We start from the raw sequence: 144,179 nt of genomic DNA on the forward strand, positions 1-144,179 counted from the left end.
CCCTGTTTCAATTTGATGCGAGGAGTTGTGAATTGGTGGATGCGAACAAGTCAAACTAGCTCATCTTTAGCTAGAAGGAGAATGAACTTTTGGGTACTATCGTTTTGTCAGGTAACTGTTATTTTACTGTCGTTTGTCACTGTTGCAAGCAAATTCCTTGAGGACAAGGAATGGTTTAAGTTTGGGGTTGTGATGACATCCTGTCATTACGTAATATTAGGGACTTATTGTGACATTTTGATAGAGTTCTCATGCAATTTATACTGTTCTGGAGTGCAAAAAGCTTAAAATTTGAAGTCTGTTCGGAGGAAATCGCGGCACGCCATAATACAAGGCGCGGCGCGATTTTGATGGGTCAGGCCCATGACTTCTATAAATACTGCACTCAATCTGAAGAACAAGGGGGACGATTTTGGAGAGCAAAGTGCGATTTTGAGACATCGGAGACGGCTAGAAGGGCGATTTCTTCATCCTTTTACCAATTCATGTATGTTTTAATTATTTCATTGATTATGCTATTTGTAAACTCGATTATGAGTAGCTAAATCTCTTAGAGATTAGATCCGAGATGAATCTTTGTAACCCTAATTGACACATGTTGCTGTGAAACTCTATTTTGTTTATGAATTCAATTCTAGTTTATTCAATTCAATTGTTCTTAATGCTTTTTATATCTTGATCACATATAACTTGTTTTCGTGAGAATGAATGACCACTGACCATGGCTTTCAACTTAGACCTAATTGAATTGTTCTAATAAACAGGGTTAGTCTAGGAATAGATAATCGTTTGTTAGTGATAATAGGTTAACGTTCGGTAAAACCTTCAAGAATTATTAGACCACCTAAGGAATTAGGGGCTGTAGTTTAAGAAGAGGGTCCTAACTCAAGGGATTGATTAGGGCTAATTTGTTAATCATCGTAAACTAGAAGAGGGTTCATAACAAATAGGTGCAGTAGACCAATTAGGGGAACTTAGAGGATTCGACGGATCTGATCTCATCTTTCTCTCCTATTTTCTTAGTCAAATCTTTTCTGTTTCTTGATTTAATTAAAATCAAACCAAATCTACCGCTTAGTGGCAAAACAAAATAAATTTTATACATCCTAATTATATAACGAAATTGAATTATTGAAGTTAAAAACAGTCCTCGTGGGAACGATATTTTTACTACTTCGATAGTATTTGGTGCACTTGCCAGAGATCTATCAGTGGTTCCGATGTTTGATACAGATATGTTGTTGTTTATGTTTCAATTCTAGGAAGAAAAAAAAAGATAATACCAATGTTCTTTGGCATTCCAGTGTTTATGTTGAATGTTTAAGTTGTTAAATTTCTTATATGATCAAGGTACGTAATAATTCTCTCTTGAAAGCTTATTTAAAGCAAGATGCATATTCGTGTTCATTTGGAATTTATTAATGATTCAAATTTTTTGGTGAACAAAACTGATTTTGATTTTGTGAAAACAAGTGAGAATTTTGAAAAGAAGGGAATACAATAGTAGAATATTGAATATGAGAAATATTATTTTGTTTAATTGAGAAGGAAATATGGTGTTTTGAACAAGTAATGGTAGTCTCAACAAATTAAACCTAAAATCAAAGAACGTTAGTTGCATAGGAATAACTAACCAAACTAATTGCTATAGACATGTAAATTTGAAACCAACTTTTGATTGACTTTGTGAGCATATCAACTGTTTAACCATTTGTAGTACAATATTCAACCATTATCTTGGTCTAATTTATTTGATCCCTAAAGCAATGAAACATTGTATCAATACATGTTGATTTAGTTTCATCTTCAAATCTTCCGTCAACATTTTGTAACCAATTAACTGACAAGCAACTAAAGATACTGCCACATATACTAATTCATAACTTGAAAATACTATGGTCATGAGAAAAGAGCTCCTTACAGCTTAAACACACCTACTGTGCTCCTTCTACCAATCTGTCTACACACCACATCTAAATAGCCTATTAAATTGAGCTACTGATTTGCTTTTTCAGTTGGAAACAGAATATCATAGTGTAAAGTACTCTTTCTATATTCAAAATCCTCTTAGCATATAGAAAGTGAGTTTTGAGTGGATTACTCGTGAATCCCACTTATCCCTCTACTTGAATTGGGTCGTATCATTTACTAGAATTAATGATAAGAGAGCTTGGATTACTATTTATTTTTATTTTTTGTTGAGCTAAAATATTTTGAACTAATGCATAAATAATATGTTTATAAACTAAATGCAAATTGATCAAAATATGTGCCCAATATTATTTCAATTTGATGAATGTGCTTTATGAATAAGAATTCAATAATACATCTTTTTCTTGTATTAATAAGAATTCAATAATATGTGCTTTATTCATTTGAGAAGGAATGTCTTCTTTGTTGCAGAACAAGTAAATGCTTATTTTATTTTGCAAAGGTCTTATATATAGTTTTTGAAACAAAAAAAGGTCTTATATTTATAACTATGAATTTTTTTTCATAATTTAAAATAATGATAAAATATGACTAATGCAGCGCTACCATCAATTCTGCAAAACATTTGTCATCACACCCTTATCTTTCAAATATGGTGCAGAAATCACAACTTGAATAATTGTAGATCTACAAAAGTGTATTACGATGACATTTATTCCAGATAATATTTTAAAAATCAAGTTCTACAAAAGGCTATATACTGGAAATTGAGATTAAACTATTCCTTATTACATATTTTGCTATTTACAAAATATAAGTTTTACAAGGACAATGACTCATTCCAATCTAATCAAAACAAACCATAGCACCTTTCACGAAGTGCCAACAAATATGCAAGCATAACAAAAAGTGGTAAAAGGCTTAAAAAAAATTGAAGGAAAAAGGTTTAAGTTTTTATTTCTCATATTTGGAACACTTAGATTTTACAATTGAATATTTAAAATATGTATTCCTATATTTTTGTTTGAAAGATATATTTTCTCAGTTATTGTGCTTAATTATTTTTTTAGGGAAGTTATTGTGCTTAATTATATCAACAATATTACAAAATAATTATACTCACAATGCATAATAAAACACATAAATATACAAATAAAAATAAGCACATGCAATGTGTGGGTCACAATCTAATAGAAAATGATAATAGTGCAAACAAGGATTTTCTCTTCTACGTTTGTTATTATCCTCGGTGCTCTCTCCTACATATTCATTTGCACCCCATTGTTTATATTGCGGGTGGGCATGTATTTTTCATGTGCATAAAACAACAAATGTATATTGAAAGCGTTGGTGAGGCAAAGATGTGTTTTACTATGTGTTTTCTCTCTGTTTTTTCAGTTGTATGAGATATGTGTGAGAGACATGTGTAGTACTGGTTGGACATAAATAGAGAATGAAAAAGACTCTCAAACAATGAGATAACATGATCACAAGTTAAAATTAATTTTTTTCAATGAATATTTGTTAGTTATGCAAACCTTAAGATGTACTTTATGAACACATGTTAGTATGAACCTTTGTTTTTCATTATCTCATAACTTATTAGAATTTTTTAGTGTAAGTTTTTGATAATCTCAGTTGCATTTGAAAATATAAAATAGGTTAAATGAATTTTTCGTCCATAAAAGTATAGTAAATTTTGATATTAATCTTAAAAAATAAAATGGCATGTTTCATCCTCCCAAAAAAAAATCTTTTATTTTTGGTCATAGTGACATGTTTATACTTATATTAATGTCAAAGTTATTTATGCCCATTTAAGTTTAAGATGTGTCCAAGTTTTTGTTTTTTTTTTTAGGAAATGTGTCCAAGTTATTAAAATATACTATGTCGAACACATGTATGTCTATATAATGTTTAAAAGATGTCAATGATATGTCAAAATTATGTTCATTAGGAAGAAAAAATAAAACTAAAAAAAAAAAAAAACAATTAGAAAGACGAAAACATTGTGTTTCATTTTCTAGGAATGAAAATCAAAATTGACTATATTTTTATGTATGAAAAAAATTATATAACCCTTTAACATATACTCCCTTCGGTCCTTATTATAAGAAGAAAAAAAATTAAAAAAAAAAACCTTGATTCTTTTTTTTGGCTTTCGCACCGGTTTCCGACCCACCAAAGGTGGGCGACTAATCCGGCTCATGCGTAGAGCCATGCGCACTGGCCAAGCGTTGTTCCCCCTGGGAATCGAACCCGGTATTCCCTGGGTACGTCCTTGCAAGGAGCTCCTTGCCACTGGAGCCCAATCAACTTGGTTAAAAAAAAACCTTGATTCTATTTATAAGAAAATATCACAACTTTTAAGGTGTAGTTATTGTTTAAAATAATTTTCTACCCCTCATTTAATGTATGTTTTTTTTAAATATTAATGGATGTATTTAGTGTTTCTCAATTTTCTACAAGGGCATATATGTAAAAGTGTTTAAAAAGTTTTAATAGTTAAGAATTACATTGCTTTTGATGTTTTCTTTTTATAATAAGAACCGGAGGGAGTAATATATAATGACTATGAGTACTTTTGTATATACTAGAGGTATGAACCATGTTGTGCAGGGAGTATGATCTGTATCCTCCTCTCTAAAAAATTGTTGACAAGTTTTTTCTTTCGACCTTTATCTTTGTGGTAGGAATCCCACATCGAACAGATAAAAGAGCTTGATATGGTACTTAAGTCATGAGGCTCTCTGTAATGCCCTGGAATTTCATCCAAGACATTAATTAAAATTATTCATTTCTTTAGAAATTATGAGAATATATTTTGTTTTTCCAACTATTTGAAAAAGAAAACTAATAGAAACATAAACTATTAAAATAATTTGATAGAAAATTTCACTGTAATATTCATTATTTCCTAATAGAAGAAATAATAGAGTTCAAAAATATTTTATTTTAAAAGTTACAATTAAAAATTAATGAAAACTAGTCTTCTTTTTCATTGAAAAACCCAATTTGCCCCCATAAGCGTTTCATCACACATCAAGCTTCATAATTCATCTTTGGTACCTACAATATTATATTAATGTAAGGGTCAATTTCCTTATCCAAATTGGTTCATACTCAAAGCACAAGAACAATGCCACAAAGTAGATAGCATCAAAACTTCTCGATTAAAAGGAAATAAAATTAAAACCAAGTCATACATTGTAAGAAAATAAGATGCATGCTCTTAATTACTACATGATCTGGATATAAACAAGCCACAAAGGCTAACGAGCCACAAAGGCTAAACACGCCACAAGGCTATGCAAATGTCATGATAATGAAACAAGCCACAAAGGCTATGCATATGCCATGCCATGATGATTAATTTTCAAAAAAATATATAATCTAGCCACTTAGGCAAAAGCAAAATAGTACCCGGCCACTAGGGCTGGCAACGAACCGAACCAACTCGATAATAGTTTGGAACTCGATTCGACAATTAACTCGTTGAACGTGGTTCATGAACCAAATGAGCTGAACTTGAGCTGAAAATTAAGTTCGTTAAATAAATGAGCTGAACTTGATCTGTATATAGTTCGACTCGGTTGGTTCATGAGTTGGCTCGATTATATATATATATATATATATATATATATATATATATATATATATATATATATTGAAATTTTGTATATATTGAGTGGGTTATTATTTTGAATGAATGCTAAAATGTTGTAACATAGTACTCCCTTAGTTTAAGCTTATAAACTAACATCTTAGTCCCACATCGGTTATTTCAAAACAATAGAGAGGAAAGTTAGCTATAAAATCGGTTCCTGTGTATGCTTAACAAAAGCAGTGAAGCAAAGCAAACAGTATAATGAATTTTTTGCGGCTTCCAACGTTTGAAAGTTCAAGATTTTGAGGCACAATTACGATATTAATATTTAATATTTGTCTTTTAAAAAGTTATAAAGGTCAAAAAAAATATTATAAAAGATTTGTCTTTTTAAAGAAGTTATTCGAGCTAACGAACCTAACGAGTCGAACCGAGTTGTTCATGAATTTTAAACGAGCCGAACTCGAGCCATAAAAAAGGTTCGTATCGAACTCGAGTCGAGTTTCGAGCCGAACCAATTCTTATCGAGTCGAGTCGAGCTCAGATGAGTTCGACTCGACTCGACTCATTTCCAGCCCTACCGGCCACTAAGGCAACCACACAACTAAATCATAAACAAATTACATCTTTTTATTCTCAAACATCACAAGGCAAATAAAACATAATAGAAATCGATATCACCTTCTTATATATAAATTTCATAAATAAATCCAAATTTTAATAAATATATTTATCTTTTAATTATTATTATTATTTTTAGGGTGCTGCTAACCGGTGCCACGGGGCACTGGTTAAGGAGCAATAAATAAATTGATTCCCTCAATTAAAGTTAAAAATAAGTCAATTAATTTTTTTTGAGGGAATAAGTCAATTAATGAAAATAAGAAATAGTTGTATTTAATACTTGTAAAATTTCTTTTCCTTTACACGGTTATACAACACACTCGCCTCCTTTCCTTTGTTTTGTTTGTGATTTCAATTTCAGTAATTGTCCCATTATATCCCTGGTATCCTTCCATCATTTCTTAACAAAAATTTGTTTTCCTGTGAATTTTAAACAAGCCCATTTTTTTAATCATTTTTTTTCTTTGAAACCAATTCATGGATAGCCTATACACACACGTATGCATACCAATATAAAAGAAAGGGCAAATTCAAACCCTATTCAAACAGAAAAAATAGCGTACAATAATAATAAAAAAAGAGCTAAATATAGTACCTGTAAAAAATTGGTGTAGAGATATTTTACTTTATGAAATTGAGAAGCAAGATTAAATGGCTGAGTTAAGATGCGTGTGTATCATATGCAAGTCTTTTATAGCTGTGCCTTTTTAAAGAGCATTGAATACAACTTTTTTTTAATTTAATTACTTGACTTATTTTTCGTTTTAATTGAGGTAAAACAAGTGGGACATGCTAATTTAATGCTCCTTAACCAGTGCCCCGGGGCACTGGATAACATTACCTTTATTTTTATCTTCTTTCAAACGGCAAGAATTTCTACTACTATTTCGTAATAAGGTCCTAGCAATTAGTAAGAACGTATGGGGAAAAAGCCCTTACCTTGGGCGCCTTTACTTCCTAGCCGAAACTCAATCTATAACACACGAGGTAATTACAAGAAATAAAGATGAATATTTGACAAGGTGAGTTGTTAAAAACGGATTGATGGACTCAAAATTATTTTGGATGAGTTAGTTGGAGGTGGAGAATTTATGCATGAGATGGATGGGGCATGAAGCACGTAATGAAAGGAATGAATTTAAAGAGGAGTAGAGGGGCATGCTACAAATTCACCATAAAGGAAATAACCTCTCTTTATTTACAATAAAAAGACAATCAAATTAAATACCTTTGACCAAAGAATAATCATGAGGATTTAAAGACATTGAATTTGGAAAAGTAAAACGCTAAGGACCAAATAGAAATAAACAGTTAAAAGGAGAATTAATTTGTCAATTGCCACTAATTGGAAAACCTCCAACCGAATCAAAAACAAAAGCTGAAAGAAAACAAATCTTAATAGGGACTCCCTCCGTTTTAAAATACATATCTAATTTTTACAATGTGCACTATTCACTTGACTTACTTTGACCATACTTTTTTACTAATGTATAAATACAAATATTAACATGTAAGATGTTGTTTGATTTGTCTCGACAAATATTTTCAAAATATTAAATTTTTATAATTTTTTACTTTAGATAATGAAAGATATTAACGGTCAAAATTATGCATTGACATATGTGAAGTGATTGACTTTGACATGTATTTTGAAACGGAGGGAGTTTATTACCTTTGACAACTAGAACCATGACAATAAAAATGACATTTAACTTATGCAATACCTCTAATTGGGAAAGTAGGATAATGGTGTGTGAATCAAATTGATGCATATAAATCTAAAGACTATCAGCACAACATACATTTGGTTTTATTTTACTATAACAATTATATGATCTCATTTAATCATTATTATAAAAGGTTTAATTCAACAACTTACTACTTCTCATTCTTGCTAGAAATGGTTACATGTATTATGAGAATTGTCTTGCCAAATTCAATGTATATAAATGCCATGAATGATGCACGTTAAGCTAAAGAGAAAATCATGCAGAGCTAAAAGAAGAATAAAATGGGTCAATCATCAATTAATTCGGTGCAGCATAAAATAGGTTGATATATAAATAAAAATAAAGAAAATCACTAAAAGAATACACATATATTTTATAAAATATCGGGGCGTTACACTCTCCCACCTAATGGACTAATCTTTTGGATTGAGCTCTCCTCGTGAACTTAAGTCCTAACACTCAGCAGGAAAAGACTAAATGTTCGCGACTTTGAAATAATGTCCTCACCCAAATTTTCATTTAAAGTTGAAAAATTATATTCATAAATGATGGGAAATAATATAAAATAAGGAAATAGTGTTTACATTGTTGACTTAGATGGATGACCTTTTACTTACTAAGTGTAACTTGTGTTCAAAATTATATTCTTACACGTGTCAATCAGCGCTCTGAATTCTAAAGCCGTTTTAAAAAGATTAACGAACGAAGATCAAACTTGTCTTTAGAAAGGCAAACAAGTTTGCACATGTGATCACACCACTTCTACCGTTATTAACATCCCAAACTTCTCTCATTTAATGGTTGATTAATGACGTTTTAAAGGCTTGACATCCTATTTAATTTTGTTGCAGTGTTTTTATTTTCCATTGAATGAGTAAAATACGAAGTAAGCTAAGACCATTTGCAATGGTCTGTTGAAAGTGAGATTCAACAGCAAAAAATGCTCCAATGGTTTGTTGAGAGTCTGTTGAATGGTGAGTTGGATGAGAGAGGAGATGAAAGCATTAAACGTTGTTGAAACTTGCCAAAAGTGCCACGTGTCGCTACTTTATTCGCTGAAACTTGGAGAGTGTATCACACGAACAGACAACACGCGTGAGGAGCAAATGACGGAGAGAGAAAACGAAATTTTGAAAAGATAAGGCACACATGCTGCTTTTTTATTGGTTGTCCGGATTTTTATTTTTTTAATATTTGAACCTCAATTATTTCGTCGTAAATTAATTTTAAAAAAATAAAAATACCAAAATTCATGATTTGTTTTCCTCTATAAATAGAGACTTGGTTCATTTGATTTGGACACAGAAAAAAACCAAGTTTTTCACTATCTTCATCTTATTATTATCTTGGCAAATGTTAACTTGTGCCCTAAGGGCACATGTTAAGGAACTCATTAAAGAAATATACGCATCAAAAGTCGTGTAGTCAACTTCTAGAAAGTTAAAATATCATGTTTTCCAATGCAATGTTTCTTTTTTTGGATTCCTTAACATGTGCCCTAAGGGCACAAGTTAACATGACCCTATTATCTTTCTTTTAGCAAACTAAGTGAAGTTTTAATCCTATTTTTAGTGAATTATTTTGTTTTTCCAAAAATACTAAAAAATAAATAGTTAATTGTATTATTTTAATTTAATTATAATCAATAATTATAATTTTATGTAATTATAAAAACAAAAATTAAATAAGAATGAGAAATAAATAAAAAGTGGTGGGGTAGGGTGTTGAATGAAAAATCATTGGAGATATGAAAGTTGAATGAGTGTTGAATTAAGAGAGAGAAAATGATGTGGAGTTTTGGGAATTGAAAAAGTGGGTGTTGAAGGGGGTTAACCATTGTACATGGTCTAAGGAACAAGACAACATGTATTATACCCTAAAATATCAAATTAAGGCACTGCTTCAAGGAATCCGAAGAAAAAAAAAATCAAAGACAATAGAAATATTATCATAATTATAAACTATTCTTTTTGAACTATGTATAGGGGGTGTAACAGTTCAGTTTGGATCCATTTTCTATAAAAAAAAAAAAAAAAAAAGTCTGAATTGATGAAATTGTTTGGTTAGGTTTTCACTCTTTTTTAAAAAAGGAATAAAACCAAACTCATCTGATTGGTTCGGTTTGGATTGGTTTAGTTGATCTGTTTATTTGAAAATACAATTATAAAATTCATATTCTCACAAATTTGTATTTCATGCATAAAATATTCTTTGAAACTTTGTATTTCATATTTTGTTTTTTCATGTTCTCTATTTTCCAAACAAATTTTAATAACTAACTTTACTCAATATTTTAAAGACATATAAAAAGATACATTTTCCAAATTTGAAGGCATAAACATGATAAAATTAACTAACAGATGAACGACCTCAACAGTGATGATGAACGTTGGGTTAAGTTATATGTGTGGTTGACGGCCAAGGTTTCTTTTTTAGTAGAAATGAAATTGAGTCTGAGTGATTAGATGAGATGATTATGGAAGAAAGTGAATGAATTAAGTAGTATTTTATGTTGGGCTTTAATTCCAAGTCTAAGCATAAGTGTCCGCGATGAAGTTAATACTACTTAATTCGATTAAAGTCTAAGCATAAGTGTCCGAGAATCGAACCAAACAAAGTCGATTTAGATTGGTTCGGATCGGTTTAGAATTGAACCAGTCTAGGTCGGATACATTTTCGATTAAAGTTCAAAATTTATATTCATAAATGATGGGAAATAATTTGTAATAAGGAAAATAGTGTTTACATCGTTACTTAGATGGATGACCTTTTACTTACTAAGTGTAACTTGTGTTCAAAATTAAATTCTTACATGTGTTAACTTGCGCCCTGAATTCTAAAGTCGTTTTAAAAAGATTAACGAACGAAGATCAAACTTGTCTTTAAAAAAGCAAACGAGTTTGCACATGTGATCACACCACTTCTACCATTATTTACATCCCAAACTTTTTAATCGCTGATTTATGACGTTTTAAATGTCTTGACATCCTATTTAATTTTGTTGCAGTTTTTTCCCATTGAAAATGTCTTGACATCCTATTTAATTTTGTTGTAGTATTTTTTTCCCATTGAATGAGTAAAATACGAAGTAAGATAAGGAACACCACAAGGTGTATTATATCCTAAAATATCAAATTAAGGCACAACTTCAAGGAATTGGAAAAGAAAAATTCAAAGACAATAGAGCTAATATCATAATCCTAAAGTATTCTTTTTGAACAAGGTGTATAATTCATTTTATCATAAACTCTCATTTATATTGATATAATTCTCTCCAACCTATTTTCAAAACAAAATTTGTCAAAACTTTTATTATAGTTGCATGTCGATCTAATCAAACTTTTTTTTTATAATATTATAAAATAAAGTCAAGAAAAAAGTAGGAATTAGTTTTTTTAAGGAAAAAAAAGTAGGAATTATTATATTCTAGAAAAAGTAGAAAATAAATGGAAATAAAAAGTAGGAATAAAACATCCTAATAGAAAGTATTATCCGCTGTTTCAAGCAGCCCACTGAAATCCTAAACATGGCCCCTGGTTTTTAGTTTCACTTCCCTAAACCACCTCTCTCTCTCTCTCTCTCTCTCTCTCTCTCTTATATTTGTCTTTCTTTCTGTCTTTCATCTTTTGTTGTCTTTCACTTCTCTACAATGTTCCATTTACCTCTTCAAAAACCTCTTTGAATCTCTTTCTTATCCATTTCCCCTGTTTTCCTCTGTTTTACTCTGTTTTCTGTTTCATTCAATCTTTTTCACCGTTTTCTTACACACCCTTTTCTCAAAATTCAACTCTCAACACTCTTGATTCATATCTAAAACCATTCCTCTACAAAAATCCACTCTTTGATTCGTTTTTCTTATCTGGTTCTATTTTTTGCTCTGTTTTTACACTCTGTTTTTTCCTCTGTTTTTACTCTGTTTTTTATTGCTCTGTTTCAATGGGAATTGAGAGAAATATGGTTGAAAGAAAAGGGAGAGAACTATGTGAATTGCTTGATCAGACAAATACCAATAACATGAAACCAAGGAAGATCCGGCGACATCTTCGTCGCAGAACGGAGATGACGCCGGTTCAGAAACTGTTTCTTGCTTGTAAGCATGTTTTTGCTAATGCTGCTCATGGAATTGTTCCTTCTTCTCAACACATTGAGATGCTTCGTTCTGTTTTAGGTATAATTTTTTTTTTTTATGGTTTTCATATTTTAGTTGAAAATTTGGACTAGTAATGAAGGATTATGCAATGATTTTTATGTGAATTTTGTTGAGTTCTCCTTTATTATTTTTAATAGTGATGGTTTATTATTATATTTTTCATGGGACTTTGTATTCTAAGAAGGACCAAGATAGATACATATCTGATTTGTGTCGTTTCTTATTTTAATTATTTAATTTAATTAATATTTTAGGGCAAGAGTGTGATGATGTGATGCAAATAAGTGAATTTTTAATTTTTTAACAAAGAATTTTTTTTATTTTATTTTTATTTTTTATATTTTGGTACAAAGAAAAAAGTGAATTTTAATTCAGCATAAAATTGGTTTTATATTAACAATGTCCTTTAAACTCATTTATCCATTATGAGTGCACATCATCACAATGTTGTTTTAAATTGATACAAATAATTGATTTATATTAAAAATGTCCTTTAAACTCATTTATTTTTTTATTTTATTTTTATTTTTATTTTTGTGGAAAAACTCATTTATCTATAATAAGGTGTTGAGAGCACATCAAATTATGAGTGCTTCTTACCATGTGTACTTGTTTTTCTGACCATTAAATGATGTCAACACTATATAGCATTGTCAATTTAATCACTGCATCTCAAGTGTGTACAACTAGAGCTACTTTTCCATGCCACCACTACTAAAAAAAACCCTAATTTTAGCAGTGTACTTTAGACAGTACAAATTGTTAGAGTTGGAGATGTACTTCTGAATGACTCAATAGTTATTTTTTTAAAATGTGTATATCTAAACTAAAGTCATGGTAGGGTGAGAGATTTTTTTCCATCTATGGCACTTTTGCTTCTCTGTGTTCTCCTTGTGTCACATTGTCATTGGACCGCTTGATTTGGTTGTATTTATTTATGCACCTAACTATATGTCCTTTGGAGATAATGTGCCACATGTAGTTGGTTCATAAATGCTTGAAGACATTGTTGTTTAACTATGAAATAGTCAACCTTTAGGCTTGATAGTAGCAAGTTGTAGGTTTATGGTAAGATAAATTTGATGTTTGTAGGAAATCAATTAATTGGTCACTATTTGCAGAAAGATTTTCATAAATTTTTTCTCTAGTGATTTTAGTGTATAAATTCTAATTAATGTCATCAATTTGATAAATATATGCCCTTATTTCACATTCTTTATATACTCTAAAACTATAGCAATACTGGGGCTAGGGTTCGAACCCTGGATACCCCACTTATCCACATTTAAAATGTGTGAAATCTAGCCACCAGACTACTTGACAAAAAAAAAAATCTTTTTTCTTTTGAGAAATGAAGAGGATCATTGCTCCTCTTTACGACTCCAAGAATTATTTGATCAATAATTAATTTCAATTTTTCATTTATATTCCTTAATTTTATAAGCCATGATAGTTAAGATTTTGACTGTTGCTTCTGTTTGTGCAGCTGGAATCAAGCCAGAAGACCTTGGCTTGAAACCTGACATGCCATATTTCAGCAGTGTCAATGGTGGAACTCCAAAAATTACTTACCTTCACATTTATGAGTGCGAAAAATTCTCGGTAACTCCCGTTTACTTTTAAAAATATCTTCGGTTTTCATTTATGTTTATTTTCAATTGCGAACGAAGAGATAGAAGAATTTGTTTGTATGCAGTGAATAATTGTGATAGTTTTTTGGCATTATCGAAGTTCCTAAAAATGCTAGATTTGTTTATTAGTTGATCCGAAAATGAATTGACAAAGTAAATGATTGTCACCTAAACTGCTTTCAAATTATCTTTACAATTGGCTTAAGTTTATCTAATAACATACTAATCTAATAAATTAGTTTATAGATGCATTTACTTGAACGATATGTAACATGCTTATAAAGTGACTAAATCATTTATTTATTTAATTTATTTATATATTTTGATGTGTTGCAGATGGGAATATTTTGCTTGCCACCTTCTGGAGTAATTCCTCTTCACAATCACCCGGGAATGACGGTTTTTAGCAAGCTTCTCTTTGGAACCATGCACATCAAATCTTATGATTGGGCCGGTGACTTGCCTGCTGATGTCTCACAAAGTGAGTATTTTCTTATGTCGATGAAACTACATATTCCCTTCTAGAAGATATTAAAAGGATTTTATTATTTTAACATACTTGAAGGTTTCCGATTTTTCTGTTTCGTGTCGGTAATCATGTTGCAAGACAAAGATTAAAATTGAGTGACATGGTGAGTGAAACACTGATATGACAAGTGAGTTGCCGATGTGGCATTTCTCAGTTGAAAGAATACTCATGCATGTATTATCCATGTCATCAAATTAATCAATGGATTAAAAATTTGAGCATGTTTTTTTTTTAAAAAAAAATAATTTGATGATATGAATAATACACATTTTTAATCTAATTGGTTAGTATCACATCAACAACTCACCAACATCTCACTTGCGATATCACCTGATTTTAGTTCCAATTTTCCATATGGAAAAGATGTCTGACATTTATAAATTTGGGGAATCAGAATCACAAATTTAAAAATAGCGAGAATAGAATTTTGAATAAAGTAAAATACTTGGACCAAAAGTGTATTTAAGTCATATTTATCACGTGCTTTTATTTGGCGACTTATATTAGTCATTTCTTCCTATGCATTGTAATATTGTAAAGGACAGTGGACAACTTCATTTTGTGAAAATTGGCAGAACTAGTAAATATAGAAAATTAATTTGCATGTTGAAATCGTGCCAGCCCAGATTCCGGAGAAAAGATTGGCGAAAATCAAGGTTGATGCTGATTTTACCGCCCCTTGCAATCCTTCCATCCTTTATCCTGATGATGGTGGCAACATGCATTGCTTCACAGCAGTGACAGCTTGTGCAGTTCTAGATGTTCTTGGTCCTCCATACTCTGATCCTGATGGAAGGCATTGTGCATACTACCGAAGTTTCCCGTCTTCCAACTTTCCAGGTACATATTTACCTAGTCTTAATGAACGGATAAGATTTTATATATCATTTCCATGGTTAAAACCATATGTGTACGATCATGTCACACAATAATACGCCTTTTACACGATGGCATAGTTAACATTTATAGTAAAATGAATTGAACTGGCTGCATCATCTCCGACCAAACTTCGACTCTTGTATTAATCAAATAGTTGAAGTTTGGTTGGAGGATTCAGCGTGGTACATCTATTAAAAATGTGTCAATCTATGAAGCACTGACACAGACACTCACCCGTCGACACCAATAATAATATGATAAAGTAAAATTATTGAAAGAAATCACATCTATGCGTGTCATGTTGGTGTCATACACGTGTTGGACATCAATCATGCCTTTAATATGAAGTGTTTGAGAGGTATCAATATTCGGTACACCATATATTATGATGTATCCTAAATGCTACCTTTGCATTATTCTACTTTTCAAATAGCATAAAACATTCTTCAAAAAAAAAAAAAAAACATAAATCATTATTTAGGGCCATCCCTCTAACCTAAAATGCAATGAATCTTTTTTTGAAATTTCAGTTGAAGGAATATCCATACCGGAAGAAGAAAAGAAAGACTATGAATGGCTTCAAGAAAGAGAAAAACCAGAGAGTTTACAAGTAATAGTGAAAATGTACAGCAGCTCAAAGACTATGGAGAATTAATCTTGTCTTGTCATTATTCTTCATGTGTTTGTTTAGAGAAATTTGTTTGTCTTATTGTTCTAGCAATTGCCTCTTAGATAGTGTTTTTGGTTTTCATCTCCTTTGGTGCTGTTTCAGTTATTATGTACATACCAAAAACTGGAAAGGGCAAATTTTGCACTTGAACATTGAATAAAAAAAAATTATCTGCAAGGTAATGAGATAGTTTCATGAATCTTGAAAAAAAGGGGTTGTATAATAAATCTTGTGAGTGTAACCACTTAGATTCCCGGGTAAAGATCCTCTCCATTTTGTATAATAAATGGAGTATGCAATTTGGAGGGAGATAGACACATAAAATAGATAGTGGGTCCCACTATTAAGTGGGTCCCACCATCATTAATTACTTTTTAGTTTTTCGAGATTTTTTTGTGTCTATATCTCTTCAAATGGATGAAATGAAGAGAATACCAAATGGAGAGGATCTTAACTCAACTTAATGTGGTAAATGCTATTTTATCTCGAACCAAACGATTAAGGGATTCAGGGTCACCCTGCTTCTATGTTCCCGACATACCTACCTTTGGGAATGACACAACCTTTGATGAGTTTAGATCATGATACCTTCATCTAAGGTGTATCATAGAAATCGTGGTTGAGTCAAACACAACCACATAAAAGTAAAACCAGCTTGTGGGGTGAGGATTGCTCCCGCTTATTATTAACACATTGTTAGACTATCTCTTATCTGATGTGAGATTCTTTAACACACACCCCTCATGTCCAGGACTGGATATCTGGAGCGTGGACATAAATGGTGGGTGATCCGATTACGGAACCTGACAGCAGGTGGTCCAACGGATCTTGGAGGATGCTTTGATACCATCTTAGAAATTGTAGTTGAGCCTGATACTATCCTACAAATTCGACTTGTGAGGTGATGATTACCTCCACTTATAAACATATTGTCAGAACATCTCTTATCCGATATGAGACTCTTTAATAGTGTAAAATCAACTTGCATTTATCCAAAAATAGCCATCTCAGCACGATTGATCGACATGATAGGATCCCAATCAATTGAAGTGTTGATTGCTTCACCAAACGATTCATTTAGTGGTTCGTCTAATATTAGCAAAATCTTCAACTAGCTTTGAATTGTTAAGGTCAAGCTCTTTGCCATCAAATCTTACATGAAATTAATACTTCAACCATCAGTGTTTTTTAATCAAATACTCTACTCCATCCTTTTATCATTCAAAGTATCATAATAAGATATATTTATGTGCTTTTGAATCAAACTTCCCAAGACAATCTTTAGTGTTTAAAATATAATAAATAAATTGAAATTGATGAAAGCAAAAAATGTTTGGTTTTCTTCCTTTCCATAGCTTCTACCCAAAAGTGTTCAGCAAATACTTATTTAATGAATCATATGCGAGCCAGTTCTTGGAGATATCAAATCTTTCTTTCTACAATTCCATTTTCATTTTCATTTTCATAATAAGATATAGTATGTGACACATCCTTGTGTCCTGGGAATTTAACCCATGCACATCTACAATAGTCGTTAACAAGACAAGTTAAGTCGATGTGTAAAAGTTGAAGTGCTGCTATAAACGTGGAAACAACGATTGGCTACCGATTGTTGGTATCATTGTTGATAGTCCTTATATGGGAGCAAAAAGACCTGCGGATTAGTGATTATTTCATGTTTGAGATTTTGATGAACAACTTAAGATTGATTATGATCCAAAGATATAGGGAGAGAGCTGGAGTTGTTGTTTGTGAAGAGTTTATGAGTAGTGATTATTTCATTTATGTAAGAATGCTTCTTGATTTCAAACTCTTGCTTTGATCATTCATTTTCTCTTTTATTTATAGATGTTGAGAGGCTTGGTGATCAAGATTTAAGAATACATCTGTTGAACACATTTTTCAAGATGTCATAGGATCCCCTTAATTTTTCTTTTCTTTTTCGATGAAGTGCAAAATGTTCAGATTGTTCTTTATCACATCAATTTTCCAGATAGCCAACTAGTAGTGCAAGGAAAGAAAATGCAGGCAAGCTATCAAGTGTGAGCTATTTGCAGGGCTGGCCTAAGGGCCAAGCAACCAAAACAAGGGCTTTAGGCCTCAAAATTTTAGGTGAAAAAAAAAACCTCTAAAAAATTAATTTAGTTATAATTATACTATACGACAGATAAATTACAGACATTAGCATAGTTTAATTGATTACCAAAAAATGCTTCAATTACTCTTGGTCATGAATTATTTTGGTCTCCACAAAATTGATTTTATATAAATATTTTCTACAAAAATGATTTTAATGCTTTACCAAATTACATTAAAATTTTTGCTTTAGGCCTCTTAATCTGTTGGGCCGGCCCTGACTATTTGGAGCATGTAGATGTGACATGTTTATGTCATTTTAATTAGGGGGTTACTTTTCCCACCCTATGCCTTTCCTAGCGCGCCCTATTTTTTTTTCAAATTTGCCCTCGGAGAATTCCGGATTATATAATCCGGAATGAAGCAGTGCACAGAACTGAAACAGATTAGCATGTCATTGTGGTTTTTATCATTTTTTTTCAATAAATCATTATATATGTTTGTATAAAAGACAATTAACTTAAATATTATATCAAAAACTGATTATATATATATATATATATATATATATATATATATATCATTATACCAAAAAAAGTTGAATTTATATCATTACACATTTCACCTAATGATATATGTCATACCCCAATTTTTGACCTAACATCCTACATTCATACATTGTCTGACCCTGAATAGTCTCTGACTTTTCAAAGGAAATTTCAGCAGAAAGGTATCTTAAAATACCTCATGTTTGGTTCCGAGTCGGGCCCTCTTCGCTCTTTATATTTTTATAATTTTAGTTTTCTTTATTTTTTTTATTATTTGTTATTTACTCTTTAATTTCCATCTTTTATTTAATTTTATAATTTTAGTTTTTATTTCCAATTTTTATTTTAGCTTTTAATTAGTCATTTTTCATATTTTATTTTAGTCACTTTTATTTTATTGTCCAAGTAAAAAAAACCAAAGTGTCAATGAGTCCAAAATTAATTGTCCAGGGGTCCAAAATATTTTTCCTCCAAGCCATGCCATAATCAGTGCAGAGTCAAAACTTTCTTCCCATTTTTCATCAGGAACGCGTTTCATCATCAATACCTCTTCTCACTTTTTTAATTTATTAGTCATTTTTTTTTTAAACTTTTTGTTTTTATTTTTTATCTTTCATTTTTATTCAGTCTTGATTTTTATATTTTCCATTTTACCATTTTGTTTTTATTTTTTTCGTTTAATTACTTCTTTAGGTTTTTATTAACTTTTTTTAATGAGTCCAAAAATTGTCAAAAAATATAGTGTCAAGGTCCAATTTTTTTTCTTTCTCAAGTGTGCCACCAATCATGCCATTTTTACATGTCAACTCTCCCATTTGAAAAATCATTCAAATCACATTCCAAAACCATCAATCTCATTCAAATCCCCATCAAAGTGCATTAAACCAATTTTCCATTTTTCATCAACCTTAGAACCTATAAATAGAGCTCTCATCCTTCACAATTTCACACACCAAAAGTTCTCTTGAGTTGTCAAAGAACTTTTCTCTCTTCTCCCTCATTTAGCTTGTGTTGACGAGCTATTCTTTTTTTCTCCCTCTTTTTTCTGTCCCTTCGGAAAAAGTCCCTTCGGAAAAGTCCCTTCGAAATTTTGTCCCTTCGGTAGCTTTGTTCCTTTGGAATTTTGTCCCTTCGGTTGTCCCTTCCTTTTATTTTCTTTTATTTTCTTGCATTTTACTTCTTTTTAGCATTTTATTTTATTTCTATTTAGCATTCTAATTATTATCATTTATTTTCCAGCAATTAGAATGTATTTAGGTCCAATGTAAATATAAATGAGAAAAGTGTGTGTGTGTGTGTGTGTGTGTGTGTCTTTTATTTCTTTACCGCTTTATATATATCAAAAAAAAAATACAAAAAATAGATTAGGGATTTTGTGGTGATCCAACGTCACTACAAAAATCCACGCGCTTTTAATTTCATTGCTCCGTTAGCTTAATTTTCATTCATTATTCCAAAACAACAAAAACATTCAAATAATAAAAAAAAATCACAAAAATATTTTCATAATAAACCTTGATTTCTCAATCAAGTGAGCGTTCTTTTTATTTTCTTTCTTAATCAAATATCAAATCAATTTTAATCATACTTTGAGTCATTTTTCAATATAAAAAATATAAACCAATTCTCATTTGCCACTTGGCTTTTTATTTTAAAACCTTTTCAAAAATTAATAAAAAACATACAACAAATCAAACGTCAATTTCAACCCCGAACTACGAGGTTTTGATCCCTCACGGGTACGTAGGCAGAGGACACTCGTCCTTCCAAATCAATAAAATGTAGATAATTAGGTCTTCCTTTTTTAATCATTTCAAAACTCCATTTTTAAAAAAGCAAGCAAGTTTAAAGCACAAAACGTTAAATAAAACCAAAAGGTTCTCGTAGAGTACTACGAATATTTAGGGTGCTAATACCTTCCCTAAATATAACCAACCCCCGGACCCCCCAATTTAAATAAATTTTTTCAAAGTCGTGAAATAAAAAGTGAGTCAAAAGCTAAACAAATAGCCTTGACCTCCGAAAAATGACGCGACAGAAATGGCGACTTCACTGGGGAATCCCCTAAGAGGGTTGAGCCTAACTTGACTTTATTTAACTTTTGTGCTACGACTTGCTTAAAAATAAAACCAAAAAAATAAAAGATGGAAATTCGTGTATATATTTGTTCTTCCTTCTTCTTTCTCCTTTCTTAAACGTGAGTGGTGAGATAAGTCCTACACCCGGACTTGAGGGAAACATAAGATAGGATGGTGGTATAATCAAAGTCCCATACCGAGAGTAAGTTTCGGGATATGGCACATGTGATAACCCCACTCAACGGAGGTCTCTTGGAAGTAATTTATGTCGACATGAGTAGTCGTGATTGGCATTGCTATTTTCAAGTGACTGTTAATGTTGAGGACCTTTAGTTACCTTTAACCCATCTTGGCCTTTTAGGACGTAGTGCGGTGGCTAATCAAGAGTAGTCTTGAGTTGGTTGATACGCGATACTACACTCAGACGAGACTTTATTACGAACGTTGTTGGACCGGAAGTAGTTCCGCAACCTGATAATGTTCGGAAGTGGTTGACAACTCTGGGAACTTGGTAGAACCCTTGTTACAAGTGCAAATGAAACCATAGTCCTTACCATATGGCGTTGTTACCCTTGACTCCAACATGTGGACTTAACCTCACCATGCCTTCCATGTTCTTCAGCATAATCATGCATACATGCATACATTCATAAAATTTTCTCATTAAATACCGAAGGACTTCAATAAGTTTTTGTAAACATCAGAGGTGTGGACCTTTTAAAGAGGAACACCAAGGAATACAATTTCAAAAGTCTTAAACTAGACCTCAGCTTTATCGGGGACTTTGTCTTTGGCATTGCTTTTATTCCTAAAGGAACCATTTTTTTCAAATTATCAAATGAAACAATGTACCTTATGATGTTTACAATTACTTTGACAAGTTCTTCGATAAATAAAAAAATTCATGTTTGTTTTTGCATAGGCATAGCATGCATTATTTTGCATCCATAGTTTCAAGTCTGAGTCTCACACTGTGTCTTTTCAATAAAAGGTCATTCGGTCTTAGTCAAAAGTGGTCTGACGTCCTCATTCAAAGTCAACTCGCACTTACAGCACTCGTGCAAGTAAAAAAGAGAGAACGTATCAATTTGAGCAAGAGATCACAACACTCCAGGCTGGGTCAAAGAGACTGGGCACCTTGGTGGTTCAACTGGTAGCTTCACAAAATCAGCAACAGTTCCAGCAAGGGCCCGAACGCCAACATCAACAGCAGCCTCGACAACAGGCTCCAAGGATGCAGTTTGATCCAATCCCAATGACATATGCGGAGCTGCTTCCCATCTTGCTCATGAAGAACCTTGTCCAAACGAGAAAGCCTCCTAAAGTGCCTAACGAGTTGCCGGGTCGGTATCAACCTGACCTCTCATGTGCCTTTCATCAAGGAGCACCCGGCCATGACATTGAACACTGTCTCTCTTTGAAGATTGAAGTCCAAAAGCTGATTGAAGCCAATATATTGCTCTTCGAAGATTGAATTCAGACTTGCATGCCACATTTGGGTCGTTTTTGATGTTCCTTCTACTAGTTATCTGTTCAAATAATGCGTTGGTTTGTTGTTTGCTACTTTTCAAAAAAAATCCTTTCGTCCCGCCCGAGACGAAAGTGGACTTGTGTAGGGCTTTTTGCTTTAAGGATTTCCATCATCGATAAAAAAGTCGTTTTGATCCCGACTTTGATTTTATTTTGTGCTTTTTCTGGAAAAATGGTAATACAAAAAACCCAAAAAAAAAACTTTTTTTAATCATTCTCAAATATCTGCATAATCATAACTTGTCAAAATCAATAATCAAATCATGCATTAATAAACCCGTTGAACACATTAACCATGTACTCTCTTCCAACTTTGAGTTCCTTGTATCCGAAGCTGAAGGGAAGAATGAAGACACTCCCGATGAGTTCTCTCGCATGCTGGGGCATCTTGGCCGTTGAAGCTACAAACAAAAATATTATCCAAAAGATGGTGGTCACTTTCAAAGACTGACATGAGATGTTACCGTTGCCTCGCATGGATATCGTACTTCAGTACACATTTCAACAGGGGCAACCCCCCCTCCATCCCCAATATGCAATATGGAGGTCGTGCTTCTCGTGGAAGTCGAAGTCCCGTCAATAGGAGTTCTGCTAAAGTCCAAGTTTCGTCGAATTTAAACGTATGACGACCTTGTACAAATATATCAAAAGAGGTTTAAAACAAGCTTCTAACAAAAAGGTTCGTCCCTATGAATTTCAAGAAGGGAACTTTGTACTACTTTCCAACCAGACTCCAGGGGCAAGTGGACGCCTAACTATGAAGGCTCATGTGCAATACTTTTACAACTATGGATAGTGACAAACTCACACGTCCTATGAATACTAGTGCAGTCAAGCAATACTTTGTCAAAAAATAAAAGCTCGATAACTCGCAAACCTAAAAGGGCGGCTTAGGCAAAAATGAGCCTCTCGGTGGACTGAAAACCCGAAAGGGCGGTCCAGGCAAAAATTAGAGACATGAACAAAAATGATTATCCTGATAGGTTGAAACCCGAAAAGGGCGATCTATGCAAAAGTTAAGGATCATGACAAAGTAACTGCATCCGGTCATACGCAATCCACTTGGGGCATACTCGTTGTCAAAGAACCTCCAATTCGAAGCTTGGGGTATACCTGCTATCAAAGAACCTCTGATTCGAAGCATCTGCAGATCAAAGACTCGAAACAGGGGCATTCAAAATTGTTAGGGAGAATAACGGTTATTGTGTTCAATGTACCTTCCCATATATTTACCATTTTCCAAATTTTTCAAAGATCTGTGGGGCCACGCCATTGGCAGGCCACCACTCAATTCATCAAATTTGAGCCTGTGCCCATTTATTTGGAACTCTCATTTATTCTATTTGCAAAATTTCTTCTATTTTTGATGGCAATACTTGAAGCAAACATTTTCACAATACAAAACCTTTTTTACATCTTTTGAAAAGCGTGAACAACAAACACATCCTCTTTGAACTCGTGAGTAGGTGAAGCGTACATCCGCATCCGCCTCGAGAACGGTTACACTCCGGAAGAGAAACATAGCTAAGCACTATGGAGAGGACCTCTGCTTTGAGCAAGACGCAGTCATAATCCAGAAATTTAAAAAAGAAATACAAAAAAAATGAAAAGCTCGCTAAGTTGAAAACCTGAAAAGGCGACTTAGGCAATAGAGAGCGTCCCGGTGGACTGAAAACCCGAAAGGGCGGTCCAGGCAAAAATTAGGGCACAAAAAAGGAATATATTCCCGTTGGACTGAAAACCCGAAAGGGCGGTCCAGGCAAAAGTTAGGGATTTTCACAAAAAAAAAAAAAAAAAAAACATGACTGCTGAAGCATACCGGTGGAAGAACACTCTGCGTCGATTTACAAATGGCGACTTCTTCTAGGTTTTTGGTCAACAATGGGCTTTATACCCAGGAGGCATCAGTTTGCTACCTTGTGCCGGGTTTTACACCGTCAACGGCTCGATTGGTTCACAATAGTATCATCTCCAAAGGAGTTTGCCGAGTGTTTGTTTTCCGATTTCAGTTCGCCTCCCTTCTTACCTGTCTTGTCTCGTTTCATCGAGTCCACCTGTCACAATCCAGTCCATACATTCATACATTCATGCATTCATACAATCATACATTCATACACACAACATACACACGGCATCATTCACACATGATTGCATTAGTCACCAAAATCTTGTTTCGGTCGTGTCTCTTCAGTTCGGTCTTTACTTATCATTGTGTCAAGCCGCAAGTTTCTACACAAGAACATCTGACATTTACCTTCTTATCATCAAAAGTGTCATCCCCAGTGTGTCTGGTCCAGAGATGTCACTCATTATAAGCCTGGTGGATTCCGGCCAACTCTTACAAAGCCCGGTTGGTTCAGGCAATCTTTTACAAAGCCTGGTGGATTCCGGCACAACCTTGCAAAAGCCGAGTGGATTCTCGCAAAAGCCGAGTGGATTCTCGCATATGTTTACCAAGCCGAGTGGATTCTCGCAAAAGCCGAGTGGATTCTCGCATATGTTTACCAAGCCGAGTGGATTCTCGCAAAAGTCGAGTGGATTCTCGCAAACCTTATCAAAAGCCGAGTGGATTCTCGCAAATGTTTATCAAAAGCCGAGTGGATTCTCGCAAATGTTTATAAAAAGCCAGGTGGATTCTCGCAAACGTTTACCTTGTTTCAAGCTGCTAGTCCTAAACAACGGACCGCTTGAGTTTACCTTTTAATCTTGTTTCAAGCCGCCAGTCCAAAACAACGGACCGCTTGAGTTTACCTTTTTGTCTTGTTTCAAGCTGCCAGTCCTAAACAACGGACCGCTTGAGTGTACCTTTTTTTGTCTTGTTTCAAGCTGCTAGTCCAAAACAACGAACCGCTTGTGTCTACATTTTGTCTTGTTTCAGGCTGTCAGTCCTACACAACGGACTGCTTGAGTTTACCTTTTGTCTTGTTTCAAGCTGCTAGTCCAAAACAACGGACCGCTTGTCTACATTTTGTCTTGTTTCATGCTGTCAGTCCTAAACAACGGACCGCTTGTCTACATTTTGTCTTGTTTCAAGCTGCTAGTCCTAAACAACGGACCGCTTGAGTTTACCTTTTGTCTTGTTTCAAGCTGCCAGTCCTAAACAACGGACCGCTTGAGTTTACCTTTCGTCATGGTCAGTTCCAACCAATGAACAGTTTGAAATCACATTTTATTTTCTCTAGTGTCATCCCCAGCTTAGCTGTTCAAGTGATGTCACTAACAATGTTTTGTTTTCATTAAGCTATTGTTCCAAACCGATACGGTAGTAGACAATCTCTTCCCCAGTGAAACTGCAATTCCCCAGCGGAGTCGGATCCCTTTCTTTAACAAATTGAGTATCCCGTTGTTTGTTTCTCGTCCCAGTCAAATCATCTTTGCCGTCCTGCATTCATAATTGCATCATGAGCATTTCACAACATCTTAGGTCAAAAATTGGTGTACTTTTGTATTTAAGTCTCTTCGTCCCGTCAACTCAAAGATTTCATCTTCAAATCTCCGGACGAAGAAAACTTAAATAGGGGCATCTGTCATACCCCAATTTTTGACCTAACATCCTACATTCATACATTGTCTGACCCTGAATAGTCTCTGACTTTTCAAAGGAAATTTCAGCAGAAAGGTATCTTAAAATAATTTTTATAATTTTGGTTCCGAGTCGGGCCCTCTTCGCTCTTTATATTTTTATAATTTTAGTTTTCTTTATTTTTTTTATTATTTGTTATTTACTCTTTAATTTCCATCTTTTATTTAATTTTATAATTTTAGTTTTTATTTCCAATTTTTATTTTAGCTTTTAATTAGTCATTTTTCATATTTTATTTTAGTCACTTTTATTTTATTGTCCAAGTAAAAAAAACCAAAGTGTCAATGAGTCCAAAATTAAGTGTCCAGGGGTCCAAAATATTTTTCCTCCAAGCCATGCCATAATCAGTGCAGAGTCAAAACTTTCTTCCCATTTTTCATCAGGAACGCGTTTCATCATCAATACCTCTTCTCACTTTTTTTAATTTATTAGTCATTTTTTTTAAACTTTTAGTTTTTATTTTTTATCTTTCATTTTTATTCAGTCTTGATTTTTATATTTTCCATTTTACCATTTTGTTTTTATTTTTTTCGTTTAATTACTTCTTTAGGTTTTTATTAACTTTTTTTAATGAGTCCAAAAATTGTCAAAAAATATAGTGTCAAGGTCCAATTTTTTTTCTTTCTCAAGTGTGCCACAAATCATGCCATTTTTACATGTCAACTCTCCCATTTGAAAAATCATTCAAATCACATTCCAAAACCATCAATCTCATTCAAATCCCCATCAAAGTGCATTAAACCAATTTTCCATTTTTCATCAACCTTAGAACCTATAAATAGAGCTCTCATCCTTCACAATTTCACACACCAAAAGTTCTCTTGAGTTGTCAAAGAACTTTTCTCTCTTCTCCCTCATTTAGCTTGTGTTGACGAGCTATTCTTTTCTTCTCCCTCTTTTTTCTGTCCCTTCGGAAAAAGTCCCTTCGGAAAAGTCCCTTCGAAATTTTGTCCCTTCGGTAGCTTTGTTCCTTTGGAATTTTGTCCCTTCGGTTGTCCCTTCCTTTTATTTTCTTTTATTTTCTTGCATTTTACTTCTTTTTAGCATTTTATTTTATTTCTTTTTAGCATTTTAATTATTGTCATTTATTTTCCAGCAATTAGAATGTATTTAGGTCCAATGTAAATATAAATGAGAAAAGTGTGTGTGTGTGTGTCTTTTATTTCTTTACCGCTTTATATATATAAAAAAAAATACAAAAAATAGATTAGGGATTTTGTGGTGATCCAACGTCACTACAAAAATCCACGCGCTTTTAATTTCATTGCTCCGTTAGCTTAATTTTCATTCATTATTCCAAAACAACAAAAACATTCAAATAATAAAAAAAAATCACAAAAATATTTTCATAATAAACCTTGATTTCTCAATCAAGTGAGCGTTCTTTTTATTTTATTTCTTAATCAAATATCAAATCAATTTTAATCATACTTTGAGTCATTTTTCAATATAAAAAATATAAACCAATTCTCATTTGCCATGGATGTTGACATCTCTCTAGTCAATGTTCAAGCCTCAACCTCCACCACACACATTGATTCTGACCAGCCCTCATCTTCTAACACACAAACACACCTTACCATTCCAGTTCCTAACCCTATTCAAGATTTAGAAATCAGTGATTCTGATCTTGAAATCCTTGAACATCCACCCACAAACATCCTGGAATCTGGATATATCGATTCTGAGTTTCTGACAATCTTGAGTCAGATGCACAATCTGGTGGATCAAAGAAGGACGATTGATCTCACAGGTGCATATGAAGACTCCTGGGCATCACTTCAGAACAGGGCAGCTGAGCTTATTGAAGAGATCAAGGCTAAATGCATCAGAGTCAAGCAAGCTTCAGTCAGAAGGCTAATGGAAAATCTGAATCAGAGTCTTAGAGTAAGAAGTTCTACACTGCTCCTGGCAAACCAGCCTTTCTTCTTTGAAACGGATTACTTGACCAGAGAAGCAAGGCTGTGTAAGCTTCTGAAGAAACAGATGGCACAGCAGCAGCAAGAAGCTAAAGAAAGGGAACAAGCTCTTCTTCAGAGGCAACAACAACTTGAAGAATTGTTGAAGAAGAAGATTGAAGAAATGGAAGAGATGAAGAAACAACAACAAACCAACCCTTAGTTGCACACCCTTGTGTTTTTCTTTGTTTGTTGTTTGTTTTATTTTCTTAGTCCTTGCTTCTGAAATCATCTTGTCTTATTTCTTTTGCTTCTGAATGCTTACTGATTCTGACTGTTTAGCTGCTTCTGACAATTGAATATACATGTTTTTTTGCTCTGATTTATTTAGTTCATTGCTTAGTATACTCTCTCAAGTTTGAGTTTTTCTCATATCTTTTTGTCTTTTGTGCTTAGATTTATTTTAATTTTTTGATAATGACAAAAGGGGGAGTATATGTGACAAGTATTTAAAGGCTCTGAGCCCCATTAATGGCATTTGAAATTTTTGAAAAACTTCTATCTTTTTACCTTATTGGTATAAGCTATGAATGAACGAAGGAGTATCAAAATTCAAGTAAAGTTAATTGAACCATTCTTCTTATCTATAAGTTAATTCTTTCAATGATTCAATTTTGCTTTTAAGCTCTGATAATAATTATTGCGCGCAAAATGAATTTAATTAACCTGGATAGAACTTAGGGGGAGCTTACAAACCTCACCTTAAAGACTATCAGACTCAGGGGGAGTTTGAGCTTACAAACCTCAGATTCTGAGCTTACAAACCTCAGAACCCCAAAGTCAACTTGTTAATTAGATTAACAACAATTGATCAATTTTAAATACTTTTGTTTGTCATCATCAAAAAGGGGGAGATTGTTGGAACAAAATGTGTTTAACAATAAACCTTAAAGAGTTTTGATGATAACAAGGTATTAAAAATTGTAAATTGGATTAGCTAATATTTGTTCAAGTGTACAGGACCATAATTATAAAGTTACATCATCATTGGTTCTGAATGAGCAAATAAAGAGCTATGGAAACAACAAAAATTTGAAGCTTGGACGCTCCTGAAGGCAACTTGCTCCTGAAGAAAAAGCGCTCCTGAAGTCAAGCTGCTCCTGAAGAAATAGCGCTCCTGAAGTAAGCTGCTCTTGAAGAATAGTGCTCCTGAAGACAAGAGGTCCAGAAGTCACATCATCAGAAGCTGCATCATCAGAAGCTGCAGAAGTCATCTCATCAGAAGCTGCATCATCAGAAGCTGCCTCATCAGAAGCCATTTCACCAGAAGCTGAATATCAACTGGATTTGCAAAGAATCAAGAATTGAAGAATCATCAATGCAAAAGCTGTCTATTGGATTCGAAAACACAACCAAAGGATTAGTGGAGTTTGCAACGGTCATTTCAAAGGTGTTTGAAGGTGTGTGTTTGCAATTTGGACGAAAGCGTTGACATTGTACTTTGTACGAATTGTACAACCACGTTCTCCACTACTCTGTTTTGTGTCTGCACTTCAAGACAAGAAAACAGCTCCAGAATACGGTCTCGCCTGCATAGATGTTCCTTTGGATAAGGAATGGATTTCAAATTTGTTCTTCATAGGACAACAACCAAATCAGGCAAAAGATCATTGGTGAAAGATCAAGCTTCAACAACGACTCTTTGGTGTGCTGGCAATTTCACAACGTCTCTTTCACACCTCTATATAAAGGAGTGAAGACCTAGAGAATTGGTAATGCAAGAACGCTGAACGAAAGACTCACAAAGATTTTCACAAGTACCAAACCTCTGCTGAAATTGTTCTGCATTCACTTAGAATTTCTGTGTCTCAAAGTCATATCTTAGAAATTCTTAAGTCCATTGAGTCTGTATCTGATTTGTATTGTGAGCACCTCTGATTGTATATCAAGTGTTCAACCTTAAACAATTTTCTGTGTAATTTTGTTTAGTTAGGAAGTCTCTTGCAGTTGTGCTTGAGCAGGAAGTCTCTTGATTGTGTTCTTGAGCAAAGGAAGTCTCTTGCTTGTGTGCTTGAGCATTGGAAGTCTCTTGCTTGTGTGCTTGAGCATTTGTAATCAGATATTACTCATAGTGAAATCTCCTTGGAAGTGCAAGGGGGACTGGACTACTTCCGGATTGTGGAAGGAACCAGTATAATTGCTTTGTGTCGTTCTTCTTCTCTCTCTCTGTTTTATTCCGCTGCATTTAGATTCTGATTATCACTTCAGAAGCTGTCTCACTTAGCTTCTGATCAGTGTGTTCAGTTTTTAGGAGGAACGAAGAATTTTTCTAAAACACAATTCAACCCCCCTTCTTGTGTTTTTCTCACCTTCAATTTCAACTAAACTAATGATATATATCTAATCTATGGCGCCGAAAGATCAATGGGACTATCATCCACTTCAACCTTCACACCAGGAGCAGGACCAGCACCAACCCTCTCATCGGGATCAAGATTTTCAACAACGTACAACTCTTCATCATCTTCTATGACCTCAACACCCGCCGCCCGACTTAGCTCATTATAATCTGCCATCCGGCTGACATATCTATCAGGCCATGTGTCTGCATCCTCTCGATGGTATTGTCTCCATAGAGCGGAAGTGGGAGGAATCGGACAACCATCCTTCAATTTCAATGGCATAAAATGGTTGTCATTCACATATGCCAGACAGATCAATGGATCGATACTTGGAGGCGGCGGTGGACCACATAGAGGGAAAAAGGTTTATGATTTCCCAATGGACAACACAACAACAGTTTGGTTGAATTTCTGTGCGATGAGGAACCCCATATCCGTCATTGTCATCCATTTATCCGGTGGTGCATATCCAATACCGGCGTAGGATAGAGCGTCCAAGACCTCTTTATACCGCCTATCATCATTAATCATCCTCCGATAGCGGGCATTTTCTACACCGATAAGCTCTTTGTAAAGGTTGTACCGGACTAATACGCGATCATCAACAGTCAAGTTACGCAGGACCGCAACTGCTCGGAACCCACAATGGCCATCACCGGGTACATCCGTAACCTTTTCAATAAAGCCATGCATCCAAATTGGGATTTTGTCTTTGTGTGGTATGCGGACTTCAACGGGTGATGTCTTCTTTGGATTTTTTGGGATTGGCTTAGGAGGAGTAGGAGACATGTTTCTTTTCCGTGCACTCTTTCTACTCGTCCCTGTTGACCGTGTCTGTGAACCCTGTGTTTCTTGCTCTTGGGAGTCAACAATCTCCCATAGGGAAGGGGACCGCCTTGTCGATCGAATGCTTTGCTTATCTTTCTTTGGAGCTCCTTTGGTGGTGACCTTATTTGGCGGTGGACGCATAGAGGTGGTTTCCGGTAAAACAAATAGTCGGAATTGTTCTTTCAAATGCACCTTCATGTTGTAATCGGCGTCCTTGAATCGGGCCTACAATGTGTAAAAAAACTGTCATTATTGGTGTTGATGGAAAACAGTCAGAAACATGCATTCTGTGACTATTACTGATGCCTTCCGGATTATACAATCCGAAATACATAAGGTAATCCGGATTGTATAATCCGGAACTTCACGATACACCCTTTGCATGAGCCTTAAATGCACTTGCATGGGGCGTAAATGCTACATTTCCGGATTACATAATCCGGAATCCATCGATTATATCCAGATTATATAATCCGGATTTCACCAGAACAGAATACAGAAACAGAAATCCTGGGCAGAACATAAACTAACACAGTTTTGAAAAAAAAAAACACCTGGAGCATATCCCATTCTGGCAATAGAGAGATGTCTTCTTTTTGAAGCTTCGGGTCAACCTCATACTTGAACCCCAACCTCTTCCAGTGGGTGTGAATTTCTTCCAAACGAATGGCGGTGCCGTTCTTGATCTTCAAAGCTAGCATACATGCACACGGTAATCCGTATGTGATCAAACTCAAACAACCACATCTTGATTTATCCGTACCAATTTCAAGTGCTTTATTGTACTCCACTACGAGATGATGCAAAGCTTCCCTTGAAATGTTCCGGATCAACCTAGACCACAACACCTTGTCTTTGAACCGATGTTCAAGCATGATAATGCTCGTCTGAAACGAAGCATGTATTGCGGTATGTTGCAACTCTAGCATGTCATGAACGGATTTCCAGTTTGTGCTCAAATCACCCATACTACTACTCAGATACTTTTTCAACCGAGCGTGTGCAGATTCAGCTCTGTTTGTTGTAGTATTTCCCATATGAAGGTTTTTGTCAACCCAAAACCTCACAAACTTCTCCTTAACCGGATCCAAAATTGTCTTTTCAACATAATCCAAAAACTTGGGAAATTTTGCGCATACAACTTTGAACCGGGTCCAATTATCAATATATGCTTCCTCCGTGTCGGAGTCCACAATATCCATCCATGCAGCCATCACAGTCTTCACTACCGAACCAGGCTTAATCGCTTGCCCATACTTGTTTGTCTTGTATGTGGAATCCAACACAAGCACCGTGGAGAACGTGTTAAACAACTTGATAGACTCTGGATGTGCCTGTTATACCCTAATTTTGGACCTAAAAATACTAGCTCCATTCTGCTTTTCTTGCATTTCAAGTCACTTGATGTGTCTCTGATCAATTGCATCTTTCTCTGCATCTTACTTCAATGTTATTTGCAAAATTCATGAAAAAGGGTATTTTAGTCATTTCCTGCATTCAAACTCGTTTTGGTCCTTAAAAGTTGTTTGAGTCTTTTCAAATTGGTTTGAATAAGTCCTTGTTCCAATCTCATATCAAAATCCATTTCAAAAATTGCATTTGAAGTCATTTTGAGTCAGTCTAGCCCCTGGGGGCATTTTAGTCTTTTCATGTGTTAAAGCTCTGTTTAATCTCTTAAAATTGTTTCTGAGTCTTTTCAATTTGTCTGAATAAACTCTTGCTTTAATTCCCTGTTAAAAAACCATTTTAAAATTGTATCAGAGTCATTTTGGGTCAATTTAGTCCCTAGGGGCATTTTGGTCATTTCACGTGAAATTTTGGCAGAGAGAGGTTACTTTGAAGTACCTCATTTAAGTAGTTGGTTCATTTTAGTCCTTTTTGTGTTTTTTATTTTTTTTTCACTTTAAGTTTTTTCCAATTACCAATTTTAATTAATTTTTAGTCTTTTTTGCATATTAGTCCTTAAAGTGTGAAAAAATTGCGTTTAGGTCCTTTTTTTTTCCATTCTTCTCTTCTCTTTAAAACTTTTTGTAAAAGTTTACATTTTAGTCCCCTAAATTTTCATAATTGCAGAACAATCCATATTTTGTCCAGTTTTATTTTTAGTCTTTTTTTTTATTTTGCAGGTTGGTCCTTTTAATTTTCATAATTGCAGATTAGTCCTTGTAATTTTTAATTTTGCAGAAAGGTCCTTTTATCAATATCCAGCAAGGCCGAATTTCTCACAAGTTCAAATCCAGGTGTCACAATTTCACAGGTCCACAAACCCACATGGCAGCCTATAAATAGCCAACTCATCAATGTGCAGTGACAGAATGAATCACAACGTGCCAAATCATCACAAACACAATTCAACCTTCTCTCTCTCTTTTCCAAAGATCAAATCGTAACCGTTTTTCCCCAATTCTCCAGAAACTCAAGAACACATAAACCCTAACCGTATCAATTGAACAAAAACTCAACAAATTAGTGTTGATTCTCAGAGATTTCTTGAGAAATCCTCATCATCGAATCCAAATCTCTGCAATTCAAGCTTGAATTCATCACAAGCGACAAACTCAAACGATCACAGAGGTGAAATAGTGAGAAGAAGAGGAATCGAAGTGGAATTGAACCGGCGAAGAAAGAGAAGAAGGTTCACCGGTTTATTTTCGGTTTCGAAGGTTTCAAACACTTACCAGAAAAATCAAGAACGAACGTGAAGTTCTTCGAAGAAATCTCCGTTCGAATCTCCATTCAAATCCAGGTAAACTCGTAAAACCCTCTCGTTTTCGTTCTAAATCCTCATCGAAGGTTCGTAGTTGAAAATAAACAGTGAATCGAAGTGGAAACTTCGAAAAGATTTGAAAAAGTTTGAAACGAAACCCTAAGAACATCAATCTTCAAAGATTCACCGTTTATTTTCTGAATTCAAGTTCGTAATCACAATCGGTGGAAAAATAGTGTAGATTAGGGTTTCAGTTCAAGAAAACCTAAAAAACCGAATAGTTCAATTGTAGATCTACTCCGATTTAAGCCTCTTTTCAAGAAAATAGTTTTGAAATCATAAAGAGACGAGAAAGAGCTTTAAGAATATGTAAGTGGTTTTTGAATCGGAGTAGGTTGAATCTCCGACGCGGCGGCGCCACCACTGGCCACCACGTCGGAGAAGGGAGGAAGATGAAGATCATAAGGTGAAAGGAGAGAGCTTCACTCTCTAAGGTTTAACCTAGAGAGAGAAACGAGTGAGGAGAATGAAGTATAGACCGGTCCTTGTGCTTTTAAAAGGACGTGAACCAGACCGGTTCACCTGAACCAGTCTGGTTCACTCCTGGACCATATGCTTGCACCGTTTGATCTAGGGTTCCAGGAACTGGATCAATCCAACGTCCCTGGTACGTTTGGATGATCCAGGATCCATTTCCCTTGGGCCTGGGCTTGGGTTCCTGCGCAGATTGCTTCTCTTTCATGTTTTCTTGCTATTTTGTATGTTGTTCTTACTTTTTACACCTCTTCTGACTTCAAAATCTTTTATAAAAATTCCTAAAAATTCTTGTGTGTTTTAATGTGTTTCTTGATATTTTTTTTTATGAGTGTTTTACATATTAAAATTGATAGAAGAAGAATATACTTGACACTTGTGATTTGTTTATCTTTCTTGTGAATTTTTACTATACTTTGATATGATATTTTGTTGGATTGATATTGATGCTTGATGTGCAAATTTGTGAATATGTTAGTCTCTGATTTGGGCCCTTTTTTACTGTTTGTGAATGCAATTTGTTGATTTCTTGTGTTGCAAGTTGTGTGGATATTGTTTGTGAAAACTAAATGCCCAATGTGTCTAGAATATGTCATGGTTCTTGACTTGAATGTGCTCTTATAATCCCCATATTATTGATTGTGATAAAAATCTTTGAATATTGTCATGATATGGGAGTTATAGGTCATACACTTGTCTTGTCATCATGATAAAATTTTAGGTATATTTTGCTAAGAGTTGTCACCTTTTTGGCAAAGTTTTTTTAGGGTTTCTTTTGTTTATAATTTTCATGCTATTATACCTTATGCTACTAACCCCTTTATTTCATGTTTCATTCATCCATAAGCATCACATACCCCATTCTTCCTCTTCACTTTAATTTCTTGCACTTTAAGATTCATGCAAGGCTTAGAATGTAAAGACCTAGGAATTTTGTATTTTACTTCATGCAATTTTTAATTCTTGCAAGACCATAGAATGTATCTAGGCCAATGATGTAAAGGACAACGGACTCTAATAATGTACACCGACACAAGCACCGACACATGCACACACATCACACAGATATTTTAGATGTATGTTTAGGATTGCATGTTTAGATGAATGCTTAGGATTTATACTTAGAAAAATCAATTTTCAAAAAAAACTTGAACAACATCACTTGAAAACCTTTTTTCCAAAAAATATAGGAGTCAAAACTCCTTTGCATTTTCTCTTTATTTTCTTAATCAAATTTCAATGAAAATTAATCATACTTGATTTTTTTTTTCAAAATAACTAATCAAACCTCATTTTTTCTTAAAATCTCATGCCTTTAAGGCCTCTCAATCTCCATTCTTCAAAATTCCAATTTTCAAACTTAAAATCAACCAACAAAAACAAAAACATTTTTTGGAAGAGAACTACGGTGCATTTGATCCCTAAAAAGGGTACGTAGGCAAGGAATCAAAATTCCTTCAATTCAAATAAAATAAAAATTCAAACATCTTCTTCTCCCTCCAATTCTTGACTTAGTAAACTTTAGGTGTAAATATCATTTTTCAAATAGCATGTAAAAATAAAGCGAGTGCGTAGAAAATAAAGACGGTTCCTATAGGATACTATAGTCGTTATGGGTGCCTAACACCTTCCCGTAGCGAAAACAACTCCCGGACTTTGATTCTCAAGGGTTTTGCTTATTTTTTCCCTTCCCAAGAAAAAATAAGATATCAAAGTTTAAAAAGGTTCAAACGTAATCATTGTTTGACACCCGAAAAACCAAGATAAAACAGTGCCCAAAAAACATCACTGACTTCATCAGAATCATGATACTTCCTACAATGATAAACGTAACCATTATCAACCAAAGACTTCAAGAGATGTTGCATGTCATTCCTCGTACCCCTAATGGACCGCCTATACCTGTAAGTAGCATTATAAACGTGTTTGATGGTAGTTGAAGTGGTACGGTTCCTCTTCTTTAAGTTGGTAAGCATTTGCCTTGGAGGAACATTTGATTCCACCATCTCTTCAAGGTGAACACGTTCATTTGGGTTTAGACGACCGACGATTTTATGACCTTTCAACACATCTGTCGTGCCATGGTTGTGTTTACCATCACCAAGTTTGAGGCTCCACTCACCACCAGTCAACAAGTAACCTCTCAGCCTAAACGGACACTCGCATTTAACTGAACCAGCTATCTCACGCCTACTTTTTCTCTTGTACTCGGTGTATGAACCTCCCCTTTCACATATCAAAGTAACAAATGCGTTTCTTCCGTTGCCACCGTTATCGGATTTACCAATAACAGTGGAAAAACCAAGCTTCCTAGCTTTCTCCCGAACCCACTCCAACAAATCATTGCGTGTTGCAAACTTGTGTTTGGTGGTAAAATGTTCTCGCTGGTCAATACAAACAGCAACAACTGGAGGTGGTACAACAGGAGGAATTGGAGGAGGAGCATCCTCTACTTTCGGGGGTGGTGATGGGGGATTCTCAGATTTGGTATTTTCGGAATCATGCGCATATTCAAGTAAAAGAAGCGGCAACACAACAGGAGTTTCATTCTGAGGTGCATCATCATTTGGGGGATCAACAGGAACAACCATGACTGAAAACAGTGCAAAACAGAGTCAGAAAATGAACACAGTTTCTGTACTGGTGTTGTCCGGAATATGTAATCCGGAAAGCATGAATGCAGTCCGAATTGCCAATTCCGGAAAAGTACAGTGAGGATCATACAACGTGATCAAAGCTTAATCGCCTAAAAATCGACTAGGGAAAGTTTTATATACGCATTACCTTTGCATTCAGTCGAAAATGATGATGTTAACCCCCTTGATGGCCAGATTGCTGCTCCAAACCTTGATTTCGCCCAAATGGAGGGTTTTTAAGAGGTGTAGGGAGTGTTTTTTTGATAAAGGTGGTCTCCTTCAGCTAGGTTCTGGAGAACTATATATACCCTAGCTGTCCGGATTACATTTTCCGGAATTATACGTCTACTTTTCCCGCCTGGTTTGAACATGGGGCGTTTGAACACAGGGCGTGCGGATTTCCTCCTCTGGAGTACAACCATTATGTCCGGATTATGTTTTCCGGATTGTATTTCACCTGACCAAACCCAACTTTCGCAAGTCCCATTAGGCAGGGTGATTTCAAACCTTTCGGATTATACGATCCGGATATTGTCCGGATAACATAGTCCGGATAAAGGGTATTTTGGTCAAAAAAATAGGGCGCGCGAGAAGGCCATAGGGTGGGAAAAATAATACTCTTTTAATTATCCTTGATGATGTCATGTATTTGCACATGTGCTTTTATCTTCATGAGATATTTGTTTGATGAATCTTCTTTGTTATCCACAATGGGTCGAAAAGCAACATGCCATTTTTATTGATTTCATTTTAATGCAACGACCCATGTATCACTTTTGTTATTCTTTCCATTAAAGCTCACAAATCATAGTGTTTTATGTCTTTTTTTGGCGTGACAAAAAGAATGACTTGATTTTGATATTAATGATTCAAGTATTTAAAATTCTTTTTTAACCTTGTTAACTACTTTTGCAGAAGTTGTTAGAACAAGAATGGTTCATACAAGTTCTCCTTGTGTTTTGATGATAATACAGTATTGAAGAACAATTTATATAGTAAGATATATTCAAGTGTGCAGGATCTCCTCATCATGAAGAAGGAACATATCACGAGCATCAGAAAGAGATTGAGAAGCTTAGAAGACTATGGTGGAAAATCTACTGGAAGATCAACCATAAGTCAACATCCTTAGTAGAAGGAAGTCTCACAGAAGCTGGAGAGTATCTCCACAGACTTTATGAAGGACATCAGACACAAAATTTGACTAGGCTACTTGGATATGAGGAACCCAGAATCCACGTAAGCTTTTGTCTTATATGTGATCTGTCTCTATCATAGCATTTGATAGAGTAGTTCTTTTGTCTTCATTCGTCAACGTATACAATCAGACAAATGACATCAGGAACGAGAAAAGCAACAAATACGTCTCCTTTTAGCAAAGGAAATTCAAAGTACTTTTCAACGGGATTATCCATATAAGGCAAAGGACCAACGCCTCTCAAATCACTGTCTATAAAAGGAGACGAAGACCTGAAGAAGGAGCAACAAGACTCAACTATTCAACCGTGCCATTACTTTGTCAAATTTAATAGCGCAAAACACTTAGGATTTATTTCAAGTCAAATCTTAGAAATTCTAGGGAGTCTATTCATTTGTTCAGTTTACACTCACTAGTTAGAAAGAGTGTAAGGAAAAATTAACTTGTTTGCAGTTGGGGCAAACATTTTAGAAAGTCACTCGCCTGCGTGCTTGAGCATATAAGCCTCTTGGTGAAACCTTGAGCAATTAGGAGTCTCAATCATTGGGGATTGAGCAAAGAGAAGTCTTAAGCAGTTGTTCTTAAGGAAGGGGAAGTCTTTAGGTAGAGTTCTAGATCATAGAAGTCTCTTGCAGTTGTGCTTGAGCAATTAGAAGTCTCTTGTAGTTGTGCTTGATTATAGAGAAGTCTCTTGGAAGTGTCCTTGAGAAATTTATAATAAGTTGTTATTATAGTGAAATCCCTTGGAAGTGCAAGGGTACTGAACTACTTCTGGATTGAAGGAGGAATCAGTATAAAATTGTTGTGTATCTGCTTTCTCGATCTCTATCTCTTTATCTTTGCGTTTTGTACTTATTTGTTGCACTCATGCTCTGCATTAGAATCTGTGTATGTCAGATTCTCATCAGGCTGTTTCAACCAAAGAAAAAGAAAAGCCATAAAAAGTTTACATAATTCAACCCTCTCTTCTTGTGTGTTTTTCTCACCTTCAGAAGCTAGTTAATTTTGGACGATTACTTGCATGACAAGTAATGCACATAGACTGTATATAAATATGATTTTCGCTCAATTCCATAGCTAATGAAAATCATAAGTAGGCATGACATTGAAGCAGGGTCGGGACGAGTTTTACCCATTCTCCATCCCCATTCCCGACTCCCATATACTTACTCATTACCCTACCTATACGTAACGACGATGATAAATTGAATCTCATCCCCATCCCCAACGAGTTTTGGTATCCCCGACCCATCCACATCTCCACAGTGAATCATTTTTTTCAATAACAAATTTTTTTTTAGCACGAGAGCAATGTTGTAATGCATTATTCATCAATATGTTCATTTTAATATTTCCTTGACTAAATGAGTTGGCTGGTTCTTTAAATATCAATTGCAAATTTTATAACATGGCAAATATCAATGGATGATAAAGTAATTTTCTACAATGAGACATGTTTGGGTATGGGTTCGGGGTGGGTACTTGTATCTCCGTTACCCGTCTCATACCCAAGTTTTAAAATCGGGAAAAACCCAAACTCAGCCAAAACAGAAAAAATCCGTCAAATTGTGGTTGATTCAGACGGTTAAGCTCATATATGAGTTTTGTTGTCATGCCTAATCATAAATCTACAACAATAAAGAACCTCATTTCTCAGTTGTGCATGTTACTGTTAACAATACAAATACAAAATAGAGAAAGAGTGAATAACAAAGACGGCTAGGGTTTCATTAGAATGACAATGCTTAACATTACAAAAGGATGCTAGAGAATATATATATAAAAAACCTAACGGACTCTAAACTAACAGGCCCAATAACATAGCCCGACACTTTATTATCTAACACCTACCCTCAAACTCATGATGCATCACAAAGAAGCATTGTGAGTTTGTCAAACAAAATACGAAGAAACATATTAAATAATATAAAGTTCTAACAGTTACAAATTTTATTCGTATGGAATTCACATGTATCATGTAATATTACTGTATGTCGAGGCATTAATTATGTCCGAGGCCAACAAAAGGGTTATATTTTTCACAAAGAATCTTACCACAAACCTCCTAGTAAGGACTAGTTTTTTGAATTCACCTCCTAGTAAAGACTAAAGAGTATTATTGTAAGAAAAGAGGGACTAAAGAGTACCAATTCTTATTCACATTCTCTCATTTAATAACATGAGGTATTTTGAGTTTCATTAAAATATATGCACGTCTTAAATCACTCTTATTATTTATACTTGTAGATCTCATCACAAGATCAACTAGTGATTCAATTCAAAGGCTAATCCAAACCATTGACCTACATCACTAAAATATACTAAATTTGCCATTAAAAGTCGCTAGCTAGACAATTAACTATGGAACGAAAATCTTTAGGTTTCTATTAAGTAACACAATCGGACAATCATACAATTTACAAAGTCTCCTTTTCAAGTCGCTTGTGAAATATATATCATTGTTTTCTAAGTATTAATTATTATATTGGTGATCTGTAAGCCTTCCTACGTCAAGTTTAAAGTATATAATTATTACAAGTCTTGAAAAATAGGAGTTAGGTTAGCTTATAGAGCCTAGCAATAATAAAAAAATACATAGACAAGTGGAATAGAAGTAAATAACAAACAACTGTGTTTTTATTTAGGGTTATAAGTAAATGGTCCTCTAATATATCAACATTTGATTTTAGTCCCTTTAAAATATTTTTTAGGTTTTTTGTCCCTCTAAAATTTTCCATCCATTAAATTAGTCTCTACTTTTTAGTTAACTCATGTCCAACCTTCATATTTTTTAATAAAATTTTCCAAAAATAGGGTGGAATATTATGACAATCTCTCTTAAAAAAATTTAGAAATTTTTAACAAAACATGAATTTAATATGAATTTGTTAACACAAAAACATAAAAATTCATATTTAATTCATGTTTTGTTAAAAAAAATTAGTTTTTTTTTTTTGAAAATACTGTCATAATTTTCTAATCATTTCTGAAAATTTTCATTAAAAAATGTGAAGGTTAGAAACGAGTTGACTAAAAAGTATAGACTAATTTCATGGATGGCAAATTTTATAGGATCAAAAGCCTAAAAAATATTTTAGGGGGACTAAAATTAAATGTTGGTATATTTAGAGGGATCATTTACTTATTTAACCTGTTTATTTATTTATAAAAAAATTGAGCGAGTTGGTTCTCATAGATCGAAAAAACACCGAGGCTCGGAGATCACTCACAGAGGTACATTTTCGTGACTTATGAGATCTGAGTTGTATCATTACCAACTAAAATATGTTTGTAATAATTAACAAATATTAAGTGAAGCATAAGCTATAATACAAGCAAAGCCTTTACCCAATAGTATTTGTTGACCGTTGAAGGTTTTGAAGACCGTTTTAACAAAAATTCAAAACTACAAAATGGAATGGGTAAAATTGAAAAGTGAATATTACTTGACCTCCAAAAGGCACATCCATTAATATAATAGTGTCACATATGCCTCTATGAATGATTGAAATATATTTAGGGGTTTCCAAAGTTTGAAATTTTACATACAAGCTTCAATGCCTTGGCCGGTATATAGTAAATAATTATGTTGGGTTGCCAATTAAAGATTATTCTTTTAGGAGGTGGGAGAGGTGCATAGTATTATTTTTATTAAGCACGTAAAGATTTATAAAATTATTTAGTGTGTTTGGTTTCATGTAATACTCTATAATGCAAAATAGAACAAAACTTTTTTCAATATTATTCGGTCACTTATAATATAGAACTACACATTCCATTTAATTCACGGATACTATAGTCTTAGGTGTGTGGTAACCAATTCAACAAGCCAGTAGAATGACTCAAGCACAATCTAACAAACTACTAATCATAATAATGAAACTTATCTAGATTAATTTCCTATGATGAACTACATTCAATTACTTAATGTATTTCATGTTACTTGGGCTTAGTATCTAGGTCATAACATATAATTTTCATCTAAAGAAACCCTAAATAATTTGTGTAATCTGATTGTTGTGAATGTATGAAATTTTTATCACCGTTTGTTAAAGACTATATTCCGAGAGCCCACAATAATTTTTAATCATCCAACTAAGTTATAATATATATTTTTTTTCTATGAGTCCAAGTGTCAATGGCAAAAATCACATATATTAAATGTTAAGAAACGAAGAAAATTACAACTTATATATACCCTTATATTTTTATAATAAGGGATAAAAGTACAAGTAGAGTATTTATCACAATTGTTGACGCATACTCATTTCGTCACATATTAATTGTCACATTATCAAAAGAAAACTGTGCTAAAATAAATGTCATTTTATATTTTCAATGTTAATGATTTGATTTCAGTTCTACCGCAAAATTAATATTATGTACATCACTCACTCGTAAATCAATTATATCCACTATGCTTTATTCCTAAAATAAAATAAAAACTCACTCGTAAAGGTTGCATTTATGACAATGATTAATACTTAATATTAGTAGTTAATAAGAATAATTTTGTAAAATTATTATACTATTTCATTTATAAAAAAATTATTTTAATTTATGTGAAAAACTTAAAATAACCCTTTAATATAATTAACCGAACTTTTCTTGGATGAGATGCTTTTGTTCACTTTCAACTTAATTATAGTTCCACCATCGGTTTAAATGCAACCTTGAGAATGTTACAACGCTAAATAATTCAAGGAAGAGATTTGCAACCCATTATGAGCCTATTTGATACAAAGATTATTAGATGTACTTGCGCCCATAAAATATCTGATTTAAACAACCTAATTAATGAATAATCATGTTTTTTATGCACCTAGTATATAGATGATTTAAAACACCATATAGATGACAATATGCAGATTGATGGAAATGAGGAGGTCAATGGCAGCAGTGAACAGCAGAGCAACAGTTGACAACAAGCGTATGGACCGCAAACTTGACAATGAAATTAGGTTCCAACTTACACCATTGACAAATATTCATTCACATTTTCTTACTTGCAGCCAGTTTCAACTTTGATTGCATATACCCATGTGATGTCTTCTCATCAATACCAAGTTTCAACTATATACTATTTTGTCAAAAAAAATAAATTATATAGTATAGTATTATAATAGGTAATCACTGTTTTGAATTGGAGTATTTATCAACCAGTTGAGTATAGTGGAACATGCTTGATTTTAACGTGACGAATTAAAGTTTGAATCCTAACTTAAAGATTTGTTTACCTCTAATCAAAATTCGAATCCTAACTTAAAAACTGCGATCGATGTTTTAAATAGAATTTCCCTAAAAAAAAAAGTCTCAAATAGAATTACCTCTAATGCAAAAAGTTTATGGAAGACTAAAAATATTGCAGTTTTTATTATGTAATTGTAATTATAAGTTTGAAGTATAAATTATTTTAGAGGTCTTGGTAAATAGTATCACAACTGAAACGACATTTTCCGCGTTGTGTTGTAATATTAAGGTTCAGAGCGTAACTGCAACCACAACTGAAATTTCGAACTATATACTCGCTCCACTTCATAGTAAATGAATATCCAAATAAAATTTGTCTTAAAATGACTACCAATTTCAATTTTCACCGTGATATTATAGTTTTGCCAATGGTTTATCTATCATGTACAAATTTACACATATTAAAAAATTTAAAATAGTATGTTTGTATTGGAACTTGTGTATTTTAATTAAATGTATCACTTTTAATTAGATAATATACCATCTATTTATTAATACTACATGGACCATTCATTTTTTTTTTATTACATAAATTTAGGATGAAAAAATGGTGATCTAGTCTAAAGTAGGGAAGACTGTAGGACTCAAAGAACACTTACACAAGAATTTACATTTACCTTTCTTCAAGGACACTTGCGGGGCTAGCTCTAACCCAAGACCTTTCAGGTTAGGACATATGGATCGTTTTTAATTTAGTATATTCCATATTGCATTTATGTTAATCACACACACACACACACACACACACACACACACACACACACACACATATATATATATATATATATATATATATATATATATATCAAAACTTAAGAAAAGGTTATTTATTAAAAATACTATTCTTATCGCTCTCAAATTGTATATGCCAATTTATTAAAAATACTATTCTGATCCCTCTCAAATTGTATATGCCAAAATTCATTTTTCTTTGCCCACTCAACCTCATTAATGACTTAGATTTGGAGATCATGTTATTAATTTAACTATAAAATAATTAAAAAAATTCCATAAAATTAGCTTAGCAAGTGGTGTTGACATTTGAGGGTTATGGCTGGCTACATAATGAGAACTAGATGAGCATTGGGATCGGTGATTTTGCATTGTTTATTCCAAGTCTAGCTTATGAGAGTTGATTGGTTTATTAAAGAGTTATATGGCCTTGTCAAAAAAATAAATAAATAAGAGAGGAGTATTATGATTATATATATAAAGGGGTTAATTATATGTGAGATTGAACAATATTGAGAAAATAATAAGAGAGACTATGTCAAAAATGTCGAGTCCTAGCAGTTCAGAGATTGAAGAGAAAAGAGTTACTTCAATTATCCATGAAGTTGAAGTTGATTGCTCTACTGAACAAGAGGTTACAAAGGTACACACCAATCCTAATCCTCACTAATTTTTTCTTGTGCAACATCTATATATTGTTCATGAATAGTATTCTTTGAATTATTGAATTTTTATTTTTACTTTGATGATTTGTTATGTATAAGGATTACGCATATGTAGCTTGAGTTTCATATCAATAGAAGATGAGCAATTACACTCTAGTTTGACACAAAAATGTGTTAAAACAACAAAACCTCTACAACAACAAAACTTCTTTTCTAGTTTCAAATTTATTGGTTATCTTTGAAATAGAGAGATTGTTTGTGTTTAGGAACAATATGACTGATTATATATAGGACAAAACTTATATGCTGTACAATATTGTTGTAGGTGACATAGTTCAATGTAAATATTCATAACTATTTATAAAAGTGTTAAAAGTTATAATTGTCTTAAAAAAATCATGTCCATGTATTATTGTTTTGTTCATATAGTATTGTAGTTCAATTTTGTCCTTGTTAGCTGTTAAAAGTTATAATTGTCTTCGAACTTTTCATATGTGTTTGTTATAGTTTAATTCATATGATATTGTATGTAAGTTTTGTCCTTATTAAATCTTTTTATGACTTTAAAATTTATAAATGTCTTAAAGTTTTTCATATTCAAATTTTATTTCTTCTTCATATGGTATAGTTGGTAAATTTTGACATCATTAAACTTTTATTGCGTTAAAGTTTTTTTTTATCCACATGTTATATATATAATAATACACATAAGTTTTATCCTTATTAATCTTTTTAGGACATTAAAAAGTTATAATTGTCTAAAAGTTTTTCATAGCCTAGTATTTTTGTCGGTATGATATCGCAAAAAAGTTTTATTTGCGTTAATATTATTAATACTCCTATGATTTTGAATTCTAGGAGGACAAACTAAAATGTGCTAATGAGGAGATGGGTGACGTAAAAGAAGAAAACGAAAGATTGAAGACGATGCTGTCACGAGTTGAAAAAGACTACAATTCCCTTCAGCTTCGTTTCTTTGACATTGTTAACAAAGACGTTTCTATGAAAGATATAGAAGATTCGTCAACTAATTCACACGAAGAAATCGATGAAGAACCCGAGTTTGTGTCACTTTGCCTTGGAAGAAGTCCAAATGAGTATAAGAAAGAAGCAAAAAACATTGAAAACCCTAACAAACCTAAAGAGAAAGAAGATATGGAAGTTAACCTAAGTCTTGGATTAGACTCTAAATATATGGTACCATCGGAGTTAGTATCTGATTTGAGTCCAATGAATAGCTCAGAAGAATTACCAAAGGAAGTTGAAGTTGAAGAAAAAGGAGCAATATTTTCAACAAATAAATCAACAAAAGTGATAAATGTAAATGATGAGATTTCAGAACTATTGCCTGCTAAAAGAGTCAGAGTTTCTGTGAGAGCTAAATGTGATACTCCCACGGTTAGTATCAACTAATTATTTACATTACAAATTTTTTATATTTTTTTAAGAAACATTGCTTATAGCTAAAAAATTATTTAGAAATACTTAAATTTAATTTGGTCACTATATCATAAAAATTGGTCGATATTTGTGACTAACTTCTATAAGAAAAAGTTAAAATAGCGACGAAAATTCAAAGACAAAACAAGTAATATTCGTCACTAATTTTGATGCTAGGTGTCAGAAACGTCAAAGTTAGTTACCGATTTTTCTTCTTTTTTGTCTCTAATTTCCATCATTATTTAAATTTTTTATTTAGTAGTAAATTTTAATCAATTATTGTATAAACATCATCTCTAAATTTATTTAATTTTTTTGACAATATCTAAATAGTTATTTTGTAGTAATAGTTTCTTGTATAATAGCTTATTGTGTGTCTTTCAAACAGATGAATGATGGATGTCAATGGAGGAAATATGGACAAAAGATAGCAAAAGGAAATCCATGTCCAAGAGCATACTATCGTTGCACAGTTGCACCAGCATGCCCAGTTAGGAAACAGGTATATACATTACATATATGCATTATATGATTTAAATACATTGCGAGCTACCTCATTTGTTTGTCGTTCATTGAACTTGATCTTAGAGTTTGTGAAGTGGGTGGTAAACAATCTTCTCCAAGCGGATAGAACACACCGATATTTTGAAAGCAAAAAATGAACCCTATAAGCATAAAAAAAAAATATTTACCTTATTTATATTATTGTATAGAGATTGTAGTTACTGTTTCTAAGATGTATAGTAAGAACACCCCAAAATTTATATGATTTCAGGTCCAAAGATGTGCTGATGACATGTCAATCTTAATCACAACATATGAAGGAACACACAATCACCCTCTTCAAGTAACAGCATCAGCCATGGCATATACAACTTCAGCTGCAGCATCAATGATGGTATCAGGTTCATCAACATCATCATCATCACATCAAAATCAAAATGTTCATCACAACAATTCCACATCTTTTGGAAACTCACCAACACAACTCAATGGTCTAAATTTCAATCATCACCAATATGAACAATCAAGAACACCAAAACAACATTTCTTCATTCCACCAAACCATAATAATTTGTTTCCAACAATCACTCTTGACCTAACTTCTCCTTCATCCTTATCATCATCAAACATAGCTTCAAATGTTCCGAGATTTTCGCCAAATAATCTTAGTTTTTGTTCCACACAACAACCAAATTTCACACCAATATCATCCATTTGGAACAATAATAACAATAAATTAGGGTTTATTAACAATAACTCAAACCCTAATATTGAAAAAACTCAAGTTAGGCCTTTTAATCATTTCCAGGAAAATTTCTATCAAAATCAAAATTGCATGACAAGTTATCAAACCCCTTCAAGGCAAGCTTTGGCTGAAACAATAAGCAAAGCAATAAGCACTGATCCAAGTCTTCACTCAGTTATAGCTGCTGCAGTTTCGTCGATTGTAGGACAAGGATCAAACAATGGTGGAAAGCAAGAAGAAAATAGAGAGAATGGTTTAGGTGCAGGGTTGAATTTGAAACTTGGTGAGTATCCTCAAATGGTTTCAAACAATTTGTTGAATCAAAATGGAAAAGGATGTTTGAAGGGATCATACTTCAAAAGATTGTCACCAACAAGTTCACAAGCTAAAAATTTCATGCTTCTTCAACCTTCATTGCCATTTTCTGTCTCTAAGAGCAGTGCTAGTAAACCTCCATCCATTGTTAACAATATCAACAATTTTGATCTAGATAAGAACAAACATAATTAGCACTTTTGAACTCAGAATAGAATTCAGATCCTCCACTGATGTTATATGGTACAGTGGCTGACTGCACCATACAACAATGGTAGAGGATCTAATTTCCTCGTAGGGTTTTTGAATCTTCTGTCGCAGTTGTACCATGTAGCCACGACGACAAAGTCGTTGAATCTAACTTTATAGAATAAAAAAATGTTTCTTTTAGATTTAATTGTTTTGTTGCTAAAATTTTATTGTTTATTTTATACAAAATATAGAGAAGATTGAGACAAGTCGATATGTTGATTATTTTATTTTATTTATTTATTTTCTTAGCATTGTTTATTTTATAGAGAAAAAAGAAATAGAAGAGTTGAATCTATCAAACTTCAATGAATCTTTTATGAATGGAACAACTATTCATTGAAATTTATGTGAAACCCTGTTATTTTAAGAATGAATATCATCAAATATATAACAAGACCCACAAGATTTAGTAAACCATATAACATGACACACAAGATTTAGTAAACCATAACATAAATTTACCTAATATTAAAGTGCAGTCAAATAGAGAAAGAGTGATATCACACAACTTAAGAAAGAGAAGAATTAATTGTTGCAATCAACTATAAAAAAGCAATAAATCCTTAATTTAACATAGTATGATGGTGTGATGATCTTCATGAAATTTGACCATAGATTATGATAACTTCACTGTATTTTTCTTATGTAAGCTAAACATTATACATGTAGTCCATTAGTTTTTAAAGTCACAATCAAATAATCAAATGTGACCCTTGATGCAAGAAATTGTGTACCACTAAGCAATAATTTAAAAAGTCTATGAGACTCCAAAGTCTACCAGGGTTTTGTCACACTATATAGTATATACTAATGACTGAATAGAAATAATTAGAAGTATATGTTTATTACAAAAGATCATGGCTGATAGATTAACTACAAGACAACAATTCATTTCTCCAACCCCAAAATTTCGCCATAATAATGAAATTAGCCTCTTGAAGCTCAGTTTCAATCATAGAACATCAATAAATGAAAGAAAATGAACTAAATTGTAAGAAATTTTGTCATCTTCACTAACAAATAAGAAAATTTGAAAAGATACACTAGTTTTCCATGAAAGCAGCAAAGTAAATTGCTTTCACCATTTCTTCTTATTCGATTTATGTGGCATTGTCCATAGCTAATTCCACAACTGAGTTTTATGAGAACAATAGTTTACAAAACCTACATAACATAAACAAAATGGAAAATATGGAAAAATTCAGTTACTTCATTGCATAATATCATAACAAAAGATGGATAAACTCGCTAGTAGTTGCACATTAACATTATTGAAGAAAAAAACTAAAATAAAGTAAGCAATTACCAAAATCTAATGCGCAACTTTATTCAAACGTCTTCTACGAAACCTTCAATAGTTCATGGAACGCTTCTTGTGGTACATCAACGGAACCAACACGTTTCATTCGCTTTTTCCCTTCCTTTTGCTTCTCCAAAAGCTTCTTCTTTCGTGTAATATCACCACCATAACACTTGGCAAGAACATTTTTTCTCATAGCTGTAATACTGCGATAGATGTAGAAAATTTCAGCTTGTTTGAACAGATGAGTTGAGTAACGAATTTTAATAAATTACTTAAACTGAAGTGCATTGCATTTGTCGAGGGCCTTAAAATCCATCTACCAAAATCCTATTGGAAAGCAAAATGACTACAATAATCATAATTTTGATGAAGAATATTGCAACCTGTCTCGAAATCTAGGACCCTCTTGATAAATATTATGACGAAAACATAAACTAATTCTCTCTTCTAAAGAGTAAAATTGTTAAACGATTTCAATACCAATTCTCTCTCCTGAATTTACGTCACGAAGGTAGGACATTTATACAAGAGTTTAAAGGTTTTAAAGCAACCATTACAAACAGACATATTAGCACATTATTTTAAAAAGACACTTACGTCTCCCTTGCAATGATTTTTGACCCAATGGCGGCTTGTATGATTATCTCGAACATTTGCCTGATCAAAATTTAGATGATTTTTCAAATGAATTTTAAACATATGAAGAGGTGTGAAAATAAAATAAAGTAAAATAATTTCTTCAACGAAATGACCTGTCAATGACTTTCTTCAATTTCTCCACCAATTCACGCCCAACACGATATGATTTCGAGTTATGAACAATGGTTGCCATTGCATCCACTGCTTGACCATTCAAGAGAATATCAAGTTTCACCAGATCAGATGGTTGATAACTGTAATTGCAGCCATTAAATGCATTGTAAGGTTGAAAGTATGCGAATCCAAATATATAGTATGGTTTGCTTATTCAATATGAAAACATACGACAGCTTATAAATATATAATATATTGTATCAAATTTTAACAAAAAACTTGATGAATCCAATCATTGATTCAAACCATGCACAACAGAGTAACTGTTTGGTTAAACAACTTAATTAAGCGTTTGTAGTATAAAGCTTATCATATTGGTATATACTACTTCTATAACAAAAGATAAAATAAAGTCGGATTGTTCTATTTAAGCTATATCAGTAGATAAACTCAAATAAGTCAATCCAAACAGACCCTATATCATTGAGTAAAATGTGCACTGCGCAATCGGTGTAAATATGTTTTAGACTGACAAACAATAAGAATTCACTTTTTTCTTTTTCTAATAGGAAATGTTAGTAGTTTGTTGTTAGATTAATATTTACTCCTTTGTCTGGGTTTGAACCCGGGACCTCCAACTCCTTATCCCTTAACAAACAACAAGAATACACTACTTTGCCACTTCATACAATCAAATTCAAAATACACTTATAAGAGTTAGATGACTAGGCAAAACAGTAGACTCCCATTGGATGTTAGTGTAAATCTGGTTTAGACTGAAGCAAACAGGAGCGGGTGCAAAACAATAATCATGCAGGCGGTTATAAGGAGAGGCAAAAGGACAGGGCTACTTACTCTGAATCCTCATAATCAAATGATGCATAGCCTGATGTTATACTCTTCAATTCATTATAAAAGTCAATAACAATTTCCCTCAAAGGAAGACGATACTTCATGAAAACCCGTTGACTGCAGGAGAAAAAAATTAAGCGATCAATGCTTTAGAGTTTAAACTAGAGATCAATGCTGTCTAATTTGAGAGGCCAAGTAAACTTGTGAAATATTCTGTAGACTGAATTCATAAAGCCGTAAACAATGATTTAACAACTTATTATCTGAACAAAAGTTTTTTTTTTTTTTAGAAGCCAAACTATCTCACCAAAATTTGCTCTGGGGAGAATTGAACCTGAGACCTTAGGAGGAGCGCACCCTAAGATCCCAAACCAACACCACCAGGCCAACCCAAGTGGGCTGTGTATGTGCATAGTAAATATTAACAATTTTAACTTAGTGATATAGCAAACTGCATTGAAGGACGAATTGACAAATCACAAAGTTCAACATTGTTAAGATCCCACAAGGCCACAATTGAGTAGAGATATGGCCAAAGGAGTCCTTATAACTTATAAGACTTGGACAATCATCACCCTTCAGCTAGATTCAACCAACAGAGAATTTAATATGGCATTAGAGCCTATTCTAAATCTTTAATTGGGCCGCTCATATTTGTTGACACTTCAAATGCCCAATCCTGAGCATGAGGTGTTTTGAGATCCAATATCGATTATAGATATGGCCAAAGTAGTCTCAACACTTGATCTAGATTATTGACTGGATTCTCCTTGTTGGAGCTACATTCAACTAAAAAGAGCTAGGTTTCAACTCATCCTATTTTGGTTCATTCATTTTGTTGGTCTGTTGCGTTCATTGCAAACGATGGGTTTTGTACATGTTTTCTGGTTCGTGACTTCATCTATGTTGAGAGTTGAGGTAGAAAATTGAGATTTAATATAACATTGTTCAACTCCTTTCAAGATGGGTTCATGTTTGAATTTAGATGCGTCTATGGAGCCCGCTCCATTGTCTTATGTACCTCTATCATTTTAGGCATGTTGGGAAAATAACCATTATGTGATAGACTTGTCCAATCGTCCTTAAACTTGCAATTCTATATAAGTCTTTATAGTCTACCCATGTTTACACAACCAATTTTATAAGTAGTGTTGTCAATTGTAGATCGTGGAACATAGTGATTTGTTCAAATTATGTTACCAACAATGCTATAGCACCGTTATAACGGTTATTTTGACAATGTTTTGTACTAAATAGCATATCAGAGAACAATAACGATTTGTTCAAATTCTACTACACTATAACGCTGCTATAGTCACTATTTAACAACATTGTTGATAAGAGAGTTAACTCAACTAGACCCCGACCCGTGCGATGCACGGGTTTGTTTTGATTTTCATATATAAGCATCAGGTTGAATATATTATTAGTTGTTGACATGTTTAAATGTATTATGTATAACATTTCAATAAAGACTACAATGAGCAAAACACACCGAAGTTGGATCTCGTCATACAAAATCTAAACAATGAGCAAAATTTAAACAGTGAGCTAATTAAATAGTTCAATATACACATCAAAGAAAAAAGTTACTGTATAAAGTTAGTATGAGAAACATATCAAGTGATTCAACAATAGAAGCCTATAAGATCCCCTACATTTTCATTTTTCAAGACATATGTCGAAGGAAAAAGGGGAAGAAATGGATGAAAACCGTAGACTTTTGGGTTTAGATTGCGAAGGAGAAAAAAGGGTTCGAAACCGTTTGGAAAGAAAGGAAAAGGAATTAATTGGTTTTTTGAAAAGGGAGTTTAATATTGGATATCATGTAGTGGAAGCCAAATAATAGCACAAAAACAGCAAGTGGCTTGGTGGTTAAAATGCTTTGAAGTAACCAATATGGCATGGGTTCGAATCTCTACGAGATAATTTCACAGACAAAAAAAAAGCTAGAACAAAATCAAAGTTTGTGTTGACTTTTTTAATAACCTTGCATAAGGAACATAATACACCCAACAAATACATCATTTGTCATGATAAATATTCATTGATTGATATTGATATATTAATAAAATAGAAACTTTGGCAAACCAAAATCTTACCTGTCAATGAACGAGTACTCCAACTGTTCACCCCTACGCTCAGAGAGAAGGGTGATAACAGGTCCAACATACCTTAGATCAAACAATTAATGAAGATAGTGAATATCAGCTTTGAAAGAAGCAAATAAATTATTATTTTGTTCGAGTTGTGCAAGAGCTTACTCACTAGGCATAACTATAGTAGCTATTACTGTGGGTTCCCAACAGGCTACCACTCGTTGCTTGGGATTAGACGGTAATGCAGCAGGATTCTGAACTTCTAATTTGCTGAAAAGAAAACCTAGAATATTAGTAAACGCACACAAACTTAGCGTGATGAATACAACTTTGTTAATCTACCTTCCATCGGAATACTCATAGATATAAGGCACGGTAGGAACGGTTGAGATAATATGAGCTCCATATTCCTGTTTACACAAACATGCTCTAGTCAATGACTCACCGTGCTTGAAAATGGGGGAACACACAAAGGTCGGCCATTTCAAGTCAATTACTCGACCTCCCCAATAATATAAAAACAAGCTTAAAACTATCTCAAAATACAATCTAAAGGATTTATGAATTTTATATTTGCACACACAAACACGTTAGATATGTATCATATCAGTCTATCGGATACTCCATAGCATTATTGATGTTACCTGTTCAAGCCTTTGATGAAAAACATCCATGTGCAGAAGGCCTAAAAATCCACACCTGATTGAATATAAAAAAGAAACATAAAAAATTCATTACTTTTGAAGCCAACTATGTTTCAAATTTTAAAAGAACCAAATTAGCATTCCGTTTTTTTAGTAATTGATACCAACCTGAACCCTAGACCTAGAGCAGTGCTAGTTTCTTTAGTGACAGAGACGCTGGCATCATTGCATGTAAGCTTCTCTATTGCATGGCTGAGTGCTTCAAAATCAGATCCATCAGCTGGAAAAAGACCCGAAAAAACCATATGTTTTGCTGCTTTGAAGCCTACAAATATCAAAGTATTAAGAATTAAAGAAAATTCGGCCATGGAAATGCATATAGATGTTATAAAGGATAATATTCTCATACACAGGAAAAAAGAGAGCAATAAGTAAGATACCATATAAGTTTGACTATTTAGGGTACCTATTTTTTGAAGCCAAAACAATGATTGTCAAACAATGAAATGAACTTATTCCGTTTTCTGCAAGTCCATTTTCTAAAAGTTCTGTAAAACTTAGGTAAGGAAACACTTATAGCATAAGAGCATATCATATAAGTGCTGATGTATGAGCTACACAAAAAAATCAAACTTTTTTTTCGTACAAGCTATACGCTGAAAACAACTTTTGGACGTGTCGTAGCTCTTTCAAACAGTCTCACAAATGTTTGTCAACAGATAAGATCAAGTAAGCCCACACAAATAGGCCCTTAACGAGGTATAGAATATTAGAGAAATTATGTGCGGTAGTAAAAAGCCTACGTGCATGGCTCTCATAACCAACTATCTGAGACAAAAAGAAGATGCTAAGTAATTCTACAGTTTTCAACTAAAATGTTAACAAACAAATTTCCAAAGACAGGAGGTAAAAGATAATTGCTTTACCTGGAAGAGGTTCCACATCAACAGTGCTTTTAGTATGGTAAATTGTATCTCCAATGCGTGCCTCTTTGGTTGTCCGCATGCCAGTTATAACGTAACCAACTTGTCCAGTATACAAGACTCCAGTAGGCGTAAGTTCAGGATGCATGATCCCTATATCCATAGCTTCGTATGATTTACCCGTGGCCGCCGAAGAAATCTTATCCCCCTTGCGCAGGGCACCATCAACGACAGCAACATGGCATATCACCCCTCTATATTCATCAAAATATGAATCAAGTAAAAGCATACGTAAAGAAGATTCACTCTTCCCAGGAGGCGGAGGTATACGCTCTATAACTGCTGGAAGAACATGTTCAAGACCCACCCCAGTTTTAGCCGATGTTAGCAATGCATCACTCGGGTCAAGATCAAACATTGATTTCAATTGGCCTTTAACACGGTCGGGATCAGCAGTTGGCTGATCTATCTTATTTATGACAGGTATAATTGCTAAGTTAGATTCAAAGGCAAGGTAAAAGTTAGCAACAGTTTGCGCTTGCACTCCTTGAGCAGCATCAACAACCAAAAGCACGCCCTGACAAGCAGCTAGTGACCTCGACACTTCGTAACTGAAATCTACATGCCCAGGTGTGTCAATAAGATTCAACAAATAATTAGATGATTCCTTTCCATCGTTAGAATCACCACCATTTATGATATTCTTATAGAACATTGTTGCTGTCTGCGCTTTAACTGTGATTCCCCTTTCTCTCTCCACCTAAGACAACATTTAAAGTTCCAACTTCAATTAAGAAACGTATGACATAAAAGTCAAGAAACATAAAAAAAATGACCGTTTTGGATAAACAATTTAATTAGGCATTTATAGCATAAATGTTTATCATATAAGTGTTTATGTATAAGCTATTTCTATAACAAAAGATAAAAAAAGTCAAATTGTTTTTATATGAACTGCTATCTCCGTGCGTAAATTTAGGACCTCTTGAGTTTTTTCTTTGTCCCTTTTTATTAGACCTTTTTCAAATTTCTAAGTGCGTTAAAATGATTTCTTTCTCAACATACCCCTAAGTATATTACATCTTTTCTGGAATATGTAATAAATACTCTTATGCAAACATCAACTAATTCACTCTCATAAAGGGTAAACTTGTAAAACTATACAAATTGTCAATAAATTTAATACTACTACCAACTTTCTTAAATTGCATGATGTCCTCAATGGGTCCTATATTTAGGGACGGAGGTAGTATAAGCTCTTTTCATAATCTACCCTAATCCTAAAAAGTTTATGAAAACACGCTGAAAACTGCTTATCGACATGTGATTGTAAGTTGTTTTTTCATAAGCTCTTCCAAACAGTCTCACGAGTGTTTATACCAATAAATAACCTCAAGTAACCAATCCAAACAAACCCTATAACCTATCTACCACTGATACTTAATAATGAAAGTGTGTCTAAGCGTCGGACACATGTTGATGTACAACACCGACACGACACATTGAAACCGACACATATAGCTTCATACAACCACTTCCATATTGACAAGTTATTATAAGTGTCCACATGTCAAGTGTTTGTATTTGTGTTGGTGCTTCATAGAACATAACATTGTTCAGTTTTTTTTTTTTTTATTTTTGTTTCAAAACAGACACATTGCCCCATTCCACATCCTAGTTAACCCAAAACACACATGAAAAACCAACAATTTTGAAAAATACAATACCTATTTCACATAACATTACAAATAAGCAATCCTAGATGAAAATACTGGTAACTTCAAAAAATTAACAATAAAAACTATCTAGCACTGATACTTCAGATTGAAAACATGACATATTGTCCATGACACACTTGAAGTCAAGAAACATAACAATATAACCTATCTAACACCAATACTCCATACTGAACTCGTGTTTGAAAGTCTGACGCACATAAAGTCAAGAAATTTAACAATATAGCCTATCTAGCACCAATAATTCAGATTGAAAACATTACTTAATGTCTGACAAAATGACACACATGAAAGTCAATAAACATAACAATATAACTTATCTAACATTAATACTTCAGATTGAAAACGTGTCTGAAAGTATGACACACATAAAAGTCAAGAGAATAACAATATAACCTATCCAGCATGGATCCTTCAAATTGAAGACTTGTCTGAATATCGAACACATGTTGATGTCCGACGCCAACACATTTTCATACAATCATTTTAGGTTCTACATATTATAAGTAGTGTCTCAGCATCTATGTCTGTGCTTCCTAGAGTATAACATCCAATCAAATTTCAAGATTTTTTTTTCAAAACAAACCCATTGTCTCATTCCACATCCTAGTTAACCCAAACACTGAAACACATACATGAGAAAGCAACAATTTTGAACAACGCTCATTTCTTAAAACATACAAATAACCATACCCAGATGAAAAAATTGATAATTCTTCAATAAAAAGAAAAAAAATAAAACCTGCAATTTATCATCCCACTCCACATACCCTATAACATATTTACCACCGATACTTCATATCGAAAGCGTGTCTGATGTCTAACACATGTCAAAGTACAACACGGACATGACACATTGACATATACACCAGACGGAGGTAGAATAAGTTGTTTTCATAACCTATCGTAAAGGTTTATGGAAATAAACTGAAAACTCGTACTTATGGACATGTCATCGTAAACTCATAAGCTCTTCCAAACAGTCTCACAAGTGTTTAATTGTATATTATACCAATATCTAAGCTCAAATAACCAATCCAAACAAACCCTATAACCTATCTACCACCAATGCTTCGGATTGAAAGCATGTGTGAGCATCTGACACATATCGATGTACAACTCATATAACACTGACACAAATAGTTTCATTCCATTTCCATCACTCCTATTTTTACAAATTATTATCACCGTCTACGTGTCAAACTTCGTATTTGTATAAGTGCTTCATAGAGTATAACATCCAATAAAATTTCAAAATTTTCATTATATTTCCACAACACACACATCCTAGTAATCCACAATACACATAAACATGACAAAAGCAATGATTTTGAACAATACCCATTTCATATAACATTATAAACAACCATACCCAGATACAAAAAGAAAAAATTCTTCATTATCAAAAGAAAAAACAAAACCTGCAATTTATCAAGATACTGAGGTTGCCCAAGTCCTTTCTTAATAGTGCCCGTAAGTTCCAATAACCGATCAGCAAGAGTAGATTTTCCATGATCAACATGTGCAATGATTGAGAAATTTCTCACAAGCTCTGGTGGGTACTGACTCAAATCTATAATGGCTTTCTCTTTGGTGTTGTTTTGGCGTGACTGTGTACAGAAAAGTGCACGTGTAATGGAAAATCTTTGATGGGTTATTCTACTTGATAAAGGGTTGAAATTAAAGAACAATGAAACGTAATTTGATTGTTTTAAGGTTTTTGATGCTTTTCTAAGAAAACCCATTTCGGGTATTTTGAGGTTGTTTGGTTAGTGAATCTGTGTTTTGTCGAACATTTGATGAAACAAACGAACTTGTCTGTTTTGCTACCATACGGCGTCGTTTAAGTGTATTGGACTTCTATCTGGATGTTGGTTAAGTTTAGGGGAATCACTATTTGCACCCTATGTATGCTCGGACCGGGATACACTGCTGTAAAAAAAACACGCAGTTTCTTGATGAGATTAGACGATTTAGATTTTGAAATCAATTTTATATGGTAAAACGATCTCCGCCACCGATTGAAGATCAGACAATCAAGATTTGTTACAAAGTCCTACTGTTCTAAAACATCAATTGAAGATCGACCAACAAATATCACAATGTTCTGCTGTAACAACATAGAATCTCGTTTCATGTATGATCATATTATATAAAAAAAAAAAAAAAAAAAAACTAGGCAAATACGTAACATAAAGAATGTTTTTCAACGAATGGCTGAAAAACATTATGTTAAGTGTTAGTAAAATATTGAATAAATAATAAATATATTTGATTAATTAAATATAAGTAACATAATGTTTTTTAGGGGTAAAGTAACATAATGTGTAATTGGTAAAATGTAAATTAAAGAATGTTTTTCAACGACTGGTTAGACATTCTCAACGTAATTGAATGAAATGATCATGATCTTTAAAATTTGGTTTTGAATACGTGCACAAATTGTCAAGATTAGCTTTCACAAATGTTCAGCGGATTTGATTTTCTAGTTTAAATGTTTGTCTCGTATATTTTTTATGCATTAGTGAAAAATATTTGTCTCGTTTTTTTTCTCTAATATTTATCAAAGACAAATTTCTGTCTTGTACTTTTATATATGGTAAATTGTCCATTTTTTTACAGTAATCAATGAAAAATAGTTGTCACATATACTTTTTATGCATTAATGATAAAAATGTGTTCCATTTTTTTTATACTTATCAATGATAAGTATTTGTCTTGTGCTTTTTAATATATGATCTGTCCGGTGAGGAGCAGATGCATGCAACCATGACGGAAAATGCTATGGTCCGGTGGCGTTGAATCTTTGTAGAGAAACGAAAGTTGCATGCAGGCACATTAGCACTTCAACGCTCAAGTCAATGTAGAAAATAAGTCGGAATGTGTCAAAAGTGTGGGAAAAGTGACTCGTATCTTGGGGGTGAAAAGTGTGGGATTTGAGCACTCCAATGCTCAAATCCACAAACCTAATTAACGATAGCACAACACAAGAAAACTAAAAAAAAAACACCAATATCTACTATAGCTGAACAACAACAACAACAACAAAAATTCTATGTCAACGTTTGATCTTAAAAGTGTTGATTGTACAAAAAAATATCTACACATGTAAAAATTGTGCTTCAATTCCTAACAAGTCAAGATATCTGGATCTTAAAAGTTTGTATGATTCGAAATTGACTGAAAAGACATCGAAGAAAAATTTGAAATGAAAGGGTTGTGTTAGTCATGGGGGGGTGGTAAGCAAGTTGCCGATGAGGAGGATTTAGGTGAACCAAAATTAGGGGCAAGTGAAGGTTTTCGTAGCATTGTGGGCTTAATGGAGTATTGGTGTTTGTATTCTTAAGCGTAAGAAGACTTTATTGGGGCCGAAGAAATCTGATGATGGCCAATCATTAAATCCAATAGCAAATCCTAAGCAGGGAATTTGTCGTGATGATATGGGCTTAAGTTAGGCGGTGATGATTCGGGCAGAGAGAGAGAGAGAGAGAGCATGAACAAATTATGTTAAAATTGAAATTAGGCATTAATTTTTTACAATGAAAAAAATTAGAAATTAATTAAAAATTAAATGGTATGCTCAGTGGATCAGGCAAATAAATATACGCGGTTTGTTGAGAAATTAAGCCAAATAGTTTTAAAAACAAAAAGGAACAATACATTGAGAATTTGCGAAGTAAACTTATAATTTTTAGAAAAATTGTTGCATATAAAGAAAATGGGTCATGTTAACTTGTGCCCTAAGGGAAATAAAACATAAGTTTTGTATTGAAAAAATAAGTTTTTAAACTTTCAAGACATTGAATGCACGATTTGCAAAATTAAGTTTCTACATTTGACTTCTAAACTTGTGCCTTGAGGGCACAAGTTAACATTTCCCAAAGAAAATTTATGTGTAGTTTGTTGGGACATCTATACTACATAAAAAAAAAATTAAGTAAATTTTTGAAAAAATAATAAATTTGTTGGTTGATTCCAATTACTTTAAAATTAAATTTGAAATGAATTATTCCTATAGAAATATATTAGAAATTAATTAAAAAATTAAATGATATATTCAATGGATAAGATCAAAGATGTGTGTTTACGCCAAAAAAGATCATACGTACTTCATCAAGATATTTATGTCAAATAAAATAATAGAGATATTGAAGAAAAATCGAATGCATAAGAAAACATCATTTGTAAATTTTAGTAATAACATCATTACCTTTTATTTCATATTTGATATATATATATATATATATATATATATATATATATATATATATATATAATAGTGTTATAAAATATAGATCGATGACTGTTATGAAAATATAAATGAGAGAAAGAGAGAAATGAAGATAGTAGTAATATTTTCTTCTTAATTCCTTGTATTACAATGCTCCTGTTATGAAATAATTGATGGTGGATGTCCCACCCACCTTCTTTCCATTGCTTTTCCCCCACTATCCCAAATCCCACTATCACTATCCCAAATTATTGCTCCTTTTCTCCCTATAAATAGGGAGCATTGTAATACAAGGAATTAAGAAGAAAATATTACTACTATCTTCATTTCTCTCTTTCTCTCATTTATATTTTCATAACAGTCATCGATCTATATTTTATAACACGTTATCAGCACGATTGTTTCTATAAGAAGTTTACACTACTACTAGGTAGGTTATCTATGCTCATCATTTTAATATCATTACTTAATATTGCTATGTATATCATTTATCATTATTGTTTTAATATTATTATTATATGCCCCGGTTATAGAAAACTGACAATTTGTTAAGTGATTTATAACTAAGAGTGGCTATTATTGTTATTATTATTATTGGAGGTTTAAAAACCCCATCTAATCTAATTTTTATTTTCATGTCTGCTGGAGGTTTAAAAACCCCATCTAATCTAATTTTTATTTTCATGCTTATTGGAGGTTTAAGAACCCCATCTAATCTAATTTTACTTTTATGTTTTATGGAGGTTTAAGAACCCCATATAATCTAATTTTACTTTTATGTTTTATGGAGGTTTAAGAACCCCATATAATCTAATTTTACTTTTATGCTTTATGGAGGTCTAAAACCCCATCTAACTTTTATATTTAATGGAGGTCTAAAATCCCATTTACAATATTGATTCATGAGGTAGATAAATAATATTTAATGTGATTATCATATATATTTATTTATCATATATGTTGTATTGTGTTTTTCTATACTGCTCATGTGTCCTAATTTAGATGATATTTAATACTTAAAATATTTTTCTCATTTTCCAACGTTAATGAACAGTGTTTTTAACGGTAACAATAACGGTTATTTTTACAAAATTCACCTTATAAATACCTCATCTTCATTCATAATTTTTCACATCTCAAAATTTTTACACATACTTACAAAATGGCTAAAAAACCTTTTCATATGCATCTCTCTATTTGTGGTTATTGTGTTCTTCTTCTTTTTCGCCCTTATTGAAGAAATAGGAGAAGATTTTGTAAGATTAGCTATAATTATCGTTTTACCATTATTAGTCTTAGCTTGTTTAATTACTTTTTGTTTTGGTGGAGGCTTAGATTAAAATATTATATTATTATGTTTTTATAATCGTTGCTATTAAATAAAATGATATTTTAATTTTTGTCATAGTATATATGTATATTAAATGTTGATTATGCTCTTCTGTATTTTAGATATAATCATGTCAAACGTTAAGCATCAATTCAAAATTTTAAGCATAACTGGCGACAACTACATAACCTGGAACAACAACTTAATTGAGTATCTTGCATGTGAGGGACTAGACAAGATTCTTGAGGGAGACGATTTGGGAGATGGCCCAGAGGAATTAGCAAAGAAAAAATCAAAAGTAAATCGTATAATCAAGCACCACATTGATGATGGATTACAAACAGAGTATTCAAATGCAAAAGATCCCAAGATCTTATGGGACAAAATTAAAGCAAGATTTGGACATCAGAAGAAAGTATTATTGCCCTCATTAATGGATCAATGGAACAAATTAAGGTTCCAAGATTATAAAACTGTTGTTGCATATAACTCTGCTATGCATCAAATTATTGCACAATTAGAATTTTGTGGAAAAACTATAACTGAAGTGGAAAAGTTGGAGAAAACATTCTCAACTTTTCATGCATCTCAGGTGGTGTTGCAACAACAATATAGAATGAGGGAATTTACTGAATACTCTGATTTGGTTGCAGCTCTTCTAGTGGCTGAACAAAATAACGAGTTGCTCATTAAAAACCACCAGTTGCGTCCTACAGGAACAATGGCATATCCTGAAATAAACGCCACAACTTTTAATCAAGGGCGTGGTGGTTATAATCGCCAAAGAGGACGTAGTGGCTATGCTCGTTTTGGTGGTCGTGGACGAGGTAGAAATCATGGTCGAAACCATTTTCGTGGTAGAGGTCGTGGAAGAGGTTATATGAATTATAGGCCTCTCAAATATGACCAATCAAACAAAAATCATCAGGGTAAAGGTAAAAACATCCAGGAAGGTCCCTCTAGAAATAATGATGATAGTTGTTATAGATGCGGAAAGAAAGGTCATTGGGCTAAAACATGCAGGACACCAGAGTATCTGTGTAAAAGATACAAAGAATCTGTGGAGGAAAAGGAAAGAGAAGTTAATTTTAATGAGATTGAACCAAAGAATGACACTACCTGTCTTGAAGCTGCTGATTTTGTTGAAGGAGATTTTAATATGGATTAATTAATTTGTTAAAATATATATGTATTTGAATAATGTGTGATATGTATATTTTTAAGAATTTGCATGTTGTGTGACTTGTATAATACATAATATTTTCATGATCTAAATAAAATAGTATTGTTAAATATGTTATATTGTTTTACCCTCTCTTTTCTTTAATCTTATTTTTATTTTAAGAAGGTTAGAAATGGATCCAGACAAAGACATTTGCATTCCAGACAGTGGAACTACTCATACGATCATCAAAATTAAGAAATATTTCACCAAAATATTCCCTACTAAAGGTGTAATAAACACAATTTCAGGTCCTGCAGATTTAATTGAAGGAACAGGTAATGCTATGTTCATGTTACCAAATGGGACAAAGTTTGTCATTAATAATGCTCTATATTCTCCGAAATCAAAGAGAAATTTGTTGAGTTTTAATGACATATATAGTCAAGGATATGATACTGAAACTACAACCGAAGGTAATATGAAATACATTAATATTATTACTAATGTTTTGGGAAAGAAGAAAACTTTAGAAAAATTACCAAAATTGCCTTCTGGATTACATTATACATATATGCATGAAATTGAATGTAATTTAATGGTAAAAGAAGATCCCAAAACTATGACTTTATGGCATGACCGCTTAGGTCACCCTGGCTCAACAATGATGCGTAAAATAGTTGAAAGTACTCATGGTCATTCATTGAAAGGTTTAAAGCTTACAAGAGAAGATAGACCATGTGAAGCTTGTTCTCTTGGAAAATTAATAACAAAACATTCACCAGGCAAGATTCAGACAGAATTACCTGCATTTCTTGAAAGAATCCAAGGAGATATATGTGGACCCATCCATCCACCGTCAGGACCATTCAGGTACTTTATGGTATTAATTGATGCATCTAGTAGATGGTCACATGTCTGTTTACTGTCAAGTCGTGATATGGCATTTGCAAAATTTCTTGCACAAATAATTAAATTAAGGGCACAATTTCCTGATTATACTATAAAGAAAATTAGACTTGACAATGCCGGTGAATTTTCATCTGAATCATTTAATAATTATTGCATGTCAATTGGAATTACTGTTGAGCATCCTGTTCCTCATGTGCATACACAAAATGGTTTAGCTGAGTCATTAATCAAACGTCTTCAATATATTGCTAGACCTTTAATAATGAGAACTAAGCTTCCAGTTACAGTTTGGGGTCATGCAATTTTACATGCTGCAGCACTCATACGTCTAAGGCCAAGTGCTGACCATAAACATACCCCTTATCAACTTGCTATTGGTAAGGAACCAAATATTTCTCATTTAAAGATTTTTGGTTGTGCAGTATATGTACCAATAGCTCCACCACAAAGGACAAAAATGGGTCCTCAAAGAAGGTTAGGAATATATGTGGGGTATGAATCACTATCAATTATTAGATATCTTGAACCTTTAACAGGTGATGTTTTTCAGGCAAGATTTGCTGATTGTCATTTTGATGAAACAAATTTTCCAACACTTGGTGGAGAAAATAAACCATTGGAAAATGAAATAACATGGTATGTACCACATTTATTACATTTGGATCCATATAATAAATCATGGGAAGAAAATGTAAAGAATATAGTACATTTACAAGGTTTAGCAAATCAACTACCAGATTCATTTACTGATTTGAAAAGGGTGACAAAGTCACATATACCAGCTGTAAATGTCCCAGCTCGGATTGAAATTTCGAAATTGAATGATGTAGCAAGTACATCTAAGGCACGCTTAAAGCGTGGCCGACCTATAGGTTCCAAAGACAAAAATCCCCGAAAAAGAAAAGGAACAGAAAAGGTGAATATGATCGTAAGTGATCTTGAAAAGACACTAGATAGTGATAAATCTGAAAATGAAATGTGTGCTCTCGAAAAGGCACAAGATGATGAAAATGAGATCATTGATAGTGAAACTGAAAATAAGAATGATCTCGAGATTTCAATTAATTATGTTAATACGGGAAATTTGTGGAGCCGAAAAGACATAAATATTGATGAAATATTTTCATTCTCCATTGCATATGAAATTACAAATGAAAATGATGATCCTGAACCCAGATCTGTCAATGAATGTCAAAATAGACATGATTGGAAAAACTGGAAAGATGCAATAGATACTGAATTAAAGTCTCTTAAAAATCGAAAAGTATTTGGGCCTATTGTGGCTATACCTGAAGGAATAAAACCTGTTGGGTATAAGTGGGTTTTTGTAAGAAAACGAAATGAAAAAAATGAAGTTGTAAGATACAAGGCCCGTCTTGTTGCACAAGGTTTTTCCCAACGACCAGGTATTGATTATGAGGTAACATATTCTCCTGTTATGGATACCATTACTTTTCGTTATTTAATTGGTTTATCAGTATTTAATAATCTTGATATGTACCTTATGGATGTTGTTACTGCTTATTTATATGGCTCACTTGATAATGATATATACATGAAAATACCGGAAGGACTTAAGATGCATGATACATCAAAACCAAGAGAAATGTATGCAATTAAGTTGCAAAGATCATTATATGGATTAAAACAATCCGGGCGCATGTGGTACAATAGGCTAAGTGAATATTTGCTTAAAGAAGGCTATGAGAATAATCCAATTTGCCCTTGTGTTTTTATAAGAAAAACAATATCCGGTTTTGTAATAATTGCTGTTTATGTTGATGATTTAAATATCATTGGAACTACTAAAGAAATTAAAGAAGCAAGAGAGTACTTAAAGAAAGAATTTGAAATGAAAGATCTGGGGAAAACTAGGTTTTGCCTTGGTTTACAAATTGAGTATACCAAAAATGGTATATTGGTACATCAATCAAATTATACAGAAAGAGTGTTAAAAAGGTTTAATATGGACAAGGCAAACCCTTTGAGTACTCCAATGATGGGAAGAACACTTAACATTGAAAAGGATCCTTTTAGACCTAAGGAAGATAATGAAGAGGATCTTGGCTTTGAAGTACCATATCTAAGTGCCATTGGAGCACTCATGTACCTTGCTAACTGTACAAGACCTGATATAGCTTTTGCAGTGAATTTACTGGCGAGATTCAGCTCATGTCCTACAAAGCCACATTGGAAAGGAATAAAACATATATTTCGATATATTCGAGGTACACCTGATCTTGGTTTGTTTTATTCTAACAATACAAAACCAGTTTTGCTTGGTTATGCAGATGCAGGATATTTGTCGGATCCACATAACGCTAAATCACAAACTGGATATGTATTCACATATGGTGACACTGCAATATCATGGAGATCTCAAAAACAAACGCTTGTAGCAACCTCTTCAAATCATGCTGAAGTAATATCTCTTCATGAAGCAAGCAAAGAGTGTAGATGGTTACGTTCCGTTTTGCAACATATCCAAGGAGTGTCTGGTTTAACAACTGATAAGAATCCAACAATCTTGTATGAAGACAATGCTGCATGTGTTACTCAAATGAAAGAAGGTTACATCAAAAGTGATAGAACCAAACATATCCCTCCTAAGTTCTTCTCATTCACTCAAGAACTTGAAAGAAACAAAGAAGTGAATATTCAATATATCCGTTCGAGTGATAATGTGGCAGACCTCTTCACAAAGGCACTCCCTACATCAGTTTTCAAGAAGCACATACGAAGTATTGGAATGCGTCAGCTTCGAGACCTTTAAAGAAGAACGTGTGTTTGGTTGAGGGGGAGCATAATGTTGCACTCTTTTTCCCTTATTAAGGTTTTTATCCCAATGGGTTTTTCCTAATAAGGTTTTTAACGAGGCAACATATCTTCGGTGGACATCCAAGGGGGAGTGTTATGAAATAATTGATGGTGGATGTCCCACCCACCTTCTTTCCATTGCTTTTCCCCCACTATCCCAAATCCCACTATCACTATCCCAAATTATTGCTCCTTTTCTCCCTATAAATAGGGAGCTGTTATAAAAGGAGCAATAATTTGGGATAGTGATAGTGGGATTTGGGATAGTGGGGGAAAAGCAATGGAAAGAAGGTGGGTGGGACATCCACCATCAATTATTTCATAACACTCCCCCTTGGATGTCCACCGAAGATATGTTGCCTCGTTAAAAACCTTATTAGGAAAAACCCATTGGGATAAAAACCTTAATAAGGGAAAAAGAGTGCAACATTATGCTCCCCCTCAACCAAACACACGTTCTTCTTTAAAGGTCTCGAAGCTGACGCATTCCAATACTTCGTATGTGCTTCTTGAAAACTGATGTAGGGAGTGCCTTTGTGAAGAGGTCTGCCACATTATCACTCGAACGGATATATTGAATATTCACTTCTTTGTTTCTTTCAAGTTCTTGAGTGAATGAGAAGAACTTAGGAGGGATATGTTTGGTTCTATCACTTTTGATGTAACCTTCTTTCATTTGAGTAACACATGCAGCATTGTCTTCATACAAGATTGTTGGATTCTTATCAGTTGTTAAACCAGACACTCCTTGGATATGTTGCAAAACGGAACGTAACCATCTACACTCTTTGCTTGCTTCATGAAGAGCTATTACTTCAGCATGATTTGAAGAGGTTGCTACAAGCGTTTGTTTTTGAGATCTCCATGATATTGCAGTGTCACCATATGTGAATACATATCCAGTTTGTGATTTAGCGTTATGTGGATCCGACAAATATCCTGCATCTGCATAACCAAGCAAAACTGGTTTTGTATTGTTAGAATAAAACAAACCAAGATCAGGTGTACCTCGAATATATCGAAATATATGTTTTATTCCTTTCCAATGTGGCTTTGTAGGACATGAGCTGAATCTCGCCAGTAAATTCACTGCAAAAGCTATATCAGGTCTTGTACAGTTAGCAAGGTACATGAGTGCTCCAATGGCACTTAGATATGGTACTTCAAAGCCAAGATCCTCTTCATTATCTTCCTTAGGTCTAAAAGGATCCTTTTCAATGTTAAGTGTTCTTCCCATCATTGGAGTACTCAAAGGGTTTGCCTTGTCCATATTAAACCTTTTTAACACTCTTTCTGTATAATTTGATTGATGTACCAATATACCATTTTTGGTATACTCAATTTGTAAACCAAGGCAAAACCTAGTTTTCCCCAGATCTTTCATTTCAAATTCTTTCTTTAAGTACTCTCTTGCTTCTTTAATTTCTTTAGTAGTTCCAATGATATTTAAATCATCAACATAAACAGCAATTATTACAAAACCGGATATTGTTTTTCTTATAAAAACACAAGGGCAAATTGGATTATTCTCATAGCCTTCTTTAAGCAAATATTCACTTAGCCTATTGTACCACATGCGCCCGGATTGTTTTAATCCATATAATGATCTTTGCAACTTAATTGCATACATTTCTCTTGGTTTTGATGTATCATGCATCTTAAGTCCTTCCGGTATTTTCATGTATATATCATTATCAAGTGAGCCATATAAATAAGCAGTAACAACATCCATAAGGTACATATCAAGATTATTAAATACTGATAAACCAATTAAATAACGAAAAGTAATGGTATCCATAACAGGAGAATATGTTACCTCATAATCAATACCTGGTCGTTGGGAAAAACCTTGTGCAACAAGACGGGCCTTGTATCTTACAACTTCATTTTTTTCATTTCGTTTTCTTACAAAAACCCACTTATACCCAACAGGTTTTATTCCTTCAGGTATAGCCACAATAGGCCCAAATACTTTTCGATTTTTAAGAGACTTTAATTCAGTATCTATTGCATCTTTCCAGTTTTTCCAATCATGTCTATTTTGACATTCATTGACAGATCTGGGTTCAGGATCATCATTTTCATTTGTAATTTCATATGCAATGGAGAATGAAAATATTTCATCAATATTTATGTCTTTTCGGCTCCACAAATTTCCCGTATTAACATAATTAATTGAAATCTCGAGATCATTCTTATTTTCAGTTTCACTATCAATGATCTCATTTTCATCATCTTGTGCCTTTTCGAGAGCACACATTTCATTTTCAGATTTATCACTATCTAGTGTCTTTTCAAGATCACTTACGATCATATTCACCTTTTCTGTTCCTTTTCTTTTTCGGGGATTTTTGTCTTTGGAACCTATAGGTCGGCCACGCTTTAAGCGTGCCTTAGATGTACTTGCTACATCATTCAATTTCGAAATTTCAATCCGAGCTGGGACATTTACAGCTGGTATATGTGACTTTGTCACCCTTTTCAAATCAGTAAATGAATCTGGTAGTTGATTTGCTAAACCTTGTAAATGTACTATATTCTTTACATTTTCTTCCCATGATTTATTATATGGATCCAAATGTAATAAATGTGGTACATACCATGTTATTTCATTTTCCAATGGTTTATTTTCTCCACCAAGTGTTGGAAAATTTGTTTCATCAAAATGACAATCAGCAAATCTTGCCTGAAAAACATCACCTGTTAAAGGTTCAAGATATCTAATAATTGATAGTGATTCATACCCCACATATATTCCTAACCTTCTTTGAGGACCCATTTTTGTCCTTTGTGGTGGAGCTATTGGTACATATACTGCACAACCAAAAATCTTTAAATGAGAAATATTTGGTTCCTTACCAATAGCAAGTTGATAAGGGGTATGTTTATGGTCAGCACTTGGCCTTAGACGTATGAGTGCTGCAGCATGTAAAATTGCATGACCCCAAACTGTAACTGGAAGCTTAGTTCTCATTATTAAAGGTCTAGCAATATATTGAAGACGTTTGATTAATGACTCAGCTAAACCATTTTGTGTATGCACATGAGGAACAGGATGCTCAACAGTAATTCCAATTGACATGCAATAATTATTAAATGATTCAGATGAAAATTCACCGGCATTGTCAAGTCTAATTTTCTTTATAGTATAATCAGGAAATTGTGCCCTTAATTTAATTATTTGTGCAAGAAATTTTGCAAATGCCATATCACGACTTGACAGTAAACAGACATGTGACCATCTACTAGATGCATCAATTAATACCATAAAGTACCTGAATGGTCCTGACGGTGGATGGATGGGTCCACATATATCTCCTTGGATTCTTTCAAGAAATGCAGGTAATTCTGTCTGAATCTTGCCTGGTGAATGTTTTGTTATTAATTTTCCAAGAGAACAAGCTTCACATGGTCTATCTTCTCTTGTAAGCTTTAAACCTTTCAATGAATGACCATGAGTACTTTCAACTATTTTACGCATCATTGTTGAGCCAGGGTGACCTAAGCGGTCATGCCATAAAGTCATAGTTTTGGGATCTTCTTTTACCATTAAATTACATTCAATTTCATGCATATATGTATAATGTAATCCAAAAGGCAATTTTGGTAATTTTTCTAAAGTTTTCTTCTTTCCCAAAACATTAGTAATAATATTAATGTATTTCATATTACCTTCGGTTGTAGTTTCAGTATCATATCCTTGACTATATATGTCATTAAAACTCAACAAATTTCTCTTTGATTTCGGAGAATATAGAGCATTATTAATGACAAACTTTGTCCCATTTGGTAACATGAACATAGTATTACCTGTTCCTTCAATTAAATCTGCAGGACCTGAAATTGTGTTTATTACACCTTTAGTAGGGAATATTTTGGTGAAATATTTCTTACTTTTGATGATCGTATGAGTAGTTCCACTGTCTGGAATGCAAATGTCTTTGTCTGGATCCATTTCTAACCTTCTTAAAATAAAAATAAGATTAAAGAAAAGAGAGGGTAAAACAATATAACATATTTAACAATACTATTTTATTTAGATCATGAAAATATTATGTATTATACAAGTCACACAACATGCAAATTCTTAAAAATATACATATCACACATTATTCAAATACATATATATTTTAACAAATTAATTAATCCATATTAAAATCTCCTTCAACAAAATCAGCAGCTTCAAGACAGGTAGTGTCATTCTTTGGTTCAATCTCATTAAAATTAACTTCTCTTTCCTTTTCCTCCACAGATTCTTTGTATCTTTTACACAGATACTCTGGTGTCCTGCATGTTTTAGCCCAATGACCTTTCTTTCCGCATCTATAACAACTATCATCATTATTTCTAGAGGGACCTTCCTGGATGTTTTTACCTTTACCCTGATGATTTTTGTTTGATTGGTCATATTTGAGAGGCCTATAATTCATATAACCTCTTCCACGACCTCTACCACGAAAATGGTTTCGACCATGATTTCTACCTCGTCCACGACCACCAAAACGAGCATAGCCACTACGTCCTCTTTGGCGATTATAACCACCACGCCCTTGATTAAAAGTTGTGGCGTTTATTTCAGGATATGCCATTGTTCCTGTAGGACGCAACTGGTGGTTTTTAATGAGCAACTCGTTATTTTGTTCAGCCACTAGAAGAGCTGCAACCAAATCAGAGTATTCGGTAAATTCCCTCATTCTATATTGTTGTTGCAACACCACCTGAGATGCATGAAAAGTTGAGAATGTTTTCTCCAACTTTTCCACTTCAGTTATAGTTTTTCCACAAAATTCTAATTGTGCAATAATTTGATGCATAGCAGAGTTATATGCAACAACAGTTTTATAATCTTGGAACCTTAATTTGTTCCATTGATCCATTAATGAGGGCAATAATACTTTCTTCTGATGCCCAAATCTTGCTTTAATTTTGTCCCATAAGATCTTGGGATCTTTTGCATTTGAATACTCTATTTGTAATCCATCATCAATGTGGTGCTTGATTATACGATTTACTTTTGATTTTTTCTTTGCTAATTCCTCTGGGCCATCTCCCAAATCGTCTCCCTCAAGAATCTTGTCTAGTCCCTCACATGCAAGATACTCAATTAAGTTGTTGTTCCAGGTTATGTAGTTGTCGCCAGTTATGCTTAAAATTTTGAATTGATGCTTAACGTTTGACATGATTATATCTAAAATACAGAAGAGCATAATCAACATTTAATATACATATATACTATGACAAAAATTAAAATATCATTTTATTTAATAGCAACGATTATAAAAACATAATAATATAATATTTTAATCTAAGCCTCCACCAAAACAAAAAGTAATTAAACAAGCTAAGACTAATAATGGTAAAACGATAATTATAGCTAATCTTACAAAATCTTCTCCTATTTCTTCAATAAGGGCGAAAAAGAAGAAGAACACAATAACCACAAATAGAGAGATGCATATGAAAAGGTTTTTTAGCCATTTTGTAAGTATGTGTAAAAATTTTGAGATGTGAAAAATTATGAATGAAGATGAGGTATTTATAAGGTGAATTTTGTAAAAATAACCGTTATTGTTACCGTTAAAAACACTGTTCATTAACGTTGGAAAATGAGAAAAATATTTTAAGTATTAAATATCATCTAAATTAGGACACATGAGCAGTATAGAAAAACACAATACAACATATATGATAAATAAATATATATGATAATCACATTAAATATTATTTATCTACCTCATGAATCAATATTGTAAATGGGATTTTAGACCTCCATTAAATATAAAAGTTAGATGGGGTTTTAGACCTCCATAAAGCATAAAAGTAAAATTAGATTATATGGGGTTCTTAAACCTCCATAAAACATAAAAGTAAAATTAGATTATATGGGGTTCTTAAACCTCCATAAAACATAAAAGTAAAATTAGATTAGATGGGGTTCTTAAACCTCCAATAAGCATGAAAATAAAAATTAGATTAGATGGGGTTTTTAAACCTCCAGCAGACATGAAAATAAAAATTAGATTAGATGGGGTTTTTAAACCTCCAATAATAATAATAACAATAATAGCCACTCTTAGTTATAAATCACTTAACAAATTGTCAGTTTTCTATAACCGGGGCATATAATAATAATATTAAAACAATAATGATAAATGATATACATAGCAATATTAAGTAATGATATTAAAATGATGAGCATAGATAACCTACCTAGTAGTAGTGTAAACTTCTTATAGAAACAATCGTGCTGATAACGTGTTATAAAATATAGATCGATGACTGTTATGAAAATATAAATGAGAGAAAGAGAGAAATGAAGATAGTAGTAATATTTTCTTCTTAATTCCTTGTATTACAATGCTCCCTATTTATAGGGAGAAAAGGAGCAATAATTTGGGATAGTGATAGTGGGATTTGGGATAGTGGGGGAAAAGCAATGGAAAGAAGGTGGGTGGGACATCCACCATCAATTATTTCATAACAAATAGGTCTTTTTTTTTTTTTGACAAGAATATATATAATATATAATAGGTCTTAATCTTAATAAGATACAACTTTATTGCCATACATCTTTTACCTCTACTATCCCACTAACTTCAACTTTATTATACATTCATTTAGACACTACATAAAATCTTTAGACACAAAAGGCAAAGAGTGAAGTTCCACCCACACGCCTTGGATATCCTAGCGACACATTATATCCATGACCAACATAAATACATCCATTACTAATTGACATACCTCCATAAACATTAGCTCCAGTTTCATATGACCATACAATTTTTCCATTTTTAGCATTAAGTGCATAAATGTGTCCTAATTTATCCATAGATCCAGCAAAAACAACATCATTTGCAACACTAACTGGGCCATTAGCACTACTATTGCTAGGGTTAGCTGTAGTCCATATTATTTCCCCATTCATAGCATCCATTCCCACCCATCCTCCAGCTGTTGTACTCATATTTGTTGGTAATAGTTTGAAATTTTTGGCATCTGAATTTGCAATGTTGGTATAAACTCTTTTTTCATCAGTTGATGCGCCAAATATTCCACCTCCAGCTTGTCCACTAGGTCCTGCTTCCTGCAATGTTTTGAGCTCATAATTAAGTTAGCTATGGCATTCAATACCATGTTCAATTGATTATCAATTAGAGCAACTTTTCTATATTTTTTGTGATTTTTATAAACATAGTAATAATAGTTATACTAATAGCAATAGTCGTAGTAACAAATAAAAAAAGTAATCCAAATATATTTTTGGGCAAAATATTATGAGTTAGTCCAAAATACTCTAAGATTGTAAAATGATCAAAAGAAATAATTAAACTAAGATACTCATATATATATATATATATATATATATATATATATATATATCATAAGATTTTATTCTTATATGTTAACACTTCTTGTCAAGCAAACCTTACTAAGTTGTTACAAATATACCCTTTAATGTTGAAAAATATAAAACATGGCTGTTATACCCTAATTTTGGACCTAAAAATACTTGTTCAATTCTTCTTTTCTTGCATTTTAAGTCATTTGAACTGTCCCTGATCAATTACTTCTTTCTCTGCATTTTATTTCAATGTTATTTGCAAAATTCACATAGAAGGGCATTTTAGTCATTTCCTATGTCAAAACTCTGTTCAAATCTTAAAAATTGTCTCTGAGTCTTTCAAATTGGTTTAAATAAACTTTTGTTTCAATTCTCTATTAAAAATCCATTTTAAAATTGCGTCTGAGTCATTTTTTTAGTCGTTTTAGCCTTAGGGGCATTTTGGTCATTTCACACGAAATTTCGGCAGAGAGAGGTTACTTTAAAGTACCTCATTTAGGCCATTGGTTCATTTTAGTCCGTTTTGTCAATTTTAATCGTTTCGCTTTACGTTATTTTCCATTTACCAATTTTAAATTCATTTTTTTATTTTTATTTTTCGTTTTAGTCCTCAAGATTTCTAAAATTGCATTTCAGTCCTTTAGACTTTCAAAATTGCACTTTAGTCCCTTTTCATTTTTTTATTATTTAGGTTTTAGTCCTTCCAGGTCAAACTTTTATTTTAGGTCAATTGCAATTAAGTCCTTTTGTCCAGTTTATTTTTTTTTTTGTCCTTTTTAGTTATTTGCAGATTGGTCCATGAACTTTCAAAAATTGCAGAAAAAGCCCTCAAGTCATAAACTCAGCAAGGCCGAAGCCAACTAAGCCTAAGTCCACATGTCAGCAATTCTTTGGTCCAACATCACACTTGGCAGCCTATAAATAGGCCACATCATTCAATGCAGTGACAGAACCATTCCAAACGCGCCAACTCATCAAAGATCACCAAAAACACCATTCCACATTCTCTCTCCAAAATCAGAGATCAAATCCAGAAAATCAACAAGAACATGAAGAACAGTTCGAAACCCTAGAATCCCCAGAACCAAAATTCATCATAAAATTGAAGCAATTCACTTCAGTTCTCAGTGATTCTTTGCATAATCATCATCATCGAACCGTTCTCCTTGCAATTCCAGCGAGAATTCGTCAACCACAGGGACGAATTCATCACGATCACAAAGAGAACTTGGAGTTGAGAAGAAGAAGGATTGAAGCAACTTTGAATCGGAGAACTTCGCGTTGAGAAGAAGAAAAATCAAAACCAGCAACAACAGAGAGGATTTCACCGATTTATTTTCGGTGAAAAGAAGATTCAAAGAAACTCACCGATTCAAAGAAGATTTCAAGTTCTCCGACGTGATTCTTGTTCCAAATCTCCGATTAAAACTGAGGTATCATCGTTCTCCTCTCTCTCTTTCTTTTGAAAAAGTTTTCTCCGATTCAAAAAGTGTAGATCTAGGTTTTATTTGAGAGTTCTTAAGAAAAAGAGTTACATATTCTAAGAGAGGAGAGAGAGACGAAGAGAACGATATAAAAAAATGCAAGATCGGTTAAGTTTTGACTCTCCGGTGACGGAAACCGTCGCCGGCAACCGTACCGGAGAAATCTTTCTCGTCGGAGAAGAAGAAGAGAATTGCAGAGCTTCTCTCTCTAAGAGAGGTTTAGTGAGAGAAAGGAGAGTGTGGAATGGGGAAGAAACCGGTTTATTTGTATATATAGAACGTAAACCGGACCGGTTCACGTGGACCAGTCCGGTTTACCCTTGGTTCAGCCTTTTCCTTGATCTTGACCGTTTAACTCACTTGATGATGACGTGTGCGGCGCAGATTTGCCTGTTCAGTGTGCCTGCTTTCCCTTACCATGATCTGCGTGTTTTTAGCCCTTAGATCTAGGGTTTTGGTGGTGTTGGATCAATCCAACGCCTCTGAGGCACTTGGATGATCCAGACCCAGCATTAGCCTTGGGCTTGGGCCTTTATTTCGTTGCAGCTTCATTGTTTCTTGTTTTTTCACTATTCTGACACTGTGTTTTGATTTTTACACCACTGCCTTGCCTAAAAATTCTAGTAAGAATTCCTAAAATATTTCTATGTGCTCTTGACCATTTTCTTGATATTTTTGTGATGTTGTTACATGTTAAAACCTGATGGAAAATATGTGTGATATTTCTTGTTGATTGTTTACCTTTTTTAAAAAAAAAATTTTGTGAAGTTTTACATGTTCTTGATCCTAAAATTTTGCTATGATATATCGTTTCTTGATATATGAATTTACAATGTATATGTCTCTGGTTTGGTGCTGTTCTTCATTGTTTTGTGATTTGGTTTGTGAATTTCTTGTTTTACAAGTTAGGTGAATACTTTAGCATGTGAATAAAGTGTAAAATAGGCCTATGAATGTGTCATGATGTCTTGGCTTGGTTCTTGTCTTTGATTCTCATGATTATAATAGAAATAAAACCTTTGGAAAATGTCATAATATGAGAATTAAAAGACTATAGCACTTGCCTCATTATTGTGATGAATTCTTAGGTATATTTTACTACTTTTTGTTAAGTTTGGTTATCTCTTTTATGGTTGTTTTGGGTTGTTTTACTAAGCAAATTTTACTTACTTACATTTCATTTTATGCCTTAATCTACTAACATTTTCATTGCATGTTTCATTCAATCATGAGCATTCCATACTTCATCTCCTCCTTCACTCTTATTTTTTACATTTTAAGCTTCACCAAAATTAGAATGTAAAGTTTAGGAAATATTGTAATATTTTTTTTTCTTTTTCTTATGCAATTTAAATTCTTGCAAGACCATAGAATGTATCTAGGCCAATGATGTAAAGGACAATGGACTCTAATAATGTACACCGACACAAGCACCGACACATGCACACACCTCACTTTAGATATAGCTAGAATATGCATGTTTAGATGTATGTTTAGGATTGTATGTTTAGATGAATGTTTAGGCTTTATACTTAGAAAAATCATTTTCCAAAAAATATGAACAATATCACTCAAACCATTTTCTTAATAAACCTTGGGATCAAAATCCCATTGAATTTTTCCTTTCTTTTTCTTAATCAAATTTCAATAAACTTTAATCATACTTAGACCACATTTTGCAAATAACTAATCAAACCTCACATTTTCCAAATCTTATGCCCTTGAGGCCTCTCTCTCTCATTCTTAAAAATTCCAATTTTCAAACTTAAAATCAACCAACAAAAACAAAAAATATTTTTTGGAAGAGAACTACGGTGGATTTGATCCCTTAAACGGGTACGTAGGCAAGGAACAAGATTCCTTCAATTCAAATAAAACAAAAACTCAAACACATTCTTCTCCCTCCAATTCTTCATATAGCAAACTTTAGGTGTAAATATTACTTTTAAATAGCATTTAAAAACAAAGCGCGCGCGTAGAAATTAAAGACGGTTCCTATAGGATACTATAGTCGTTATGGGTGCCTAACACCTTCCCGTAGCGAAAACAACTCCCGGACCTCGATTCTCAAGGGTTTTGCTTACTTTTTCCCTTCCCAAGAAAAAATAAGATATCACCGGTTGAAAAGGTTCAAACGTAATCAATGTTTGACACCCGAAAACCAAGATAAAACAATGGCATACTAAGACCTAAAAAATATTTGCGAAAACAAAAGACCTAGAAAATATATAGGAGGTTAGGAACATGATTATTTTCTCTTTAGAATCTTCGGAAGTATAAGAGATTGTAGATGAGGTTAAATCTACCTCTTGGAGATGGTTTCTTGCTAGGAAAAAAAAGGGCGGTCTTGCTCGAATTAAGTATGGTTCTTGAACCCTCTTCCAACCTTAACATCATAAGCAAGAAGATTGATTCATGGGGTAGAGTACCCCTTGTATTTTTTTCCGGCTTGTAGATTAAGTACTCTATGTACTTTCCATTATCGAATAAAATCTCGTCGTTCAAAATAAAATAAAATAAAAGAACTAAAAAAGACCAAGTGGAAAATAATTTGAACCTCTAAAAGTGTTTGTAAGTTTGATTCCTAGAAACTTCGTACTAGACTAGCAGTTGTAGAGAAGCTCAAACTAGAAAAAGCCACAACTTGAAGGTGTATATTTATAACGAATTGAAATGATAGTTCATTGCCAATAACTGCAATTGAAATCCTAACAAAAACTAAAACTTAAGGTGGTGTCATGAACATATCAACATCAATATCAATCGTTAATATTGCATTGAACTTTTAAAAATGACAAATAAGTAGAAACAAAAAATCAGTTAAAACGGATATTACCGTAAACCATTGAAGGGTTCCATTGTCGCGATCCAATGCCCATGCAAATCCACTTTTCTGAACAGCAACAACAATATCTTTCTTAGTTCCATTTACACATGTAGTTAACATCATTGGTGCCTCTCCAAAATCTGCATCTGGTGTAGGACCTTGAGGTGGACAATTAGGAAGTGAAGCATTTTTACATGCAACAAACCATACATCTAGACCTCCTAATTGTTGGTACCATTTAAAATTACCATTGTCCAAATCTAGGGCCAAGATTGAATTTGAGTGATTTTCTGGTTCAACACACTTGTCTTGTTCTATAGGAGCAGTTTCATTATTTTGTCTTTCTTGACATTCAAGTATGTTTTCTGGGGCAGAATAGAGATTTCCAGTAGCAATATAGACATGTCTTCTATAAACATCAATGGAAGGACTACTTCCCCAAATGGCAGCTCCAGCATATCCTCCTATCTTTCCATTATTGTCTGGTAACATATAGGTTTTCCATAAGATAGTACCAGTTTGAGCATCAAGTTTTACAAGACTTCCACGAAATATGCAACAATCTTCAATGGCTACACCTTCTTCTAGTGAAGATGTTCCAACGTAGTAACTCCTATATGTTGAGGTTTTAGAATAAGTTACTAGATATACAAGGGCCATGAAAGAAAAAAGGAATGAATGATAGTCCCCAACTTGAATGGTGAGTGAGGTTAGATATATTCTTCAAATGTTTACTATTTTTTATAATAATCTAAAAAGAATATATTAATCATAAGTATTTTCTTCTTGGTGTTTATTATCAAAGAGAGAAAATGAATGAATCTCTTGTTTTTCATTAATTGTAATGTGATCAATACAATGTTATTTATACAAAAGTAGAGTTGTATGCTAAGAAGCGTAAGCTAGCAACTAGAGGAACAAAGCTCTAAATGATAACTTGCTCAGCAAGTTGTCTCTATAACAGAGATGGAGAAGCTAAACTGTAATAGTCCCCCTCAAGTTGGAGGTTTATATATGTCAACTAAACCCAACTTGATCAATAGAGAACTGAATGGCTGAGGAAGTAAAGATTTTGTAAAAAAATCTGCAAGTTGATTTTGGGATGAAACTGGAAGAAGCTTCATGATTCCTGCAGCAAGCTTCTCTCTAACAATATGACAGTCAATCTCCAAATGCTTGGTTCTCTCATGAAAGACTGGATTAGCTGATATATGAAGTGCACTTTGATTGTCACAATACAAGACAGGAACCCTAGTGCATGAAATCTGCAGATCCTTCAAGAGATACAACAACCATTGAAGCTCACATGTAGCTGCTCCAAGTGCCCTATACTCAGCCTCAGAGGAAGATCTAGAAACTGTGAGTTGTTTCTTAGTTCTCCATGAGATCAATGAGTCTCCAAGGAAGAAACATTGTCCAGAAATGGACCTTCTAGTGTCTCTGCAACCTGCCCAGTCAGCATCTGAGTATCCCTGTATGTAAGGAAGTGATGATCTTGGAAAATAGAGACCTTTGCCAGGGCATGTCTTGAGGTATTTGAGCACTCTTAAGGCTGCATTATAATGTGTTTGGGTTGGCTGAGACAAGAACTGGCTCAATTGCTGGGTAATGAAAGTAATGTCAGGTCTGGTGGCATTCAAATACAAGAGTCTACCAACAAGCCTTCTATATGCAGGAATGTCTGTAAATGGAGGAGAATCATCATGATAGAGCTTAATGGATGGATCTGAAGGAGTGGCCACAGGTTTAGAGTCCAAGAAACCTGTATCAGATAGCAGATCCAAGCAGTATTTCCTTTGACATAATGAGATACCCAGTTTTGAATGAGCAACTTCCAAACCCAGGAAATATTTGAGCTGTCCCAAATCCTTGATTTTGAATGAATTGTGAAGAATGTTTTTAATGAAAACAAATTCATCCAAAGAGTTACCAGCTAGTATGATGTCATCTACATATACTAGTAATGCAGTGAACTGATGAGTGCTATGTTTGATGAATAAAGAATGATCTGCTGCAGCTTGTTTATAACCATGACTAAGTAACAGAGATGCCAGTTTTTCATACCATTTCCTACTAGCCTGTTTGAGTCCATATAAGGATTTAAGAAGCTTGCAGCACTGATTAGGCTTATTGGTGGCAACACCTGGGGGAATGTCCATGTACACATCTTCTTGGAGATCCCCATGCAGAAAAGCATTGTTCACATCCAGTTGGTGAAGATGCCAATTGTTCAATGAGGCTAGAGCTAAAACTAATCTGATGGTGGTGTGCTTGGCTACAGGTGAGTAGGTGTCAAAGTAGTCTAAACCTTCTACTTGATTGTAGCCCTTAGCAACAAGTCTAGCCTTGTATCTCTCAATAGTGCCATCTGCATGATGTTTGACTTTATAAATCCACCTACAGCCTATAGGTTTAGCATTTGGGGGTAAATCAATGATTTTCCAAGTTCCAGTATTTTCAAGTGCAGTGAGCTCAACTTGCATAGCTTTCCTCCAACATTCAAACTTATTTGCCTCAGTGTAGGATTTAGGTTCAGTATGAGCATGAAGAGACAAAATGAAATGAGAATGAGGATTAGAAATATTATGATATGAAACAAAATTGCAAATAGAATTCAAGTGATTAGCAGATGCAGATGCAGATGCTTTATTGGAACAGACAAAATCCTTCAAGTAGGAAGGAGTGGTTTTATTTCTGGAAGAATGTCTAATTAAAGGAGGAATAGGTGCATCAGAAATAGGATGAGATGCAGGAGTGGTGTGAGAAACAATGTCAGTGGAAGAAGATGGAAGATTGGTATCACAGTCAGGTGGAATGGAAGAAGATGATGGAATGGATGTGAAATATTCCCAATCATGACTCTTAAAAGAGGGATTTGATTTGTAAGGTAAAATACATTCATGAAAAACTACATGTCTGGAAATGAAAAGTTCTCTGGTGTGTAAATCATACAAAATGTAACCCTTGAAACCTGATTTGTATCCTAAGAAAACAGACTTTCTGGCTCTAGTTTCAAGTTTAGTTCTATGACTTTGAATGGATGAAGCATAACAAAGACAACCAAAGACCTTAAAATCAGTAGCATCAGGTGGAGTATTATAAAGTAAATGGTATGGAGACTGATTTTGAAGAACAGGAGTTGGAACCCTATTGATCAAATAGACAGCATGAAGGAAAGCATAAGACCAAAAAGACAAAGGCAGTTTAGATTGGTAAAGTAAGGCTCTGCCTATGTTTAATATATGTTGATGCTTTCTTTCAACTCTCCCATTTTGTTGGGGAGTTTCAACACATGACCTTTGGTGCAAAATTCCTTTGGAAGCATAAAAGTCATTGAGGAGAAATTCAGAACCATTGTCAGTTCTGATGATTTTAGGTGTGACATGAAACTGGTTATCAATCATAGCAACAAAGTTTTTGACATGAAGGGGAACTTCAGCTTTAGATTTTAGTAAAATGATCCACAGAAATCTAGTGTGATCATCAACAATGGTGAGAAAATATTTGTGTCCATGAATAGAATGAATTGCAAGAGGACCCCATATGTCAAAATGAAGCAACTGAAAGTTATTATCAGCATGTGAAATACTATGAGAGAAAGGCAATTTCTTATGTCTAGCAAAATGACAAATGTCACATGCAGCTTTATTATCAACAATAATAGTGGGATACAAATGAGTCATATATGAGAGTCTCTGATTGGACAAATGTCCAAGCCTGAAATGCCACAATGCAGATTCAGGTATCCTAGAGTTATCAAAGACACTTTGAGACTTAGAAATACTAGAATCAGAGATATTACAAGCACTATGTGCCACTTTATTTGGTAAAGACTGAAAACTATGAGGAAGTTGCAGCTTCTGATTGTCAAACTGCATAGACAACTTGTAAAGACCATCTGACTTATTACCCAAACCAATCATCCTCTGTGATGTCACATCCTGTATAATACAACTATTAGAACCAAAATTGACACTACAAGATAAAGATTCAGAGAGTTTTGAAACAGAAATGAGATTAACTTTGAATTCAGGAGAGTACAAAACATGAGTCAGATACAAATGAGGAGTAAAATGGACAGTTCCAGCATAATGCACATATAGAGAAGTACCATTAGGAAGGGTAACAAGAACAGGTTTGATTTTGTAAAATGAGGTAAAGTGAGTTTTAGAGAAACATATGTGATCATTAGCTCCTGAATCTATAATCCAGACAGGCATGGAATTCATATGAAGAGAACAAGAAAAAGCACTATGTATACCTGACTGGTAGGTAGCAAGAGGAATGGATTGAGAAGAAGTAATTTGATTTGAAGTAGAGGCAGAAGGAGGCACAGAAGGGGCTACAGCTGCAGGCAATAAAGTTGCTTGTTGAAGTAGGCTCACAAGGTGCTCATATCTGTCTTGAGAAATACTGAAACCTGAATCACCATTCCCCTGCTCAATGTTACTTGTATTTCCAGTTTCAACTGTAACATTGTTAGTAGATCCATGAGAGAGAGTATTAGAGTTTGGTGGTTTATTTGAATTTGGGAATCCATGCTTCAAGTAGCATGTGTCTATGGTGTGATTAGTTCTATTGCAAAAGGTGCAATGCCTAGAAGAATTCTTCTGGTTACCATAATGACCTCTACCACGACCATAAGGCTTCTTAGAGTCAGTAGCATTGATCAAAGCATTGGATTCTTCAGTAGGAAGAGGAAGTATAGGTGCATTATTACTCTCTTCCTGAATCACCAAGGAATATACTCTGTTTAAAGAAGGAAGAGGATCCATGAGCAAGATCTGAGTCTTGACAACAGAAAATTGTTCATTCAAACCAACAAGGAACTGCATGATTTGATCTTCAACACGGTATTCATGAGCAAGAGTTGAAGATTCACAACGGCATTGGTGAAGACATGAGCACTTTGGAAGAGGCCTATGTGAATTAAGTTCTTCCCAAAGTGCACGCATTTCAGTAAAATATTCTGAAACCGTTTTTGTTCCTTGCTTGAGGTTGTTAATGGAAGAACGAAGAGTAGAAATTCTGATCCTATCAGCTTTGGAGAATCTCTCTTTCAGATCCTCCCAAACTTCTGATGCATAATCATAGAAAACAATCGTTTGAGCTATGGATTCAGAAACTGAATTGATAATCCATGAGTGTATCAGATGATTGCACCGTTCCCACGTGCTCTGTTCAAATCCAGAGCATCTGGTTGTGGAAGAACGCCATTGATGAAGGCGAGTTTGTTCTTCGCTCCCAAGGCACGCTTCATGGAACGACTCCACGCTAAGTAATTGGAGCCATTGAGCTTAGGGATGATAGTAACCGAATTTGGACCTTCGCTCGGATGAACATAGAAAACCGATTCAACATCTGGTTGATTCGGTGCAGCTTGAATGATGATAGGTGCTTGACGAGGAGGCATAGTGCGTAAAACGCAAAATCAAGATGAAGAGAATGCGTAAAACGCAGAAATTGAAGAAATTGAAGAAGAATTCACCGATTGAAGCAAAGAAGAAGAAGAACAAAGAAGCTAAGAGAAAAAGCTTCAGTGAGCAACAATGGCGAAAAGCAGAGAAGAATCAAAGGTTGAAGATGAAGATTGGAGCGGAAGCAACCGTAACAGAAAACGGTTAGGATCGAAACTTCTCTCTCAAGAGAGAGAAATCTGATACCATATTATCAAAGAGAGAAAATGAATGAATCTCTTGTTTTTCATTAATTGTAATGTGATCAATACAATGTTATTTATACAAAAGTAGAGTTGTATGCTAAGAAGCGTAAGCTAGCAACTAGAGGAACAAAGCTCTAAATGATAACTTGCTCAGCAAGTTGTCTCTATAACAGAGATGGAGAAGCTAAACTGTAATAGTGTTTGGTTTCTTTTTTTTTTTGGTAGTAAGTTGTTTGGCTTCTACAAACAAGGTAAAAGATATGCAGTTTTTAAGGAAGACAACGATTTATTGTATCAACCCTTCGATTTCTAAGAAAAAGAGGGTTTGGTAATCCAGAATTCAGTTGTGAGTGAGATAAGTAAATTTTGATCAATAAATGTTTCTTTCAGAAATTAAACTCGGTGCTTCTGAACAATCTGAACAATCTGTTATTTAGTGGAGACTTGAAGGCAATGAATGAAACTTCCATTTAAATATTATTTTCTTTTCAAAATTCATGCAAAAGACAATTAAGAAAATCATGAAGAAGCAACATTATTAAAATTAGACTAAAGATCAAATCAGCGAGACATCTGAATTATAACTCAATGAGTTTAACCACGTAGCTGCAATTAAACTGGAGCACAAAAAATAAGTTAAAAACCATGGTTAAATATGTTTTTGCTCTCCATAAATATTCTAACTTTTCATTTTAGTCTCTCTAAAAATTTCTTCGATTTTTAGTTCATCAAAATTTTTCTATCGCCATTTTTAGTCTCTGCTTTTAGGTCAACTCATGTGTACCATTTAAAATTTTAAATGTGATTTTATAGAAATGTTTATAGCAGTATAAAAAGCTCTCTAAAAAAATATAGTTTTTATTTAACAAAACATGAATTACATATGAACTTTTAAGCGCACAAAATATAAAATTCATATTTAATTTATCCCTTGTTAAAAAAAACTAAATTTTTGCAAGAGATAGTTCTATAATTTACTAAACATGACTACTAAAAAAATTCAAAATTTTCAACGATACACATGAGTAGACTTAAAAGAAGAGATCAAAAAGAGTGATGAAATTTTTTTGGAGGACTAAAAATCGAAGAAATTTTTAGTTGAAATAAAAATTAGAATATTTATAGGGATCAAAATATATTTAACCCTAAAATATATTTAAAAAGTCTCAATTAATATAAAAAAAAACTAGTTGAACCAACTATGGTTCAAGCAATTCAACTCAACTATGGTTCAAATAAATTACGATATAATGAAGATCAAACCAATCGATAAACTAGCCGGTGCAACCAATTCAACTACGGTTCAATTAAATTACGATATAATGAAGATCAAACCAATCGATAAACTAGCCGGTTCAACCAATTCAACTCCGGTTCAATTAAATTACGATATAATCAAGATCAACCCAATCGATAAACTAGCCGGTTCAACCAATTCAACTAGGGTTCAATTAAATTACGATACAATCAAGATCAAACCAATCGATAAACTAGCCGATCTTAGTTCAACCAGTTGAACCAGCTAAATCTGATTTTTAAAATATTAGAAAGAAGATCAAGAGAGCAAGAGTAATTGTGCTAACCCATTATAATAAGTTCCAGACATGGTTATAACTCCTGCAGGATGATTATCCAAATGAGTCAACCAAACAAGCTCACCAGTTCTCCTTTCAAGACCAATAACAACAGCAGGTCCATAAATTCCAACAATCAATAAATCTTTGCCTTTAAACCAATAGCCACAGTTGGAGTTGCTTTAGCCACAGTTTTTTTATTCCTTTCAAGACCAATAGCCACAGTTGGAGTTGCTCTAGCCACTGACCAATTTACAGCTTTGATAATTCCAGTTGCATTTAAACCTGTCAATTCCTCCAAATTTTGCTTCCAAACAAGTGATCCATCAATTTGTTTAATTGCATATATGTTACCATTCCAGCTTGGAAAATAAATGGTACCATTATATATTGTTGGTGTTGCTGTAATATCTTTGCCTGCATTGAATTTCCACTTTAAGCTTAGGTTAGAAACCGTTTCTGGATTAATCTTGTGTTCATTGTATGCATACCTTCTATTGAATAAATCTCCACCATGGTTTATCCACTAATTAACAAGAAATTAATCAGTAGCAAACATATTAGATTATTACAAAATCTAGAGGTACTTAACTTAAAAAAAAAAAAAAAATAAACTCAAGGAATATTAAATTTTGGGAAGTAACTATATCTTACATCTGATTGTAAGCTTGAAGCAAAAACTAGTACCACATGAACACAAAACATAAGCAAACAAAGGATAGTGTTTATCATCCTGAATTTTTGCGGTAACTTGGAATTTAGCATAAAGATGGTGTGACAATTAGTAAGATAATTGCTTAGGAAATTGATTACAAATAATGACTATATATATAGATATATATATATATATATATATATATATATATATATACACAAATTTTTTTCGGTGACAAATAACTCATGAATAGAGAAATGATATTTGCATTGTGACAATTTGAAAACAACTCTCTCATACTTATATTATGTTTTTACTCAATCTCTATTGCTTTAATTTTCGTGTCAATACCTACATTTCTTTGTATATATTTGGTTATCATATAAGTTGTTCGAAAAATAATTATTCAAATAACATACATCTATAAATAAGGGCAATCAGATATGGGTATTTGACTTCAAATTCACATTTCTAATATTATAAAATACTGACGTAACATTATCTTCGCATTTTTATCTTGATATAAATATCGTTTTTTTTACCAAACATAAATATAATTCGTATTCATTTACTTTTTTTTTTTTTGAAAACTCAATATTCGTATTCATTTACTATCGTTAAGGCGGACATCAACATTTTGTCAACACAAAAAGGCAGCCTTTAACGTGTTCGTTTTTCTGCTATTCTATTGAGTTTGTTAGTATGCTTATTTTATTGTGTTTGGTTATAGAATTTTTTGGAATATACCACCATTAAATAGGTATTTGAATTATATTGTTTTTGTTAATATTATAAAGATTTAAGAGATTTTTAATTGAAGATTTAAATATTATCATACAAAAGATAATATTGAAATTAAAATAATTTTAATGAAGAATATAATTGAAAGATAAAATAGCAACATCAAATCAAGTATTTCAATAGGTATATATAAAAAGAATAATGCTACATGTAGCGACAACTAGATGACAACTAATTTCACGAGGCTTCACGAATGTGTATTTTACTCACATAACACCACCACCACCATGATTGCCATGAAATCCGGTATTACATTATTAAAATTGTTTTGCAATATTTACTTATATTTAAGGCAGCGCTGATATAAAAATGAATAAGTCAATTGTTAGCTATCATTTTTTCTTTTTCATATATTAATCTTCGGTTTCTCAGGGGAAATATATCATAGTAATCTAAAGTTCGGCCGAAAATTGTTTCCACGAAAAATCTAATCAAAAGTTCTTCTCTTAAACGATTCATCTTAAGAGGAGTTCATTAACCACTTCAATTCAATCATTAGTTCAATTGTTAACTAATAATTATCCTATCCAAACAACAACAACTTTTGAACAATATATCATATTTTAATTATAATGTTTTATGGTGATGTATGACATCGGAATTTAAATTTCTCTAATGTTATGTATCTTGCGTATTAGAAAAACTGTTATGGACTGAATAATTACACGTATATGAATCAATATAGTGTTAGGTTGATCTATATGTAGATAGAATAAAGGTTGTGACTATTAGTAACTAGCATAACTAACCTAACGGTCACTAGCATAGAAATAGGAAATTGTATAATTGATTGATAACTAACTTAGATTTTTTCTTGCAAAAAAATAAAAAATTAACTTAGACTTTTGTGTTTAACTAACTTTGACTTTTTGTTTTTTTTGACATATTTTATTAATTAGTTTGTTAGATGAATATTTTACCCATTCGTTTCAGTTTAAACTCAGGACATCCAACTTATTTTCCCTAACTCAAATCAGTTGAGCTATCCAACCTCTATAACTAACTTAGACTAGTTTAAATCCCTATATATGGTTCTCTTATACGAGAAATTCTGAGGAGAACTCTCACCTAACATGTCATTCATCTATATAATATAAATTTACGACCTGTTTCAAGTCCTTATATGGAAATGATTTTCTATTCTTTTGGTGCTGACAAGTGTTACTCTTCCTTTAATATGTTAGTGTTTTTCTCAATCGCCATGTGGCACCTTGAGCCAAACCAAGCAATTTGGTGAGTTTGACAATTAATGAGATGACAGTGTTTTGTTTCATTTTGAGATTTTATTTTAGGTAATGATAATAATAATTATATTATAATGATAATCATAGTAATAATATTAATGATTTTGTTTCCAATTTCAAATGTATGACTTTTAAAAAAAAAAAGTTGGACCAAAATTTATGTTTAATTTCGTAGTAATTTTTTTTAGGAAGAATATGATGATAATAATGATAATAGTTTTGTTAGAAAAAAAGTAATAACAATAATAATAAAAATATGTATGGTATGCTTTTGTGATACCAGTATATGTTATGCTTTTGTAATAATTAAGTTTCCAAATTACAATAAAAAAAAAACGTCTTTCTTTTATTGTTAGTTATATTAGGAATATAATTTTACAATAAAACATATTATTTTTTTCTTTTTTGAGGAAACATTAAAACATATTATTGTTAGTTATATTAGGAATATATTTTTGTTATGATTAATTAAAATAGAAATGTATTGCTTAATGATAGTAGCGTATTTTTAATAAAAAAAATTAAAATACATTGCTTAATGGCTAAGATAGGACCTTAAATACAATTGGTTAAGCTAAATGTTGTAATTTTACGAAATTACACAGTAAAATCTAATATAAATTAGGGGCTAGCCAATTCTCCACATCACAACTCCAATTGTCTTTTTATTTTTATTTTTTTGTTGAAAAAATACAGTTTTTATTTTCTCAACTCTTTCTTTGAATCAAATAGGGCACTCACTTAATGAATTGTCACCGATATCTCTCATTCAAAAAAAGAAATTTCGAGTATCATTGTTCGATTCATGTGATTACAGTGTTCTTTTAATTGCTTATCTTTTTATGTTTTTTTTTTGTGTTTTTTATTTTATTTTTTTGAAAAAGTTATGTTTTTATTTTATCATTTTTTTATTGAATCAAACATGACACTCATTTATTGAATCGTTCCTGATATCTCACATTAAAAAAAAAAATTGGAGTATAAGTTCAAGTCATGTGCCTATGATTTTGTGAGATCTTTTTTTATATGGTACATGAATTCCTCAAAGAATCAATTTTTCGTTTTTTTTCCTTTCAATTTGAATCAACTCACTGTGAATATAGGTTTTGATTCATTGATTTTTTTTTTCGTAGTTATTGCTATTTGATTCATTGAGTTTTTTCTTTCGACTGTTATTGTTGTTTTATAAATGTCTCGATCAACTCGCTCATCAATTGAATTCGTTCTCAATATCCCTATTTGAATAAAGAAATTTGGAGATTCGTTGTTTGAATCACGTGCCTTGTGAGATCTTTCTTATATAGTAGATAATTTTGTTTTTTTTTGTTAGTTATTTTTATTTTGTTAATCTTTGGCTCAATCAATTATGTATGCAAATCATAGCATTCAAGACAAAGATTAAAGAATCAATTGTGTCAACTAATTTTAAAGGGATTTTTTTTTGAAGGACAAGGAAGAAAAATGAAATATGTGTTCTAAATTAGTAAAATTCAAAGAAATATATGTTCCTCAAATATATTATTATATCACTATACTCATAAGTCTGTATTATTATTTCCTCAAAAAAAAAGTTCTTATAAGTTTGTATTATTATTTCCTCAAAAAAAATGTTTCTATTATTATTCTACTGGAATTGATAGTTTCTTGATCTAAGTTGGTATTATTATTCTACTGGACTTAACAGTTTCTTATCTAAAAATATATCAGACATTAACTTGATAATGTTTTAATATGGTAGAGATGTGGTAGTATCTCTTAAATACGTAAATAATATTTGCATTAATATCTTACTAAACAAACTATTCAAGAATTATAAAAACTTTACTATATAATTTAATTACATTTAATATTAAATACGTAAGTAATTTAATTACATTTACTATATATATATATATATATATATATATATATATATATATATATATATATATATTGGACCTTGGTGTTGTTAAACATGCTTTTGGATCCACACCTACAAGTGTTCACGGGATGAGTCGGTTTTCAGTGGGTTTGGATCAACAAATAATTAAACATAATTTTTTTTAAAAAAAACTTAAAAATATACATAATTAAATGACATTCTATATTATAAATTTTTTAAGACTTAGAATAAATTATACTGTTTAAAATTAGAACAATTGAATTTAATTGAAACACTTTGAATCTCTATGATATAGACCGAGTATATAATAGTGTTAACACTAGGTCAGTGCCTAGAAGCATGGATACATCGCCGCTTGGATGCAGTAAAAAATAAGCAAGGGTCTCCAAATCTTTGTGAACGAGTGTGGGTAAAGAATTTAGTTCATGAGAGTAGGACGCGTTTTAGAACATGAAATAAAGGCACCCTTACTTGCAAATATATAGAAATTGTTGACGTTGTGACTAAGAGGAAGATAAATTTTATGTGCCAACAAGAAACTAAGCGGGTAGGTGAAAAGGCGAAAGAATTGGATAGTTTAAGATTTAAGCATTGATACATTGGAAAAGTTGGATATGGAATGAAAAAAAGGATATTGTGGATGTAAAGAGGATAGGAGATTGGACTGTGGGCCACAAGTTTGCAGTTGAATAAGACATCATTAATGTTATTAGTGTTTACGCACTTTAGGTAGGGTTGGAATAATATTCTAAAGTAAAATTTTGGAAGGATTTGAAAGGCTTGATTCAAGATATACCACAAGGAGAACAAAAATTATAGGAGGGGGTCTAAATGGGCATGTAAGGAGTGTTTGATAAGTTTTGAAGGCGTGAATGATGGTATAGCCTTCGGGAGATAAATACATAGGGTAAATCCATCCTATATTTTTTTTTGTCTATTAATCTTACTTTAGGAAAAGAAGAAGGAATCTTATTACATACAAGAGTGAGATGTCATTTTCTCGGATAGATTTATTTTTAGTAGGAATTCTAACGAAATATTTGTTTGAACTTAAAGTTTTATCTGGAGAGAGTGTGACTATCCAATATATAATATTGGTTATGGATGTAAGTATTAAGAGAAGAGGGAAGAGGAGATGCCACAGTTGGTATACAAGGATCAGGTGATGACATTTAAAGGATGAAAAACAAAGTGTTTTCCTACAAAAGATTTTAAAGGAAGGTTGTGTGAAGCTACATAGAAGCAAAAATGCTACGTGGAACTAGATGGCACCAAGAGAATTAATAGGTTTTGGACCTAGCTAAGAGTTAAGAATCTTGGTGGAACCAATGTGTGCAAATTAAAGTGAGAATCAAAAGGGAAGTGTGGTATAGGTGTAAAAGTACAAATATATAGGAAAATTATAAGAGAGCTAAGAAAGGGGCCAAGAAGACATTGAACACAAAACGAACACAAGCTTTTGAGGGTTATACGAAAAGTTTATATATATTATTGCTAAGGGACAAGAAAGAAAGAAAATATATATGGATAAAGTGAAGTGTATTATAAAGGAAGAAGGTAAATGAAAGTAGTATTTTCAAAACTTATTTAATGAAGGTTATGAAATATATATTATCATACTCAGACATGATAGATATTAGAGAGGAGGATAGAAAGTATAACTACTATCATCGGATTCAAGAACATGAGGTAAGAGAAGTGTTGAAACAGATGAGTAACGAGAAATTAATATCCACCATTTTTTATAACTACTATCATAGAATTTTCCCCAAACCCGAACCTACTACAAGAAATTAATATCCACCATTTTTTATTAATCTACTCCATTTGAGGCATGAAAATACCCAACACCATATTTGCATCAACAGACCTCTCCATAAAGTAATTAGTCAATTTCAAACTAGGGTAACGATTACAGTGATTAAATGTTCAAAAATATCTCAAAAGTCTGGATAATATTTAGAGAATTGCATGCTACATATCAGTATATTTCTACATTTGGTACGAGTTCGAAGTGTATATCTATATCTCTATTACCCGCCCCATACCCGTATTTTGAAATTGAGAAATTTCAAACTCAAACAAAGGGGAAAACCCGTCAAATCAAAATGAGCTAAATAAGGTATCCGCGTGTACAAGTTTTATTGCCATGCCTAAGTTCCACAAGTCAATTGTAATAGGAACATGAGCTACCATAGATCATATCAAAAACCATTTTCAAAGGATGAATTTGACAATAGTAAATATAAGTTATTTTTAAAAAATGTCAATGTAATATATTCTTGGTGCAAATATTGTTATGTTGGAGGGATTGAAACAATTGTCTTTTTTTTAATGACAAGTGTTAGTAATTAGTTTTTACATTAATATTTACTCATTCTAGGGTAGAGCATCGGGCGGGTTCGGACTGAAAAATTACATACTAAATGAAACTGATTGTGTATTTACAAGACCCAATCCCGACCGTATTTGGGCTCGATTTGGGCAGGTCTCGGGTAAAGCGGAATACGGGTCATACGGGCGGGTTAACTCGGTTATTAGCCACACAGTTTCTTAAATCTGAGAAACAGCACTGCTATATAGTGCGACAAATTTTTTCTTGAAATTTCAAGAATGCATATGTGTTTAATTTGTATTGGTGTACAGTCCGTAATTGGTGGAATACAGAGGTAGTGGTGATATTTTATTCTTTTTGGAAAATGTTATTTCTCTAGAAAAATAGTATCAAGAATTTTTCAAGATACAGTTGACAAGTTTTAATTGCATGATTTATTTGTTCACTTACTATTTTTCAGCCACGCCTCCTTGAATTGTGGCAAATAATGCATTGTGATTGGCTGCTCTTTATTCTTGAAGAATTCTTGATGTTATTTTTCTAGAGATATAGCATTGCTCTTTATTTTTTTGTTACAACAGACCAATTCAATCGTGAAGTTGTCGTGTGCCTTTTTTCGGGAACTTTAGCATTACTCTCTGAGAAAATGGTTTACAAGAGAATGAAAAAGCAAAAATAACAAGCTAGAAAGAGGAGTTAATGCGAGCAAGATGTGAGTATTTGATATTTTAGATTCATGTAGTACGAGAGAGATGTGTTGGTGTCCTAATCAAGATTGAAGAGAGGAGAAGTACTCAAAGACATAAATGGGTATATTTGATGGTAGAGGTTGTATCGCAACTCAGAGTTGAGACAGAGAGATGAGTTTTTTCTTTCATTGAGAAATTCTCAATTTAGATTTGAGTAAAATGTTGGGAGAGAACATGGGATAGAAAGAGGATCATTAGCCTTTTGGAATTACGGTGTTTTATTCAATGTAGTACATGTACAATATATGGAGTATAATCTAATGGGTTGCATTTAAATTATTAAAAGAAAAATCACTAAGAAAGAGAGCGTGAGTTGATGTGTTGATGCCTTTGATGAGTTGATGCTTTGACCCCAATACCTCCAACTCCTTATTCCTTAACTCAAACCAATTGAACTACTTTATCCTACAAACAATTTATTAGTTAGGATAAAGATACTAATTTAAAATAAAAAGTAGTTGTAAAGTACATATATATACGTTATATTTGTAAAAGCAAATATCTTAATACAACTATATAATACTTTTTTTACAAAAAACTACACAATATTACGAGTCATAATTTTTGTCAAAAAAACTTTATAATTTATACGAAAGTTACTTTAAATTTATACTGATTTATATATTAAATAACTTAAATATTCACTAACTTTGTATAAATTAATTTTCAAATTTTTTTATGATACATTAAAAAAGTACTTCCCACTTGCATCACAAAATTTTATGATACATTAAAAAAAAGTACTTCGCACTTGCACTCGACGCAGACAGTCCCTATTGAGATTAATGAGGCATCATCACTTACGATGGAAAAGGATAGTCCTAGGGCAGATCTGGTGCGTGCTGTAAAGTTGATAATTTGGGATGAGGCTCCAATGATGCACCGATGGTGTTTTGAGGCAGTTGACCGATCAATGCATGATATCGTGTCCAAGAATGATCCCCTAAACGAGTTTATACCTTTTGGTGGAATGACAGTAGTTTTAGGTGGTGATTTCAGGAAGATATTACCTGTTGTCCGAAAAGGAACGAGACAGGATATTGTTGATGCCTCAATCAATTCATTAAAGATATGGGCTTATTGTAATGTGTTGAGGCTTACTGTTAATATGAGATTGGGTGCATTTTCGGTACCTGCAGAACAGGAAGAAATTGCTAATTTTGGCAAGTGGATACTCTCAATTGGAGACGGCAACGACGCTTCGGATGAGAATGGTGAAATGAAGGTAGAAATTCCTGAAGATTTGCTCATATCAGACACAACAAATCCGTTGATGTCACTTATAGACTTTGTGTATCCTGATTTGAATGATAACCTTGGTGACCCACTATTTTTCCAAGAAAGGGGAATACTCGCACCAACGCTTGATTCAATTGAGCATGTTAACGAGTATATGATGTCACTGATTCCAGGTGAAGAGAAAGAGTATTTAAGCTCTGATTCTGTTTGTCGATCAGACGAAAATTCTGATGTCCACAGCGAGTGGTTCACAACGAAATTTCTTAATGGTATTAAGAGCTCTGAAATTCCAAATCACCGGTTGAAACTAAGGGTGGGATGTCCAGTTATGCTGATGGGAAACATCGATCAGGCCAATGGACTGTGTAATGGTACGAGGCTGACAGTTACACATCTAGGGAAGAACACGATAGCTGCTACCGTAATTAAAGGAAAAAGGGCAGGTACCAGGGTATTCATTCCCATGATGAATCTTATTCCGATTGATCTAGGCCTACCCTTCAAATTCGGGCGCAGACAATTTCCATTGACGCTTTGTTTTGTAATGACAGTAAATAAAAGTCAGGGTCAATCTTTATCTCGAGTGGGAGTTTATCTTCCTAAGCCCGTGTTAACGCATGGATAACTCTATGCCGTTGTCTCTTGAGTTACTTCTATAAAAGGTCTGAAGCTGCTCATCTTGGATGAAGATAATAATGTTTGCAAGGAGACCACACATGTTGTGTATCGTGAAGTTTTTCGAAAAGTATGATCATTGGTTATGTTTTAGAATTGTTGTTGCTATAATTTAGAAAACTAAAGTTGTGTATTGTTTGGAAGTCGTTTTATTTTTAATTTCTTTGTAAGGCGTAATGGTCATTACAGGACATGCAATTTCTATATAAGCAGATCTTTCTGCCATTGACTTTTAATTGATGCACTTTTCAGGTATAACAATACGAGGAACCTTTTTTTTACATCTTTGTTACCCTAAAATACAATATTTACATTAGACCATTGGTTTTGTAAAAAATAAAAACAAATAACAATCGGCATTTCTGTAGCCCAAACTATATTTATACACACCCTTAAAAAATTCAACGTTTGCATTCACAGACTAGGTGTATACATCTGACACTGACTATTATATTATATAAAAAAATTAACGTTTGCTAAGTTTAAGAATGACTATATAACAATGTAAAATAATATTTAGTAATATTTAGTAAATATACCTTGAATGGAAATTGAATATGACTATAATAATGAACATGGTATTTATAGTAGGGGAGAGCATCGATTCAGACCAGTTTGTGTTCGAACCCAAACCCTCAATCCGAGCCAAACCACTGGTGATGGAAAAAGACCCAAATATAACCATTTAAAAATTTGGATTTGTCGGGGTTCTGTTTTTGGGGTGAGAAACCCATTTAAAATTTTGGTCCATATCTGATTTTGTTTTCCTTCAATTAATTTTTAAACAAAAACTTTAGGTTTAACAATCTCCATCCCTTTTTGAGCATGCAGTCAATCTCCTTTTCAATTGATCATATTATGTGGCTATTTTATAAGATTACTTAACCTGTCTGTATTGAATTTTAAACGAGTCAGAGAAGGTTGAACCAAGAAAAACTATTAAATGTGCTCTGGTAGTTCTGTGAAAATGATACAGAAATCTAGAAATCTAAAATGCCAAAACCTTCGCTGAAAATGGTTCAAAAAGCAATTTTGAAAAAGGGAGAGGAAGACGAACAGTTTGGAAGACGAAGGATTTTGAAGAAAAAGAAAAAAACGAAAAGAATAAAGAAGAAAACTATGATATTAGATATGGTTTTCTGATTAGATATTTGTGAATTTCAAATTATAATAAACTCAACAAATCACATTAATCTTTTTCAACGACACATATAACAACCTCTTTTAACAACAACTCCAGTGTTAGGTTTTCTTTAGAGATTCTACAGGCCGCCTCATTCTTGGCAAATCATATACAGTTTGCAATTTTTATCGTATAAGAGCCATCAATTCTATATTTCCAAATGCATTGAGGGGCATGAACATAATTGCATCATCACTTAATTTATTAAAAACAGTTTACACAAAACTTGTTTTCCAAGAATTCAATCTTGGGTTCAACAGAGAGTTTATCGTGTGGTAGGTACTCAAAGTGGAGCAGCGTCGGCGTGGATGGTTTTTGAGAAGGAAGGTTGCGGATCCAAGGCATACTCCACACGTTGGTTTTTCAGCCGTCACCAATCTTCCATCTATGATCCAAAGTAAGTAGTGATTGAGTACTCCAAAGACTTCTCCATGTATATCTTGGATTATGACCAAGTTTGACCTCCGAAAAATCCCTTCGCGGGAAATATTTGGCTTTGAGGAACCGAGTAAGTAGATAATTTGATTCAATCAAGAGTTTTCAACTTTGCTTACCAAGCATAAAGAGATTGAAAGCCTCCAAATTTCTGAAGCCTAGACCTCCCTTACTTTTGTGGAGAGTATGTTTGTCCCAACACATCCATTTTATACCTTGACGAGACCATTCCTTTTTGATCCCTAATAAAAAGAGTCATTACTTTTTTTTTCTTTCTAACTCATCACATAAAGGGTAGGTATGAGGAAAGTACCCATGCATTAAGAAGGTATGGCTTGTGTAACAAATTTAATTAAAATTTCTTTACTAGCATGCGACAAGGATGTAGCGCTCCATGATCGACATTTTTTCCAAATCCGATATTTTAGGTACGAGAAAATATCATTTTTACTGTTCCCCGCCATAAATTGTAAGCCTAAGTATTTACCGCTACCAATGTTAGCACTAAAAGGCGACGACAGAGTTGCCAATGTTGATAGCTTGACCCGAAGCATACAAAAAATGTATCTTGAGGATGAATGTCTACAAAAGTTACTAGCTTTATTTATTGATTATAGTTTTGAATTTCTTTAATTTTATGTTACGTGTGATCTCAAAGCAAATAGTTACTTATCTTGGTTTTCAATTTTCATGCTTCATTTGATTTTTTTTCCTTATCATTATCCTTTAGTTAGACAAATGAACATGATCAAGACGTGAGAAGCTGGTTTTGAATCTTTTAATGGAACTCTATCTTTCTTTCGGTTTCTCTTGTCCATTTAAAAAAAAAACAAAAGATTTTTTAATTATAGTACAATGGTTATTACTCAACACTCATTACATCAAATCAAATACATTCACTAAAACATACGAGTTTTTAGTAACATTTGAAATTTTTTACAAAATCAAAATAGTAACATTTGAGTAAGTGTTAGGTAAAGGCCAAGTCACTAAATGGTTTCAGTATCAATTCAGAATATTGATGGTTAGTTTAGATTTTAAAAATGTTACCAACTTAGTAGCTAATTCGTAGCTAATTACAAGCAAACGTTCATAAAGTTTCAAAGCTAATCTCTAGCTAATTCATAGCAAACAATTGTTTAAAATTTGTTCCACTCAGCTACATAGCAATAGCACATCATCATATAGATAGATTTGAGATCAATTACATTATACTATATAATGACAACCATTTATATAAGACTATAACCAACCACAAATATAACTTGCAAGAGCATAATGAAACATGTAACAAAAGTACTGTACAGGCAGAAGATTAGCCATCTACATACATAATGAAATCTTCCATAAAGAAACTTCATGCAAAAATTACCTTGAGCACTGCGTCTAGAACCTTTGAGGAAGTGCATAAGGATAAATGTGCTTGAACTCTAGCATAAAGGTCAGGAGGCTTTTCAGTTATGTGCACATCAAACACACCTCTGCTATAAAATAAGCAAAATAGTACATTTTCTTCACAAAACAAAAAATACATTGGTTATGGCTCTTGCTTTCTAAAAGTTTAACCATTAAAACGGAAAAAGTTAAAGAGATAAATCAAAAGAGCCAAGTTCATGGTTTTGAATCAGAATTCTGTTCAACTCCCGAACCTGTTGCATTCCAATCCCTCCATTTGAATATCAAATCCTAAATTATCTGTCTTTGAGCAACTTGCGAATAATTGACTAGTGGTTTCTAGCCTCTACTCCATAATTCCATCCAAGTTGGTAATCTATCTTGGAGTAAACTCCAACTGAACATAGCTATCTTTTATGGCACTGAAGTGTTCCATAAACGTTGCACCGCCGAAAATTGTTGTCATAATCATCACAAATTTGGATGTTTTCCAACGTCTGATAGCATCCTTTGACAGTAAAAATTATGCTGTCATGCTGGCTCCATTCAAATGTATCCGATACTTCTAACCGAGGCTGCACTTCAGAGAGTTTCAGTACCAATTCTTCTGTTTTCATTTAATTCTCTCTTCATGGTCGCAAACTCTCAACCAATTCCAGATCCACTCACACATGTACACACCTCATTACCTCTCAATGTTTTCATCTTTAAAAACACTAGACCTTTCTGAAAACAAGCTAAATGGTAAGATAAACAGAAGATATTCGATTTCCGCCTCAATTGGATGAAATGAAACTTTTTGAATGGAGTTATCTCCGACTCTCATTTTGCTAATATGTCGAAGTTACAGTTATTAGATTTATATGACAACTCACTCCCTTTGACATTTAGACAAAAGTGGATCCCACCTAATTTTCAGATGCTCAAGCTTAGATTGAGATCCTGCAAAGATGGTCCTGAATTTCCCAAATGGTTGAAGACACAAGATAGCTTCAAAACCCTTGACATTTCTAATGCTGGAATATCTGATACTATATTAGCATTACAAGATGGGAAGACTATCAACATTTCATATAACAATCTGAAAGGTGTAATTCCAAATTATCCACTAAAAGATACTTATTCATATCTATATCTTGCATCAAATAGATTTGAAGGCCATATTCCACCGTTTCAACGAGGTGCTCTCATTCTTGATCTATCGAAAAATCAATTTTCAGATTCTGTTTCTTTTTTACGTACAATAAGTGCAGTTAAAATATTATACCAATTAGACCTTTCAAATAACTTGTTATATGGAAAAATTCCAAATTATTGGATCCGTTTCAAGGCATTGGCTTATGTGGATCTGAGTCACAATAAGTTTTCAGGAAACATTCCTACTTCAATGGGATCACTTGTAAACGTTCAAGGATTGCTTTTAAGAAGCAACAACTTAACAGATGATATCCCTTTATCCTTGATGAATTGCACAAAGTTAGTAATGTTGGGTGCTGGAGAAAATAGATTATCAGGACTCGTCCCGGCTTGGATTGGAAGCAAATTACAAAAGTTGCAAGTTTTATGTTTAGGAAAGAATCACTTCTTTGGCAATTTACCATTGGAACTTTGTTATCTAAACAAGATTCAACTCTAGGATCTATCATTGAATAAACTATCTGGAAGGATTCCCAAATGCTTCAAAAACTTTACTTCAATGACTCAAAAGACTTCCCTACGAGGTTATGAGTATTTTATCAACACCAGTCGCATATATTCGAGCCGATCATACTACTTGAATGCATTCTTGATGTGGAAAGGTGTTGAACAAAGGTTCAAGAATGAAATTCCAACAGATATAACAGATAATTTACTTGAATTAGTTTCATTGAATTTATCAAGAAACAATTTCACAGGAAAAAATCCTTCAAATATTGGAAAGCTGGCAAGCTGGCATCACTTGAATTTCTTGATTTGTCAAGAAATCAATTGACTTGTTCAATTCCTTCTAGTCTTGTTCAAATTGACCGGCTTGCTATATTAGATTTGTTGCATAACCATTTATCTGGAAGAATTCCAACCAGTACACAATTACAAAGTTTCAATGTCTCAAGTTATGAATATAATCTTGATCTTTGTGGGCTACCACTAGAGAAACTGTCTATTGATAAAGGCGAGCCGATGGAAAATATTCAAGAGGATGAAGATTTGTTCCTCACCCGTGGATTCTACATGAGCATGACAATTGGATTTTTTATAGGCTTTTGGGGGATCTTTGGCTCAATCCTACTTAACCATCCTGGCGACATGCGACATGCTTATTTTAAGTTCTTGAACAATTTAACAGACAATATTTATGTCATGATAGTTGTGAAAAACAAGAGGACTAACAGGTAACAATAATACCTTATCTTTTTTTTTGGTCAGATAGCCTAGTGGCTAGAATTCACCTTATAAGGTAAATAAGTGGGTTAGCTGTAGACCATAGAATTTTTCCATTGCTAGCATCCATTGCCACCCACCCTCCAGATGTTGTATTCATATTTGATGGTAAAAGTTTGAAAATTTTGGCATCTGAATTTGCAATATTGGTATAAATTCTTTGTTCATCGGTTGCTGCACCAAATGTTCCACCTCCAGCTAGTCCACCAGGCCCTGCTTCCTGTAATATTTTGAGCTCATAATTAAATTAGCTATTGCATTCAAGATCTTGTTTAATTGATTTATATTTATCAATAAGAAGAACTAACCTAATATATTTTTGAGCAAAATATCAAGAGTTAATTCAATATACTCTATAATTGTAAAATGATCATAAGAAATAATTAAACTAAATATTCATCAAATACAATATCAGCGATATTATTAGACTTTTTTCTTTTATGTAAAACCTCCTCCTCAAGCTAACAACTTTTAAGTTGTTACAAGTATACATATAGCTTTAAGGTTGAAAAAAAAATGACATACTAAGACCTAGAAAATACATCTTGCATATCAACAATGAACTAGTTCAAGTAGTAAGGAATTTTGGCCCATATACGTGATCAAAAGTTCGATCTCTAGAAACTTCGTACTAGGCTAGCATTTGTAGCGGCTGAAGTTCAAACTAGAAAACTTCACAACTTCAAACTAAACAAAAAATGTTATTGGGTCAACGCTAATCGTAGTTGACACCCCAAATACAAGGTGTGGTACGTATGTTTATATCAAATTTATCAACACTAACCACAACTGAAATCCAAACAAAAATTAAAACATAAGGTGGTGTTGGCGATGTAATGAACATATCAAAATCATATTTAATATTGTATTGAAAATTTAAAAATGATAAATAAATATAAGCAAATTCTTTCTAAAAAAATGTTAGAAGTTAATACAAAACTAGTCAACTAATAAGTTTGCTTGTTGTGCAAGCAACATCTTTTGTAGGATTTTCTCTATTATGGTAGTTAGAGTTGTTATGATTACAACTTTCTCTATTCTTTCTCTCCTATTAATCTAATCTTCTTATTCAACCTAAATGAAATTGTGATTGAATGCAATACAAGAAAATTTTAGTGAGTTTCAGTCTGCCTTAAAAAAAACATCTTTTAAAAGAGGATCAGATTAAATGTATATTACCGTAAACCATAGAAGGGTTCCATTGTCGCGATCCAAGGCCCAAGCAAATCCACTTTTCTGAACAGCAACAACAATATCTTTCTTAGTTCCATTTACATGTGTAGTTAACATCATTGGTGCCTCTCCAAAATCTGCATCTGGTATAGAACCTTGAGGTGGACAATTAGAAGTCGAAGCATTGTTACATGAAACGAACCATACATCATATCCTCCTAATTGTTTGTACCATTTGATATTACCATTCTCCAAATCAAGGGCCAAGATTGAATTGGAGTGATTTTCTGGTTCAACACACTTGTCTTGTTCAATAGGAGTAGTTTGATTATCTTGTCTTTCTTGACATTCGAGTACGTTTTTTGGAGCAGAATAGAGATTTCCAGTGGCAATATAGACATGTTTTCGATAAACATCAATGGAAGGACTACTTCCCCAAATGGCAGCTCCTGCATATGCTCCTATCTTTCCATTGTTATCTGGCAACATAAATGTCTTCCATAAGATAGCACCAGTTTTAGCATCAAGTTTTACAATGCTTCCACGAAATATGCAACAATTTTCGATGGTTGCACCTTCTTCTAGTGAAGATGTTCCAACATAGTAACTCCTATATATTGAGAGTTTAGTATAATTATACTTTGATATAAAAGGATTGAAAAGAAAAAAGGAATGAATGATAATCCCAAACTTGATTTTTTTTAGGAGTCCCCATACTTGATGGTGAGGTTAGATAAATTCTTTCAATGTTTTATGATACTCCAAAAAAATATATATTCATCATAAGTATTTTCTTATTGGTTTCCGATCTCTAAAAATAAGGCGAAATCAGAAACAAATTGCGTTAATCACGAGCCACTTGATGGTAAAAAATCTACATAGGGACCAAACAAGATTTGGAGTTTTTTTCAAAAACGGTGAATGAGTCTTCCCTTTAAATATCATTTGTGTAAACAGCAATAAAAAAATCCTAAAGAAATAGTAGTATTTTCAAAATTGTACCAAAGATCAAATCGACGAGACCTTTAAGTCATAGTTTAGTCAGTTCAACCACAAACGCTATTGAACTAGAGGACAAAAATATAAGTGAAAAAGTAACAAAAAGTAAATAAAAGTAAAAACTAGTTGAACCAACCGCGATTCAATTAGATTATGATATAATTAAGAACAAACCAACCGGTGAACTGGCCGATTCTTAGTTCAACCAGTTGAACCAGCTGATATGATCCGATTCTTAAAACATTGGAAAGAAGATTAAGATGCATGAGCAAGCTAAGAATGTAATTATACTAACCCATTATAATAAGTTCCAGACATGGTAACAACTGCAGCAGGATGATTATCCAAATGAGTCAACCAAACAAGCTCACCAGTTCTCCTTTCAAGACCAATAACAACAGCAGGTCCATAAATTCCAACAATCAACAAATCTTCAGCCACAGTTGGAGTTGCTCTAGCCAATGTCCAATTTGCATTAATTATAAATCCAGTAGTATTTAAACCTGTCAATTTCTCCAAGTTTTGCTTCCAAACAAGTGACCCATCAATTTGTTTAATTGCATATATGTTACCATTCCAGCTTGGAAAATAAATTGTACCATTGTATATTGTTGGTGTTGCTGTAATATCTTTGTTTGCATAGAATTTCCACTTCAAACTTAGTTTAGGTACCGTTTCTATATTGATCTTTTGTTCCTTGTATGCATACCTTCTATTGAACAAATCTCCACCATGGTTTATCCACTAATTAACAAGAAATTAATCAATAGAAAATTAATTAGATCATTACAAAAACCAGAATTAATTAACCTAAAAAAAACAATATTGAAGTTAAGGAAGTAATTATATCTTACATCAGATTCTGAGCTTGCAGAAAAAACTAATACGACATGAACACAAAACAAAAGTAAACAAAGGACAGTGTTTATCATTCTGAATTTTTGTGGTGACATGGAATATAACATGAATGGCAATTACCAAGATGTTTGTTAAGGAAATTGATTTTGAAATAATGACTCATATATAAAAAAATTAGTGACATTTTTTCTTGGGTGACTAATAACATATAAATAAAGGCAATCAAATCTAAATATTTGACTTCTAATAACTCATAAATAAAGGCAATCAAATCTAAATATTTGACTTCAAATTTCACATTTCAAATATTGTAAAATACATTAACGTAACATATTTTTCGCGTTGATATATGCTAAGAATATTCTAAAATTGTTTATATAATTTTTAGTTTTATTTTGATATACATATCGTTTTTATGCTTTTATAAACATGAATCAGTCAATTTGAACTATCTTTGTCAAAAAACTTGGAGGATACGGAAACAACATTTGTTGACCGATGTATCATCTGACCATAATATAATAAAAAAGAGATATATTTTTATAATGTTTTATGGTGATGTGGTGTCCTTTCAACACAAAAGTTGCTAGCTATTTATTTATTGATTATAGTTTTAAATTTCCTTATGTTACGTGTGTTCTCAAAGCCAAGAGTTATCTTAACTTGGCTTCCAAGTTTTGAGCATCATTATAATAAAATAGAACAAGGAAGGTAAGCAAACAATAAGTTGTACTACTGTGCCAGTGTTTGGTGCAAGCGGTGGTGTAAACACAGCCTTCATTTAGTGTGAGGCTCATAGCTTAATAAAATTGAGGTGAGAACGGCATCGTAACGTGAGATTAGCTGCTTGTACGCGTTATCAAACATGCCATATATCTTTTTGGATGGCCAAGCCAATCCTTGTAAACATCATTTTAATTTTTTTTTCTTCTTATTATCGTTGAGCTAATAATAATTTATGAAAAATGCTAACAAGTGGCTTTATCATAATTTATATACATGATGAACATGATCCGAGAAGAATTTTTCTACCGAAGCTTGAGGCACTATGGATCGTTGATTGAACAAAGCCACACCAAACAACACAAATCTGATTTGCTACTGAAATTTTTCCCGGAAATGCCACACCAAACAACCTTGATAAAATCTATCACAAACTCCCAACCGTAGATAAAAGAACAACCAATGAAACCTGATCTGAGAAATCCGAACTGAGACTACAACCGCAGCCACTCTCAAATTTGCGTGGCTGCAGTTGTAGGAATTTTTTTTCTGCAGGCCCTACTTTCCAAAAAAATTGTCCAATGTGCCCTACATTGAAAATAAATATCCAACATGCCCTACTTTCACTTTTGCCCTTACATAGCTCCATCTGAGATGGCACCATGTTTCTTCATGATGGCTCCATCTCAGATGGCGCCATCCTACTTGCTTTTTATTTTAATTATTTTTTCGATTTTAATTTTTTTTGGCTTATTAATTAATACCTCCATTAGGATAGCTCCATCTCAGTTGGCACCATCCTACTAGGTTCTTTTAATTTTATTTTTTTTAGTTTTATGCTGAAAATTTATTAAATGAATTTATTAAATAGAAAAAAATATAAAATAAAAAAGGTTCCAAAAAAATATGGATTGTGTCGAGGTGAGGGTCATTATCAAAATTGCCCATATTTTAATTTTGCACGCAAGTAGTACTTTCGTTGTATTTTTGTTTTTTTTTCTTCTAATATATCAATCCAGTTCACCTTCACCACTAGAGTTATTGGCCGTATATGTAGGATTTGAACTTTTCCCGAATTTGTCTACGCGAAGACCGAAAAAGGGTCGTCCAAATTTAAACACCACTCGCATTAGGACCGAAATGAATGAAGTTGAAAAGGTTCCAAGAAAATGTGGATTGTGTCGGGGCGAGGGTCATTATCGTAAAAATTGCTCTAATTCTAATCTTGCACGCCAGTAGTACTTTTGTTGTATTTTTTTCTAATATATCAATCTATATTATTATGTTATTTTATATTTTTTTCTATTTAATAAATTCATTCAATAAATTTTCAGCATAAAAATAAACAAAATAAACAAAATAAAATAAATAAAATAAAATAAAATAAATAAAATAAATTAAAAGAACCTAGTTGGATGGCGCCAACTGAGATGGAGCTATCCTAAAGGAGGTATTAATTAATAAGCTAAAAAAATTAAAATAAAAAAAAGAAAGAAAATAAAAGCAAGTAGGATGGCGTCATATGAGATGGAGCCATCATGAAGGAACATGGTGTCATCTCAGATGGAGCTATGTAAGGGCAAAAGTGAAAGTAGGGCATGTTGGATATTTATTTTCAATATAGGGCACATTGGACAATTTTTTTGAAAAGTAGGGCCTGCACAAAAAAAAAATCAGCTAAAAACGAACGCCTCTTCCGTGAATTCTAGAAAAACATAGAGAATCCAAGCAAAGCTCCCTAAGGACAGCTCCTAAACATAAATTGAACATAAACATAAAAATTGGGAGGAAGAGAATTTGGAAACGATAACAGGAAGAGTAAAGAAGTGAACGTGAGAGGTTGATGTTAGACAACTTGGACCAAAAAAAAGCAAATTTCCTTTTTTTTTTTTTATGGTGGCCGAGGTTTGAACCTGAACCTTGCATATATTATGATTATGCATTGTCCTTACCAGCTGAGCTAAGCTCACGAGCCTTTCTAGTATATTAACATATTTTACTTGGCATTGATGTTTCAGTTTTTATAATTAAGAATTTCAAAGATACCAACAATAAGAATAAAAGTAAAGGAAACTGACAGATTATTGAAGAATAATGAATCGAGTAACAGAAATAAAGGAAAGAAATCAACAGTGCATATAAGTTGCTAAACAAGTGACAACAAGATTCTCCAATCCCACTTATTTCTAGTTAGTAGTTAGAGAATTATTAGAGTATAGTGAGAAGGTAACTTGGAGTACAAGCAATCTAGATAACTTGAAGAGCAAGTTACCTTCTCACTATACTCTAATAAGAATGTTACCTTAGCTTTCATTTTTCCTTTGTATATATATCAAACTGTTACACATAGTTTAATCATCAAGTTCATTTTCAGTTGTCTTTGCTTAACCTCTATTGATTCCTAGTTTCTTCATATGGTATCAAAGTCTCTCTTGATTTGAGAGTGCTTTTTCCGTTTCCATGGCTCCATGCAACAACGTTGCATCTTCTTCTGGTTTTCCTGAACCAATTTTGGATCAATCATCTCCTTTCTTTGATCATCCCAGCTATGGTCTTTCATCAATTTCTGTTACACCAGTCTTGAGCGGTTCTAACTTCCATTCTTGGGCACGTTCAATGCATGGTTCTCCTCGTGGAAAGAAGTTCGAGTTCATTGATGGTACCATTCAAGTTGTTTTTTATTCTTTCTATCCATCCTTCCGTGCATGCATGGAATGGGTGCAACATGCTTATAATTTATGGATAATGAATTTAGTTTCCGAATCGATGCACAATCAATCATAATCATGGAAAAAATCCGCATAGGGTGATTTGGTACATATTTCTAAGCTTATGCAAGAAATTTATGCATTAAAACAAGATTCACATTTTCTAACCGAGTATTATTCTGAGTTGAAGATTCTATGGGAAGAGTTGAAACTATGCAAGTCAATCCCTTCATGTAGTTGCAGAGTGAAATGTTTATGTGATGCTATGCGCAGTGCTCGCCAAAATCAGACACTTTTTTATGTCAGTGTCAAATATGTGGCTCAAGGTTCTTGGATTATATATTCAGGAGCCAGTGATCATATATGTGGCTCTTTAAATTGGTATGACTCTTATAGTCAAATAAATCCTATCAATGTCAAATTACCAACTGGACATTTAACTATAGCCAAATATGTTGGAACTATTAAGTTTTCTTTTAATCTTGTTCTTCAAAATTTTCTTTTTAATATTTAACCCCTTAACCCAAGTTAGCTGCAAACACTCTTAATAATTTTTTATTTTTTTATTGAAACACTCTTAGTAATTTTACCCCTCAAAACAAATATTACACCTATTTTTTATTATATATTAGACTAAAATATACAAATGGTCCATGCAAATATGGTTATTTGGGTTTTGGTCCCTACAAAAAAATTGAAACATACCTTTGCATTTTTTTTTTGTTTTTTTAAAAAGTCCTTTAATTTGGGCCCAATTCATGTTAAGTTGGCTGGTTTGATCCCAATTGTATTTCTAGATGTGTTCAACTTGAACAACATAAAATTCATGGTCTTAAAAGTCGTGACTACCATATATTGATGCAATATTTTCTCAAAGTAGAAGCACGAAGTGCTTTGTCCAAAGAAGTTGCAAGAGTTCTAATCAAGTTAAGCTCATTCTTCAAGGTTTTATGCTCTAAAGTTGTCAAAGTTGAAGAGTTTGGATGTTTGGATGCTGAATTTGCATTAAATCTATGTGAACTAGAAATAATTTTTCCTCCATCAATTTTTCTTCTAATTGTTCATTTATCTATTCAGCTAGCATATGTAGTTAGGATTGAAGATGATGTGTTTTAATCCAAACATGACAGAGGGAGTACAATTTAAGAAATAGACCATCACTTGTTCCACTTGAACAATGCAAGGTTCTTATCAATTATCATGTGTGCTTATAACCTTTGGAATGAAATTCGAGACCACTGTTTGTATTGATGCATTTAACCTTGGGATCAGATTGTGTCCCTACTATATTTACAAGATTAATGACATTTTGTCTGGTTTCACTTTTAGATTTCATAAGAATAAACTGTGTATATCTACTATAATCATCTACATCAGTTAAAATATAAGATTGACCATGTATTGATCCAATAGAAAGAGGACCACAATATCAAAATGTATTAGCTCGTAAGGCTTGAAAGCTCGACTAATCCTTCTTTAATATGGTTAAATCTTATGTTTAGAAAACTGGAATGCATCACAAGTTGCCTTATTATCGATAACAATAAAAGAAAATTCTGAATGCATAGAAAACATTATAGAAAAAAGAAAGGTGTCCTAATCTAAAGTGCCATAGAGCACTATTTGGTAGGTTTACACTAGATTTTAAATATGCACATCATTTATTAACCTTAAATGTCTAATGTGAACCAACTTTATAGGTGGTCCACCATAGACCTTATTAAATCTTTTATTTTTAACCCTTCGATCTTTTTTTTGCAAATGGAAATCGTTGGATCATGGAAGAATCTATTGTAGTTTATCATGAACCACAAACACCTAATCTTTTTCCCTCCATCTTCTTCCCTATTGTTCTTCTTCATCCCTAAATAAAACTCTCATTCATCTTTATTAATCATCTTGAAGAAGAAAAAAAATAGAAAAAAAAAATAAAATTCTCATTCATTACTTTTAATTAATTAATCTTTAAACACTAATAAATCCTCAAATAATCTTCATATATGTACCTTCAAACAATAAAACCCATAAATATACCTTCAAAACAATACAATTAATTTTTTCATCTTCTTCAAAACAACACAACTAACTTCTCACAAAACCCAAAAAATTTAATAGTTTCGATATGAAGTTTCACAACACAACTAAACACATCGAGCAGTCACACAAAAATGACAATGTCCACATCAATGATACCATCACTGAGTCTATATTTCAATGCTTTGGTATATTGGAGAAGGCTCGGGCTGCCATTGCTTTTGCAAATCGTGCAACTGCAGCTGCTCGTGCCGCTGATTCACTTGTAGACACAAACTTTGGTTCGTTGAAGCTTGAAGGTGAATCTTGGTAGTTCTTTAAATCAATGAACTTTGCCTAATGTTGGAATAAAATAAGACCTTGCCTAATGTTGGAATAAAATAAGACCTTTATTGTGTTGAGGTGAGATGATTGGGTTTGATTTTTTGTGTTGAGGTGAGATGCTTGAGTTTGATTTTTTTGTATTTGTTAGTTGCTGGTTTAATTTTTCTGGGTTTTCCTGAATGTTGATGATGATTATATGAAGAAGATGAAGATGAAATTGTAGATCTGAAAACGCAAATCAGAAGAATTGGGACATTCAATTGGATTTAATTTTGCTGTGTTGTTTGGAAAAACAAAATCTCAATCGAATTTATCATCATTGGTGTATATTATTTCTGGATATGGAGATTTTTTTAAATGAGAAGAAAACAGATCTTTTTTTTTGACAAAAACAAAACGATATTCATTCATTCAAATTGATAAAATACATCAGAATCAAGATCGCTAAAAGCGTAAAGGATGAATCTGCGAACAAACTCACAGCACCCAAGTTAATAGCATACAACGGCAAAATGCCTACAAATAGTATGATAAAATCTAAATCACCAGAATCCTCTTGTTTCTGGATCTGCAACGTTGACGTCCAAATCATTGATTGAATCTGTGATTGACTGAAGCTGATCTTTTAATATGAACCAACGAACACCGCAGCAAGATGTCAAATCAAACAACGCCGCACAAGACGACGAACAAAACAAGGTCGCACTTAGACGACGAAATCACGAAAAAACACAAAAGAAAACGCTCGATATTTGTGAAAATCACTTATTTAGATCGAAAGAAAGGGAAAAAAGATGCAGAGGGGTGATTTTAGGTCAAAAATGACCTAAAACCACCCCTCCTCGATGAGTAAAAGAGAAGGAAAACTTAGAGAGAAGTTGGAGTTTCTCTCACTAAAAAAACTAACAGATCTGGAGAGAGGGAGAGATAATTTCTTAAATGATTTTGTTATATTATTTCTGGATTGGTGTTGCTAATTTTTTTTTTTTAGGTATAAAGTTGGGAGATAATGAGGAATTTTTAAGTATGAAGTTGGGAGATAAAGAGGAAGAAGATGAAGATCTTGGTGATTTTAATTTTTTTATTTTTAGGAAATTCAATGGAAATAATCATATGTTGTGAGTTCATTGTATATTTGTGCGCTTTCTAAATCCAACCCTTGATCTCCAATCTTAAATGACACATGGACAAGGGATTAACGGTTTTTGAAAAAAACTAACGGAGAGGACCAAAATAGTAAACGACAGAAGATTTATAGGACCAAATTGAGTCACTTTATAGTTAGGGGACCAAATTGAAAACCAAAAATAAGTTAAGGGACCAAATGATGCATTAAGCCTTTATTATATGTGTTATTTGTATTGAAAGTTGAAGGTAATTTTGGTAAGAGAAAAAGCTAGCCCAAAAAGCCAAAACATACTATTTTTACTACATATAATATAGATTATAGGTAATATTCTTGATATTGTAGTGAGGTTGTTCCTATCTTAATGAAATTTAACTATTTTTTAATTAATAATTTAAGTAATATTGCATTTTTCCACAAAAAAATGTAATATTAAAAAAAAATAGTAAATAAAATACTTTTAGTAAAGGGTAAAATTAGAAAGTGAAAAAGCCGTCCTAAATTGGCGTCTTTTCTTTGTAATAAAAATAGAATGGAGAATCCTTCAAAAAAAAAAATAGAATGGAGAATGTCGATATTGTCACTAAGGAGAACAAGCTTCCATTGCAATTACAAAGTGCTTCAAGTTTAAAATCAAGTTATTCCTCAAGACAATAACACATTCTAATTTGAAAGAATCAAAAAGATTAATTTTGGATACTACCATCCTGACTTTCCCGTTGAGAAAGAAGTGACAAGAAACACCTATCAAAATGTACTCACTATAACTTAATTTCACCAAGCTTACAAAAAAATTTCCTAATATATGACAAAAAATTTCACCAAGCTTACAAATTTACAATCCACTAAAACTTAATTGATTTCCTAATATATATGTACTCACTACTTTTACTTTATTCCTATAAAATCAACACAATCCATATTTTGGGGATACCTTCGTAGGGTCACAAGCAACCTCCATCGTTGGGAGTATTGAGATATTTTTGTCTAACTCATCACTTATGAAAATATATATCCACTCTTCCTTATATTTAAAATAATTGTCCAATATTTTTTAGTTTTTGTTTTGAGAAATGATATTTTGACAACCACTTTTTGACAACTTTTGGACAACTTTCTCTCTCATACTCACATGATGTTGTTATTCTCTCTCTTCCTTTTTCTCTCTCCATTGTTTTTGACCAATAAGAAATGAGAAAAACAAGGTTGTCAACAAAGTTGTCATCAAATGGATGTCAAAATATCATTCCTCTTTTGTTTTCCCCTTAGATAACGCCATATGAGATGGTGCCACCATCCCTCAAGATGGCTTCCACTCAGATGGTGACATTCTACTGCCTTTTTTTAATATTTATTTTTTTTGTTTTTCATTTCTTTTTGGCTGAAAATGTTTAAATTCTATATAAATAGAAATCACAATTCTCACATTCTACTTACAATTTCTCTCATCTTCTTTTCTCTAATTTTCATAATGTCTACTCTTGTAAGCAACATCGATAAATTCGATTATATAAAGAAGTTGTTTGGAATGTATTTAGAGCCAACAAAGATGTTATCAAAAGTTAAAGGAACAACTAAACCACTTTTTTTGTTTCTTAGTTTATGATAATACTCGAAAGGTCATTGTTATCACATATGTTGATCCTTACATCTCATTGGCAAATGGCCACGATGATTACAAAATAAGTTCTAATATTAAGGTTCTTGATAATGTCGTTGACATAGAAGACATGTTTCAGTGGCGAACAAGAACAAATGAAACAATGATGTTGTATATTAAGAGTGAGAAGATTATGACCAGTTATATTTTATTATGTTATATTAAGAGTGAGGAATCTAGTAAAATATTTTGGATAAATTGGGATACTATTTGTCGCAAACATGAGGATGGAGGTTTGGGGGTGAGAAGGATTAGGGAGTTTAATTTATCTTTAATTGGTAAATGATGTTGGAGATTACGATCGAGAGGAAAAAGGTTGTGTGTGGTACAAAGTTTTATCGGCGAGATATGGTGAAGACGGTGGGACCATTGGCGACCAGGGGATGATATCATCGGTGTGGTGGAGAAATTTGATTGGCATTAAGAGGGGAGACAGAGAGGGGGATGGTAGGGGATGGTTTAGGCACTTTATATTGGTGGGATCCTTGGTTGGACGGAGGTAGTTTAAAGAGAAAATTCAGTCTTCTTTTTGACTTTTCTATTCACAAAATGGCGACTGTGTCTGGCATGTTTTTGTTATGTTGGGGGGAGGGAGGTAGTGCTTAGAGGTGGTGGAGGAGGTTGTTTGCTAGGCTTGGTGAAAGAGTGTTGTGTACTTTTATCACCCTTTTATTTTTGCAGGATACTGTGAACAACAAGTGGATTTGTTCTCTTCATGTCTCTTCAAAATACAATGTCACTAGTGTTTACAACCTATTGATTTCAAGGCTCTCTTCATCAACTCACGACCACAACACATATTTTTGGCACAATGAGGTTCATTTAAAAGTCAACATTTTTGCTTGGTGGCTTTTTCGTAATCAATTACCTACAACTGACAATTTAATTAGGCGAAGGATCCTACAACCAACCACTCATTATTGTTTAGGTGGTTGCGGTTCTTCAGAGGATATTGATCTCCTTTTTTTTGTCTTGTGACTTTTACGGACAAATTTGGTATGATATTTTCAAGTGGCTGGGTATTGTTACGGTCAAACCAACTAATGTTAAAGACCATTTACTTCAATTCCAATCGCTTAATGGTTTCTTTGCAAAAATTCTTATATTCAATTTACTATTTTAAATTTTAAATATTTTTTCTTTTCTCTGCTATAACTAATTATAGGGATAAATATGTAAAAGCGATATAACCTTTTTTAGTTTACCACAACTATTTATTTATATAAACTTTGTTGGAAGTTTTTATAATAAGAAACAAGTGGAATATATCATATAATGATCTAATTCTACCCAATATTTTGATGTTGACTTTGCATAAGCAATGTTTCCAATTCTACTTAAGGTTTCTAGAAATGTAAGTCTTTGTCTCATTATAATTTCCTGAAGGACGACTTTTGTATGTTTACATTTTTTTTCTTCTCTCTTCTATATACTAATTCTATCATTCTCCTTTATTTGATGGCATTTAATTAATAAGTTTTTTTTTCTTAAAGACTACAGTCACTTTCAACAACAAAATAAATGGAACAATACATAAAGGAATAAAGTAAATTCAGTATATTATTTAGTTTTATTTCGTTCTCAATATATGGATAATCAAAATAGGGATGCCCAAAACATTGATATTTGACTACCTATTAGCCGCCACTATGAAGTATAATCGCCTAATCAAAAAGGAAATCAATTGTTATAAGTGAAAGTTGAATCATCTCATTGCTATCATTTCGTCAGTTGTAGTCGGCTAAAAATATTTTTTTGCCCAAAAAATCGAAATAGAAAAGACAATCCTCTGCCTGAACAAAGAATAAAAAGATATATTACATTTTTTGTCCTATTATGAATATCATCATATCAGTAAAAAGTGTCAATGTGATTATAATATTACTAATAATTATTATTTTCGAATATCTTACTATTTAATTAAGAAAAATGCTAAATGATCCTCGTGAGCTTAACTCAGTTGGTAGCCACCACAAAAAAAAAAAAATGAAAAATGCTAAAGTATATATTTGGGGTAATGAACTCTCTCAATATATTTGGGGCAATGAACTCTCTCAATTGAAGTTGTTTCAAATTTTCTCTACTGTTGCATCTTAATCATTAATTCAATCCATCATTTTTTAAATAATTTTATTTTCATTCGCTCTTTCATGTTTGATGGTTAAGAATCAACATTAAGGGTGTGTTTGGTAAAAAAAAGCTATAAGCGTATATATTTGGGGTAATGAACTCTCTCAATATATTTGGGGTAATGAACTCTCTCAATTGAAGTTGTTTCAAATTTTCTCTACCGTTGCATCTTAATCATTAATTCAATCCATCATTTTTTAAATAATTTTATTTTCATTCGCTCTTTCATGTTTGATGGTTAAGAATCAACATTAAGGGTGTGTTTGGTAAAAAAAAAGCTATAAGCTAGCTGATAGCTGAAAAGCTAGCTTATAGCTGATGACTGATAGCTTATAGCTGAAAAGTTAGCTTATTAAAATTAAAAGTGTTTGGTAAAATTAGCTGTTGAAATGACTATAAATATAAAATGACATAAAAGGACATGCTTGTTTAAAATTTTTTAATATCATATATATAATTTTTATTACTTAACACATTTATTTTTAAATATTTAAATATATTTCAAATTATTTTCATCTCCAAAATGATAAATGTATTTATGAATTCAATCGACTTTTTTTATTTAACAATTTTTATTTAATTTTTATGAATTTTATTTAACTAAACTTGCTTCACTATTTATTATAAATTATGAGCAAAGTAAAAAAAAAAAAAGTGGACAAGAAAATTTAAAAACACATACCTTAATATTTGACAACGTGGTTAGTTTAATAAGATAGTGGGTAGTTTTTTTTATTATAATAAAATAAAATAAAATTAAGAAAAGGTTAAAATTGGAAGAAAGTATAAAAAACTATAAGGTAAAAGCTAAAAAGCTACTTGGATTAGCTTCTTAAAAAACGCTATAAGCTAGTGAGAAAAGCTGTTTCCCAAACACAACTCATTTTATCAAAACAAGCTTATAAGCTAGTACAACAAGCTATAAGTTAGCTTATTTGTGTTACCAAACATAGCCTAGGTAGAAAACTCGTGATACTTCAAATTGAGAGAATTTGGCGGCGAATGCCTTAGCCAAGAATGGTCAAAACCTCGCCCCCTCCTCATCTCAATGGTGGGAATCCCCACCATCCTTCATTTTACCTTTACTGTATAGAGATAGAGATTCTTTAGGTTTACCTATTTCTAGGGTTTATATGAACTAATTGTAAGCGGTCCAGGCGGCTCTTGGTGTTTTTAATGCATTCCTAGCTTTACAAAAAAAACAGAGAGAATATATTTCTGTGTTTGGAAGTTTTAAAAGTGGTGAACATTATAGTACTCCTAGACTTTGGTTAGGCATTGTTGTTTTTGGATTTCCAAACTATTGTATTTGGATTTCCAAATTCTATTATCTACCGAAGTTGTTACTAGGTTGAGTCACGACCAGGTCGCTCTCTTTAAGACGTTTCGTGGCACTACCCAAAATTGTGCAAGGTAGACTATCAACCACGCCGCCTCCAGGATAAAACAAGCCCAGCTACAACTGTTCGATTAACTACTGCACTGTAGAAAATCGTTCGAGATTTACACCTTCGAATATGGTACTAAGACCACTCTTTAATACTGAAACCACTTTAATATGGTACCATTACCATTCTATTATGGTGCTAAGACCACTCAAATATGGTGTTTCCACCATTCTAACCTTTAAGTTCTCCAAACTATCAATATTGTACTATGACCACTCAAATATGGTGTTACCACCATTTCTCCTCAAATAAAATTATTGAATAATTTTTATATACCGTTAAGATCATTCTTGATTCCGACGGGACATTATTATTTCAAATAGGGACTATGATCTTAAAAGTACTCTTTATTCCGAAGGGACATATTTTACCGAAGGGACTATGTTTTTAAGACCATTCTTAATTCCGAAGGGACATTAAACCGAAAAGGGACTATGGTCTTAAGAACACTCTTAATTCCGAAGGGACAGAAAGGAGTAGAAAAAGGAGAAGGACTTGTTAAACAAGTCGAAGGAGGGAGAAGAGATGAAAGACTCGTCAACACAAGTCAAAAAAGGGAGAAGAGAGAAAGAGTTCCCGACAACTCAATGAAACTCTTTGGTGTGTGGAATGCACTGTGTGAGCTCTCTATTTATAGAGAAAATTCACAACTAATAAGTGAGAAACTTTGGGAACAAGTAATATGAGAAACTTTGGGAACAAGTAACATATTACTTTGCGATTAAGTAATTCACATATTAGATCTAGTACAAAAATATCTTAATTGAGTACTAAAATATATTAAATTTAGTACAAAAATATATTATATTATGTACCAAAATATTTTAGCAAAACTTGGGGACTAAGAAAGCACTTTCTAATAATGATTAAATTAATTATTTTAATTATTTAATTTATCATTACTAAATAATAAAATATATATCAATATATATTTTTTCTCTAGTGCTTATGTACCCCCATTAATTAGAGGTACACCCCCACTATATAAACACTACTAATGTGTGTGTTCCATCCGATGTGGGACTTCCACTTTTTTCAATTCACACAACACTAGTTCTACCCAACATGGGAATTTGTGTTTATAGTCTTTTTACTCAATTTCCACACATGTTCCAACAATCCCCCACTTGAATTTAAAAAATGGTTTCATAAATAACGTCAAAAATGTCTCCATAACGTCAAAAACGTCTCCATAAGATTTGCTAGTAAACAAAGGTGTCGCCTACAACTTGAACCTTTGCATAGCGAGTAAAATTCTGATTCACAAGAGTTGCTTACAACATTGAACTCTATCTCAGACATAGAACCCACACACAAACCTTTTCATAAGGTGTATTCTAAAAGCCCGTGCGTTTATGGCCTTGCACGTGTATCCCGGTTTTAACGAACGCTCTAGGTATTCTGCCCCGAATCCCATAGGAACCGGCCCTTAGTTCCACATTCATATAGGTGAGTCTATCAAGAGTACTCCTGTAGCTATGTACTCCACTCCAAATAGAGTATAGATCTCATTAAGAGTTTCTATTATCTCATCCTTCTATCGCTGTAGGAATCATGCTTTCTTACTTTTATCATAGCATGTTCTATCACTTGTGACTTGTTATTACCCATTGAACCTATTTCTTGGGATCTCCAGTCATGTAGGTCGGGTTACCATCACTTGTGACCTTTGGGCATTAGTCCCATCCTATTGGATGTGTTTAGGACTTTCTTTCTAGTAATTCCTTTCGTCAAAGGATTGACTATTCTTTATCAGTACGTGCACGATCTACTTCAACTGTTCCTTTTGAGAGTAGATAGCTCTCTAATCCTTTATGTGTTTGTGCCTTAATAATCGTCTCTTGCCATTGTAGTAACGATTCTCAATTTTGTAATAGCTGCAGACTATCACAATAAATTAACACTTCTGGAAACAGTTTTACCCACTAAGGGTTCTCAGCTAGCAAGTATCTTATCAACTTGCTTCTTCACTAGTTTTCTCTAGTGTTCTCATCCCAGATTAATTCCATAGTGGACTGAGTCAATATCATTTGTTTTAACAAACAACTCCTCTAGTGATGCTCAATGTACAGTCACTAGTCGCTTTAAGACTCATCTGAAGGATGTTCTATTTTGTATCTTTTCCCATTCATGTACAATATGATACTTCTCATTTGTATCTTGTACCATTCAAGTACAATAGGATACTTCTCATAATGTAATCTTAGAGTCATAGTCTTTTAAGGCACCTCATGACTCTTTCAATAGCATGACAATGCTTTTCTTTTGTCTACTAGTAAACTTGCACAAGATTTTTACGACATCGACAATGTCGGGTCTAATACATTCATTGGCTTACCTAAGGACTGCCAATGATGCTCGCATATTCTATTTGTTTAACTTCATCTCAAGTGTTCTTACACTTGGATCATAATATATGCTTGCAAGTTTACATTCAAATAATAACATTTTCTTAAGATCTTCTCAACTTTGTGAGATTTATCAAAAAAGTTCTCTTTTTTGATCTAGTAATCTTGAAACCAAGAATTACTTCAACCTTGTCTAGGTCTTTCATATCAATGTTGTTGATAAACAATGATTTCACATAATTCATAACATGAATCTTTAAACCAAGTATGAGCAAGTTGTCTTCATAGAGACATATGATCGTGCAAATATTATTTGTCACTTTCATTCACTTTTTACTCATTCGATAACATTAAAATGTCAAATTTTCCATGTCATTCCTTAGGAGTTAATTTTAGACCTCACAAAGAATTATCTAACTTACAGACCTTGTTTTCTTGTCCATGAATCACAAAACTTTTAGGTTGTTTAATATAGATTTCTTCTTCTAGTTCACCATAAATAAGGCAACTTTCACATCCATTTGGAGTACTATCGAGTTATGAACGGCGGCTAAAGGGACTAGTACTCTTATGGATATGATTTTCGTGACTGGTGAATGAATGTCGAAGAAGTCTATATTTTTCTCTTTGTCTAAAACCTTTGACTACAAGGAGAGCCTTGTATTCATCAACCGTTCCATCAGGTTTTAGTTCCTTTTTCCAAAATCAAATACAACCGATTGATTTTGCAACTATGAGACAAGTCAACCAAGTGTTATGTTTTGTTAGACTCTAGAAAATTCATTTCATCGTTTATTGCTTTTGCCATAATTCAGCATCCAATGAGGATATAACTTCTTTAAGGCTTAATGAATCTTCTTCCAATGTATAAACCATAAGGTCCATACTCTTTAGCAATTCTTGCATTCTTACCTCTTTGAGGTTCTATAACATCCCGTACGATGTTCTCATAACTATTTCTAATTACGTGAATGTGATTAGATATAGTGCCGCCACTAGTTCTTAATTTTTAGAAGGGAATTTCTTTTGCCCCCACTAGTGCCCCCACTATTCTTTAGTTAAAGGGGTACTTTCTTCATAGAAATCAACATCTTTTAATTCTATGATCACTTTAACATTTAGGTCCTAAAACCTATATGCTTCGTTATTTATAACATACCTAATGAATACAGATTCATAGGCTCTACTAGTGAGTTTAACTCTCTTGGGGTCCTGAAGCCAAATATAGTCCGGACAATCCCAAGTTCAAAAATAAGACAAATTGGGTTGTCTTTTCATCAAAAATTTCTTTAAAAGAATTTTTGTTCTTAGACTTGGATACTCTATCCAACATAAATTTCAATTTTCGTTATAAAAATTGAACATATCAAGCATATCAATTTTATTTTCCAAAATTCGCAATCATCAATAAATATGATAAAAACATCATTTTATCATTTCTAATTTATGTGTCATCAAATTCACACATATCATAATTTATTATGTTTAGAGATTCATATTCTCTAAATTTTGATTTATATGAACTTTTGGTTCATATTTCTTGACTGCAATAAATAAAATTGTCTAATCATATAACATTGGAATTAAGTCCAAGTTACTCAAGTTTAAAATTAAACACTTGTTCATGATCAATTTTGATATGTCAAATATTAAAATCACACAACTAATGAAATAGATGGAGAATTTAATTTTTAACATACCATCTTTTTCCAACAAGAGTGCATAGCACACAAGTCTCTCTTTAAGTTGTTTTATCTTGGTTTTCGGGTGTCAAACATTGATTACGTTTGAACCTTTTAAACCGGTGATATCTTATTTTTTCTTGGGAAGGGAAAAAGTAAGCAAAACCCTTGAGAATCGAGGTCCGGGAGTTGTTTTCACTACGGGAAGGTGTTAGGCACCCATAACGACTATAGTAACCTATAGGAACCGTCTTTAATTTCTACGCGCGCGCTTTATTTTTAAATGCTATTTGAAAATGTTATTTACACCTAAAATTTTGCTAAGTGAAGAATTGGAGGGAGAAGAAAGTGTTTGAATTTTTATTTTAGTTGAATTGAAGGAATTTTGTTCCTTGCCTACGTACCCGTTTAAGGGATCAAATCCACCGTAGTTCTCTTTCAAAAATGTTTTTGTTTTTGTTGGTTGATTTTAAGTTTGAGAATAGGATTTTGAAGAATAGAAAGAGGCCTCAAGGGCATGAGATTAGGAAATTGTGAGGTTGAATTAGTCATTTGCAAAATATGGTCTAAACATGATTATTTTCATTTGAAATTTGATTAAGAAAATTAAAAAGAAAATTCAATGGGATTTTGGATCCCAAGGTTTATTTGGAAAATGGTTTGCGTGAAGTTTGTTCATATTTTTTTTGGAAAGTTGATTTTTTCTAAGTATGAACCCTAGGCATTCATCTAAACATACAATCCTAAACATACATCTAAACATGCATATTCTAACTATATAGTGATGTGTGTGCATGTGTCGGTGCTTGTGTCGGTGTACATCATTAGAGTCCATTGTCCTTTACATCATACCCTAGATACATTCTATGGCCTCTTTGCCAAGAAATTAAAAGCATGAAAGTAAAGTATTACAAGAACTCCTAAATCTTTACATTCTAATTTTTGCATGAAATATAAATTGCAAGAAAATTAAACTAGAATATGAAATGAGATGAGCTTGCATGAAACATGGAATAAGAGGGGTTAGTAGCACAAATGATATGGTGGCAAAAAAGAAGCAAGTAAAGCAAGCAAGAAAACATATTGAAACTTGACACTTTTTAGACACTTTGAAAGGGCAAAACCATAGAAACAATAGGGCAATGGCATAGAAATAACCAAGGGATTATGAGCATGTATTTTGACACACTTTGAAACCAAGGATTTACCAAGAGCAAAAGAAAGATTGAAATGCAAGAAATTGATATAACTACATGCTTAAAATAGATCATTATGAATCTTGTAAAATATCAATCCAATGACCTAACATCATAGCCAAATTTTCAGTCATGATGCAAGAATCAAAAGGACTAATATCTCACAAAATTCACAATGATTCCCATGAGCGTAGTCGTCACATTTATTTCCACATTTTTATCAAGATTAAAATGCACACTTAACAAGCAAACAAGAACGAAACTCACATACATTTTTTATGCTTTGAAGGTAAAATTTAATATGCACAAATTCAAGAAACACACAAGAAAGCTATGCAAGAAGTTGCATGATTAATTTGGAGTCCTTTTACAACATTTTAGCGAAAACGAACCTTATTGGATCAACAAAAAAACTAACGCTTTTTCCACATTTTTGGCTCCAAATTAATCATGAACTAATGCAAAAAAACAATTGGAATTAACAAAAAAACCTTGCAAATTTTTAGAACGTGTTAGTGTGAAAAACAATCAAACAGGGGGTGCCGTAAGCGTTGTAGGGGTTCGAACTAAAAAAAAAAATTGCTCACAGAATGGGCTTAAGGCTGAATCTACCAAATCCATGGGTTATGGTTAGCTGGAGCGGTTCAAAGAATTGGATATGGGTTAAAGAAGACCCAGTTCAGCTAGCACATGGTATAAACGATTTTGGCTTTGCAAACACTCATTATCACAAAACATTCGTCCTTCTCACTTGAACAACAAAACAACTTCTCTCAAAAAACCAGTTACAGCACCGCCACTAAATTCATCTTCTCCGGGAAGACAAATTGCTCCGACGCGGTGGTTGATGGTGCTCCACCGTGCCGGAGTTTCAAAACAACTCCGATTCCACTTTTCATTACACATTTAAACGTCGTTTTTCATTTGAATCATGGATCCGGCCTTGTTTTCTTGCAAGAACATCAACCATATGTCCTAAATCTAACAGAATCAGTACCAACAATAAGCACAAAGATTTACCTCGGTTCTTCACCTCTGCGAATACGGCTTCAGCTTCCTCTTTTGCCTCCGTTACGATTCCGGCATAAGCTACGGTTCGTTCGATTTGCTTCCTTTCAATTCCGTTCCCATTGAACCTTGTAATATTCGAATTTGGTTTGTGTCCTCCTGTGCAATACTGGCTTCTTCCTCCTTCTTCTTTGATCCGAAACAATTTGTGCTTGAAGTGTTGCTTGCGTGAGTTGTTGTTGATATTGTGATTCGGTTCCGAGCAATAGCGACGTTGAGAGATTCTAATATCTGAATCGAAGAACAGAGCAAGGATTGAAGAGAAGCAGAACTGATTTTGCGTTCGATGATGGTGAAGCTGAATTTTGGATTGGATTTGGTGGAGTGATTGTGAAAATTGAATGATGAAGATGGTGGATTGTGGTGGTTAAGGGTGGTGGAGAGGGGTTGATGAATTTGTTATGGTGGTGGAGGTGTTTGTTAGGGTGGTTTTAGTGGTGGTTATGGTTTGTTGTGGTGGTGGAATGGGTGGTTAGGAAAGTTAGTTATGGAGGGGAAGAAATAGATCACGTGGGAGAAAGAAAAGGAAAAGAATAAAAATGGATTTTTGTGACTTTTTTGTAAAATGATTAGTTAATCAAAAATTGACCAAGACTTTGACTTATATAGGGGATGAAAGGGATGCTTGGACCAATGAGGAAATGCCACATGGACTTGACTTGTAACAAACTTTTGTGGACCAATAACATTTGGACACGTGGCACTTGGACTCTAACAAACTTAAAAAGGATTAAAATGCAAATAACAAAAGTGCGCGGACTAAAATGAAAATTAAAACAAAAATTGAATTGAAAAAAGTAAATTGAAAATTAACGTAAAGCGAGACGATTAAAAACAACAAAGCAGATTAAAACGAATCAGCAATTTTATGTGAAATGACCAAAACGCCCCTAGGGACTAAAACGACTAAAAACGACTCAGATGCAATTTTAAAATGATTTTTTAACAAGGGATTAAAGCAAGAGTTTATACAAGCAAATTAAAAGACTCAGAGACAATTTTTAGAATTTTAAACAGGGTTTTAACACATGAAAAGACTAAAATGCCCCTAGGTGCAAAACTGACTCAAAATGACTTCAAATGCAATTTTTGGAAAGGGTTTTGACATAGAATGAAACAAAGACTTATTCAAACTACTTGAAAAGACTCAAACAAAATTTTAAAAGACTGAAAGAACTTTTGACATAGGAAATGACTAAAATGCCCTTTTTCATGGATTTTGCAAATAACATTGAAATAAAATGCAGAGAAAGATGCAATTGATCAGAGACATATCAGATGACTTATAATGCAAGAAAAGAAGAATTGGACAAGTATTTTTAGGTCCAAAATTAGGGTATAACAGCTGCCCCTATTTAAGTTTCTTTGTCCGGGGAGTCAAGAGACGAAGTCTTAGAATTGACGGGACGAAGATACTTAAATATTAACATTTGCACTGCTTTTGGACATAAAAATACGTTTTCAGATTTTCATAGACATGAATGCCATGCAACATTTCATTTATGAATGCAAGACAATCGAACCGGAATCTACGGGTTGTGTCACACCACCAAGGGATTTATAGACATCAAGGTAGAAAGAACGGGCAACAAATAGACAGGTACAAGCTGTTCTTTGGATCGAACTTGCCACTTGACCGAGAGATACAAACAAGAGACGGGTACAAGCTGTTCTTTGGATCGAACTTGCCACTTGACCGAGAGATACAAACAAGAGACGGGTACAAGCTGTTCTTTGGATCGAACTTGCCACTTGACCGAGGAAATACAAACAAGAAACGGGTACAAGCTGTTCTTTGGATCGAACTTGCCACTTGACCGATATCACAACATGTAAGTTGGTGCAAACTGTTCTTTGGATCGAACTTGCCGTTTGACCGATAACAAAACATAAGCAGAGGGTACAAACTGTTCTTTGGATCGAACTTGCCATTTGACCGGAAACATAGACATATAAGCAGGTACAAGTGGTTCTTTTTGGATTGAACCTTGCACTTGACCAGTAACAAGATACAAATTGAAAGTCTGGTTTAACAAGATACCAATTGAGGGTAAATTGTCATTGACTTGATTTGTAAGTAGACATGACCATTTTTGTTGGCCCAAAAGTAAATTGACATTGATTTGAATTGAGTTGAAAGTTGAATTTGACATTGACATTGACATTGGCATTGACATTGACATTGACATTGACATTGGCATTAACATTGACATTGGCATTGACATTGACATTGGCATTTGACATTAACATTGACATTGACATTGACATTTGACATTAACATTGACATTGACATTTGACATTAACATTGACATTGACATTGACATTGACATTGGCATTTGACATTAACATTGACATTGGCATTTGACATTAACATTGACATTGACATTGACATTGGCATTTGACATTAACATTGACATTGACATTGGCATTTAACATTAACATTGACATTGACATTGACATTGACATTGGCATTTGACATTAACATTGACATTGACATTGACATTGACATTTGACATTAACATTGACATTGACATTGGCATTTGACATTAACATTGACATTGGCATTTGACATTAACATTGACATTGACATTGGCATTTGACATTAACATTGACATTGGCATTTGACATTAACATTGACATTGACATTGACATTGGCATTTGACATTAACATTGACATTGACATTGACATTGGCATTGGCATTTGACATTAACATTAACATTGATATTGACATTTGACATTAACATTGACATTGACATTGACATTTGATATTTGCAATTGAAATTGAAATTGGCATTGAATTTGACAGTTGACAGTTGGATATGCAACATGTATGTATGGTATAACAAGATTTTTGGATGTATGAGCACATAAAATGCATGATTATGCATGTATGAATGCTTGAAATGCATGATTGGTTTGTAACTTGGCAGAGAAGTTTCACAAAGGCAGACAAGACATTGGAAGATTGGGCACGTAGTGGCTCGTGCTGCAACATATTCACAGGGGGAAAACCTCTTTGGAGATACCGTCGTTGAGAGACGTATCGAAACCATGGCTGAGGGCAATAAAACTTGTAAAGGAGGACCCTTGGAAGGTTCTTGGACATAGTTCGCCGTTGCTAGGTGTGTCAGTGCTGGGTAAACATTGGATGTTCGCATCTGTGGTCAATGCTTTTTCAATATTTCATTCTTTCATTTTTCATTTTCAAACCCCATTTTTGCCTGAACCGCCCTTTCGGGTTTTCGATTCACCGGGGAGTAAAGATTCTTTTCATTGCCCCATTTTTGCCTGAATTGCCTTCATAGGTTGTCAATCAGCGGGGTGCTCATTTTTGCCTAAGCCGCCCTTTCGGGTTTTCAACTTAGCGAGCTTTTTATTTTCATTTTTTCATTTTTTCACTTTCATTCTGTTTTTTCATTCTTGCCATTGACCACAGATCATCCTGGGGAGTAACCTGCTTGTAACATGTATTGAAATAGACATTGACATTCATTTATTCATGCATGTTTCATTGAAGTGTACCCTATTGCTCCGGTTTGCTTTCAAAATAGACAGAAAAAGATTTTTCAATTTTCAAAGATGTTCGTTTCAGACATTGACATTATCAAATAGAAAGAAAGTATTTTGTATATAGCATTGAAAGTAGAAAGAAAACAGAGTTTCAAACAATAGCACAGGCTCAAATTGATGTAGAAGAGTGAAAGTTAGCCAAAGGCATGACTTCACGGATTCACAAAGCTTGGAAAATGGTAATTTTATTGGTTGGTGATACATTGAACACGATGACCGCTACATTTCATAGAAATTTTGAATTCACAAGTACAGAAGCCTCTGATGAAGACGATCATTGACAGTTGCAGATGCCCCAAGGGGTGATGGTGATTTGCCAGATATAGTTACTTGTCTTTATTGTCAACCTCATTTTTGCATGAACCGCCCTTTCGGGTTTTTGGCTCATCGAGGCGCTCATTCTTGCCTGAGTTGCGTACAATCTCAGCGAGCTCTTTTATATTCATTTTTTTTGTCCCTAACTTTTGCCTGGATCGCCCTTTCGGGTTTTCGATCCACCGGGAAGCGCATTTTTGCCTAGGCCGCCCTTTCGGGTTTTCGACCTACCACGCTGTTCTTTTCTTTCTAGACAAAGTATTTCTTGACTATATCGGCATTAACAGGATTTGGGAGTTCAACACCATCCATGTGTGTAAGAATCAAAGCACCACCAGAGAAAGCCTTCTTGACAACATAAGGACCTTCATAGTTAGGTGTCCACTTGCCCCTTGGGTCGGGTTGCTGACTTATCCTTCTTTTCAATACAAGTTCGCCTTCCTTGAATTCTCGAGGTCGGACTTTCTTGTCAAAAGCATTCTTCATTCGTACTTGATACAACTGTCCATGAGCCATAGCATCCATACGTTTCTCTTCAATTAGATTCAATTGATCGTACCGACTTTGACACCATTCAGCCTCAGTTAACTTTGCTTCCATGATTACCCGAAGAGATGGAATCTCCACTTCCAGAGGGAGAACTGCTTCCATACCATACACAAGAGAGAAAGGAGTTGCCCCGGTTGAGCTGCGCACTGTAGTGCGGTAACCATGTAAGGCAAAAGGTAGCATTTCATGCCAATCTTTGTAAGTAGTGACCATCTTCTGAACAATCTTCTTGATGTTCTTGTTAGCGGCCTCAACTGCACCATTCATCTGAGGCCTATAAGGAGAGGAGTTGTGATGTTCGATCTTGAATTCTTCACATAAAGCTTGCATCATACTATTGTTCAGATTGGAACCATTGTCAGTGATGATCTTGTTGGGAACACCATATCGACAGATGATATTATTCTTGATAAACTTGACAACCACTTGTTTGGTCACATTTGCATAGGAAGCGGCTTCAACCCACTTGGTGAAGTAGTCAATTGCCACTAGAATGAAACGATGTCCGTTGGAAGCTTTTGGCTCAATTCTTCCGATCATGTCAATGCCCCACATAGAGAAAGGCCATGGGGAAGAGATAACATTGAGAGCATGTGGATGCACATGAATCTTGTCAGCATAAACTTGACATTTGTGGCATCTTTTGGCATGTCTGTTGCAGTCACGTTCCATAGTTATCCAGTAATAGCCGGCTCTTAACAGTTTTCTTGACATGGCGTGACCCGAAGCATGGGTCCCAAAGGTACCATCGTGTACATCATGCATCAATTTCTCAGCTTCTTGTTTGTCAACACATCTCAGCAAGACCATGTCATAGTTCCTCTTGTATAGGATTTCTCCGTCCAGAAGGAATCTACTAGCCCACCGTCTCAAGGTTTTTTTATCTCTGTTGGAAGCACCAGGTGGATATTCACGATTCTGCAAGAATTGCTTGATGTTATAATACCAAGGCTTTTTATCATTCACATCTCTATCAGCTTGATCTGGCATATTTTCAATAGTAAACACATGAGCGGGTCTATCAAGACGCTGCACTTTGATTACAGGCACATCATTCCAGTGATTGACACGAAACATAGAAGACAAAGTAGCGAGAGCATCAGCCATCTGGTTTTCATCCCGAGGGATGTGGTGCAGTTCAACCTTTGTAAAGTATGTCAACAGACGTCTTGCATAGTCACGGTATGGGATCAGCTTCTCATGATGAGTCTCCCATTCACCCTTTATCTGATTAATAACAAGTGCAGAATCTCCATAGATGTCAAGGTGTTTGATTCTCAGGTCAAGGGCTTCTTCAATGCCCAAAATGCATGCTTCATACTCAGCTATGTTATTCGTGCATTCAAAAGTTATTCGAGCGGTGAAAGGAATGTGGTGCCCCTGCGGAGTTACAATGATGGCTCCAATTCCTTTACCGTAAGCATTAACAGCACCATCAAACACCAATCCCCATTTTCTATTGGGATCTGGCCCTTCATTGATCAGTGGCTCTTCACAGTCTTTTGCCTTCAGATACATAACTTCTTCATCAGGGAAATCAAATTTAATTGGCTGGTAATCATCAAGAGGTTGACAAGCAAGATGCTCGGCAATGACACTTCCTTTGATTGCTTTCTGAGCTTTGTACACAATATCATATTCAGACAACAACATTTGCCAACGCGCAATCTTTCCAGTAACAGCAGGCTTTTCAAAGATGTACTTGATTGGATCCATTCGGGATATCAACCAAGTTGTATGATTCACCATGTAATGACGCAGGCGTTTGGCAGCCCAAGCTAAAGCACAACAAGTCTTTTCAAGCATTGTATACCGAGTCTCACAGTCGGTGAATTTCTTGCTCAGATAGTAGATAGAATGCTCTTTCTTACCAGTCTCATCTTGTTGACCGAGAACACAGCCCACTGAATCATCTAACACTGACAGATACATAATCAAAGGCCTTCCTTCCACTGGCGGGACAAGGATAGGTGGTTCCAACAGGTATTCTTTAATGCTATCAAAAGCTTTCTGACATTCATCATTCCATACAACAGGCTGATTCTTTCTGAGCAATTTGAAAATTGGTCCACAGGTAGTAGTCATGTGAGATATGAATCTTGAAATATAGTTCAGGCGCCCGAGGAAACCTCTGACTTGCTTTTCAGTTTGAGGGGCCGGCATTTCTCTGATGGCTCGGACTTTGTCAGGATCAACTTCAATGCCTCTTTGACTGACAATGAAGCCTAGCAACTTTCCCGATCGTACACCGAATGTACACTTGTTAGGATTCAACCGCAGCTTGTACTTTCTTAGTCTTTCAAACATCTTTTTCAAATACACAACATGCTGCTCTTCATCACTTGACTTCACAATCATGTCATCAACATATACCTCAATCTCTTTGTGAATCATATCATGAAACAGAGTTGTCATACCTCTTTGATAGGTAGCACCAGCATTTATCAAGCCGAACGGCATCACTTTATAACAGAACGTTCCCCACGGAGTGATGAAGGACGTCTTTTCTCTATCTTCCGGAGACATTCGTATCTGATTATAACCAGAGAAACCATCCATGAAGGAGAACACTTTGGATTGAGCAGTACTGTCAACAAGCACATCAATATGAGGCAATGGGAAGTTATCTTTTGGACTGGCTTTATTCAGATCTCTGTAATCAACACACATTCGAACTTTCCCATCTTTCTTTGGTACTGGTACTATGTTGGCAATCCACTCAGGGTATTCAGCTGTCATGAGGAAACCTGCATCAATTTGCTTTTGCACCTCAGCCTTGATCTTAAGAGCCATGTCTGGACGAGATCTTCTCAATTTCTGTTTGACAGGAGGACATTCAGGTCTTGTCGGTATCCGATGTTCCACAATCTTGGGATCTAGACCCGGCATATCTTCATAGGACCATGCAAAGACATCTGGATAATCATGGAGAAGCTGAATGATCTTCTTTTTCACTTCTGGCTCAAGTGCAGCACCAATCTTGATCTCTCGCTTGTTCTCTTCAATACCCAGGTTGATAAGCTCAATCTCTTCCTGGTGAGGCTGAATGGCTCTTCTTTCTTGCTCAAGTAGTCGAGTGATTTCATACGGTATCTCTTCATTATCATCATCCTCATCTTCAGCTTCATATACAGGGAATTCAAAATTTGGAGGAACCATAGGGTCACTGTGTTCAACGGGTTTATTATGGTTCAATCTGCATAATATGATTGGGGATGATTTTTAGAAAAAAGTTTTTCATGCAGATTTTTGAAATTAATAAGAAAATACAGATGTTTTGGTTTTTTCTGGCATTACCATTATTTCCAAGAAAAAAGGCACTAAAAAAAGTAAAAAACAAAGAGTCGTGAGAAAGACGACAACTTTTATTGATAACGGCAATGCCGAAACAAACATGCCCTTACAATGATATCACTTTCGCCTTGGGCAGAGTGAAAGGATTGTTATTTTGAAAACAAAGAAAAACATGAGCAACAAGACACATTACATGAAAGCATGCATGACTAAAGGAACATCAATGGCCTCCCAATTTCTCACAGTGCCTCCTGGTACAACAAATGTAGGCACGTGACTACTCTCAGCAGCATTTTCAGTAATAACGTTGATGAACCCAGCACTGTAGAAAGTTCCCTTTGAAACAGCAGATGTCGGGGAGAATCCAAGGCCTTCTTTTCGCTTGTTTTCCAGGATCTGAATCACTTTGCCCCAGCCAGCAGCTTGCCCTGCTTGAACAGCCTTCTGGGCGTCTTTCAGTGAAGCCATGCTAGCACCAGCCCTCCGGGGCTCTGCACCCTCAACAGTCAAGCCTTGGAATGACGTCCCTTCTGCGGACCCTGCTTCAACACAAGAGAACGATGATATTTGGCTAACCAGAAATGCCTCCTCACCATATACGGTGACAACCTTACCGTTTCTCATGAACTTGAGCTTCTGATGCAAAGTGGATGTGACTGCTCCAGCGTCGTGGATCCATGGTCTTCCGAGGAGACAGCTGTAAGAGGCATTGATATCCATGACTTGGAAGGTTATTTGGAATGTCTCGGGTCCAACGGTAATTGGCAAGTCCACTTCCCCGAGAACATCCTTGCGGGATCCATCGAAAGCCTTAACCAGATAGCTGCTATTCCATGATGACTCAATTGCCTTAGTGTGGATTCAGGCATTACATTCAGAGATGATCCAGTGTCTACCAATACGTTGGATATCAGGTCAGATCCACAATGTTCTGAGATATGTAGAGCCAAGTTGTGGCGTTTCCCTGCTTCGGGGAGCTCATCGTCACCGAACCCCAAGTTGTTGCAGGCAGTAATATTACTCACTATCCCATCAAACTGATCCACAGAGACTTCGTGGTCAACATAAGCTTGCTCCAGTATCTTCATTAACACTTTCCTATGAGCCTTTGAGCTCATGAGCAGAGACATGATAGATATCTTTGACGGGGTTTGCAGCAGCTGGTCAACAATCTTATAATCGCTCTTCTTGATGAGCCTCAAAATCTCGTCCAGATTAGACTCCTCAACGGGCTGGCCCGAGGGGCTGGCATTCTCTTCCTCAAGGTTAACCATGTTTCTTCTCTTGTACAATCTTGTCTGATAAACTCTATCTGGTTGGTAGACTTTGCGAACACGAGCCACTTTTTAGACTGCGGCGGACAAAACCAGGTAGACAATGAGCACGGGAAGCCATTTGTGACCGATGAATGATGCATATGATGCATGATATGCAAATGCGAAAAGACTCTTTTTTTGTCGGAAGACTTGTCAAAGTGGTTGTCAACATCACGGAGAAACACGGTTTTATTTGAAAATCTTGATCAAAACTAAAAGTTTAGTTGAGATGGTATCACTTGGCGTTCACATCCGTGATATTCAAAAGATGACTTGTCTAAGTCCTCTGATAAATGCATGGAAAAAATTTTATGCATGTATGCATGTATGCATGAATGCATGATTATGTTCAAGTTCGGAGAAAACATGGTGGGTTTGAAGTTCAAAGTCGAGGAGTCATGGGTGGACACGGTGTCCGGTGAAACTAGGGTTTTAGGATAATAGTAACCGGGTTCTAAAAAGGTTCCCAAGTTGCAACCTCTCCGACGTATCTCATGGTGTCACGAGACAACCCTCGCTCCATGATTATACGTGGAAGGTCTAACTTGAGTGTAGTATCGCGTGACGACTAAAACTCGAGACAACACCCGGTTTAGCCTCCGCACTACATCCTAGAAAATGGCCATGGATGGGTTTGGTTATCTACGGTTCATAGCGTCATAGAACAATTAGAAGCAAAGTGCCTAAACGCGACAACTCGCGCCGACAACATCACCCCCAAAATGCCTCAGCTATGTGGGATTGATCGCATAATCCAAAACACGAGGCAACCCCCGGAATGAATTGTCGATTATATCCCTCCTAAATCCTAAGTTCACTCAGCCCGGGTGCAGGACTTTTGATATTCTCACCCCACACGTTTGCAAGAAATTAAACATTTATTCACATAGGAAAGCAAGTAAAAGAAGCAAGTAAAAAATACAAGCGCAAACGTGGAAATAAAGACTAGGCGTAACTCTCGAATGTCCCCAGTGAAGTCGCCAGCTGTTTTATCTTGGTTTTCGGGTGTCAAACATTGATTACGTTTGAACCTTTTAAACCGGTGATATCTTATTTTTTCTTGGGAAGGGAAAAAGTAAGCAAAACCCTTGAGAATCGAGGTTACTATAGTCGTTATGGGTGCCTAACACCTTCCCGTAGCGAAAACAACTCCCGGACCTCGATTCTCAAGGGTTTTGCTTACTTTTTCCCTTCCCAAGAAAAAATAAGATATCACCGGTTTAAAAGGTTCAAACGTAATCAATGTTTGACACCCGAAAACCAAGATAAAACATAAGTCTGAATCAACTCATTCTTATTCAATAGAAATCTGAAATTCAGATTCTTTCTTAGAGTAACTAACTTCCGAATTTTAGCACTCCCTTAGAACTAAAATCATGTTAGTTCCTTCAACCAATTAACCAAGGACACAAATTTAAGAATATTAAATCTGCGCATTTTTTCAAATGGTTATTCCAGGATGGTATAGAACAATTCATTAATGTTACGGTCGAATCCATCCCAACAAATTATTAGCACAGAAGATGTTCGCTGCATATATTTTCAATAGCAAGAATGAATTCATATCCAATATAGGTTCATCATGCTTTTATGTAATTGCATAAAAGTTCTTTAACATCGTCAAAAGTTATATTCTTCATCAATATGAAAGGTAAGGCAAAATTAAATGGAGCTACCGTGGCTTTTAATATCAAATAAGAACAACATTGATATCTCATGAATTTTAGTGTTATTGTTTGAAACAACAAGCACTTCGTCGTTTCAGTCAAAAGATGTAATTCTATAGCTTGATTTATCCTTAATGTATTTAGGGACAACTTAACCTCAAGTAACTTCTTCAGTAGATATAGCAGATCGAAACGTCTTAAAATTGTTGTTTTTGGATTTCCAAACTATTGTATTTGGATTTCCAAATTCTATTATCTACCGAAGTTGTTACTAGGTTGAGTCACGACCAGGTCGCTCTCTTTAAGACGTTTCGTGGCACTACCCAAAATTGTGCAAGGTAGACTATCAACCACGCCGCCTCCAGGATAAAACAAGCCCAGCTACAACTGTTCGATTAACTACTGCACTGTAGAAAATCGTTCGAGATTTACACCTTCGAATATGGTACTAAAACTACTCTTTAATACTGAAACCACTTTAATATGGTACCATTACCATTCTATTATGGTGCTAAGACCACTCAAATATGGTGTTTCCACCATTCTAACCTTTAAGTTCTCCAAACTATCAATATGGTACTATGACCACTCAAATATGGTGTTACCACCATTTCTCCTCAAATAAAATTATTGAATAATTTTTATATACCGTTAAGATCATTCTTGATTCCGACGGGACATTATTATTTCAAATAGGGACTATGATCTTAAAAGTACTCTTTATTCCGAAGGGACATATTTTACCGAAGGGACTATGTTTTTAAGACCATTCTTAATTCCGAAGGGACATTAAACCGAAAAGGGACTATGGTCTTAAGAACACTCTTAATTCCGAAGGGACAGAAAGGAGTAGAAAAAGGAGAAGGACTTGTTAAACAAGTCGAAGGAGGGAGAAGAGATGAAAGACTCGTCAACACAAGTCAAAAAAGGGAGAAGAGAGAAAGAGTTCCCGACAACTCAATGAAACTCTTTGGTGTGTGGAATGCACTGTGTGAGCTCTCTATTTATAGAGAAAATTCACAACTAATAAGTGAGAAACTTTGGGAACAAGTAATATGAGAAACTTTGGGAACACGTAACATATTACTTTGCGATTAAGTAATTCACATATTAGATCTAGTACAAAAATATCTTAATTGAGTACTAAAATATATTAAATTTAGTACAAAAATATATTATATTATGTACCAAAATATTTTAGCAAAACTTGGGGACTAAGAAAGCACTTTCTAATAATGATTAAATTAATTATTTTAATTATTTAATTTATCATTACTAAATAATAAAATATATATCAATATATATTTTTTCTCTAGTGCTTATGTACCCCCATTAATTAGAGGTACACCCCCACTATATAAACACTACTAATGTGTGTGTTCCATCCGATGTGGGATTTCCACTTTTTTCAATTCACACAACACTAGTTCTACCCAACATGGGGAATTTGTGTTTATAGTCTTTTTACTCAATTTCCACACATGTTCCAACAGACATTATAAATCATCTTTCAATTAATCAAGAATTTACCAACAACTCCAGAGTATATCTAAGACTTTACCTTATAATCCAAAATATATCAAAGAATTTACCTTATAAAACAGTTTTTCCCGACATAAAACTTTTCTTTTGTTTCATAACAAATTATCTGTATGCACTTACACTTGTTAACATGACTTTCTAATTTAAAAAAAAAATAATTAATACATGTGGGTTACGCTCAAATCACTATTCTAATTTTTTTAATTGTGATTTTTAAAACTTTAATTGTGTTTTAAGATAATGGCAATTATATTAATTTTTAAGAAAAAAGTCAATTTGCTAAAAAATTTATTTTCTAAATTTTAGAAATAGTCTTAGCACAACATTTCTGCTAAGACGTAGGGAGTATTATATCACAAATATATATATATATATAACACACTTTCACAGTTACACATGTAGAAACATCTTGATTGACACCATGGCAACAGTCGAGCAAATAACCTTCTTTGTTGTGTCGCTGTTCCTATTATGCTCACTAACATATTCAAAACGCTCTGAGGTAAGCTTATACTTCTATTTCTCTTTCTATTTATTATCACTCTTGCTATTTCTATGTGAAAGTTTGTAGCCAAACAAATATCATCAAGAGCTTATAGATAAACACAATTCATATAAGTGTTTATGTATAAGTTATGAGCCATTTTCATAAACTATCATTGGGAGTTATTTGCAAAAGCACTCTCTCACACAATATTAGAAGTGCTTACGTTATAGTAGAAAATCTCAAATAAGTTAATCCAAATAGGCTCTATATATCATGTTAAATTTATGTTTATATGTTTTGTTTTTAAAATGAAATTTATTCTGAATATTTAGAATAAGATAGTGAATACCAAAGTTGATGTGAAGTTCAACATAGAAGATTAAATTCAAGTTTTGTTCTAATCTTTTTAGCAAGTGGTTTAATTCCTCCCTAAATTTCAAGCATGTCTAAATTTTTCTTCTGAAATGAAACTTGTATTAGAAGTGACTTTGAGTTTAGTTGATTTCAAGTATTTGTTTTACGCCGTATACAACATACTCCGAGTTAGTGCCTTTTTCCAATCATCATCATCCGAAGAGAAAAAATATTAATGAAAAAAATTTAAATTGTATGTTAATACGATGTTTGACGTCAAAATTTGTGTCAAGGAAACATTTCTACAAAAATAATGTAAATTTTAAATATGGGATGATTCATTTAATTAAACTTTTGAACTAAGTGAAGTAGTCTAGAATTAATTGTTTTGAGTGATTTCAGTGGACAGAAAAGGAACAAAATTGGTTAAACCATGGTGGAGACATATACAACAGAAGATATGCAAGCAAGGAGCACAAAATCAACCTTAAAACAATTAGCAACTTAACTTTGAAGTGGAAATTCAATGCAGGCAAAGACATAACTGCAACACCAGCAATTTTCAATGGAACAATATATTTTCCTTCATGGAATGGTTTCATATTTGCAGTGAGAGAAATTGATGGAACTCTTGTTTGGAAAAAGAATTTGACAAAATTAACTGGTCTAGATTCAACAGGTTTTGTTGCGAATGTTAATTGGACAGTGTCTAGGGCAACACCAACTATAGCAGTTGAAGAGGATGTTGTGATTGTAGGAATATATGGACCAGCTGTTATTATTGCTGTGAATAGGTCAAATGGTGATTTAATTTGGCAAACTCGTTTGGATAGCAATAATGCTAGTGTTGTCACTATGTCTGGGACTAATTACAAAGGGTTAGTATATTTTTCCTTCTTCACTTAATATTATCATTTCGGATTAACGTGGTTAGTAAGTTTCAGTTAAAGAAAAATCGTTTGAAAAAAAAAACCGAGTTCAAATAAATCATAAGTGAAACAATTATTTTTATAGGAGGTGAAACATATTAACTACCTTATTCATGATTCAGATGATTAAGACAAAAAAGTCCAAATCGTCGACAGAAGTATGCGACCTAACTTATATTGAACCCAAATTACACAAGACTTATTTTATGCTCAACGGTGTCAATATCCACAAAAGTATGCGGCCTAACTTCTATTATTTTGGTTTTCGTGTCAATATATAGAGAACTTTGCGACCTAACTTCTATCAAAATCCAGTTAATTACATCTAGACTTCAAAAAACTTAAGGCAAAAACAAACCTATACATAGTTATTTTTTATTTTTTTTTGTGACAAGCAAACCTATATGTAGGCTAAGAAGTCGAATTAAACCTTAAAAAAGGCCATACATACATGATCAAATAAATAATGACAGATAATATAAAAGATGTCTATTTTAGTTAAATGTTGTCCTAACTTATTTTCACCCCTAACCGCATTATATTATCAATATAATTATTCCAGTGATCTCTAATCAAAATCTTTAGGAATGAACAACTAAAAATTATTCTTAATTATGTTTGTTGACATCTTGCACATAGGGCCAAATAGGTTGGTTTGAGTTTGACTTTTCATAAATAAATCTCTATCCAAAACATTCAAGACCCAAATATATCCAATCACTTGCCTTATTTTAAGTTTCTAAAAATATAAGTTTCTAAAAATAATAGTGTCATTGTCTTTTTTTATAAGGAGTATTATTTCAGCGAAAGTTAAGCAAAAAAAAAAAATTATTTCAGCGAAAGATTTTCTCACCAATCATCAAGATCTAATGAGATAGATTGGAAAGTCAGCACCGTATAACCACACAAAAAAGTCAATTAAAAATTAAAATATGAAGCACCTTTTGTTTGTGAGTTTCAATTTGTTAATTAGTCCATTGCAATATTTAACATTTTCCTTTTATTTTTTATTTGAAGTCAACTAAATTGTCGGTGTGTATTTTAATTAAAAAAAAACTTTATAGACTTGACTTTTTTTTTTTTGGTTGAATGTTGGCTGGTTGGACTTATTCACCCTAATTACATGTATGATCGAGGAAGGTAAAATTAAATAATTAATCTTATTATTTTTACAATAATTAATTAATTAATCTTGATAATTAAAGCGCATATGATTTTTTAAACAATATGCACCGGACAAAACAACACTAGATAGAACAGAACAACACAAGGCATAACATCACATGACAAACTTTTATGATATTGAATAATTTTTGGTCTTATATGATTTTTTGTGGTTTAGTGAGGGACAAAAATTTCTGTGTCTAGTCCCTTGCCTCGAGTTTATCCTGTCCCAGAAACAATTTTACAAATCAAACACCATACAACTAAAGTTGTCATGTTATGTCCTTCATTTTTTAGCAGATCAAACACACCCTAAATCTTGTTTGTTCTCAATATTAATGTTGACAATTATTTCTTATAAAAATATCAATTGCACAGGGCATATTATATCGGTTCATCTTCACTAGAAGAACTCAAAAGCCCTGAAGAATGTTGCACCTTTAGGGGAAGTTTTTCAAAGCTAGATATTAAATCTGGTGCCATTTTATGGAAAACCTATATGTTACCTGATAACAATGGCAAAAGAGGTGAATATTCTGGTGGAGCTATATGGGGAAGTAGTCCATCTATTGATGCATCAAGAAACCATATATACATTGCCACTGGAAATTTGTACTCAGCTCCTTTACACATACGTCAATGTCAAGAAGAAGAAAATAATAAAAATTTAACAAGACCAACTCAACCTGATCAATGTGTTGAACCAGAAAATCATTCTAATTCAATCTTAGCACTTGATTTGTACGATGGTGAAATTAAATGGTACCATCAATTAGGTGGATATGATGTTTGGTTCCTTGCTTGTAATGATTTGTCAACACCTAATTGTCCTCCTGGACCTAACCCTGATGCTGATTTTGGAGAAGCACCAATGATGCTCACAATTGATGTAAATGGTACTAAACAAGATATTGTTGTTGCTGTACAAAAGAGTGGTTTTGCTTGGGCTTTGCACCGTCACAATGGCGACATCATTTGGTCTACGGTAACATTTTTTCTATCAATTAATTGATATCACCATTATAGTAACGAATTATTTCAATCTCTACAGCAGTTCGGTTTTATAATTGGTCGCTAAATTGCTATCTAAATCAGTCGATAAATGATTTTGTGATTGATTTAGAGGCCAATTTGCAAAATGTCGCGACACCACAACAACGGGTTGATTAAGTTATCAATTTCTCGTTTTCAATCTCTAAATTGATCTCTAAATAAGTTACTGTGACTATTTTTTTGTACTGAATTAAGTAGAGATGTCATCGTCTTTTAAACCTTCCTTCAAAAATAAAAACATCTTTTAAACCTAATAGGTCAAACTATTTTGATTTTTTTTAATAGGTCAAATCTATTAATGTAAAGTCTAATTTGGTCCAACCCATTCCTACAACTAAAATAAGTATTGAGAAATCTATTTGTTACTTTTTAAAAGAATAAAAGTGTGTGTTAACAATTATTGATAAAAAACTTTGCCATAAAAAATTGTATTGCTAAAATCTTTCATTTACATATTTTTTTAAGGAAGCTGGACCTGGTGGAATTGCAGGAGGTGGAACATGGGGAGCAGCAACAGACAAAGAAAGAGTTTATACAAACATAGCTAATTCAAATGCGAAGAATTTCACTCTTAAACCATCCAACAAGACAACAACGACCGGAGGTTGGGTAGCAATGGAAGCAAGTAGTGGCAAGATCTTATGGTCCATAGCTAACCCTAGTAATGCAACTGCTAATGGTCCTGTTAGTGTAGCTAATGGCATTGTCTTTGCAGGATCCACAAATAAGAAAGGACCTATCTATGCAATTAACGGTAAGACTGGTGAAATTTTGTGGTCTTATGAGACTGGAGCAACTGTGTATGGTGGTATTTCAATTAACAATGGTTGCATATATCTTGGAAATGGTTATACTCTGGGTTTGGCAACGGTTATTGGAGGCCTTACTGGTGGTACTTCTCTTTATGCCTTTTGTGTTTAAGTAAACTATACTATTACTAGGGTTGGGGATAGTATATGAATAAAAAGTGTATATATGACCATAAAATTATACATATTTTATGGTTTTGGGAAAATATATATGTTTACTTGAATTCTCTTGATCATATTGGGAAATATGTAATATTGTCTCTTGTACATGTTTGTTTGGATTTGGATGATAATTAATGTATTGTGTTAGTATGTGTTTGATTAATTCGACTATGAGCCTCTCCTCAACCTACGAACGTGAAATGTATGTCATCAATTCAACTATAAAAATTGGCGTCGTTACCTGTATCTCAAAATTCACTCTGAAGAGTAAATCATAAATTTAATAATATTTATCCAATACAAATAAGAAGGAAATAACATTATTTAGAATCGACGCAAAAATGCTTTATCAATTTATAAATTTTTTATTACATCCTTTAGGAGAAAATTTAAGAAAAATGGTTTTTCTCAAGACAAACTTTAGACGTTGCTGCAATCATTTGCTCTTTAGAAATTCCAGCGTTGCACATGTTAGCAAAAGCTCTTGAGTATTTCAATCCATATGTTGAGAAGATACCACATCGACGTTCATAAATATTTACCTACATGAAATTTAGGGCAAACAAAATGTCTTAAAATGAAAATGTATATCACCAACCAACATTCATGCTAAAAAAATGCACATTTAAGAGTCAAATGATTTTTTTACTTACTAGCATTTTAAGACAATCCCAATCATCCACAAGAGGTTGACCATTCGAACGAACATTAACCATCATATCGGAGCTTTTCTCTTCTCCAAAAATAAGATTCCATATGAGATGGACATTGTGGTCCACATTCTTTCTTTCAGCAATCTCAACATCTAACATTGTTTGAGCTTTCAACTTTTCTTTAGAACCATCTGGTGTCTTTTCCAACTATAATCATTCAGAAAGAATTGCGTTCTTAGTATTGGAGTAAAAAAAAAAGGCAATTCGGTGCACTAAAGCTCTCGCATACGTAGGGTCCGGGAAGGGGTCCCAACATTTGGTGTATTGTACGCAGCCTTACCCTGTTTTTTACACAAGAGGCTGTTTCCAAAACTTGAACCCGTGACTTTTCAGTCACATGACAAGGAATATGAAAAATGTAAAACCTATATATAGACACATTCGCAATAATATAGGGAGAGAATAACCTTAAGCTTCAGGTGAAGTAAATGAGCATCTTCTTGGCTAAACAATCTTGTTGTATGGAACTTTTCATGGCTAAAATGACTTGGAGTACTATTGAAATTGTAGTTGTCACCAAGATATGTAGCTAGAAAATCATTTCTCATATTTAAATCTCCATATTGCATGACATGAGCCACATATGGTTGATCTGATAAATATGTTCTATTGTAAACCTGTACATTATTGCATGTTTTTAATGTTAATTCAACATTTTGTATGCACATATGTATTTATTAAGAAAAGGATAATATTGAATAAATGGCTTACGGTATAATATTGTTGATTCAAAGTTTCCTTTGTCCTATCATTTTGGTCACTGCTCCAAAAAAAATAAAATAAAAACTCAAATGTTAATACCTAGTTAATATAAATCATTAGATTAAGAGAGAACATGTTTTACTCCCAACATTTAAGAAGCAAATAGAATATTTATCCACTTATATTCATACCTGTCTTCCATCCAAGAAATGCTGTACCCATCTCCCAAACAAGTTGTATAACAAGTTGATGAATCTGGACAGTAGAATGCATAACTATCCTCAGTTGCATTAGAGGACGTGGTTGCATAGATATTGATATCATTTGGAAGAAGTCCTTCAAGCATGCTCCCCGACAAGCATGATTCTATGTATATCACCTTTTTTTCATGAAATTAAATAAAACAATTATTGCATTTTAATTTTGTTAAAAAATTAATTTTAAAAGCATGTTCTTATATATCAATTAATTAGTAAAGTAAAATAATCTTCTACCACTCGAATATTTTTTCTTAATTTTATATTTTTATAAGATATATATGTTAGTTGGTGTTAATAAAAAATTAACCATAAAATTCTTATTTCAAAAAATAAATAATTTTCTTTTGAAAAAAAGAATGTAATATTTTCCTAAAGGAGTAAGTAGGTGAATTTGCATTTTTCCTAGCTATACATAATATTCGAGGAAACTCACCATGTTTTTGTAGGATTTAGCATCATATTTTTTCTTCAATGCCTCTGCAAAATCTTTGCCCCATACAAAGTTATCTGGCATGGCTGATCAAATAAAAATATTTTCCCAGATAAGTATATGCCTTACAAAATAAAGTAATCTAGAACAACTTGTCTTTATTTATGCTTGATGTGAATAAAAAATATATCATAAAAAAATGTTATGGACGATGAAGGAGTTTGAGAAGGAGATCCAATGTTTGATCCCTACTACTTTCCCCCTCTTTTCTAACCATATATTAGCAACTAACATTTTTTTATAAAAAAAAAAAGTAAAGGTTACAAACTTATTTTAAAAGAAAAACGTACACGGTACATGTTCTAAATATCTGAGATAAATTTTCTTGTCAAAAAAATATGTGTTACAAACTTACTTACTACCACTTTAATTAATAAAGAATTTACTCTTCCCAGTTTTTTTTCTTTTTTCTTTTCATATAATATAAAATATATGAGTTTAATGTATATTTCTTAGTGGTGATCGATTATAGAACAAAATTAATAAATTTTTAATTTACATATAAATATTAGATAAAATAAATAATCATATGCTAAAGTTGCGAGCATGCTAAACTGGGCGACATATGTTACTAACCAATAAGGCCTGCGTTACCGTGCGCAGCGATGTAAATGAAAATGGTGTCATTTGGTCCGGTCTGGAGCACCTTACCACTACCTCCGGTAAGAGCACTCTTGTTACCAGTAAGCACAGCAAAAAAATTATTTACATTTGTATTGTTTCCAGTATAATCCTGAAGAAAAAAAAATATTGTGGATATTAATTCAACAAACTCAACTACTAAATTAAAAAATAATTACGTCAAGTAGAGAAAATAAAATTTGTTTCTTTACCCAACAAATGATGTGTAAAACACCAATTTAGAAAGAAAAAAAAAAACATAGGTAACTTAATATGGAAAAATTGAAATATATACATACTTTGGGAACACCAATATAAACATTTGGTCCATCTGGTTGATTGATTATAACGCCAGGCCATGGGTTTTGTTCATTGTAGGCAATATCATCATACATCATAACAATGATATTTTCATCTTTAAGACCACCATTTTTTAATACTTGATAGGCATGACACACATCAGCTTGGTGCCTATAATTAGAATAACCTGTAGAACCAGCAACTAGTAAAGCCCATTTTGTGCCTGCTTCTTCAAATTGTGACAGTTTGTTGTGCATAGGATGCAAACAATAAGATCTCCTTACCGTCACACTCATGAATACCACTAGCCCTACCCAATAGATGAACCTAATTGTATTCATTTTTGTTTGTAAAATTTACACAAGTTTTTGAAGTTGACACACTTGAACTATGACTTACTTACCGTGGCATTTAGAAGGATATATATAGTCCCTATAGAATGAAATAAAAGAAAAAATATATAAAATTTAAATGTATTTAGTTCAAAATTTGTATCTAATACATTTGACATTTCGTTATATTTTTGCTTAACATCCTTTAAAACGAATATAACAAAAATTGATAGAAAATGTCAAATGCGTCTAATACACGTTTTAGACCAAATACACCTAATTTATATTTATTATTGCTTATACTTCCTTCGTGGATGCATATATTAATTGCAACCTTAAAATTAATATCATTCAATCAATCAATTAATTTGATTAAGTTTTATTGGGTCATGCTAACTTATATCCTAAATAAATATGTTAAAGATTTCATAAATGTAGTAAATATTCAATGAAAAAAATTAATTTTAAAATTTTCAGAATTAAATTGGCACAATTTCCAAGATTTTTTTTTGACAAGCCACAATTTCCAAGATAAAATTTCGACTTTACATTCCCTAAGCATTTCTCATTTTTTTTATGAGATTTCATTTTTCAATTTATATTATACTCCCGCCGTTGCTTTTTAATTGTCACAATTTGACTTTTTACACAAACCAAGACAATAGATACTTTTACTACTTTTGATACAACAATTTATCTTTTCCTATAATAACCTTGATAATTTTTAGGAAAATGTTAACGAGTGTCTTCGGGGCACTAGTTAAGAACCATTAATAATAAGTTTTTATGAAAAATTGTGTAATCAATGCATTTGAATCTGTAATATTTAACTTTCTTAAGGAATATTTTCTAAATTTGGGATCATTAAAGAGTGCACCGGAGGCACTTGTTAACAAGACCCTAATTTTTACTATCTCATTTTATATATTTCTCTATCTACAATAAATATTTAAGGGTAATATATAAATAAAACAACATTTAATGATGTACTATTAGACTTTGAAAATGACACTTAATTAGAATAGGTAAAGCAACATTTAATGATGATATAGGATCAGAGGGAGTATTAATTAATTAAGAAAAATGCTAACAAGTGCCCTTCAAAAAAAAATACTAACAAGTGTCCTACGAGCATTTGTTAAAAAGTCTAAAGAATAAATTTTTTTCTTGAAAATGGTGCATTCAATGTATTAAAACTTTTAAAAGTAACATTTTCTACTTAAAATATACAACTTATTTCGATTTTTATCCTTAACAAATTTCCTAAGGACAATTGTTACAAGACTCATTAATTAATTAATAATGTGAAAAACTATTAATTAATATTAGTGGTCAATGTCTATGTCCAACTCAATTTGAAATTTGAGCATCAAATTACTCTTTTATTAATTCAAGTAGTTTAGGGGCTAAACTTAGACATTATAAGTGTGGAGAAGTACAAAGTCTGCGGTTTAAATCTTGATCATTGTATATATTTTTTAATTTGTCTTTATAAAAAATTTGATGTGGAAATATAATAACGATTATTTATAGGGTATTTTAATCTTTACTTTTTCGCATGATCTTTGTTTTTTTATAATACTTTCGTCTCTAATATAAGACTCTTTTGTGTTTTTTCTTTGTCCCTTTTTATAAGACCCCTTTCAAATTTTAATATATATTAATTATTTTTTTACCACTATATCCCTATTTATGTTGCATATTTTTCTGCAATATATAATAAATACAATA

The 144,179-nt window shown here is 33.3% G+C and overlaps 11 protein-coding genes across 11 annotated transcripts; 5 read left to right on the top strand and 6 right to left on the bottom strand.

Annotated features, from left to right (window-relative positions):
- The first annotated feature begins 11,521 nt into the window (after positions 1 to 11,521).
- On the top strand, positions 11,522 to 15,934 carry LOC146904026 (plant cysteine oxidase 2-like). The gene is made up of 5 exons (XM_085722577.1): positions 11,522 to 12,061; positions 13,530 to 13,645; positions 14,011 to 14,155; positions 14,825 to 15,043; positions 15,613 to 15,934. Exons 1-5 carry the CDS (start codon positions 11,830 to 11,832, stop codon positions 15,735 to 15,737), a joined length of 837 nt encoding a protein of 278 aa, XP_085578703.1. The 5' UTR covers positions 11,522 to 11,829; the 3' UTR covers positions 15,738 to 15,934.
- A 13,936-nt stretch (positions 15,935 to 29,870) lies between these two features.
- On the bottom strand, positions 29,871 to 36,994 carry LOC146904027 (uncharacterized). Its single transcript, XM_085728214.1, has 6 exons — positions 36,916 to 36,994; positions 35,839 to 36,529; positions 35,730 to 35,751; positions 31,250 to 32,029; positions 30,264 to 30,920; positions 29,871 to 30,131 (listed from the first exon to the last, which is right to left on the bottom strand). The coding sequence occupies exons 1-6, from the start codon at positions 36,992 to 36,994 to the stop codon at positions 29,871 to 29,873; spliced, it is 2,490 nt and encodes an 829-aa protein (XP_085584340.1).
- Positions 36,995 to 44,260: 7,266 nt separating this feature from the next.
- LOC146904028 (WRKY transcription factor 72B-like) lies at positions 44,261 to 47,818 on the top strand. Its single transcript, XM_085722573.1, has 4 exons — positions 44,261 to 44,395; positions 45,276 to 45,815; positions 46,246 to 46,359; positions 46,633 to 47,818. The coding sequence occupies exons 1-4, from the start codon at positions 44,288 to 44,290 to the stop codon at positions 47,614 to 47,616; spliced, it is 1,746 nt and encodes a 581-aa protein (XP_085578699.1). The 5' UTR covers positions 44,261 to 44,287; the 3' UTR covers positions 47,617 to 47,818.
- A 618-nt stretch (positions 47,819 to 48,436) lies between these two features.
- Positions 48,437 to 57,754, bottom strand: LOC146904029 (Small GTP-binding protein). Its single transcript, XM_085722572.1, has 12 exons — positions 57,405 to 57,754; positions 54,251 to 55,007; positions 53,493 to 53,649; positions 53,325 to 53,379; positions 53,023 to 53,090; positions 52,846 to 52,950; positions 52,684 to 52,755; positions 50,585 to 50,698; positions 49,729 to 49,869; positions 49,574 to 49,633; positions 48,980 to 49,179; positions 48,437 to 48,837 (listed from the first exon to the last, which is right to left on the bottom strand). The coding sequence occupies exons 1-11, from the start codon at positions 57,726 to 57,728 to the stop codon at positions 49,014 to 49,016; spliced, it is 2,019 nt and encodes a 672-aa protein (XP_085578698.1). The 5' UTR covers positions 57,729 to 57,754; the 3' UTR covers positions 48,437 to 48,837; positions 48,980 to 49,013.
- Positions 57,755 to 61,638: 3,884 nt separating this feature from the next.
- On the top strand, positions 61,639 to 62,839 carry LOC146904030 (uncharacterized). Its single transcript, XM_085728062.1, has one exon. It carries the CDS (start codon positions 61,639 to 61,641, stop codon positions 62,710 to 62,712), a length of 1,074 nt encoding a protein of 357 aa, XP_085584188.1. The 3' UTR covers positions 62,713 to 62,839.
- Positions 62,840 to 70,445: 7,606 nt separating this feature from the next.
- Positions 70,446 to 71,651, bottom strand: LOC146904031 (uncharacterized). Its single transcript, XM_085728063.1, has one exon. It carries the CDS (start codon positions 71,649 to 71,651, stop codon positions 70,578 to 70,580), a length of 1,074 nt encoding a protein of 357 aa, XP_085584189.1. The 3' UTR covers positions 70,446 to 70,577.
- Positions 71,652 to 72,745: 1,094 nt separating this feature from the next.
- Positions 72,746 to 86,153, bottom strand: LOC146904032 (uncharacterized). Its single transcript, XM_085728065.1, has 5 exons — positions 85,982 to 86,153; positions 85,541 to 85,853; positions 85,337 to 85,472; positions 78,101 to 78,704; positions 72,746 to 73,522 (listed from the first exon to the last, which is right to left on the bottom strand). The coding sequence occupies exons 1-5, from the start codon at positions 86,090 to 86,092 to the stop codon at positions 73,073 to 73,075; spliced, it is 1,614 nt and encodes a 537-aa protein (XP_085584191.1). The 5' UTR covers positions 86,093 to 86,153; the 3' UTR covers positions 72,746 to 73,072.
- Positions 86,154 to 97,618: 11,465 nt separating this feature from the next.
- Positions 97,619 to 103,504, bottom strand: LOC146904033 (uncharacterized). The gene is made up of 4 exons (XM_085728066.1): positions 103,368 to 103,504; positions 102,809 to 103,257; positions 101,521 to 102,124; positions 97,619 to 100,561 (listed from the first exon to the last, which is right to left on the bottom strand). Exons 1-4 carry the CDS (start codon positions 103,476 to 103,478, stop codon positions 100,346 to 100,348), a joined length of 1,380 nt encoding a protein of 459 aa, XP_085584192.1. The 5' UTR covers positions 103,479 to 103,504; the 3' UTR covers positions 97,619 to 100,345.
- LOC146904034 (receptor-like protein EIX2) lies at positions 98,756 to 99,556 on the top strand. The gene has a single exon (XM_085728215.1). The coding sequence runs from the start codon at positions 98,756 to 98,758 to the stop codon at positions 99,554 to 99,556; it is 801 nt and encodes a 266-aa protein (XP_085584341.1).
- A 30,960-nt stretch (positions 103,505 to 134,464) lies between the features above and the next one.
- On the top strand, positions 134,465 to 139,193 carry LOC146904035 (uncharacterized). The gene is made up of 4 exons (XM_085730526.1): positions 134,465 to 134,574; positions 135,316 to 135,791; positions 137,385 to 137,991; positions 138,525 to 139,193. The coding sequence occupies exons 1-4, from the start codon at positions 134,494 to 134,496 to the stop codon at positions 138,978 to 138,980; spliced, it is 1,620 nt and encodes a 539-aa protein (XP_085586652.1). The 5' UTR covers positions 134,465 to 134,493; the 3' UTR covers positions 138,981 to 139,193.
- An 83-nt stretch (positions 139,194 to 139,276) lies between these two features.
- LOC146904036 (vacuolar-processing enzyme-like) lies at positions 139,277 to 142,513 on the bottom strand. Its single transcript, XM_085730527.1, has 8 exons — positions 142,116 to 142,513; positions 141,772 to 141,928; positions 141,139 to 141,221; positions 140,637 to 140,824; positions 140,455 to 140,503; positions 140,151 to 140,360; positions 139,684 to 139,890; positions 139,277 to 139,572 (listed from the first exon to the last, which is right to left on the bottom strand). Exons 1-8 carry the CDS (start codon positions 142,455 to 142,457, stop codon positions 139,420 to 139,422), a joined length of 1,389 nt encoding a protein of 462 aa, XP_085586653.1. The 5' UTR covers positions 142,458 to 142,513; the 3' UTR covers positions 139,277 to 139,419.
- Between the last annotated feature and the right edge of the window lie 1,666 nt (positions 142,514 to 144,179).

This window comes from Medicago sativa, chromosome 7 (genome assembly GCF_051527215.1).
Source record: "Medicago sativa cultivar Bolivia chromosome 7, Bolivia_mono, whole genome shotgun sequence".
Classification (NCBI taxonomy): Eukaryota; Viridiplantae; Streptophyta; class Magnoliopsida; order Fabales; family Fabaceae; genus Medicago; species Medicago sativa.

Coding starts and splice junctions, on each gene's coding strand:
- LOC146904033 (XM_085728066.1), bottom strand. CDS start 103,478: ATGTTATATTCCATGTCACCACAAAAATTCAGAATGATAAACACTGTC. Junction 103,258..103,367: donor CTGCAAGCTCAGAATCTGAT/GTAAGATATAAT, acceptor CTTGTTAATTAG/TGGATAAACCATGGTGGAGA. Junction 102,125..102,808: donor TCTGGAACTTATTATAATGG/GTTAGTATAATT, acceptor CTCAATATATAG/GAGTTACTATGTTGGAACAT.
- LOC146904026 (XM_085722577.1), top strand. CDS start 11,830: ATGGGAATTGAGAGAAATATGGTTGAAAGAAAAGGGAGAGAACTATGT. Junction 13,646..14,010: donor ATGAGTGCGAAAAATTCTCG/GTAACTCCCGTT, acceptor GATGTGTTGCAG/ATGGGAATATTTTGCTTGCC. Junction 14,156..14,824: donor GCCTGCTGATGTCTCACAAA/GTGAGTATTTTC, acceptor AAATCGTGCCAG/CCCAGATTCCGGAGAAAAGA.
- LOC146904032 (XM_085728065.1), bottom strand. CDS start 86,092: ATGCTAAATTCCAAGTTACCGCAAAAATTCAGGATGATAAACACTATC. Junction 78,705..85,336: donor TCTGGAACTTATTATAATGG/GTTAGCACAATT, acceptor CTCAACATATAG/GAGTTACTACGTTGGAACAT. Junction 73,523..78,100: donor GAACCCTTCAATGGTTTACG/GTAATATCCGTT, acceptor AAAACATTGCAG/GAAGCAGGACCTAGTGGACA.
- LOC146904029 (XM_085722572.1), bottom strand. CDS start 57,728: ATGGGTTTTCTTAGAAAAGCATCAAAAACCTTAAAACAATCAAATTAC. Junction 53,380..53,492: donor GCTCTAGGTCTAGGGTTCAG/GTTGGTATCAAT, acceptor ATATTCAATCAG/GTGTGGATTTTTAGGCCTTC. Junction 49,870..50,584: donor TTTGATTATGAGGATTCAGA/GTAAGTAGCCCT, acceptor CTGCAATTACAG/TTATCAACCATCTGATCTGG.
- LOC146904028 (XM_085722573.1), top strand. CDS start 44,288: ATGTCAAAAATGTCGAGTCCTAGCAGTTCAGAGATTGAAGAGAAAAGA. Junction 44,396..45,275: donor CTGAACAAGAGGTTACAAAG/GTACACACCAAT, acceptor TTTGAATTCTAG/GAGGACAAACTAAAATGTGC. Junction 45,816..46,245: donor CTAAATGTGATACTCCCACG/GTTAGTATCAAC, acceptor TCTTTCAAACAG/ATGAATGATGGATGTCAATG.
- LOC146904027 (XM_085728214.1), bottom strand. CDS start 36,994: ATGGTTGTACTCCAGAGGAGGAAATCCGCACGCCCTGTGTTCAAACGC. Junction 35,752..35,838: donor GTTTATAATGCTACTTACAG/GTATAGGCGGTC, acceptor TTATCATTGTAG/GAAGTATCATGATTCTGATG. Junction 30,921..31,249: donor CAGAATGGGATATGCTCCAG/GTGTTTTTTTTT, acceptor TACACATTGTAG/GCCCGATTCAAGGACGCCGA.
- LOC146904035 (XM_085730526.1), top strand. CDS start 134,494: ATGGCAACAGTCGAGCAAATAACCTTCTTTGTTGTGTCGCTGTTCCTA. Junction 135,792..137,384: donor TCTGGGACTAATTACAAAGG/GTTAGTATATTT, acceptor TCAATTGCACAG/GGCATATTATATCGGTTCAT. Junction 137,992..138,524: donor GCGACATCATTTGGTCTACG/GTAACATTTTTT, acceptor TATTTTTTTAAG/GAAGCTGGACCTGGTGGAAT.
- LOC146904034 (XM_085728215.1), top strand. CDS start 98,756: ATGTCGAAGTTACAGTTATTAGATTTATATGACAACTCACTCCCTTTG.
- LOC146904031 (XM_085728063.1), bottom strand. CDS start 71,651: ATGTTGATTATGCTCTTCTGTATTTTAGATATAATCATGTCAAACGTT.
- LOC146904030 (XM_085728062.1), top strand. CDS start 61,639: ATGTTGATTATGCTCTTCTGTATTTTAGATATAATCATGTCAAACGTT.
- LOC146904036 (XM_085730527.1), bottom strand. CDS start 142,457: ATGAATACAATTAGGTTCATCTATTGGGTAGGGCTAGTGGTATTCATG. Junction 141,929..142,115: donor TTTATATTGGTGTTCCCAAA/GTATGTATATAT, acceptor TTTTTTCTTCAG/GATTATACTGGAAACAATAC. Junction 141,222..141,771: donor CGGTAACGCAGGCCTTATTG/GTTAGTAACATA, acceptor TTATTTGATCAG/CCATGCCAGATAACTTTGTA.